This window comes from Plutella xylostella, chromosome 14, assembly GCF_932276165.1.
Source record: "Plutella xylostella chromosome 14, ilPluXylo3.1, whole genome shotgun sequence".
NCBI classification, from domain to species: domain Eukaryota; kingdom Metazoa; phylum Arthropoda; class Insecta; order Lepidoptera; family Plutellidae; genus Plutella; species Plutella xylostella.
In genome coordinates, this window is record NC_063994.1 from 8027516 (window position 1) to 8171694 (window position 144179).

Here is a 144179-nt window from a genome sequence, read left to right on the forward strand (position 1 = left end):
CCTACAATATGTACCTGTGTGGTTGCGATGCTCCGATTCAGCTGCCGAAAGTTCTTGGTAGAAACGTAACTGTACCCGGGCCTTGATTCAAGACTATGTTGTAGTATTTAGTGGCGTGTGGTATGAGTGTGTCTTGTAAATGAATACATGCGAGTAATATGAATTCTCTCTACTCTACATAAATCGTTAGTAAGCCAATAATGAATCCACTTCATTCCATTCTGTCACTAGCCGGCTACTTCACCTTCTTACGTTTGTCGATTTATATAGCCAGCTAGCCTCTCTCGTTATTTGCTTTTTTTAAGTACGATATTCAATCATTACTTGTATTATAGACGCTACTACGAAAACGCACCGTTTCAACTATCACCACTAAATCCAGGTGCCAGGACCACGGCGAATACGAGTGCAAACATCAGAACGAGGTAGCGCAACTTTCCGCGCAACAAGACGCGTAACTCGACGTGTAACGTGTGTCGCGTCGGCCGTCGATGCGAGTACTGCGCCTTATTAGGCGTGTAACGTAGCCAACATAAATGTAAAATAATGAGGGGTTTGAGGTGAGAAAATCTTTTTATTTTTCAAAGAATTAGCTTATTTTCTCTATGGCCAGTCCCTGACTGCCCAAGATACGGATGGTGGGGAGATCTCACAGTCTGAAGAAGAGATTAGAGAAGAAGAATAATTTATTATCCAACGTAGCATCCTACCGGTGATGATGCAGCGTCGAAACGTGAAGAGTTACTACTGATAGCACACAATTAGCTTGACGGTGGAAACGAACTTTCAGACGGCTGCTTATATGATAGGTAGGTACACTCACTGACTACTTAAGGTAGCCTTTTCCGTTTTGGAGTAATTTGGTGCTTTTCTGTACTAAGGATACAAACTATAAAATACATATAGGATGCAATAAGGGGTCACGTTAAATTTTCGGAAAAGTGTCCGGGAAAGTCTGTTACAACCTTAAAAGTCCTAGGTACTGCTACTCAATGAAAACGTGGAGTGTTCGGAAATTGAAAATCGTCCGTTTGATAGAACACCCACACTCGGTTATACCGCCCCGTCTGTTTAGACACTAACGGCAAGATTCCGAAAGACTTTTTGGTGATACCTAATCGTTGGTTAAAAAGATAGATCTTAGATCCGCTGTTAAACGGTGAAAGTAAGGATATGGTTTAAAAATACAACAAAGAGACACACTTTCGACATACGTTCTGTAGATATTATTGAACGGAAATTGATTTTTAGATCAATCTTACTGTCGTCACATTCAGAGATATCATTTTATAAATAACATAACTTTCGTAAAAAAAATATATTTATAGCAGCCTAAGCAGATACAAAGCTTCAAAGTTACAAAGCTTTTTAATGTTTAAATCGCCTTTTGGAAACCGGCAGCAAACGTGCAGGAAATGCTGGGATTTCGTTCTAGAACGTTCTTGATTGGACATTTTCCCTTTTCTAGTTCTTTGCCCTCTGGAGTGCAGTTGTGTAAATGTAGACACATCGGGAAACTGGATTCAAAATGTTCTTTTGGTATCTAATTGGGCAATTGTGTACAGACAGTAAAAGAGATAGCCAATGAATGCCTCTTTTTTTTCTTAAAAAAAACACACACACACAAACACACACTCACGTCTTGTACTAATGCACTCCCTTGCGGGGTAGGCAGAGGTGCATTGCTGCACCCACTTTTCGCCATCAGAGTGTTTTGTTAGTCCCAATGTACACTCACGGGCAATGAAAAAGTTCCACTGAGAAGAGCACCAACTTTCTTCTAAACGGAAAAGGCTAGCTAAATTGCGTCTTCTGCAACATTTAAGTACATTTAACAGACAATCAGGATATTACTAACTAAAAAGGTTATATTTTGTTCCAATTCTAAATGAAATCTTAGAAAAAATTGGGATCGTTTGGTATCGGCATTTTGTGAGTGGAACTTTTTCATTGCCCGGGAGTGTAATAGGGGGCGGGCCTATTGCCATTTTACGGGCACATCCAAGACCCGAGAACAAATATATGTGTTTAAACAAATATCTGTCCCAGCCGGGAATCGAACCCGGGACCTTCGGCTCAGTAGTCAGGTTCAGTAACCACTACGCCATTCGGTCGTCATGTAGCTATTTTTGGTGCCTGTACGAATGATCTGATCTTGTATGTAAAAAGCTCTAAAAACGACCGTTTCTGGCGTTAGACCATTTAAACATTAGTTTCTATATTCTATTCTAGTTATGGGAATTAGGGTAGGTTCTAAAAATTGGTATTAGCATGAAGTACCTATGCGTGAAAGTAGACAGTTTTGGGAAAAACTCTTTCAAACGGAAGTTTTTATTTTGTATTATTGGCGGCGCTAGTTAAGCTTACACTTCACTGGTACTAGTTATTATTCTGTGCCTTAAGTGCCCTGTAATTTTTTTTATCTCGGAACTCGTTAAATGGCGACGCGGAAATGCTAAAGCCAATAGGGACAAAAATCCGAATATCAGTGCTGATAAAAAGATTCAGTGCACTTTCGCATAAATATAACGCCAGTTCTTAGTGTAAGTGGTTTCGTTCCGTTTCGTTGTACCTTATACGATTTTATTAGGTATACATACTTAATGGAATAAGTTAACACATAACTAAATTATAAAAATTCGAAGTAGCGAGGAGCAGGCAACACTAACTTTTAATGAAATCCGATTCATGAATAATTATATTGAGTGCTAGACAAACTTGTTAGCGATTCATGGCGATACTGTCGTGTCGGTCATATTGAAAAATAGTGTACCTAGGTACAAGGCACCTTACAAATAAGATAACACCTAACATAATGAATTATTAGTATACCTACATACAGGACGTTTCTGAAAGTATATATAGGTAATACTAGCTGTTCCCGCACGCTTCGCTTCGCCTTAAAAAGTTTTCCCGTGGTAATTCCGGGATAAAAAGTAGCCTATGTTCTTTCCCAGGGTCTAGACCGTATGTATACCAAATTTCATTCAAATCCGTTCAGTAGGTTTAGCGTGAAAGAGTAACAGACAGACAGACAGACAGACAGACACAGTTACTTTGGCATTTATAATATTAAGTTAGGATATCAATGGATATGTACTCAGGGTCTCTTTCTTGGCAAAATGCAGATTTTGGAAATTCACGCTTCGGCTGACTATATACCCTTTTTACATTACATGTAAGTATACAAACTGTATATCCATGATATTATGAAGCTTGCAAGCCTCTTGTAAATTGACAGTTCGTTCTATGAATTCGGGAGAAAATCTAAATATCGCGAACACTGGAAAAGTTCCACTCACTCATTTAATTTACGTTTTTTTAAGTTGGTAATATTCCGATGCGCTATAAGTATTATTTTTCCGTTCAGGAATAATTTGGTGTTATGTCACTTTATTATTGCTCGCAAGTATATATAACTAATTACAATGGGTTTATTCCTTCTATGGGAAATACATACCGATTGATAAAATAAAACCAGAAGACATACTCGTAGAATCTCCACTGGATCTCACTCGCATTAACACACAGTATCGTGCTCATTGCTCCTTATTCCGAGGGACTAAGGGTACCCTTACACCGGAGGTCCTAGATTTGATATACATCACTAGTATCATAAATTGGTCCGTCTACCATATGTCCATATATGCATATGGATATAGCATTGGTTAGACAAGTCCACCAACCCGCACTAGGCCAACGTGGTGGACTAGGCCTCAACCCTTCCTTCATTGGAAGGAGACCCGAGCCCCAGCAGTGGGGACGTAATGGGTCGTGATGATGATGAAACAAGTTGAACTTAGCTATTATGGAGTGATTTCTCGTTAGACCTCAGCAGAAAATATGCGTACCTATCCGATAAATTTATTGTATGAAAATTAATTTTATTGTAGACGGGTACACAGATGTGATTTTAATTAAAACAATTTTTATTTGTAATCGTTTGGAAATTTCTATTTTATTTGAGTCCTAAAACTCAGCCTTGATTTCGTAGCTTAGGTTTCATAACTTCTGTGGAAAAGCACCCTAAGGGCGAAAGGTTCCGTAGTTTTTTATGGCCAGCAATTTGAACATTATTATGTCCATTTGCACGAGGTCATTTGATGGCGACCTCTTTCTTTGGTTTCTTTGAGAAATTGGCGAATTTATACTAATGTACGTAGGGCTTTGTTGTGTTTGTTTTTCTTTGAAAATAACTATGCTACCACAAAAAACTTTAAACACTGTTTAACTAGTGTTTAAAACGAAATTTGACAGATTTTAAAGGCGTTTGACAGCGCTAAACATATGTTAAATACTGTTTAAGTGTTTGTGGTAAGGCCGTAAATATTTACAACAGCTGGAGCGATATTATAGTATATTGTTATCCACGGGGTGAAAGCCGACTATTTAACCCCTAGAGGGTGTTCAATCGCTATCAGAGGCGCTGGCAACGACCTCTATTAGGCTTATTTGTAACTAATTGGTATTGATATCTATCGTCTGTGTTATCTATTTAGTAGCATATCTATGGCATATTTAGGGCTATAAACCTCTACAGAGGGTGTAATTCATATTTGGAATAGTCAGGTTTCTAATAAGCCGTGTCAATGAAATATATGATTCATTCATTACTGTATTTTTGTAATTTGAAAATCAAGCCCTTTCATTTGATACCCCACACGGCATAGTTGGAAAATATTTTTTCGATTATCACATTATGTCCTGTAGAGGGCGCTATGTACATTTTAATGTAACTTCACATAGCCTATAATCATCACGCTATTAATACGCTTCTTAACGATACCTCATACATCAAAATCTATCAAGCCGTTTAGGCTACAGGAGGGAACAAAGAAACAGACAAACATACATACATACAATCGAAAAACATTACCCTCCTCCTTCGGCAGTCGGGTAATAATAGTAATTCTGACCGATTCTAATAGTATTTCGAGAATATAAAGCACGGCTCAATTGACTATCGAGATAATAAAATTCGGTAAAACGAACCATCGGTAAAAAGGTCGTCGAGTACCTAAGCAATCAGGGAAACAAGTATTCGCTATATTAATCTATCGGTAAACCGTCATTTTGGAAACGAATTTCTAGAAATAGGGTTTCGAAATTGCGTAGGGAACCCCGCCGGACAAACTTGCGATTTTTCATGGTCCTTATACGAGTCGAATAAAGCTACCTATGGTGCTGGTAATAAAGCTATCGTCGGCTAAAAAGTTTGTGAAAAGTGCTCAGTGCTTGTGCCTGAACGGGAGCGGAGGAAGGAGCCTGGATGCACTCGGAGACCTGCGGGGAGCGGCAACCCCGAGGACGAGCTGCGGCTGCGGAGCCGAGGAGGAGCCCCCGCGACGGCGCACCGCGCACCCTGCCTGGTGGCGGAACAGTCGACGAGCAAGACAGGTTTAGTGTCTTGTGCAGTGAGTGAGTACATTAATTTCATTGTTCTGAGTGGAGGCCGATCGGGTGAATGGTATATTCAAGAGAGTCAGACAATTTAGAACCTTAAAGTCAAGACAAGAAAAAACTTAGAAAAGGAGAATGGCCATTTCTCTATGGCGCCATGACCCAGAGCGGCCATTGATGAAACATACACTGATGTGTAGTCCGTGACTACAGCATATACTGGTATTAATTTTATTATTATGAGACATGTTACAAGATACGAACATGAAAGATTACATGAACGAAGATATAGGTGCTGAAAGATCAAGTCTTTCTACTGTACTAGATGTTACCCTCGAGCTAAAAATTGATTTTAAAAGTGTTTCCGTGGGAATTCCTGGCTAAAAAGTATTTTATGTTACTTCGGGATAACGGGAACTTGAATAGAATGAAATAATTTTTGAAATTGGTCTCTTTATAAAAATAGGTTTCTGAGTGTGAAATGTGCAAAAATAATAATGATATTATTTGCATAAATAAAATCATGTAATACATTTTGTGATGCGCTATGAATTGGGAATCCCATGATTTAGATTATAAAACTTATTTGTGCGTGTACCATTCAGCAAAATCTTATTTAACGAAAAAAATATATTTAATTAATTTACTTTTGAACCCTAATATCTCAAGAACCCCATGGTTTAGATTTTTTAAAATATTTTTCCCTGATAATAGACATTTTTATCAATAACTTAAAATAGGTTTGGTGAGTGGCTGCTAACTTATGCAAAGCGGGTCAGGTTTCGCCATTCTTCTTTACGCTTTAGTTTATGGACTTCTTTGTTTACATATTTTCGCTTTGTTTACATTGTTGACTTGTCAAGAGTTTGTTATTTCAGTTTGACATTGACATTTGGATTCGAACATAAACAAACTTTTCAAAATTTAATCATCGATTTGGCATAGACTATTGTAATTTCAAAATGGAAACTTACATTAAAACTCAAACTGACACTCAGAATAATATTTCAAGAAGTAGAGTCAACTATAAAAAGGCGCCCAAAGAGCGGCGTACTGCGGCTTATGTAGAGGCTAGGTTGGATAACTTAGAGAAAGATTGGACATTGTTCTATAATACGCATAGGCAAATGATAACCGAGGTAGATGCTAAAATGTTAGATGCGTCTACTTATATGAAAGGCAATGTGTATGAATCAACTGAAGAGATTTATATCGAATATAAGTCTGAGTTAAAGGGAGAGTTGAGTAGATTGCAAAGGTTGATTCAGACACCTGCGCCTTCGGGGTCGGGGAAGCAGAGCGATAGTAGTAGTAACATAAGATTGCCTAAGATATCCATACCAACCTTTTCTGGCAAATATGATGAGTGGGTTACCTTCAGAGATCTCTATGACTCGTTAATCCGAACAAACGATTCTTTAGACGAAGTTCAGAAACTACACTACTTAAAGGGCTACCTTGTAGGTGAAGCGGAGCAGTTAGTCAGACACATCCCTATAAGTAGAGACAACTTTGAAGTTTGTTGGAAACAATTAGAGTCGCGGTACAATAATAAAAAATATTTGGCAAATTGTGTACTTAAAAGAATGTTTAGTCAGAAACCTCTTCAAGGTGAATCGGCTGGTGCAATCAAGGAGTTGCTAGATACAACAAATGAATGTCTTCATGCACTGTCTAGTTTAGGTGTTGATATGAAGTCGTGGGACATAATTGTAATCTATGTAATCTCTTTAAAACTGGATCCAGAGTCGAGAAAGTTATGGGAAGCTAGGACCAGCGATTCATCATCAGAACTCCCAGAGTTAGTTAATTTCAAAGAGTTTCTTGAGCAACGATTTAGATCTCTAGAGTTTTTAGATGGTAAAGGTAATGCAAAGGTAACTCAGCCCAATCACAGTAATCATATAAAGTCACTGCACACAACTGAAAGTTCTTCAGTAACCTGTAAATATTGTTCAGATGCCCACAAAATTGCTAATTGTAAAAGTTTTGGTAAGGAGGATGTAGAGACGCGGCGTGAGTTTGTCCGAAGCAGCAAGCTTTGTTTCAATTGTCTAGCACCGAACCACACCGTGTACCTTTGTAGGGTGATCACACGATGCCGAGTGTGTCACAAAAAGCACCATTCTCTCTTACATACACAAAAATGTCCCGTAAGGTTGTCCGGGAACAAAGTCGAGGAAGGAGTTACGCCCTTCAATTCACCAACTGTCCCAGGTGAATCAAATAAGGTTGTTTCCTGTTCCACTAGTATGCAGAGTCAGGTTCTCCTAGCTACTGCTTTAGTGCAGGTCGAGTCTTCAGCAGGGAACAACGTGCTTCGCTCTCTGTTAGATCAGGGTTCCCAAGCCTCTTTCATAACCGAAGCTGCCGTGCAGCGCCTGCGGTTACAAAGAGTGCCCCACAAATGTGTTGTCTCATGTGTCGGTAGTGACAAGAAACCTTCATGTGCTTCTAAGTATGTCGTAGAAATACAAATTCAATCACTACACGACCCTGTTTGTATAGTTAAAGTCAAGGCACACGTTTTGAGAGAACTTACAAGTTCTATTCCAGATCAACAAGTGAAGCTTCAATGGTGGTCAGAGTTATATCAGGTAAAGTTAGCAGATCCTACATTCGCAACCCCCAGCAAGATTGACTTGTTGTTAGGGGCAGAGGTTTGTGGCCAAATTATAGTCGATGGTTTAATCAGGGGCCCTCCGGGTACCCCATTGGCCCAAATGACAAAACTTGGTTGGATTCTTTTCGGCCAAGTCACCAACGAATGCAAGGACAACAAGATCTGTTCCACCACAAGTGTTGTTAATAATCATGCAAAGATATCTGAGGATGATTTTCAAGGATTTTGGCAATGTCAGTCACAGCATTCTCAGATAGTCGAAGAAAAAGAAAAAGTAGAGGTAGAGCTAGAGCGCGAGCAGATGTGTACAGAAACTGCTGTCAGTGGTGATGTACTGGCTGGCTGTCAATCTGTAGAACAAGGTTTCGAAATTCACAAACAGGTGACAGATCTATTGCAAACAGTTTTTGAAGCATTTGTCGCAGCAGTGGAGTTTCGCATCGTAGATGCAAGGGGGGAGGAAGATCACGTGAACTTAGTAGCTGCTCAGACAGTAGCCTCAATCAAACAGATCTTCGTACCTCATGTTGAGTCGTCTATCTATCTATCTATCAGACAGACGGATAGCCGGTGTAAAGCCTGATTTAGAGTTGAAGTCAAATGCAACAGCTATTGTTACTTATTGTGTAGGGTCAAAGAACACAGGAAACACCAATCTGAATCCGTTCATTGGTTCCAAGAGAGCCCTGAGGGTGGGCGGTGATGTTGATAATGCTTATCGTGATGAATTCTTTAAACAACTAATCCTCAGGCCACTCAAACTGAATTCACGATTCAAGTATTGGATTTTCTGTGTGACACACCTTGATAGGTTTTATGTACGCAAGTATGTAAGGTACAAACGGGCACATCAAACACCGGAACCAAGGGTTGGACATATTGTTATCGTAAGGGAGGATAGTCCGGCTCCGGTTCATAAACGTTATGATGACAAAGCAGCAAAGCAAGGCATGCTGGTTTGGACAATCTCACCCGTGTGGTTAGTTTTATATGTACTTAATGAGATTGTCAAAAGATCAAGCACAAACTTTGTTTTTTACCAGTTGCTATTTGTTTTGTTAAGTTGTTATTTAATATTTTAAGTGTTGTTTATGTAATGCAATATGTGTACTATTTGTTTTTGTTACTGAGATTTGTGTACTTTTAGTTTTGTTTATTTCAATGTACCTATAGCGATTTCTACAGTTTATTTGATGGACAGTGTGTCCATGGCGGGCGGTATGTTCAATCGCTATCAGAGGCGCTGGCAACGACCTCTATTAGGCTTATTTGTAACTAATTGGTATTGATATCTATAGTCTGTGTTATCTATTTAGTAGCATATCTATGGCATATTTAGGGCTATAAACCTCTACAGAGGGTGTAATTCATATTTGGAATAGTCAGGTTTCTAATAAGCCGTGTCAATGAAATATATGATTCATTCATTACTGGGACACCGTTGTTTTAATACCGCCGGACAAACTTGCGATTTTTCAGAGGGTTTGGCGCCTGAGCGTAGCGAGGGACTAATATATAATATATAGCCCGAGGGACTAATAAATAAGGGATTCTCTCGAGGTAAACACCCTTTAACGTCCCTTTCGTTACAAATGTGTAAAAATACTTTACACGATTTCAGCAATAAACCTAGTTTGTTACATTACTCTAATTTACAGTGTGATAAAGTCTACTTTCCCTTGATCGTCATAGGATAAAGCTCTGGAAAGCTTTGACAGAGTTACTTTGTTGTCTTCACTTGTTTTGACACATTTCAGACGCTAATTACCTTTTCACTTTTAAAAAGCTATCTTGTTGACACGTTCTTTTAACCGCTGATATTAATATAGGGGTAATAAGTTTACCATTAAATTTCTAATATTTTGTGTGTCTGTTTATTATCATTGTGAAGAAACACCCTCCTGTATAATCCTGTAGTTATCATGTACGGTTAGACAGACTGTATAAAAGTAAGTACCTACACACCACCCTAAAACGAGATAGTTCCTTCGCGCCAAAAGGGTCACGTGACCCATAAGGGTAACCTAATAGCCGCAGAAGACGTGGGTCACTTAGTGAGAAGAAAGAAATGTTGTTAAACCGGGCTAAAAGGAAACGGCATATGTAAAGCTTCCGAGTGGAGTAGTGGTTAATGACTCTGCTGAGGTCCCGGCTTCGATCCCCGAGACGCAAATTTTAAAATAAAAACAAAATACTTAATTTTATTTCAGACTTAATTAATTACATGTGTTCTTATACGTTTTTTTATAGAAGTCCATAGTAAGGTTAGTAACATTGCAATATGGTTAGTAAACAGTAAATTGGTAGGTACATACAAAATCAATGAAAAACACACAATAATTAAATAACATAATAAGTATCTACACGGATCGGCCGGACCCTCCGACACTAGGAAGCTGTCTACTTAACTGCTAAATTTGTACTCTGGTCTGGTCTCCAAGTCTGCCCAGTGTGCATAATACGTATTTTGAAACTTACGCTTACTGTGGCGCAATTTTCACCATCATTTTACGACAACGATACAAGTAGTATAGAATAGAATATATTTTTATTGGTCACCACAAATTAAAACATACAAAGTGAACTTATAAACTAGGAACAATTAACAATAGGCGGCCTTATCGCTAAGAGCAATCTCTTACAGGCAACCTTAAACATAAAGTAAATAATGGTTATGAAATTAGGTTATGCAGAAGAAAGTCTAAAATTGGCTGTGATAGTTTTTGGCACAAAATAAGGTTTTCATCAACCTTCGGCAGATACCCTGATTGTATGCACATTACAGATAATATACTTCTTGATTTTGGTAACTAAAAAAACTTTTTAACTTAGGGTTATAGTCGGGAACTAGGCTGGCTGAGCTAATATCAAGGGGACATGTACAAAGGTTTCACTCGAGAGAGCCACGTACAGGAACTTCGCCCCCTCTCAGAATAGAATAGAGAATAGAATAGGGTTATAGTACAGGGTAGGTTCTAGGGTCTTGTTTACTGTATTGAATGGGTGAATAAACATTTTATGTTCAGTAACGTATCGGGATCCACCATTTTACGGCGGCCACGTGGAATGGACATCGTAAAATTGGAAGCCTTATTCTGGTCAAGATTAAAATAAGTTAACTGCAAACGAGGTACTTATTAACAAGTAAGCCTAAAGCGGATGACTCAGGCAGGGGGACTTTCAAACCGCTATTGTACTTACTAGGTATATAACTTTTGAAAAATATATATTTATAGGTAGGTAAGTACCTAGGTTTAACAGTGGGGAGCGGCTCATATAATACATAATGTCAGATGTTATACCCCTGTTTACGGTTATAACAGCAAATATTCTCACTATAGCCGCACAAATATTAGCAGCTGCTTAACTTAATCCCTCTTATGATAAAACGTAGACTAATGATAGTACGGGTTTAGAACCGCTTATAGTCCACAGCTTTCATACAAATCAGTGGGGAAATTGTAGGTATAATAAATACTACCTAAGCCGTAACTTACATTATTTTCGATAAGTATTGAAATCCGATTCATAAAAGAATTTACCAAACAAAACAGAATCAGCATAGTTTCAGACGAACCCCCATTCAGCGAGCTGAAATGCTGTTTATCTCAACTAGCCATATTTTGTTTCATGGTTCACGGTCCTTTGGACTTTTTTAGCGATAAACTTGGGCACGTCATAACATCAGTTTGTAATTCTTCCGGGAGATCATAGGGGTCATGAGGGAAAAAGCTTCTGTTTTTGGATAAGTTAAAAAAAAAAAAAAAAAAAACACGCACTCACGCCTTGTACTAATGTACTCCCTTGCGGGGTAGGCAGAGGTGCATTGCTGCACCCACTTTTCGCCAGAGTGTATGTTATATGGATAAGTTAATATTTTCGAATATCTACGTCTATACTATGTAGTTTATACTTTGTATATACCATCTTATGAAACTACTTTTTACTTATATGAAGGTAAATATAAAAAATTAAAACACTATTTTTCATATTCCTGTCATAGGTTACAAATAGAACCATAATCTAATGTAAACAACAGAATCTAGATTTTCCAAGTCGAAGCAGAAGTCAAAGTTCGTTGACAAAGTTTTAGCAAAACGCGACACGCGATATTCGTTTGACGATAAACTTAAGCAAGTGCAGTATACGTACATTGTTAAGATTTGTGGAAAGCTCTTAGTAAAGTTCCACAGAAAACTTTAGTCGATCTAAAGATCTTTATAACCACCAACCTTATAAACCAGCCCCAACTTCTACCTGTTTAGATTATTTTTACATTATTCCTACCTACCTAAGTAAAATAATAATAAAAAGTTATAAGTATATACTAACTATCTTCTTTATGTTGTAGGTTACAATTTTACAAATACCATTTGTAGAACATGACATTCGCGTGAACGAAAATGTAATGTTAATTCATTTAGCTTTCGTAATGACCGTGTTTTATATGTGAGTAAACGAGTTCCCCGCGTTTGCGTAAATCTTTTAACACCTTTGACGGGTGAATATGTTTTGAACCACTGATGAAAATGCTGGGTGTAATATTCTTATTGTGTCTCCCTGTACAGGCTGATACTTAATCAGTGAACTTTGGGTTCTGCGAAAGTAACCCTGAGTATGTATCAGAATGGATTTAACCACAGTAGTATATTGAACACTGAAGTCTAAATTGTATAAAATCATGGGTCCTGGCTTAGTTAGGTTAGGTTCTCGGTTGGTCTAAGTACCTATGTGTGTGTGTGTGAATTTATCTGAACACAGGATAGCCGACAAAAACTTCATAAGTACCGATATTAATATTTCTCTATAGAAACTATAACTTTATAGTAGCACCAACTTTAAAAAAAGGAGAAAATCATTTGCTTGTAAAAAAACAAAACATTCTTAGTTTTTCTCTTGTCCTATTTTGTCAAATGAGAAACAAAAGACAGCAGCACCTAGTAACAAGAAGGGCGGGGGTGTAAAACCTATTTACTGCTCCTCTATTGTTTCAGCCGAGAGGTTTAACCCAAAAACAACCTTTGTCCGACTTGCGTACAATTAGTATGATAATTTGTATTCCGAAATATGAGAGGAACTTTTTATAAATATACCGTTGACGGAGAGTAAGATAAAGTAGATCGGACAAAATCACGGTGGGACTAGGTAATTTGACATAGTGTAGGTACTCGCAAGCAATGAAAAAGTGTTTTTACCAAAAAAAATGTAATTAATGAAGCCGTCTGCAATATTGAAGTACATATCACAACAACAAGAACGCATCAGAACATTGCCAACTAAAAACGTACTTAAATACCTAATTTGTTCTATTTTATGTCGGCATTTTATGAGTGAAACTTATTCATTGCTCGCCTTTTGCCGTACATTTTACTCACGTGATATGTAAGTCGGAAGCCGTATCGCCATTAGTAATAAGCTGGGCTAAAGCTAATAAGTAAAGCAAACTGTGTATCATTTCTGCGTTGCCTAATCTTTGCACATCTATCTACTTTTCACAAACGTCCTAAATTGACAGGACGAGGCGTCAACTTTTTCCTAATCTAACTGTTCGTTCTTACTACTTGGCTTTAATTAATTCGAAGTACCTACAATTTACACGACCTTATTTCCTGTAGGTGTAAGTCCATACTACAGGTATACAATAGTTCAGTAGGGATTTCGGACCTGCCTTCGGAAAGCTCACTGATAAATTTTCAACCCTGTATCCCTTTGATATGGTATATAAGTATATCTGGTGATATTAAATAAGGTAAATAAAATGGGTGGTGTAAAAAGTGAATGGAACCCAATAAATTAATGTGTTAAATAATCGTGAAATCTTATCTTACCTATACTTAGGGCTTGTTTCACATTGTCTGGTTAGTAACTTCCTGTGAGATAAAAGACATGCGGTCACTCTCTGTTATTCTTTTTTTGACAGCGACAGCATCTATTTTACCCCACAGGTAGCCGCTATTTTGTAAAGGCTCCAACGCATTTTGAGAAAATTGCGGTACGTTTTCTAAATTTACCTTTCTAAGTGTATATAATTATAACTTACCTAGTAATACTTTATTGAGAAATTAATTGGTTTAAGCCAGGGTCCCAAAATTTTGATCTTCTTAAATTATAAATTTATTTGGCTCAAGTCTTGCTGAAGTCGAGCGAAACAATCGACATTCGAACTTGGAACCTCGTTTGTTCTGAACGTTTTCATGTCAATATAATTTCCCCTTCAAGGGTTCCAAGTATTTGAGTAACTAACGAAATAGGTAAGTATATAACAGCAATCTGTTCTATCCAGCCTTGACCAGAAATAGTAGGTAAGTTTACGTCCCAGCCCCTCTAGGGATCCAAGGCAATAAGGGCTTCTCGGAAAAGTCTTTGTAAGTGAATTCGAACTAGAAGGCTTCTACGAAGAACTTTAAATGATTTTGACCTAACCACCTACGTTACCTGATTTATTTTGTTACATTATTTAGACATCAATCTTATAAGTACTGCTTTTAATACATAATATTATACTTACTTGGACATTAATTTAACTTAAATTAGTCTTCGGACGATCGAATGGCGTAGTGGTTAGTGACCTGACTACTGAGCCGATGGTCCCGGGTTCGATTCCCGGCTGGGGCAGATATTTGTTTAAACACAGATATTTGTTCTCGGGTCTTGGATGTGCCCGTAAAATGGCAATAGGTCCACCCCCTATTGGGACTAACACAACACTCTGGCGAAAATTGGGTGCAGCAATGCACCTCTGCCTACCCCGCAAGGGAGTACATTAGTACAAGGCGTGAGTGTGTGTGTGTTTTTTTTTTTAATTAGTCTAAATTTATCGAGGAAGGTTAATTCGAGAGGATATAGAAACAATATATTATGGAAGTGAAAATGAAAAATATTATATGGAGTGGAGTCCAATATTATATTATGTCCGCCATTCTCATAATGTTTCCTTATATCCTCAGGCGCGGATCCAGACCTCAAAATAGGTGATGGGCAAGTCTAAAAAAGTGGTTTTGCCAATTTTTGCACCTCAAAAGATACAAAACTCACCCCCTTATTCATAGAGAAGTTACAAAACGTTTTAACTAATAAACTGTTTTGTCCCTCTCCAACAAAGAACAATTTGTTCTTTGACAGAGAGGGACAAAACAGTTTATTAGTTAAAACGTATTGTAACTTTTCTATGAATAAGGGGGTCAGTTTTTGAAAAAAATTATTGATAAAATTCTATATTGCGGCAAAAGTAACTATACTACGCATACAACAAGACTATAAATTCTCATTCAAATAATAATTTATTTTTAATGATACCTATAGTAGGCCTGTCCTGTTCGACCTCTTTTTTATTTCTTTTACACAAGACCTCTTAAAAATTGCGTATTGGCTTATAATGTCAACACAATAGTTTTTGTAATTTAAAAAAAATTATGTACCTAAGTATAATCTTCAGGACTCTACTGATGTTCATACTTTTAAAATTTTGCAATTTTTCTTTAATATCCACCATACCTAATTTTGACTCCAAGTAAATGTTACTCAATAATGTCTTTTTAGTATTATGTGAATGTAATATAAAATAACAAATGACAAGATCATCGATATTTGGATCAGAACTTCAATTCCAATAGTGATTAAAGAGCAAGTTTTTAATTTAAGTCTAACTTCGAAAAAATATTTATTTTTAACTTGAAAAGATACCTCTAAAACTAACAAAATTATAGGTATTACATAAAGCTAAGGTGTTTTATCGAGTCTTCTGGAAAAAAAAACGACTGCTGGGTCTGTATATTTTTTTCTTTTGTATGAAAGTTACAAAAATTGAAAGTGAGGTTGAGCACCCAAGATAACATGAAATTCTATTTTTTTCAGCTAATAATCTAAATACTAATAATAATCAGTGTAAAACTACGCAAGTTTTGGTGCCTCTTGTGATACTGTAGGAAAACGAAATTTCCGCATACTAGGACGGGACAGCCTAACCTAAAGCTATTTAAAAGAAAGCCTTTTTTGACAATACAGTGTTTTAGATTTCCTAAATGATGAGCCTAACACAATCGGAAAAGACTAGTTTTATGACGGCGCGGCGTTTGCAATATTGAAGTTATTTATCAGCACTTCATAATAGTTTTTTTTTTATGTAGCCTGTGTGGTGTTTCACTGCTGGGCAAAGGCCTCCTTATAAATTGTCCACCGCTCCCAATCCTGTGCCTCCTTCGGCCATAATAGTCATTGCCAACTAAAATTGTAAATAAGATCCAATTCTACGTGAAAATGTTTAAAAAATGGGTCATTCGGTGTCGACATTTTGTAAGTGGAACTTTTTTAGTGCGACTAGTAAGTTCAGTTTGTTTTATACAACTTCCGTCATCTTTCACGAGAAAACGGATTTAGAAAACTGATACCCTGAACCTAAACTTAAATTCAGGCTACTTTTTATTGCGAAGTTCCCAAAGAATGCTTTTTAAAGCGAAGCGATGCAAGGGGGAATATTTAGTTAATTACCAATTTAAGACAAGTTCAGTAAGTATAATATTTATACAGGGTTATTGGTAAGTAGACCGGATCCTTTCAGGAGGTGATAGAGGAAGGCATTTCCAGTCGATTGAACCCAATAATGCATTATCCTAAACTTAACCATTTTTGAGATATTTAATATTTAAGGTTTTTTTAAATTTTTTCCAAAATTTTATGCTTAAAACCGAAAATAAAAAAACTAGCCACATTTCAATATTTTTTTTGGTTGTTTTGCATAAGTAACACCTTAATAAACTTATTAAAATAATCAAATGTGCACTATTCGACTTAAATTAGTCATAATACCTTAAAATGGTTAAGCATTTTGAAAAAATATTCAAAACGCAAAAACAAATAAATTAAATTAAAAAAGATTTTCATATGACATTTTTTTGTGCACTTCAGCTTAAAAACATGGTCAACTAATAAGCTGTCAAACAAGATAATTCAATACCAAATCGATTAAGGTATCACCAAGATATGGCCAAAACAACCAGCACAGACGGACGAAATTCAACAGGAAAACTAACAAAATTAGCCCAATTTAAAGGTAAAAAGTGTGATTGTTTTCAGTCCTGTTAACTTTAGTATGGAAACCCCTGCTCAGTTTTCTCCGCTTTCTCTGGTTGTTTTGGCCATATCTGGGTGATACCTTAATCGATTTGGTATTGAATCATCTTGTTTGAAAGCTTATTAGTTGACCATGTTTTTAAGCTGAAGTGCACAAAAAAATGTCATATGAAAATCTTTTTTAATTTAATTTATTTGTTTTTGCGTTTTGAATATTTTTTCAAAATGTTTAACTATTTTGAGGTATTATGTCTAATTTAAGTCGAATAATGCACATTTGATTATTTTAATTAGATTATTAAGGTGTTACTTATGCAAAACAACCAAAAAAAATTATTGAAATGTGGCTAGTTTTTTTTATTTTCGGTTTTAAGCATAAAATATTGGCAAAAAATTAAAAAAACCTTAAATATTAAATATCTTAGAAATGGTTAAGTTTAGGATAATGTATTATTGGGTTCAATCGACTGGAAATGCCTTCCTCTATCACCTCCTGAAAGGATCCGGTCTACTTACCAATAACCCTGTATACAGGGTGAACTAATCCATAGCAAAAAGTCACACGATCAACAAAGTTTCTATATAAAAGGAATTATTTTCAACTGACGACCGAATGGCGTAGTGGTTAGTGACCCTGACTTCTGAGCCGATGGTCCCGGGTTCGATTCCCGGCTGGGGCAGATATTTGTTTAAACACAGATATTTGTTCTCGGGTCTTGGATGTGCCCGTAAAATGGCAATAGGCCCGCCCCCTATTACATTGGGACTAACATAACACTCTGGCGAAAAGTGGGTGCAGCAATGCACCTCTGCCTACCCCGCAAGGGAGTACATTAGTACAAGGCGTGAGTGCGTGTGTGTGTGTGTGTGTGTATTTTCAACTGAATCCCATGAACTATCAAGACTAATCAAGAGTTATACATAATAGACTTGACCCATATCGTTTTGTTAGATATTTAGTACAGTAATTATTATTCGGGTTACTTAACTTATGGGTCAAAATTGAGAAAATTTAAAAAACAGATATTCTAGCTGTTATGAAAAAAAACAACACAAAAAAAATTTGGCATAACGAGACCATACAAGACTCATTGTATATATACGTGAATAGTCACTTTGCCCGTAAGCCGTAAGACAGACTCGAAGCATGACTGAAAAATTTATGGTTTTTGAATTCTTTACAATTGGGTAGGAATCCGAGGCTTTTCGAGGTGAAAACAATAATATTTAGCATAACCCAAAATCATGAGCGGCACATAAAGGTAGGAATCCGAGGCTTTTCAAGGTGAAAAAATCATATTTAGCATAACCCAAAATCATGAGCGGCACATAAAAAAACAGTCATACCTCCAAAGTGATAAAATAACTAAATTATAATTTAAAATTCCCATGGTGTGTGATATGACAAGTCATTTAGGTGATGGGCATGCCCACCTTGCCCATATGGGTGGATCCGCGCCTGTATATCCTAATAGTCTGGCGTTATAACTAGCTATAGCTACTATAGTAGCTACCTACAAATAAAAAGAAGATTTTCAGATTACAATACACATCATTGGCTACAGCACCCGTCAGAACTTCCATAGTATCCTCCATAGAAGAATGACTTACTTGTCATCAAATTCCATCTATAAAACCTATGTATCACCGAAGGCCTCTGTTCTCTCTCCAATGTCTCTCTAATGTTTTTTATTACATTATGGAGGACCTAACCTTAAGTAAAAACCGCTGAAACGGCCAAAAATATCGCGAAAACAAACGAAAAACCACTGATAGACATTAATATCACGTTTTCACCGCGACTTCTCAAATCCTGCCTCTTGTATTCAAGTCACGGAATCGGATTTTATCACGGTCTTGATGACACTGCTTCCTATCTACCCTTCAGAAAATGGGGACAGGGTAGACTCATGCTGAGTTGCAGAAAGGAGTTTTAACCTAATGTCGGCATTAAATCTATGTCTGTCTCTTTCTGTCCGTATACTGCCAGAGCAAGGCAGCAATACATTTGAGGTGCATATTAGCGTAAAGATCCTTTCTGCAACTCAGTGTCACAGACAAACTCGTCTCCGCAACACAGTTTCTAACTACTGCGGACGCTTAGAGCAATCTTACCTATTTTCGAACAATTATTACGAAAGTGACCATCATAATTTCCTTTATAGTAGGTAGTAGGGTTTTCTGGAGATGTTTTCCTTCACTATAATGAAATGCGAAGTACTTATACATTCCGTATTTGTATAGAATTCATATTGGTACATGCCTGCCAGGATTTAAGCCCACGGTTTCTGGATGAGAGGACAGCTCACTGTAGGTAATCCCCTAAGGAGTAATCAGCAGAGGTGACTCACAAGCGAAAATAATCTAAACTCCCGTTAAACACAGATCTGTAGGTAGGTAGTAGGTACCTACTAGGTACTTGGTGGAATAAAACCATTGATGAAATTAAGATTAAAACTTTATTTATTTATTTCGTTTCACTATATCCTTAAAACAACGACAAGAAATATAAACAGGTATTACAAGATATTATCAGTCACAAACTTTATGTCGGTGGCAGTTACAGAAAAAGTGTAGGTACTTAAACATTTTTTTATAATTTTTTACTAGGTAGAACATCATACAACATTCAGATTTTATTAAATGCAAGGGTAGGCTAAATTTATACCTATAATTTTCTATAAGAACAAACAGAATTCTTAACTGGGTTTGATATAATTAACTGAGTTATGTATATTTTTTGCTATTTCCTTCTAAACTATGTGTGTAGTAATGAATTTTTAATACTTTTTTTTTGTTCTATTTAAGAACGTTAGATTCGTATTGATGGTACTGATTACTAATACCTACATATCAAAGGTAATACTAGTAAGTATAAATGAGTAATAAACAATAATTTTATAGGAAAGTTCTATAATTTAATAGTAGGTAGAAAAATATACTACTTGATCCATCCCAATTTTGAAAATAACAGCTAATCGGTAACTACGGTGTGCCAATAGTAATAAATCTGAAAATTTACTTGAAGCTGAAGTAAAATTTTGACTCTTTACATAATTCAATGAATTCTTGTTCGTTTGTTCGTCTACTTAATGAGTGACAAGAAAAAATACTTATCGTTTTGCTAACTAATAGCTACTTTATGCGTCTAGATAATCAAATGTTTTCGCTTGATTAACTATAGGTAAATACTGGTTTTCGGTTGATTAACTATAGGTAAATACTGGTTTTTATTTCTTACAATCTAATTAGTACCTAGGTACGTTTACTTTCATTAAACTAATTTAGAATGTTTTTATCAAAGATTAATATATTTTATACCTAAATATTTTATACACAGTTTCCAAGATTCAGGCTACTTCGGTCAGACTGAGATACGTTTGTGCGAAATGTCAAGATTCCACTAATAGCACCTACTTAGGGGTTAATGCAAGTACTCTCACCACATCGTAAAATTTTATGAAACAGGCAAATTTTCTGTGCGATTTTTGATTTTAAATAAAATATAACTAACTGACTGGTATGTCTTGGCTTGGCCAAGCTATTCGTGCCTATCATTTCTGTTTATGCCTTTATGAGTCAGCTGGTAAAATTTCAACTCAAGACGGTGCTGCCACCTATACAGGGTGTTGCAAAAAGGGTTGCACTAAGCCGAAAGGGGGTGACTCAGAGGGTCATTCTGAACAACTTTTGTTATACGAGTTTTGGAAATTCGCGAAAGAAAATATTCGTTCTCCATAGTAAAAAGTCACGTGACAAACAAAGTTTCTATGGAAAATATATTTCTTATTTTAATAATTCGTAGAACAAAAGTTGCTCAGAATGACCCCCTGAGTCACCCCATTTCGGCTTAGTATACCCTTTTTGCAACACCCTGTATAATAAGCACCAGAATTATTAGTCTAGACTCTACCTCGTTGTATTAAACGTACCGATTGTCTCGTTCGATCGTTGTTAGTCGAGTTATGGTGGTGTATTATGAGTGGTGTAGTCTACGAATAGTGAGAGAAACTTACACTGGCCCATTCTAGTCTACTACAAAGAGTAAGTAACACTGCTACAGTACCATTAAAGGTCTTCGCACATTATAACAACTCACCGGCGACTCGACTCTATGCTAGACATTGATATTTAAGCCAAGTTCAAGGTTTAATTTCAAAAAATGATTATAAAGTAGTGTACAACGAGTGGCCTACGCATCATACACTAAAGGTCAACCCTGACACGTTTGTCACGCAATGACCACACGTCGTCCACGCAACGACCACACGTTGTCCACGCAACGACTATGCGTTTGCGACTGACGCGTGACGGGCAACCATTTGCCAGTCCAACCGAAAACTGAGGTTAGACGAGTTGTCTGTTGATAAACCACTCGTTGGCACCGCGTTGTCCACTAGTGACCATTGGATCAACTAGTGTACTACTCATCGAGAGTGTGAGTAGAGTTGCTGCCGCGTTGGCGTGGAGTTGTTATAATGTGCGAAGACCTTAAGGCCTGTTTCATGTCTGGATAAACGTTATCTGTGGGATAAAATCCATGATATTAAATTAATTAATATTACTCTCTGAAATTGTATGTTATTACACATGGTTTGCATAATTTTAAACAAACAGGTATCATTTACCAGATGTAGTGAAACAAGCACTTGGTACGCTAATAGAAACGTTTTTCCATTTAGTACAAAAATGTATAGGCGTGAAAATAAACTTAAAATATAACATAGAAAAACATCTAACATCTAGATCAATCAAAGTACATAATGGATAGGTAGGTACTTATAGATAGTATTAGCTAGGAGCTGTATAGTAAAGTAAGTATATAGTAGATACATGTTGATTTGACTATAAAAAGATCTGAAAAATTATAATTCTTCTATTCAACGAAGACAATAGGCATTAATTACAGATTTTATGCTTAATTTATGTAAAAAGCGTATAGAAACATCCATCTAGTAAGGCGGGGACTAACATTACAGGTAAGGCCATTGGAATCTCTCAACAACTATTATAAAACTTGAATATTGAACACTCTAAGGGTAGTTTAGAATATATTCTATTGCCTCAACAGCGTCATTAAACGCAGTGATATAAATATTATACATCGTATTCGTCATAAGGGCTTTACTAGGGCCAACTAGCGCCGCCAATGGGGAAGAAAACCAAGTGTAACTTTGGCAGCACAATCGAGTGTGCCTTTCAGGTTTTGACCAATTACATTATTAGGGAGAAAAAATGGCGACTGAAGCAACCAATTAGAACTCCGAAATCTAGCACATTCGCCTAAGGCGCCATCTGTAATTAGTTTTTACTTTTTCTCCCCATTGGTGGTGCTTGTTAGCCTTAGTAACGCCCTTAGTGCCAATTTCGCCATAGTGGGTTAGAGCATAACCAGGGATTATTGGTTGGCTTTGACGCATCTGTCAAGAATTTAATATGGAGATGACGTATAATTGATGAACCAATCCCTGGTTACGATCTAACCGACTGTGGCGAAATTGGAGCTTATGTTGGCTTCCGACGACATGAGGTTGCAGCGAGGCGACATGGGGCGACGAGGTTTGACAACGTCACTACTTGTTTCTATGTAATTCTAAGGGATCCATTTGGCGGCTGGCGATATGTTGCTTGCAGCAACCTCATGTTGCCGACGGCCAATTAACACCTTTAAAGTCATGTAAAACATTTTAATGCAAAAAAAAATGTGAATAAGTAACTAGGACTTATCCATAAATTACTGCAACATTACTGTTCTTCCCTAAGAACCCAATAATAAATCAATAACCTATAACGAAATAAAATTATTTTATTAGTTATACCTATATTATTCAGTATTTTAAGGATGCAATATAAGTCAATTTGTCCATTAATATCAAATAAAATTATTCCTTTACACAAAATAGTTATTATGTAGTCTGAGCCTATCTGAAACCTAGTTAAACATTGTGAGATATGGCGTTTCGACTTTCTCCGTGTTCGGCATCATAAGGGTCACAGTGACAGTTAAATAAAGTCAATTTTTCTCTCCACCCTTAGTTTGCAAGGTGCGGGTGCCTATATAAATAGAGTGAGTCGCCCGCGCGCCTCAGTTGGTTTTTGATTTTTGAAGTGAACACTTCGGCAAAATGGCTCAATGTAGCCACGGTTCTCGTCGGCTTCGCTCCGACGGGGAAAAATATAATATTGAATTTGCGGAGTCCTCGCTGCCGGGAGCTGTAGCGTGATGCGGACCAGACGGCGCGGTGCCTGCCGGCTGCTGCGCACGCAGCCATTGCTGAGGATTTCGCAACGAAGGTTTGAGTTGATAAGCCGTGAGTAAAATGCTATTATTTACTGCTTTTAAAAGCTCAGCCACTGGTCATAATGCTCCGGCGCTTGGGGTTTTTATCCCACGCAGTAGGGTCCGATTCAATTGTCGTGGTGATGATTGATCACATATTCCGGTCCTACTAGTGGCGCTTGAGCTAGATACTTACATTAATGACCGCTTTTAGTAAAGCATATGTTAATTTTATACAGGAAAAAATTATAAAAATATATTTTTCTACCCTCAATTTCTAATATTTTTAGAAAACAGTTGATAAAAACTTTGCTATTACAATAATGCACTTGATTATAGCTTATGTAAGGCTTTACAAACAGGAGCTTTCCAGGACCATCATAGGATTTTTTTTTTTTTTTTTTTTACAGGAAGCACGTGGATCCGAGTTTCAGTATGTTGGGACATTGTGGCATGTGCGGCGAGTAATGTGATCCGCCGGTACCTACCCGCTGAGGGTAGGCAGGCCGATTCGGTGAAATTGAAGTTTCGTGTAACCTGCACCCGGCCCTGTGCTCCCGCGCTGGCCGCCGTCTCGTGGCACCTGCATCGCAGCGTACACCCGGCCCTGCGCTCCTGCCCTGGCCACCGGTTCGTGCCACCTGCATCGCAGCATACACCCGGCCCTGTGCTCCTGCGCTGGCCGCCGTCTCGTGCCACCTGCATCGCAGCGTACACCCGGTCCTGGCTCTGGCCACCGGTTTGTGGTACCTGCATCGCTGCATAGACCCAGCCATGCACTCCTGCCCTGGCGGCTGTACACCCGGTCCTGGCCCTGGCCACCGTTTTGTGCCACCTGCATCGCAGTGTACACCCGGTCCTGGCCCTGGCCACCGGTTTGTGCTACCTGCATCGCTGCATAGACCCAGCCATGCACTCCTGCCCTGGCGGCTGTGTTGTTCCACCTGCATCGCTGCGCACACCTGGCACTCCTGTTCTGGTTGCCAGATCCATACGCCCCCTGTCTGGGAAGAGATTTTATGCTCAGCGGAAACGCCTGCACTATTGCTAGCACGGTCATCATCGTCATCAGCCATCATTATGAGTGACTTATCTAGAAGGTATCGAGTAACGTGCGCTATTCATCAGTGATTTTGGCATATGCAGACGAACGTTTACTGCCAAGGTTGGTCATGTTAGCCATACAAGGGCACACCAACGAAGCCTGAGTAACCACCTGCAGTCGCCGTAGCCACATCGGCATGGAGGACGACAAATCGGGTAACGTGCACCGCTTCTAAAAGTGTTATAGCACTTCAATTTGATGCCTCCGCTGAGGTATCCTGTTAAAGCAGCTTTCTTAGCTAAAGTGACCTGTAGACTGCTCCTGGGGATAGTTGTGCAATCAATTTTTTTTTTTTATTTTTTATTTCGATGTCTCTTCTGAAGAAACTGTCTAATGCAGCTTTTGTTCTAAACTGCCTAAAGATCATTGGACTGCTCATGGGAATGGTGACGCACGGTAAGTACAGGAGCGTTACTCTATACTGATGAGAAACGAACGAACGAGAGCTGTCGTTCAATCGGCACGTTTAATACATACAAACAGATAGAGCGGCTCGCGCCGCAGTGCACTGAAAGTTCGTTTTTCGTCATATAAAGTGACCCCCCAGACACTATCTTTAAGTGTCATGACACATCGGCAGATTCCAGCTTTGAGTCTTTTCTTTTCTCGGCTGTGAGCAAAGTGAATCCCACCGGCGAGTGTTCAACCTAAAAGCACTGAGCTAATTCCTGATTTCGTGAAAGTCGCTGTTGCTATACCATACCGCTTCTCAAGTTACCGAACTTATTACGATCCTACTGTCGGGTGATCATGATCAGAGTGTCATCGCGGTTTCTGAGTGGCACCACATTAGCTGTCTTCCTTATGTCCCAGTGGATTGTGAGTGTGTATCCGAGCTCTTTGTTGAAAAATGCGTGAACCTCCTACGCAGCAGCTGTCTACTATATAGTTGTGTATCGAATAAATCGAGTAACGGTGCTCTTGCACGAGACGACTACCTTTTGGTAAAATTATAACTTCCACTATTCTGGGAACATGCATATACCTACTGTGTACTGTGTATCACATCACGTGTAGCCGCAGCCTTACTCAAATTACTGGGCTAGATAATAAACAATGGCAGTCGTCATTAAATTTCTATGAATTCATCATTTGGAGCACAATTCAAAGGATGAAAGTACCTATTCATGCCTAAACGGCTTCTCAATGAAAATGTATTTTTAATTCGATTCTGGCGCAAACGTTTCATAACTATTTTTCAACACTGTATCTGCTGAAACTTCTTAGACTGACTGGTGCAGACGTGCCGTTTTCACAATTCCATTTTGAGTAATCCTCAACTTTTTTATGGATCTTTCAGTTAGTTACGTAACTAGTTACCAAGTAAAATGTTTGTACTCGCATCTGATTGGAGCTCTCTGGTATATATATCTACTAAGCTAGTACAGAGTTATAACCGGGCAGTGGTGACGTGGCGTCGTGGTAGCTGCTTGATTTATTAGAGTTTGCTGAAAACTTTCAAAATAAGTAATAATTATTAGTCATAACTCTTCGCAGTTCTTTCAGAATGCAATATCAGGTCGCTGAAGTAGGTAACCTTCCTTAGCTGGGTATTTTGAAGAATGTCATAGTTATTCACCGTTCCACTGTCATATCGATGTCCAAGGACTTTTTCTTTGGTATAGCTTACTACCTAAGTTTACCTATAGATAGCCGCAAGCTATCTGCTGTTGGCGAACTGTCAGTTCTGATTGATAAGTCAGGCTCGAGGTGGCTCGTTCAACTGTCCATGTTCCCGCCACCATTATTGTTGCTTCCACAGATTAGAGAGTCTATGTTGGCTGTCGTTGCATCAGGTCTGATCAGGTACAACTAACATCTTTACGTACCATCTTTATTTAATCGAGCTATTTTATTTTGTGTTGTCTTGGTTGACTTAATGGTTTTAAAATTTAACCTACAACAATGTAAGTAGGTACCTAGTGTACCTACTTACGTACCTTTGAAGTTGCAACAAGGCGAAGCCTAAATTAAGGTTTTGGCCGGGACCTACCCTTAGTGTTGACGAACATACCTAAAGGTGACCTTGTTAATGTTTTTCATATGAAGTACTGAACATTTTACTTATCCTGGTGGCATGACTGATCATTTAGGTACTTACCCAGTTAAGACATGTTAGCCGGGTTTCATTTATCAACTATTATAATTGTTATTGTTGTGTTAATCAATCTTTATTAATTGATGTCATCTACCAAGGAATGCTGCCAGAGCTCATAATATTCACACCATGATGATACAGAATGATAGTAGCCCACAAAATCGGTGCAAAGGCTTATAAAATAACTTTCCTTCCTAGTAGGACTGCACAGGAACTCGTTAACCGCCGAGTTAGTTAGAATACAAAATTAGTCTGTGTGTTACTTGTCAATCTAGAATATGAATATGGTGACCTGCATCGTGTTTTGAAAAACTGAATACTTAGTTATCCGCCAGTGTCACAGCCTTCATCTAATCTTTTCCAGTAGCTGATGAGGCTGAGATATTTAGTAAAATTATCTTCCCTTCAAGCACCACTCCTCCTTCCAAGGACTAGATGCCGCGCCAGGTGTTGCAGGTCGTGTCGTCGTACGGGGCTGACTGAGCAGGTCCACGAGGCTCCAGGGTCGGCTGCTGCATTTCTGAGGTCAGTCCAGAATTACATACCCTAGTCAGCATGTGCTGGCCTGAGCCCCAGCGGGCTGGATCGATATTCTACATTTTACAGCTTTTAAATATTGTTGCAAAGTATTTCACTGGTTCCATCCATTCGGCTAGTGTATGTTAAAAATATTGCCTTGACAATAACAAGATTTTGATTAATAATTACTTATAAGTATTGCTTTCGAAGAGGCACTGTGTGTATCCATATGTATAATACCTACCTATATGAATAGGTACATACCTTCCATAACTTTCTGACAAGTCAGGAATAATAAGGAAGTACTTAAGTCTTATGTATACTTATACCTTTCTTTTTAGTATATCTACTACCTAGAAATCTATGCATTATAAATATATAGATTCAAATATTTATCTACTGATATACTCATCAGTAGCTTATGGGTCACAGTTGGTTTTCTCTCCACCATGCGATAATAAACACATCTCACAATGTTTAACTAGGTTTCAGATAGGCTCAGACTACATAATAGACGCATTTTTCCTGAAATAAAAATGACATATTATGTATCTAGCCTATCTGAAACCTAGTCATTTCTGCATGGTGATATTACAACTGAGGCGCGCGGGCGACTCACTCTATTTATATAGGCACCCGCACCTTGCAAACTAAGGGTGGAGAGAAAAATTGACTTTATTTAACTGTCACTGTGACCCTTATGATGCCGAACACGGAGAAAGTCGAAACGCCATATCTCACAATGTTTAACTAGGTTTCAGATAGGCTAGATACATAATATGTCATTTTTATTTCAGGAAAAATGCGTCTATTAACATTCAAATATTTGTTACAACAGAAATCGACAATGCTAGATAGAAATGGCTATCAAATAGTAATCATAGATATACCTTCTCAAGTATACTGAACGTAAAATAATTAATTAGTCTATTGTTTTTTTGCAAGAATTGACATTGACATTTTATACATAAGTTAGATATACTCAGGTATAATAAGTACCAGTTTAACAATTTGGTATAATAAAAATCCAGTCTTATTGGGATAAATTTAACTTCCCATAGTCATTGTAAATGCAATCATCAAAACAAAAATAATAGATACCTACTTAATAGTTAGGTACATGTAAGTATAACTTTTACAAAAAATATGTAAGTAGGTAGGTAATTGTAATTAAATGGAAATAACTTCAATACTCTTGACAAAATATCTTACATGAGCTCAAATGAATCCCAAACCGTTTAGGTACTAGTTAGGTACTTGTATTGCATTTTTGTATATTGCATGTAATACTAAAAAAATATGTATAGTTAAATAACCATAAGAAAGGATTCACATAGTTTATTTCATATTTTTGTTTAATACCATCTGCCATCTACCTGTCTTGTCATATTATATGACAGGTACTGCCACGAATGCCTTCTACAATTCAAAGGAGACCGGTGGAAACCCACTAGTCATATCCATTCCTTCCCATAAGAAGAAGCAAAGAGAACCTATAATGGTATACTCACAGAACTAAATTATAATGCCCACATCCGGTACGAATATTGCACAGTTTTCATTGGAGAGCGGAGACTGTTTCCGGTTCTTGTCAATTTTCTCAAGATCCACCTCAACTCCTTTAGTATTTGCCAACTGTATGATGTAGTGCTTCATTTTGTAGTCACTGGAATGGTAAATTAGACTTAAATTTAAAAAGATGTGTTAAAAGCCTGCTTAAATAATATTAAGTAATCTTAACTTTAAAGAACAAATCTGTTCAAAAGATACTGATTGATATTGAATTATAACAAATAATATATAATGGAACATTTTACAAAATAATACTTTTAATTCACATGACTTTATGCTTATAGCTAGTTAGACTGTGGGAATTTGTAAAACTGTAAAAGTTTCAACTTTTAAAAATGATTGAATCCAGGGTTCTGGGCATTTAACTACATACATTCCTTTTAAGGCGAAGTTAATCTAACAGGCGCAACATTATAAAACTCACCTGAACTTCATCCAGGCACACGCTAGACAGCTAAATATGACCATCGCCAACAATACTCCAAAAGTCAGCAGTAGCAGAATATCCATTTAACAGGTTTATCTCATGCCAAAGATACTCCTGGAAAAAGAGAAGGGAAATATGGGTAAGTATACATAAAATTTGACCCTTGGGTAATGGATCATAAATATCCTTACACCCAAAGTTTTTGTGGAAGAAATTACTTGCGGTACTTGAGACCAAAATTTGTGTTTGTAGCTATGTGTTAAGTTTACAAGTTCTGCCACTGTAGATATCTTGTTTGTGTACAACAAATATCTGTTTATTATTTTTCTCATCCTAAGGCATGAGGAATGGTTGATTAACAGCAGAGGAAGCCAACACAATAGCGGCTATTAGTCCAGTCACTTGTATTTTTTTACTTAACTATGCTATCTGTAATAATAGATGGCATTATTTTAATAATTCGGTACTTATAGTTACACACTGGTCACTATAAAATCTTGGGTTCATTCAGGTTGGCCATCCCTGATATTGTAGGTTAAGCCTAGTTAAGATGTTTAGACCATTCAAATAAGAAATTTAATCCCATAGCTCATGCTATTGCCTAAAAGGAGTAAATTCAATTAATAATTACTTACGTTTACCACCAATTTTGCTGCTATTAGAAACCAGTTGAGAGTTCAATATTTACGTCTTTTTTACTTAAATTGACGGTCCTATTGCACGGTGCAAATCAATTAATACTCAGGAACCAACTTTCTGGAAATAAAATAGGAGATAAATATTAACCCCCTTATTCATAGAGAAGTTACAAAATGTTTTAACTAATAAACTGTTTTGTCCCTCTCCGACAAAGAACAAATTGTTCATTGACAGAGAGGGACAAAACAGTATATCAGTTAAAACGTTTTGTAACTTTTCTATGAATAAGGGGGTAAGCATTTAGGTCAGTACGTAGCTGGGCAAATTAATTATTTATAAATAGCGAAAGACATACTCAAACTAATACATACATACCACTCACAGCCTTAGTGCATTTCAAGAGGCGGAAGACGGATAATATAAGAGCCTTGGACAGTAATTCAAGCCACTCAAATCCTTTACAAAAATATTTTCATTTTCTTTTCTCAATCACAGCAGCTCGAATCCAAATCTGCGCGCGCAGAGAAAGAGAAAGGAAGGATAGGATACTAGTGACTAGTGGTGGGATATATGAGACACAGACAATATAGAGAATAGGATATGAACTTAGATATTTTTTAATCGAACTAAGACCGCGGGCACGACCCCATCGCCAGCGGTGAAGCGGGCGGTGGCACGCACGTCTTGATCAAATTGTGTGTGACGCACAAATAGGCCTCTTATATTTCGAGTACTGTCTGAATTTTTACTCTTTCTTGCCAGATACTTATTGACGACCGAATGGCGTAGTGGTTAGTGACCTGACTACTGAGCCGATGGTCCCGGGTTCGATTCCCGGCTGGGGCATATATTTGTTATTGTTTAAAGACAGATATTTGTACTCGGGTCTTGGGTGTTGATATTTATATTTAGTATCTATCTATCTATGTATTTGTGTAGATATATCAGCTGTCCGACACCCATAACACAGGTTCTGCCTAGCTTGGGGTCGGATGGCCGTGTGTGAGATGTCCCCACATATTTATTTATTATTTTATTATTGAAAAAATTTAGTAATCGATTATGTGTATGCGTTAGTACATCCCTAGTTCCACCCTATCACAGACTAAATACGCAAATGTCAAAAATCATCAAGTGATTGCGTGTTGCGTCATGTTATGACAGACGTCACTATCGTATGCTGTGAAAAAACAACCAATAGAGATCATGTGTGAAATAAAAAACCACCAATCGTATTACACTACAATATAATGGGCCAATGGGAGCAAAGGCTTTATGCGTTCTACTGTAATATAATGCCAGAATTCTGTATTAACAATCTTCGTCATTCTGTGTAGAACATCGTCATCGTCAGCGTAACATGCTTCGTCAAAGTAAAAAGTAAAATTAAATTAATCTAATAATCCGCCACGAGTCATACCTGGCCCAAAAGTACCCGTAATGCTTGCAGCGTTACCTCTTTGAATAGCAAGAGAGAGCCTTTGAGCCAAGTACGACCCGGAGCGACGATCATGTCCTCGCGAGGCAATACGGCGGCCTAGATCCCTTATGAGGGCTTTAGCTTCGCCACCCCAAACTCCGCTCGTCTCCACTGCTACAGGGACAAACAAGTAACGGTTTTTTAAATCCGTATACTTTTGGTGCTTTAATCTAGCGGCATTCTCAGCCACCGAGCCCGCTACTCTTGCCGTTCCTGCTAAATGTGAAGCTGCAAACGTGCTAACACATGTGGCATCCCACAACAAGCTTCTGCCACGCTCCCAGGGGACCAGCGTTAGTCCATCCGGACGCTTCCCATCAGTGCGACTCAAACCTGGTGGTTCCAGGACGCACGGGATATTCGCCATGACCATTGCCCTCTTAATCAAGTCATTTAGCGCATGATGTCTTGGAAATCTACCAGCGCACTTGGGACAACTTAGACCATGATGACCCCTTGAGTCTACCAGTGCACCGCAAATACAATGATGCTGCTCACATATGTCGCAGCCGAGCCTTAATGCTACTGCTATTCTCAACGAGTCATCGTCCAAGAGGGTGCCCATTTGAGGAGACGGCAACGCGTGAAGCCAAGAGCCCGATTCAGGTTTTGATGAAGCCCTCACTCTCGCCAAATCTACACCTATACTGCTCTCCATAATTTTGTCCAAAACAGATTTGCACAGAACATCATCCCAGGCTTTCTGGACATCAAGGTGATCAGGCAATTCTTTTCCAGGACATTGAGCTTCCCAGCCCTCTAAAGCCTCAGTAACAAAAGGCAAGCGGAATCCGTCACCATTAATCGATAAGATCCGAGTGACAAGATCCACTACGCCGTGCGCCGAGGATAGGAAAGCCGAGAGACCGGTCTCTTTGACTCGTCTTATGCCCAGACCACCGTGTCTGATCGGTAATGCTGCTTGTCGCCACTGATCCCCCTCCAATTTGATGTTAAGGACTTGCTCCAGGACATTTTTGATACAGTTATCAATATTAGCTATGTTTGCTGGGAACAACCAAACTGGAGAAGTCCTCAGAGCATATGTCAGCTTCGGCATAGACAAACAGCAGCGAAAGATTGTAAGCGCAACATGGGCCGGTAACTGCTTCAATCCACTCACTGTCTTGTTGATTCCCTCCCTTTTGCCATCAAGTAGTGGTGGAACACCTTCAGGAAAAATAGGGGCTCCCAAGACAGTAAAGTTTGCCAGAATTTAAATAATGCAGAAGTATATTATTATTTTGAGTTCTTCTATCACCGCTCCTATACATAAACTACATGGCCATACATACGTACACGATCACCCAAGTAGCTTTCCCGTAGGTTGAATAGGGTTTGGCACCCAACCTAGGAAGATAGCTCCCATAAACCTAGGCAGCTAGGCAGTCAGTAACTAACGTTTGGTTGACAGGTTGACAGATATGCCAGGTGAATAAAGTTGTTTTTCCCTTGAAAACTAAGGGTGGGTTGCATCAATATCCCGGTTATCGTAATAGTTAAGGTTAAACTTAGCAATGACAGAGTCGTTACAGTTAATATTTTACTGTAACGTGTTGCACCATCAAATCGTCGGTCATTGTTAATGTTATTAGGGTTGCTATTCGTTTGAGACATAACTCTCCCCAAAGTTATTGTGGGAAACGTTTTTATGTAAGGCAATACCAAATCTAGCTGTCGGACTGAAGCCGTCACAGAGTACATTGTAGCCGTCATTCTCTGTCAAAGCACTCAAAGTAAACATGTCATAGGAACTAAGTCTGTTGTTCCTCCAAATATTGACCAAAAGATTATCATCAATAAAACCCGCGACAAAGTAGACTCTAATAAGCCTTTATTAAGAGCGGTGGTAGCTCAGTCGGGTAAGCGCCCGCTTCTCACGCCAGAGATGCGGGTCCGATCCCGGCGCTGACATGTACCAATGAGTTCTTTTAACATAAGTACAATGTATACCATCGCTCTTACGGTGAGGAAAACATCGTGAGGAAACTTGCATATCTAGATTTAGCACATCTAGATATGTGAACCCACCAACCCGCAGTGTACCAGCGTGGTGGAGAAATGGTCCAAGCTTTGGAAGGCAGTTTAGACCTTGGGGATATGCACAAAGGTTCCATTCGAGAGAGCCAGGTGCAGGTACTTACACCCCCAGAGAATAGAATAGAATAGAAGCCTTTATTATTAATTATCTTATTAATTAATTCTTAACAAGTTGAAATAAAAACTAACGATGTAATCTATTAAAATAATTATTTATTGACATCCTTCGATTATGCTCATCATTCCTGTTAACTGCATAGACAGGTTCCTCTTCATCAGATGATGAATCATCATAAAAAACCTAGCTGGTGGTACAGCACAGGGTCTCTATTTTGTTTACATAATATATTATGCAGCTATGCCGTAGCCACAATAATGGGCTGCACTCTTCTTAGTTCTGTCCTTATTTTCATTGATATATTTCTGTATTTGAGTGATTGCAAAATTTCTGAAAACAAGGTTATTCAATTAAAGAGTTACGTAGGTTACTTTGATATTAGATTGCTGCGCTGGACCGGCAACCGGCAGGTAGCCGGTAGTGGCTGGATAAAGAAGGCCGAGGGCACAGTGTTGTTTCGCTCCTTGGAAGAGCCCATGGCTAGAAGTGGACGCTTATTTGGTGGTGAAGATGATCATTACACCTACAACATAATAATAGGTGCACTTACTTCGTCGTTGGAGGCAGTAAGAAAGGTTCTAGTTTTAAAGCCAACACACGAGCCACATTTTTGAGACCTGGAACCTGCGAATCTATCAGTTCTCTGAAAGTACACCTTTCTCTTCATATTTCGTAAGTTCCGTACTTACTCCACCTCAATCTCAATTTCTGAGGAACTTGTTTCAAGCACTATTTCACGTAGAAGCGACATGATAAGAATTATTGAATATTAATATTTGTACGTAATACTGTTACTTTGAGGTTATACAACGGGTTTGACAGCTACCTGACTTTAACTTTAACAGTAACCGGCCAACATGGGGTGGTTATGGTTATCGTTAAAGTTATGACGTCATTTTAACCATAGTTGAATGGTGCAACCAATTTTTCGCTTAACCGATGCTTTGACAGACGATGTGACGTTTGTAATAGTTAAAGTTAAATGGTGCAACGCACCCTAAGAAAGAAACAAATAATGCATTTGACTGCTGTCATAGGGCTCAGGCACAGACCAACTACAAATAGACTCGCAATCGCCGTGTGCACTATTCTCTTTCTCACTCAAACCATAGATGTTGCCGACAAAAAAATAAAACCTAAATATGGGGAAATTTAACTTATCATAATAACAAAAACAAAACTTGAGTATATCGTCGGTTGATAGGAAAAAGACACTAAAGGCTAATTTTTCAATGGCCAGATAAAAGTTTTGCTGGGAAATAATTTTGATGCTGTTGCGTCTCAATGTTTCTCAATGTTTGTGTTACCCAGATAACATTTATCTGAATATTGAAAAATCAGCCTTAGTGAGTTTTTCCTGTCAACCGACGATATAAGAAAAAAAACTTTACTCATACTTATTTGATTTCAATATAATTATTTAATATACACAAACTGAGTGGATTGTATGATTCATTGTCTTCGTCCAATCGAAACAATCCTCTTCAAAATGTGCCGAACACAATTTTTGTATGTTTCTTTGGTTCTCAATTTGTGCGACCGGTAATGTCTATCCATTTTCTTGATATTTTTTTTCTGTCGGAAACCTATGAAGCAGAGATAAATGGATGAGCATGAGCATTATAATCGTGGGCCAAATATGTGATGGGGTTTTTTTTAAAGGAAACACGTATTTCGTATCAATACAATAAACTTTATATTATACAGAAGAAATCACACATAGAAGAAAAAAACGAAACGAACGTTTCCTCACAATGAGAGGCACCTCATTTGAAACAGGAGAATGACTTCTACAAAATACAATCTTCACAAAAACCGAATTTGTGCGCCCCATTTGTAAACCCAACCCGAGTCCGTTACAATTTCTAGTATTTTCTTTGCATACTATAATATTTGTGGGTAAAATAAATTTTCAATAACTTGCAACACCATGTGATTTGTTATGATATGGTACCTCGTATTTTTTACTTAAAACTGATAGGTACTAAAAGACCTTACAGTATTAAAATTAGTATCGTTTTATATTAAAATCGAGCCAATAGATAGTACTATGATGAATGTAAGCTTGTTAAACTTGATAGTATCTAGGGTAACGTAACGTACCTAGGGACACTTTCGACTACCCCAACTTTGAATAAAGATATCGCAGCGTACAACTACGATATTAATGTGAAATTTACTTTATTCGGTAGGACATATAATCTATTATCACTAGTATTTGTGCTGAAGCTTTGGTGTGGCCAGATTTTTTTAAATTAAGATAAAAGTAAAAATGCTTGTTTTGACCCAAGGTACGTTACACGTTTGTACCTTGGGACACTTTTAAGTGTACTTTGGGACACATTGATCAATTATATTTTTGGTACAAAAAGTCTTGTAATCATAGTTATTTTATAACTACATTGACATCAAATTATTATTAGTTTTTAACGAAATTATAGTTTTCGATTATGTATGAATCATATGTTACAAATTGGAACATTCACTTTATAGGAATATTTTCTCCTTCTTTCACTTTATATACTGCTTGTTTCAAACGATCCAGACTTACTGCAGCTCTATCCTTTCCAGTTTTACTCTGCCACAAATAAGAACAGAGATTTATGGCGATATTAAGAAGTTAACAGTCTCCATAGTACAAAACCATAGGATACAGTGTCCCAAGGTACAAACATTATCGTGTCCCAAGGTACAAAAAAGCAATATTTAACAAAAAATTAAATATCTTTATTTTTATGTTAGGAATCTTTTAAATAATTACCGTGACCTAAAATTAAATAACTGAAAATATATACGTGACATCCATGACTCTAGTTTGAGCATGCCTCAATGAGATAAAGCAACTCAAAAAACTATACAAGAGCAAATTTTGACTCCAAAAAACTTCATATTGTCTTCACCACACACTCGATGCCGGTATGATCACGAGAATCACTAGTTTTGCCAAGCGAGTAAAATACTATGCCTAGGGTAGAATTTTAATGTGTTTATTTAGCCGGTTTTTTAAATAAAATCAATGTCCCGAGGTACAAGCGTCCCAAGGTACGTTACGTTACCCTACTTACATGTGAAAATATATCTCATCCATCATTCCATCGTGTTTTCGTTCAATATGCTCTATCCAACCGAACAAAATCCACCCACCCATGTCACACACTCGTTAAGTGATGATAATAGTCTAATAAACTTAATAAACACCCACAAATCACTAACAAATCAAAAATAAATAGCATTTAGAAAATTTTGTTGTAACTGTCAGCCTTTGTTTGGCACAGATTTTTCATTTGTTTCATTGTTTGGCACAGAGAACTGACGTAAACAGGCGCCACAGCAAAAAGGACAAAAAACATTTACAGCTTAACGTTTCTTTCTTACGCTTAATGTAGCTAAGCGTCTCTTTTTCGCAATGTCACAACTGTCACGATTATACCCCTGTGGGCTCAGGCTATTTTACAACAGACTCCTTCATAGACTAATATTGGTGTGTGTAGTGGACTCCATTCACTTGGTTGAGAAAAAATCCTAGTCTAAAGTCTAGGGGGCCTATATCCTATTCCACGGAGAAAGATATCTGATACAAACAAAAACTACCCTTATTCGAGTGTAATTAGGGTTCAGTCGAATGTCTTTCACCGTGGAATGGGATATAGTGTACGTTTTTCTAAACCGATCGAGCAGTGAAAATCGCCTCAAGTTTATATGGCGCGAAGCTAGTGCAGCGTGAGTACCGCTAGATGGCGACTCTTCCGCATATGAAATATTTTGATCAATAACAAATATAAAACAATAGTTAATCGTTTTATTGGTGATAAAATAAAAGTTTTACACAACAAAAACACCGGCGTCTTCCACGATGACGTTGCAACTCTCTGCCTCTGGCTTTATTTTTGTTTTGTCTGGTTTCCTCTGTTTGTCTCTTCCAATTTTCTTGGTTAAAGCGTCAACATCGCTCTTCAATTTATAATCACTGTTAAAAATACAGATAGCTTGTCATTATTATCAATGTCATCATCCAACAACCGACCGCTAGTGGCTATATGACTCACTCAGGAAAGTAAAAAAAGGGTTTTGTAAATTATTATTTTTTACTTATTGGCCAGAATATTTGTAGCTAACTACAAAAATCTTACAAAAAGTTATAAATTTAGCCGAGCTTTAAGATATTACTTCTTAGTAAATGTAACTTTGAAGGCGCCTTAAAACTTTAAATATACATTCAGACTGGTAGGTGTAGTTATTTATAGAAATAAACCTTACTTTTATATTTTTTTAAGAAAAAAAACCGGCCAAGTGCGAGTTGGGCTCGCGCACAAAGGGTTCCGTAGCAGCAAATCAAAATTACAGTTAAATCAACCTATCTCAAAAACTATAAGAGATACTTTGATCAAACCAAAAATCGTTGAAAGAGTTAATTAGCATGCATCACCTCTATTTTTTTTAGAATTTTATACCCCGTAGTTATAAAAATAGAGGGGGGGGGACATACTTTTTACGACTTTGAGAGCTGATATCTCAAAAACCGTTCACTTTAAGAAAAATGTTTTTTAGAAAACTTTATATCATTTTAAAAGACCTTTCCATTGATACCCCACACGGGTATGTACATCGAAAAAAAAAATTTCATCCCTCAGTTACATGTATGGGGGGCCCCACCCCGAATTCTTTTTTTTACTATTTAGTGTCATATTTTTGTAGCGGTTCATACAACACATATTCCCATCAAATTTCATCACTGTAGTACTTATAGTTTCCGAGTAAATCGGCTGTGACAGACGGACAGACGGACAGACGGACAGACGGACATGACGAAACTATAAGGGTTCCGTTTTTGCCATTTTGGCTACGGAACCCTAAAAAATACCTAGGTAGGTGGTGTGTTAAAAAGAAACAGTTTACTTACGCATAATTAATACGACAGCAGTATGTACATGCAGTGAGGGCACATGTGGCAGCACAGCAAATTATAAAAATGGCAGATATGGTTATTCCTTTGAATATTCTTTCTGCTTCCTGACGAATTTTCTCTGTAACCAATACATTTTTATCATAATTATAAAAGAGACGATATAGATGCTGACAGCTCATTAAAAAAAACTAATTTGAAATAACGAAGTTACCTACCGTGTGTAGGGGGCCGTCCATTAATCACGTGAGGCTCAAAGGGGGGGGGGAGGGGGTACTGAAAACCTCACGAAACATCACGAGGGGGAGGGGGGGTTCTCGTTAGACATCACGTGTATTAATTTTTTGTCAAAAATTAGGTATTTCTGATCCGATATTTTGGACGGCGCAAAAATTTTAACGATTTGTAGTATGACCTATATTTTTTCTAGTCAAAAATTGCCTTTACATAGACTTCCAAAAAAATACACGTGATCCAGGGGGGGGGGAGGGGGGGTTGGTCCCAAACCTCACCAAATATCACCAGGGGGGAGGGGGGGGTCAAAAAATGAGAAAAACGACCTCACGTGATTAATGGACGGCCCCTAGGGACATACACTACTTATATATTTTAACACCCTGTATTTTATATTATTTTTCAAAATATTTCTTACTGACTTACTGTACCTACCTTGATTATTATATTTTTCAATCGTTATACTCATTATATATTTAAAATTCACCTTACACTCATTTGTAGTTTCATTGTAAATATAAGCCCTGAAATAAAACAATAATGTATTTAATGTTGATCGAGGTACTATAAAGGTAACTATGTAAATACTTACTTAAGTTGTTCTAAGTCGCAAATGATAAGTATAAACCAATGAATGAACAAACCAGAATAGGAATACACAAACCTATCACATCCACATTTTTCGGTGCAGTCTGAAATACAATCACCCATGGCATCGCATTTTTTGGTGGACTGAAAAAAATAAGCATAATTTTACTGTATGCATAATAATAATACATACATGTATGTGAATGTACTTACATACTAGTATTTATGTTAAATATTTAGAATAAGCAAGCATTAGTTAATTTAAATAATCAAGTACTTATCATAGTGTAAGTAAGTACTTATTCCCAAAGCTAGCTAGAGTAGCTAATGACAATGTTAAATAAAACACTTTTCTTACATTTTCATCTGTTACCTTTGCATTTATCACTGAAACAAAAAATTACAGATTATTCAAAACAGTAATTTAAGTACTTTCTTACCAATTTACCAACAAAATGTTGTTTAAAAACTTTGATTCTTACCGTTAACAATTGTTACTACTAATACTAGAACAAACAATCTCATTGTTAACACTCCAATAAACAATGGTAACCTCTATGTTTGCAACTAGGTTTAACTATTTATATTATTTGAAAAGTGTAGTTATTTTTAAATCTCTTTAGATACCTAATGATTTACATATTATTATGTATTGTTTTAAAGATAAAATATGATTGAAACTGAATGCCGCTAGACTGGGTACGCGACGTCAAGACAAAAATAGACGTCCCTGGCACTAAATCTGTAATAGATGTTTCTTACAATACACCGACTGAAAGTTTCAGAACTCTTTGCAAATTTGAGCAGGTACCTATAAAAATTTAAACGTAAAGATATTTAAAAAAACGCAGGTGTAACTAGTACTTCCCTATTTGATTAAAGCAAAGGCCATAATATATTATGAATTAAACATTGACAATACACATTACAATAAATTTCCCTCAATTTTCCCCGTTAGTGACCCTGACTTCTATGCCGATGGTCCCAGCTTCGATCGCCGGCCGGGCAGATGTTTGTTTAATTAACTATATTAATTTCTTGGGTGTTAAGTTTAATGTTTAAGTTGTGTTTAAATTATGATATTATGTAGGTAACTATCTGTGTAGATATATCAGTTCGATAACCATATTTAGGCTCTATCTAGCCTATGATCTTGGATCAATATAATAATATTATTAACTCTAATCCAACTCTAATCTCACTAAAATACTTTTAGTTACTTAGCTATATTGCATGAAATGGAACGTAATGTGTGATCCACATAGCGCTAAATACCATGAAAAAAAACGATGACACTCGTATTGTTGCATCCTTGTCGCACTCTGCCTAGCGCCTATCGCTATCCTGCTGTCATATAAAATCACAGTATGTCTCTTTCTATGATCAACGTGAAATTGAGACAGAAATACGAATGTATGCGAAGTCTGCGAACATCACTTTTTTTTCTCACTTTTCGTTGTCGTGCGGCTGTCGTTAGGGTTCGAAGTATCGGCGTCCGGTATCGATACCGAGTACTCATGTGGTATCGAGACGAGGGTATCGATACCGAAAAAGTATCGGTCCAAAAGTATCGATACTACTCAGTATCGAGTACTTGCAAAATAGTTAATTTTTGTAGCTTCACCAGCATAAAAATCTTCTTTTCCATTGCATTTTTAAAAAAAGTTTTGGTGATAATAGCAAATAAACACAAAAAAATGCAAGACTCTGAGGTTTAAACGGATTGATTTTGTTTTAAGATCTTTTATGAAGGCCTATCATATTATAATGTGACGGCAAAGTACTCGATACCAGCGATTTGTGTATCGAGACGAGGGTATCGATACCGAAAAAGTATCGGCCCAAAAGTATCGAGTACTCAGTATCGGGTATCGCGAACGAAAGTATCGATACTTACTCGGTATCGAAAGTATCGTTCGAACCCTAGCTGTCGTGTCGTGGCATAGCTTTGCAAAGCCCGCTCAAATCAAAAAACCTGTTTAGTTACCGAACATTACCACAACCTCAACTTGGGCGTATTTGCCAGACTGTGTAGTTCCTTGTTTAATGTATTTTTTTTTTTATTTAATCGTGTAGTGATAATCTGGTTACAGATAATTCCTATTCACTAGCCCTTTCAAATAACTGTGTTTGATTCAGTGAACCGAAATCTGTGAATAATGTGTGTTTACCTTTGTGGCTTACAAGTGTTTGGAAACAGTTTGTCGTGTTAAAATACCTATTTTAAGGTGTGTGTTTAAAGTTAAAGTAACAGAAAGGTGAGGTATTCATTCGAGTTGAGTGCATTGTGCATAAAACATGAAACAAGTGATAATTGTACATTAATTACGAAGTTATAAGTGCTATGAAGAAAGGGATGTCATTAGATCTCTGTCTTCAAATTGATTGAATTGCATACTTCAGTGAACACCGTGTGAATCTTTCCTTTTACCTGCCGCCAGCTTTGCAAAAGGTACGCTACTTTTCTGTTCTCAAACTTTGAATATAAGTTTCTAATAAGAAACTGGCTTCCTGTCTTACCAATTCATATCCCAATATGACCCAATGAACATACATCTTATTCTTAAAACCATAATGGTACTAAATGAGAGGTGTCTAATATTCTTCTGTATTGCTTATAAAATCTCTGTACCTACTTTCATTATACTTGCTTTATTAGATACTTAAGTACTTACCATACATTACATAAGGACCAACTTAAAAAGTTTTCTTAACTTAATATTGGCATTAAATCTATGTCTACCGGTCTGTTTCTGTCCGTATACTGTCAAAGCAAGGCAGCAACATTACATTTAATGCCGATATTAGCTTAAATTTTCTTTGTGAAACTCAGTGTCAGTATCGCAGCTGAAATGACAAGTTAAGCAGGACTTATGTATGACATGCAGCTGTGTGATTGGCTTGAAAAGTCATTATGATTATTGCTCAAATGACAGTGTAAGTTTTAAATAAAATTCTCTTGTTACAGCTACAATGTTAAACTTGAGGCATGGTGTGTTGTGTGCAATCATGGATCTGTGATGGGCCGCACTGACTCGCACACACGCAGCGGAGGCGTCATGTAGACATGGCGAGTGGCAAGGCTCTGTACTCCATAGCCGTTGTCGTTCTTGGCTTCATCTGCTTCATCGTTGGAGCCATCGCTGTCGGGCTGCCCACTTGGGGGTACTTCTACAGTTGTGAGTGTTTCTTTAGCTTTCTGCATAAATTCATGTAGCTTATGTATAGCATATTATTTTAAGATGTTTTTGCTGTCACACTAAAAAAATTATCAATATGGTTTTGCATATCTAATATATTTTGTTGCTCAAAAAATTGGTTTAACAAGTTTTTGGAGTATAATAGTAGGATTTTGGATGCATCTACAGGCAATATTTAATTAAAATTGAATCACAGGTATCATGGGTATGAGATACTACTTCTAAAATGTTGGTTTTTATTTCTCAATATAAACATGACAAATCATAATCAATTAAAATGATGCCACTTAAAAATATAAAATTATGATTAAAATACCAAGCATTAGCTACATCAAATAAAAAAATAAAAAATAAATCAACGTAACATAATAGTTTTGACGACTACTATCATAACTAGGCTCACATGTAGCCTGTATTTATGATTAAGTAGGCTATTATTAGGCTTAATTAACCAGTACCTCATTATGACTTAACCACCTGAATCAATCAAATATAACCATGTGTGTGTGGACAACATACTTGAGAGTAGTAGTAATTAATTGGAATAATACTAATTTTAAACAAGGTATTTATATAATACAAATAAAAACATTGGTAGGTATAAATCTCAAAATATAACATGCTGCTAAATGAAGAAGTCAACTATTATACAGTTTAAAAATACATTATAGATTACTGAGTTGGGAGATATTTTATCAATACCACTTAATTGATTAGATTGGTAAAAGTAAGAAATGTTTTTATTAATTAGCACCACAGTAGCGTTTAGCAGCATCTTATTTTTTAAATTAATTTTTCACTCAACACTTTTAATTTTGTATAACTCATGCTGATACAGAAACAATGTGTTCATGGTGGCTGGACTCATGCAGCTATTTAAATTATTAATTATTATTCAAAATTTGTTGTAGCTCTATCTGTCTACTCCTACTTAAAAGGATGCATTTTTAAGATTGTTTCTTTATCCTCACAGCTTATATTAATTTTGTAAATATTTTCTCACATGATGTTGTCAGCACTGTTAGATGGTACTTTAGATCACTAATTCTTTCAGATGATTCGGACCTAGCGCTATCGGTCCAGTCCTATTATTGTAAGTACCCTCATAACACCCATTAATTTTACACCCGTTTACACATTTGTGAGAGTATTAGCTGGTAAAATGAAATTATTGTCTTCTGGGATGATACTAATCCGACATCTGTCTAAAAATGGCGCTTATTCTCACGCGAACGCTTTTCAAGGCGGAAATTTATTGCAAAATGTCACATTCCTCATTACTACTGACATGTGACTACGTACTTCTATCACAGGATTCAATACTATTTTCGAAACTAAACAAACATATGTAAAAAGAATTAAAAGAACAGAATCGTCAACTGTCACTGTCAAAATGTAAGGCAAATTTATCAGTTCCAAAAGGACTTTGTTTTTTCCATATGTTTGTGTAGTATCGAGTCCTGTGATCGCTGCACAGGCGTGATGTCGAGAATATGCTCCTAGGCAATGCGTATGGTAGAAGCCGCCGCTCGAATATCAATCTTTAAAGCCATCATAATCAAAGTCTTGGATAGATAATACATCATCAAACTGATGTAGGGATATGGGCATTATTCCCCTTTTATCCATATGCCATTGGTATTTATTATTTTGTAACCTCGCAAATGTGTAAACAGTGCATTAGAAAAGTAGAGCTTGGAAACTATTCAAACGCACAGTAGTGATTGCACGTTATACCTAAGTAGTTTTAGTGGAAAGTACACACCCTAACTGTAGCACAGTCCAATGTATCACGTACCTAGATCATGTCACGTTAAGGTGTGTATGATGTAGGTACCTATATGAGGAATTATGCCGGTTTTACACGATACGTTTTACTCAAACTTAATATTAGCGCGTCTTTTTTGTCACCGTGGTGACAGGATCAGGCAGTCTGCGGCAGTCAGAATATCATCAGTCGCTGACTGCCCATGGTCGGCTGGACCCATACAATCTTCAGTTGATACGTCACTTGGGGGGGCGTTCTTTCGTCAACTCTAGGTCCCCAAATGAATGATCCAATCGGTCCAAAACTAGTTAATGTATCGGTGAACATACATAGAAATGAATTGAGAACCTCCTCTTTTTTTGAAGTTGGTTAACAACAACATAATCAAATCCCAGTTATTCCCATTACAATGCGATATGTTTGTATTGAGGAATCACAAGTGATTTTCTTCAATTTTCTTGTCAAGGCCCCGTTTTGGCTCGTATATTATAAATTTCAAGCTTTCTCTTGCACATCCGATACACCTTGAATATTTCACCCGCGTGTGAGTTTTTCCTCCATTGTTGAATAGAACCAGGAGGGTTTCTCTATACTAACGAAAAACGAACGAACGAGAGCTGTCGTGCTATCGGCACGTTTAATACAAATAGAGTCGAGGTTCGCGCAGCAGGGATCCAAACTTCGTTTTTAGTAATATAGAGTGACACCCCAGTAAACATTTTGTTGAAGTTCACAGTGAGAGTTGTATGACTGTGTGATATTTTATTTCATCTCATGAGTACGCCAAAAGTTAAGATAGATAATAAATAGATAATAAACAAGCAGTTAGAGCATAACCAGGGAGTAGTGGTTAACTTTTGAAACATCTGTCATGAATTTTATATGGAGATGACGTTTAATTTATAAATCAATCCCTGTCGGTTAGATAACCGACTATGGAGAAATTGGCACAAAAAAGCCCTTTCCACAGCGTTAAACAGTTAGAAGTGTGTTGTGTATTTAATTTCGTATCTATGCTTCAACTATGTGTATTTTATTTCGTGTGGTTTAAATTAAGTACAAAAGTTATTTAGGTTACTCTTTTGATTCGAACAAGTACAATGGGATCGGATTACGCAGCGCCGGTACAGTTTCCGAACGGTACTTTACCTTTCATGAGACCAGCGTGATGGCTGACTCCTATAGCCGGTGATTTAGTTTTTAGATAAGGAAATACTTCGCCGTATCCTAACTAATATTATAAATGCGAAAGTAATTGTGTCTGTCTTTCTGTCTGTCTGTCTGTTACCCTTTCACGCCAAAACTACTGAACGGATTTAAATGAAATTTGGTATACATATGGTCTAGACCCTGAAAAAGAACTTAGGCTACTTTTTATCCCGGAATTCCCACGGGAAAACTTTTTAAAGCGAAGCTAAGCTCGCGGGAACTGCTAGTTTTAATACTTTGTGAATATCTTAAAACAATATTTGTAGGTACGCTTCGCTCATTTATTCTTTAAGTAATTTCTCCACCCTAAGGTCGTCTGTGAGAGATCGCTTTTAGCATTAACGGCGCCTATTTTGCAATTTCCAATGTATTATTTCCAATGTAATATATTCAACATGGATAAACTCTGTTATTAAAAGATATCATAAGTAGGTACTTGCAAATAATTACTTATAACTCGTTAGATTAGCACCTACATAAAAATAGTAAAAAAACAGTCTTCACAATCGCGATAAACATAACGGATTTATCTTTACCCACGGCACATGCAGCCTTCATTAATTTAACGCTAAAATGTTTTATTTAGAAGTGAAAAAACTAGACCCTATCTAAACGGATGTGGCTGTCTTAGTAGCGAGCACAAGAAGTGGGACAAACCACGTGGTGCAACTGGTATACTGTTACCCGTGTAGGTAAGCTGGAATAGTTTTAAATAAAATGAGGGCGCCACTATCTATCTATCTTCGTAGCGAGGAGCGGAATTTCCTTATTTAACCTCTGAAGTGGGTCATACATATAATGCTCAAGACTGTAATCCCCGAAGGGGTAGTCAGAGGCCAGGTGACTCGCAAGAGAGTCACCCGCTTTTTGCTGTACATTTGTACTCACGATTCACGATAGGTGGCCAGCCGTATCGTCTGAAATTTTCAATTAGAAATTATTATGGTGCTGTGGTTTAGCCACCCAAGCGTTTGCCAAAAGCTATTTTGTAAGTTTAACTTTTCCATTGCTCGTTCTATTCTATTCTCTGTGGGGGTGATAGTACCTGCACCTGGCTCTCTCGAGTGGAACCTTCGTGCATATGCCCAAGGTCTAAACTGCCTTAGCTTGGACCATTTCCCATCACGCTGGTCCACTGCGGGTTGGTGTGTTCACATATCTAGATGTGCTAAATCTAGATATGCAGGTTTCCTCACGATGTTTTCCTTCACCATAAGAGCGATTGTACTTAAATTAAAAACTCATTGGAACATGTCAGCGCCGGGATTTGAACCCGCATCTCTGGCGTGAGAAGCGGGCGCTTACCCAACTGAGCTACCACCGCTCTAGCCGTGAGTGTAATTAATAACGACTTCTGCCGCCGACCATGCTAGTTAGCCGCAGCGTCCGAAGCGTCATTTTCTTAAGCTTTTCGTCGGAGGCTTTCCCTGTTTCCTGTTCGTACGATTTCTTAACTATCTACATTTGCACATTAAACGTTTTTATAAAGGGTGTCCCTGGTTGAAGTGCACTATGCTTTATAAATTCTGTTCTTGTGTACAAATAAAGAATATTCTTTCTATCTATCTAAATAGAATGATTAGACTAGTAAAATTAGAAACAATCTAGTATTTTCTCATTATAATATTAGTCATACCCACAAACCTTCTTTAAAACTACGCAACGGATTTTGATGAGGTTTTTTTTATTAGATAGAGTGATTTAAGATGAAGGTCTATATTATTATAATATGTATTTGTACAACAAAGTTAACGCGTGTGAAGCCGCGAAAAAAAACGTAAATATACAGGTTGTTCCAAAAGTGGTATAGGTACTTAAAAATAACTGTTCCCCACGTGCGTGACCTAAAAATTTTCATGAGAAGTATATTATATTTTTCTTGCGAATTTCCAAAAGACGTAGAACATATTTTTTTCAGAATGACTTCCTGACTGACTGTCTGCAACACACTGTATACAATACTTACTTTTACTACCTTCATCCCCATAGCTCACATTTATTACCTCTATTATAATTTCACTGCTTACTTACTCATTACTCATAGTACTTGATCATTGTTTTCGAAACTTAGATACTATGGAATAGGAGGAAAGGCTTTAGATTTGATATCTTCATATTTAGACAAGAGACAACAAAGGGTCGATATTAACAATACTAAATCACAGGGGGCTCATGTAAAAATAGGCGTCCCTCAAGGATCTATTCTAGGACCATTTTTATTCCTCATTTATATTAATGACTTGCCTTTTATGGTTGAAAAATTGACTAATATAGTTTTATTTGCTGACGATACTTCTTTACTTTTTAAAGTTAAAAGAAGAGAAAATAATTTTAATGAAATTAATTCAATTCTATCTGACATACACGATTGGTTTACCGTTAATAATCTTCTATTGAATTCTAAGAAAACGAAATGTATTAAATTTACACTGCCGAATGTTAGACAATGCGATACTAACATTATTCTAGATGGGAATAAATTGGACCTAGTTAATGATACTGTCTTTCTTGGGATGACTATAGATTCAAAGTTACAGTGGGGACCTCACATTGAAAAATTGTCTGGAAGGTTGAGCTCCGCAGCTTTTGCTGTACGGAAAATTAGACAGCTGACCGACGTTGAAACCGCCAGATTAGTTTACTTTAGTTATTTCCACAGCTTATTATCGTATGGCATTTTGCTTTGGGGTAGAGCAGCTGATATTGAAACTATATTTGTATTACAGAAAAGAGCCATCCGCTCTATATACAAACTTGGTTCCAGGGATTCATTGAGAGAACTATTTAAAGAAATTAATATCCTTACAGTTCCATGTCAGTTCATTTTTTCCAATTTAATGTATGTACGAAAGAATATTTCAACTTTTGATACAATTGGCAGTAATCATGACATTAATACTAGGAACAAGCATAAGCTGGCTTTTCCAGCGATGCGTCTGGCGAAAGTTAATAAATCGTTTTTAGGGTACTGTATTAGATTTTATAATAAGCTTCCAGCAGAAGTTGCTCAAATGCCAGAGAATAAGTTTAAGTGTTACATTAAAGAGAAACTCAGTAAAAAAGCTTATTATAGAATTGATGATTACTTAGAGGACGTTAATGCATGGCTGTGATAAGTAGTTAGCTCTGCTCATATTATTATAATAATAATTATTAAGCTTATATGTATTGTATACCAACTAGTTTTAAGTCTTTTTTTGAAAAGATGGCTCAGGAGTTTCTTGCCTCCGTTCTTCTCCTTAGACAGAAAGAGCCCCCCCTTATCCGAACGGAGAGTAATTTGTAAAAATTGACGTTCATCAGAAAATTTTATATTTGTACGATGAATAAAAAAAATTGAGTTTGAGTTTCATTAATTAGAAAAACTTTTTGGCACTCAACTAAATATTACCTAAACTTTAGCGGTAAAAACAAAAACACAAGTATTCAAAGTGGCTTAGGGCAGTGACTTGAGAAGGGCGTTCAAGTCACTTCGGGCGAGGTAGATGTTGCAAGAACCGGCTAACAGACTCGACGCGTTAGTAACGTATACAAATCATTAGAAATTATAGCCGTTATCGTTATCATCGGCGCCAATGTTAAGGTCTAAAAATGCACATCAGTGATTTTTTTTAAAACATAGATAGACAGAAGGAACTAAAAAAATTGCGGCTTTTTTGTCTTATATTGGCAAAACCATGATTGTCTAAGCATATTTTTGTCGGTGAATTAATAATAATTTATCAAAATGTCTCAAAAATATTCGGGTATACTAATTTTATGAGTTGCTTCACATTTAGGGGTGTATTGGCGCCTCTGTGTTTCTCTGAGAAACGGCACTCCCAGAAAAGGTTAATCTAATCCTTGCAACTCAATCCACAGCGATAAAAAGCTCTTCGCTTCCATTTAAAGGGTGTTCAATTTCATTATCGCACAAATATTATGGAAAGGTCATCCAGCTACCTTAGGAACTACGTAACTCCAACTAATATGATTTCTCTTTTAGATGGAGATATTAAATCTTCCCTAAATATTACCTAAAAAAGTTAACCGAAAGAATTTCGTTTATTTTGTGCTTTATTTCTAACAGTTACATATTCCAAGTATAAACAAAGGAATCATGGAGAATATAATCACTGAGTTAAACTCAACCACAACCAGATCACCCAACCGTGTCCCACCGTGTCTAGGCACCACGACACACCGTCTCGTCTGTCGTTAACCTGTCTATAGTCTATGGTCGCATCCCATGCATAACTTTTTAAACCACATCGTGCCCGCCAAACGGGTTATTGACCCGGAGACCTTTGTGACAAACCCGTGGGAGATGTGCGAGACTGCTCGCCGTTCCACCTTCAAATTTTGGTAACGTTTTTTGTTAGTCGTGTATTCAACCTCTTTTATGCATCCTCCTTTTAGTGTTGCACTCTTTTATGGGTGTAGCTAACCGTTTTTGCTTTCTTTTTTTAAAAGTTTGGAATGTAATGCAGCCTACGCGGGATTTTTAGCAACTTTTCGGCCAGTGCCCTAATATAAATAAAAAGCAAAGCGTTTGAACTGTGGTTAACTTGAACTTGGAAGCTCAGATGGTTATCTATTTCAATGGGAAAATAAGAGTATGTAACTGTATATCTACATTGTTTACATCCGATATGTTCCGAGGGGTAACGAGGCGAGACGGAGTGTTACAATTATCCGTGTGTTCGCAGTGACATATTTTGACTTTAGTTTAAAGAGATAAAAATCGGTTATCCATTAAGGGAGGCAAAGGTGCATTTCTGCGGTGGTAGAGTTTATTGTGCTACTGGTAATAAGTTGATCGTTTTGAACGACCAAAGTGGTCGTAAACTTCCAACGATTCATTCATTCGTATTTCTTGAAAGTAAACGAGAATTACTAGAAAAAATAACTATCCAGAATGATTTAGAATTAAACTACCACAATGATCAGTTGATTACAATGGCTTCTGTTTAATATATAATTATATATAATACCTACTAACGTCAAAGTAACAATTATAAGTCTATAATTCTATTCAGACACAGGCCATTAATTCAACACCTCTACGCACAATAACCGTAATCTGTTTTTTAGATATCTTTTTGTAGATTCTATTACGTAGATTAGCAAAAATCTGTTACGTGAGATTTCAATTTAAATTAAGTACATACCGTTTTAGTTATGTTAATTGTAATGTAATGACTTTGAATTTACCGGTTCGGGTCTGTTTGTTTCACTCAAAGAAAGGATAATGCTCCTAAATAGCCGGCCTACTCTAGTGGAACTTTTAGTCAAATCTTACAGATCGTTGAGTCAGATCTTTTACTCTTTATAAATCAGCATGGTTGCTTAGCCTATATGAGAAAAACAACACAAACACTTACGCATTCTTCGTAGTAAGATAATCCCTTGACTGGTAGTTAAAGTACATAAATTAAGTACGGTGGCCTGCGCCTAAAAGTATACAGGCGGAGTTTTTAAAATAGCGATCCCTGATGATGAAGGGACCAGCTACATCTGTTATAAATCTGGGGACGTGTTGTGTGTGATGTGTGTAGCAGTGGTGTTTATGTGGATGTGCTTGAGCAGCATGTGAGCTTGAGATCGCTATTTTAAAAACTCCGCCTGTATACTTTTAGGCGCAGGCCACCGTACATACAGTACAATTTTCGATACAAGGGACAATATTTGACAAAAAACATTATACGGATAGAGTAGCTTATTTATTTCCTAACTGTACCCAAAACTAAAATATGGCTGCCAACATTGTCGATACAATATAACTGTTGTTTTGGAATTGCGCCACAGGTACCGATTACAATTTATACAGCGTACATATTTATAGTAAGGGCATTCTGCACAGTTTAATAAAAATAATACTGCTATTTCTATACAGAAACCGAATAATGTTGTTAAAGGTTCAATTATAGGATTCCGAAGACACAATATTGCCCGTTAAATTAAGCTGAGTACATTGTATGTCAAAAGTAGTTGTTCATAAGTCATTGTTCGAATTTCAACTTAACCTTCAAATAAATAACATAATTTCTAAAATACCTATTAAAGTTTAAAAGCTTTTTTAATTTAACCACTTGATATGACAACCACCACATTATGAGTCCACGTTTGAAAATATTAAATATGCAGTGTGAACTAAGCATTGTTATTTTTTATTATCATTGTTTGGTAAATTGAAAATAATTATGGGTGTATTGCCTGTAAATAAATAATCGTATTACTATAATTATAAATGCTTTTAGCATTAAGTCCACCCTTTGTACTTTTATTTGTAATATTTGTACAATAAAGAGTTAAATAATAATAATAATAAGTAAAAACATGATTACCTACATTTTATCACCGGGTCCGTTATTTTGGGCCACTTACTACTGTACTATTTTATAAAGTATTCACTCTCCGTTTACTACTCTGTGTTGCTATCGGATTCCGTCAATGGCAAAACATGACAATGCCACTTTTTTTAAACCTCTGCAGGCAATGACCCCGCCCGTTGGATGCCAACGTGCATGAAGGTTCCATACCTCTTCTTTTTGCCTAAACGTTTTTATTGACCAATTAATCTTTTGTCGTCTTTATTGATGTTAGCCTTGCTAAATGAAGTGTCAGGTCTTTCAATTATGTTGAAGACTGCTTAGTGTTTGAATGTTTTTGTTACTTATTGAATGGTCTGAAATAGATTTATCTACTCTTCTTACAATGCGGGTGAAGTGGTATTGAATTTGGTAATTTCTCCGTTGTCTCATTTAGTTAAATCTTTCATTGCTTTATTTGGAAAAAAGAATAACAGAAAATATGTAGACAGATATTTTTAATGTTGGTCGACAAAGTATTATGTACCTACTTACTTATTTGACATTATCTAGTTGGTATATACCTAGGTAAATATCTTATTTATCTAGGCTTATTTATCCAGCAATACTGTAGACTTACAGATAGTCGTAACTAAAATAGTGCCACAAATATAATTTGGGCGCGCCCGCCCTCACAGATGCATTTATTTTTATTAGTTTACATTATTGACATGTTAAATTAGGATCGAGGGTGGTATTACTATAATAGCATGGAGAAATAAGTTAGAGACTACAGTAGTATATAGGTAATAAGAGAGAAGGACATTTTGTAGCCCTAAGCTCCACTCAGGAGAAACAGAATGTATTTAGGTAATAAGAAGAAATTTACACGTGTGATTACAACGTAAAAGGTATTCAGTTGCAGACTGTTAGTTCCTTTGCATTTGCGATAAGTTTCTGAAACTAGGCTATCGGTGGAACATGACTTGGGTGCAAATCGTAAAAGTTATCGGTCCCAGTTTATGAATTGTTCTATAGTCATGATTCTGTATAGAGTATAACTATTGTATACCATTGGAATCATATTTTCTTCTTTCCCTGCTATCGCTTTTGATTTCACAGGAGTTTTCTTGTAAATATATTGCTGACTAGCACTAGCATATATCGCATTACTACGTTGTCAAACCTCAGTACGTCTAGTACAAGTTTGATAGTTAATCGAAAACTATAAAAGTTTACGTTCCTGTGGCACCTCTAGCGGAAACTATCATGAAACTTTGACAGATAATTTATCCAGATAACAGAATAAAACCTCAAAGTTTTTGTAAATTGCAAAACCCGTGCTATACTTGCTACTACCCGCTTAGTAAAGCAGCAGCACAATTTCAAAATTTAAAAATTCACTTTATTATAGCTTTGGATTATTACAGAGACGGAAATAGGGCGCCAGCAGGATCGCATTCCCTTTAGCATAGCTCGAATAGCTTCCTCATGCTATTGTCACGAAGGTGCATTTATTGAAAAGCTGGTTTCTTTGGTAATATTATAAATTTCACTTATAGAATATTCTTAGGTTATAAATAGCAAATATTTAAGTTACTGTTAAGATACTTGATATGAAGTTTTTGTTAAGATACTTGTAGGGTTATATTATTTTCAGCTATCGTTACATCACCACATTAAAAAACTTCCACTAATGTACAGTGACTCCAAAAAGGCAAAAATTCCGATTTTTTTTTCATTCTATTTTTTCAGCTGATTTTGAGTATGGTATGGATATGGAGAAAGGAAGTGTTTCACACAATTTTCTCTGAATGACTGTAGCCATCTTTTCTTCTATGTTTCACTGTGACTTTGCTTGTCTTTCATTTCAACCTGAGATTTAAATGTCTCGATACTAACATTAGACTTTGTATTCAGTCTAACCTTTTACAGAATAGGGTATTGTTATGTCCAACAACTTTCGCTCATCTCTACTCTATTCTATCTGGGACAAAAGTAGTCGTGACTCTTGAGTTCATTTTGTTTTTTTTTTTCAGTTGACTAAGGCCCAGTTTTTAGCTGAGTAAATCTACCTTGTTGTTCTTGTTCTTAAAAGTCTTTATTATCATAAAAAAATCATATTCAAAATTCATATTAAATTCAATTAACAATTGTACATACCAAGACACAGTCAGGGGCATACAGCAATGAAAATATAGGATTTATCCAAATAATTACACAGATACCATGCCTATTGTAACTTTACACATTAAAATTTTTATTATAACTCACTGATGAGTAGGTATTAAAATTCTATTAAGGCTTAATAAATTTTCATTTGTTATCACCACGTAACACATTATGTTCACTTTGTGTAGTTTTCATTTTTAGCATTTTCAAAGTAATTTTAAAAATTTCAGAGTAAATCTTTCTAACCATGGTCGTATTGTACTCAAGAACAAATCAGTCAATCGCAGAGTTGCATTTTATATTCAGTTCTGATTAACATGACGTTCTCTATCGAGAAATAGAGGTGGATCGCGAACGACATTGTCTAAATCATCCGGCGTTTAAATCCTAACAATAGGTCCCCCTGTCAGGGTCTTTGAGTCTTAACTATAACTCATTTGGCTTAGATGCTATTTTACTAGCCAAGTAGGTATTCCGAATCCGAATAATACCTTGTCCATCCGTCGACAATTCATTGTATACCTTGATATGGCAGGAAAACAGTCGTGCATTGTTGTCTAAAGTTGTGGTATGTTTGAGGAAACCACTTAAAAAAACCTAAAAATTATGGTGCATTTATATTTTTGTAACATTTAGGTACTATGCACCATTTTGGAACATTTGGGCATTGCAGCCAGTGTTAGGTTACCTGCATAAGTTGCTATACACTTCTGTACCTTGTCAAATTGACAAACCGTCAATGCTTCAATGAATGGATAGGCGGTTTGTTAGATTGACAAGGTACAAAAGTGTATAGCTACTTATGCATTGAGTATGAATGGTCTGGAGACGAAATAGGCAGACGTTCCCCTCTGGCGGGGTGGTGGGCCAGAAAGGCCCACCGATTTATAAAAACTAGTTGCAGTCTCAATTTTCACTAGACTCAATCTAGTTGGCAAAGCGTTCGTTTCATAGAAAATGATTTGTTTACATACTAAAATGACAGCTTCAATTCATTGAATATTCGGATTCCGGATTTGATCACAGATTTGGTCATGGTTTATTGTTATTAGCTGTTTCCTAGCAACCAATGTCAAAAAAATGCAATAGTGATGTACCGGTATGTAGATATGTATTAATCGACAAAAAAGGTCATAGTTGAGAAGCGTCCGTAGTCGAATTGGCTTCAGTAATCGTAACTGATCACTGAGGTTAAGCAACAACTGACACGGTCAGCCATTGGTAGGTACAGCATGAGTTACCGATTTCAAATGGTTCTTTTCTGGACGCTTCCGTGCTTCGGACGGGACGTTAAGCCGTGGGTCCCGGTTGCTGCTTCGGCAGCAGTCGTTAAGCCTAGTCAGAGGCCGCCCGAAGGGGCGGCAACTTCAGTGCATTGTACTCATTCAAAAACGGCGATACGGCTCGCGACCTTTCACGTGAGTATAAATGTACAGCGAAAAGCGGGTGACTTCGTTTATTAATCATTCCTAATTAAATTTAACTATACCTAATTAATTTGAAATTAGTATTTCTAACCCATGTTCTCGAATTCATCGATAACACTTATCGATAATTGTTACATCCATTGGCAAGAAAAATGAAGACACTGTGTTCATTATTAAATGTCACTTCACGTAACCCTTATTGCTGGGAATTAAAACTCATAATGATATGTCCCATGAGACATAATCATGGTAAACGGTAAAATTTCCCCCCGCAAAAATTGGCAGACTTTTTTGTATCAAGAAAGATCGCTATGACGCTTCCCGAGGGTACATCCGAGTCCGCGTTGTTCTATGTACTTATGCAGCTGACTTTACCTATCGCGAACTTGTAATTGACAACGATTTTTGGATTCAGGTGGAATTTCACCAAACACTAAACGGATTTAGTGGCCTGTCAAACGTCTGTCAGTTAGTACAAAATGTATTTAAAATTTGATTTAAATACAATTTTAAATACTTTTAGCGATTGGTAAAAGTGACCCTCAAAATGTTATGAATATTATTATTATTATTATCCAGTAGCAGTAGCAAATTCTACAACTGTCACCTTGCAAATGTCCAGAAGTAAACTCTCGCATAAACTGCATTACACTGTCTTTGTAATGTTTAACTCAATTGACTTGTGACTCGTGAGTCATTCAGTCATTAATGAGGTGCAAATGTGAAGCAACATCGGATGTTGTTCTGATCTCTTGTAGAAGTCAAATGGAGGTTTCGATGTCGTCAAACGTGTTAAGAATGCAAGACGACATGTAAATTTCGTAAGTGCATGCATTTGTGAGTCATGATTATTAGGGTCGGAATTTGAGTGGGTTTTTTCAGACTAACACGAACACTGCCGTTGGTGTTATTCTGCGTCTTTGGCATCCAAAGTCTGTTTTTTAATCTCAGATACTAAATTGACAGATTCTGGTTGTCCCGCGATTTAGTGACGTATCGTTCTATTGGCGGGACAATCAACTGTTGGTGAACCGTTCAGAATCTGTCAATTTAGTATCTCAGATTAAAAAACAGACTATAAGTTATTAGTAAAGGTGCAAATTGGCAGCCGACGCCCCGTGAGGTTGCAGTAGACGACGTGTCGCATGACACTGTCACTAGTTTCAACGAACGTATAGATAGTCGAGCGTATCGTCATATCGAAAGCCGCCAAACGGAACCCAGTCGTCCTCTGTTGCACGGCAACCCATGGTAGTGCGCTGCCAATTTGTACCCTTATATTCGAGGGTTTGTGGATTGTAGATGTACATGGTTGTGCTTCAATATATCCACATGTTTTATCATGACTATTATGAGTAGATCTTTGATAATAGATGTTACACGGATAATGATAAAATCTATAGCAGGCATGTTTATAAATAATGATCACGCAACTCCGTGTAATATTGTCACAAAGTAAATAAACACGTTAAATTATAATAAATAAGTCACAAGCAATTTGAGTTTCCTTCTAAATTAAATTAGCGTGTTGAAATGAAATCGTGGTTTGACACTTAGTACCTTTTTACTCTCACTTTCAAAGTGTGAAACCATGTGACCTATCTGTATAATAACTGCCTGCGAAATATCATTCCGAAATATTAAATAACGCAAAATTTTTACCTATCTTACAGATCTAGTCATTTTATTAGTCTAGCTAGACAATCTAGACACTTGTCTCTTCTGTAACTTGTTATATGCTTACTTTGCCTCTTTGTTAAACTTGACTCTTTCGGAACTCTTTCCTAACTGCTGAACCGATGTGAATGAAACACAGCTTAGAACACTCCTAGGTATTATAAAATCAAATTGTTGCAAAAAAAAAATAATACTAACATAAACTGCTTATGCATTACAGGGTGTTGTAAACTCAAACTCAAACTCAAAATTTTTTATTCATCGTAAAAATATAAAATTTTCTGATGAACGTCAATTTTTACAAACTACTCTCCGTTCGGATAAGGGCTCTTTCTGTCTAAGGAGAAGAACGGAGGCAAGAAACTCCTGAGCCATCTTTTCAAAAAAAGACTTAATACTAGTTAGTATACAATACTTATAAGCTTAATAATAATAATCATAATAATATGAGCAGAGCTAAGTTATGCAAAAGTGGTACAGTAGGCCAAAGGAGGGTGACTCTGGGAGTTATTCTACTTACCACTTTTGGCAACACCCTGTATAATATGTGAGGTATGAGTTTGACGACTGACAGTGACGATTATGGTTTCCTGTTTCCTTATAGGTTTGACATGCAAAGTTGTACGTACCTACATAATTGCATTTTGCGGTTGCACTAACAGTCATCCATGCTACTTGTGAAGGTACTTTTGCACACATAGTGTGATAGCTATTTAAAATTTATATAAAACTAGATGTTCCCGCGCGCTTCGCTTCGCCTTAAAAAGTTTTCCCGTGGGATTTCCGGGCTATGTTCTTTCCCAGGGTCTAGACCGTATGTATACCAAATTTCATTCAAATCCGTTCAGTAGTTTTGGCGTGAAAGAGTAACAGACAGACAGACAGACACAGTTACTTTCGCATTTATAATATTAGTTAGGATTAGTATTAGAGTCCGACTCCATTTAGTTTATAATTTCACAAAACTAGCCTGTTGATTAGGTATGATAAATGAAAGGTGCAGAGAAAAAGTTATGTCTAGCAGCAGAGGGAACTTATTTATTAACAAAAACAATGTAATGATGGAGTGACGATACTATTTATATGCATGGGCACGAACGGAATCTTCTAGCTTCTAGAATGAATATACGTTTAGCGAACATGTGGGATGTCACTCTGGATTACGATTAACAAAGTTTCGGAGCGCGCCTACGCTAATAGGGAATTTAAAATATCTTATATTACTTTTTTTGGCGTTGTTTTTTTTTTACTATAATAAAGCGATGTAAAACTATTGAATAAGAATATAAAAAAATACATGTATATTCCCTATTACGACTCTATCTAGTTGTATTAAACTTATCGGTCGGTCGGACGGTCGAATGGCGTAGTGGTTAGTGGCCCTGACTGCTATGCCGAAGGTCCCGGGTTCGATTCCCGGCTGGGGCAGATATTTGTTTAAAGACATTTGTACTCGGGTCTTGGGTGTTGATATTTATATTTAATATCTATCTATCTATGTATTTAAGTAGATATATCAGCTGTCCGATACCCATAACACAGGCTCTGCCTAGCTTGGGGTCGGATGGCCGTGTGTGAGATGTCCCCACATATTATTATTATTATATTATTATGATAGCTATCGCTGGCATTTTGTAAAATTTGAGAAACCCTCCTGGGCAGTAAGACACAGCACAGATGAGACTAATATGACTGGTCAATCGCCTCACCACACTGGCAAACCCTAGCCTAGCTCATAAATGTATAATCCAATATGCATACTGTGTGTATGAATGTGAGAGAAAAACCAGAGCTAACGTATAGAGTCGAGTGCGAGTGTTTTAACTCGCATTCTATTCGAAGCACTTTTTACCTATACATAGAATAGAATGCCCTATGCAATGCTAGCTGTCAAAATTTCGCAAATCTATTCACCGCCATTTTGTTGTTGACAAGTTGACAGCACTTTCGAATAGAACACTCGCACTCTATTCTATACCTTAGCTCTGTTTTTTCCGGATCGGAGTGTATATGACGTTTTCCCATGAAAAACGAAAGCTGACTACGTTACTTAACGCCTTACAAATATCGATAACTAGGTCGAAACTAGTTGGAAAAATAACACAATATACTGCATAAGTAGGTATATGCCGTATTGGGTTAGTAGAAGTGTGAAGGTTGATAGTCCATCACCGCTCATTTACCTGTCCTCCGATAGATCTTCTTGTCCGAGGAAAACAGCCTTTATTATAACAGCGTTACGAGTCCTCAACTAAACCGTTCATACCCACGTAGAGGACAAGTAAAGTACATTACATACTTCGCATACCGTAGCCGGTTAAGTAAACTGTAACTGTAAACATAGCGAACGAGTTGAATTGTGTAATAAGATGTCTTTAAACGCGACAAACATATTACGCCATACTATTTTTCCATTAAAAGAACTACCAAAATATACGACCCGGTACAATGTTGTTATTTTGTTATCACGGAAAACTTCGGGTTTGGGTTGTTAGGTATTTGTTGTATTTAGAGACAAAATAATCGTCTCAGGTGGTCTGGAAGAAACCGCTCTAAAGACAATTTAATTTCGTCCGTTGTCTACCGCTTTTAATAGAAACCTATCTCTATAAAAATAAGTCTACCTCTAGGTATTATGTTTAAATTTAAATCAATTAACGTGTTTCTGTTTCAAGCCAGGGCTTAGTGTAGAACAATAACTAACCTTTGCATAGCTGGTGGCTGGGTGCTGAAATCCAATTTCCATACAAGCTTCTAACGCATTTTGCACAATAGCGCCTGGTGAATCGAGGTTATAATTGCTTTTTGTATTGTCTGCAGTTGAGAACCCTAACTTCGATCAGGGGTACTTCGGACCATGGAGGGTTTGCAAAAAGCTGCTCTACAACAGAGAGAAATGTGGATCGGAAGTCTCCAAGTTCCGGCCGTCAAGTAAGTTTTTTTTTTATTCAAAATGGCGGACAACATGGTTCCGTGTTTATGAATTCAGTTCGTAGAATCCATCTTGTTATGAAAATTAAGAGTGCGATTTTGCAGTATTTTTATTAAAGTGCAGTACGTACATGTAAACAATTAAACACTTACCGAAGGATAATCTCTCAACAAAATACCTGCTTAAATAATAAGTTAGGATCCATTTCCATTTTCATGACTTTATGGACTGTAATTCTGCATTTTTACAAGACATTCGCTATAAAAATGATAGAATTATTTCGCAACGAAGATTCATTTCTAAACCTGTTTCATTATAAACGGCATAAATATATTTTAACTATCCATACTGTTTATGTTGAATATGCTCGTATTATGAATAGGTACATAATTATGATTTATGCACACAACGTCGAATGAAAACTCGCAGATACAAACACTTAGCCGATTTTACGTTCCATTAATATCAACAAACAAACGTTTCATACCGAACACCAACCTTGATCTTATTAGCTTATACAGGGTGTTTAAAAAGTGGTATATAAGCCGAAACGGGGTGGCTCAGAGGGTGATTCTGAACAGCTTTTGTGTTCCCTTTTTTGTACATTCGCGAAAAACTGCTTCTCCATAGATTCTTCGTTGGCCACGTGAATCTACTACGGAGAAGAAAGCAACAATTTCGCGAATTTCCAAATCTTATAGAACGAAAGTTGTTCTGGGTCACCCCTCTTCAGCTAACACACCACTTTTCCAACATCTCGTATATTTTTTTAACCTCAACTTCGTCATTGAATCTAAAATCCGAATATCAAATTCTCCTTAGTTACCTAAATAGTTCCGATTCCCCGATCGAAGTGCCATATCGTGACAGCGTCGCGTTAGTCCCGTGCCTGCGACCGAACGACACCAGTGACCTATTTCCAGCGCCACCGCCCATGCTGAGTGGGGTCACTTTACGAAAACACTTAAAAAAAAAAAGATTTTGACGCTAACCAAGACTCTACCTCGTTGTATTAAACGTGCCGATTGCGTGACATTCGTTTTGTGTAAGCTGTAAAGACCCCCTTTATTCCCGGTGCGTGTTTCGGGACAGACAGGTTGAAGTTATCGCGCCACGTCACGGCACAGAGCATGGCCTGTGTAGTGGTGTGGGGGTACGTTCGTTGCTTTTCATTAAAAACATGCATGACAAAATGTTTGCTGTACAAAAACACGACAATCTTGCCGTGTATTTATGCTGATAACTCATGACTTGGGAATTGAGAAAGATTGGTTACCACTTCTGTTAAAAAAAAACAACTAACTAAAAAACAGGTTGTATGTTAATCTTTACCATGAGCATAGAATAACAAGTGCAGTAGCTTATAGCAACACTTACAAAGAGTTAAATTGAATCGGTCAGTATTCTTGAACGTAACAAAAATATGTAAAAATGGTTGGATAAACATTCAAACATGGGTTTAAGGTGGATGGTGTGGTGTGTGGTGATGATGGTGGTGGTGTTAGTTTCTTCACTGTTTTACGCCTGTACTGCCTGCATATACATACCTATACAATACTAACAATAGGTTTTGTTTACACCACTTTGAATGGTATACCTATGTACCTACTATCTTTGTTAGTGAAAAGTTACTAAACTAAAATATACGCCACCGTGTATAATGTTACTGTATTTTAACTTAGTAGTACTAGTTTGTTTTGAAGTTTTTTAAGTAAGATTACCTATACTCTATGTTTTACATTACTGAAAATATATATTCTACCTATACCTAATTGTTAAGAAACTTTTCTATAGGAATATTCCTACAGCATTTAATTTAATAGCCCGCTTATTACCTCATTACTCTATCGATTGTGTTTTGTGTCGTCTTGTCGTATGTAAGGAAGGATACTTTAACCTGATGGTTAAAGTACTTACTGTCAGTTGAGTAAATGTATACATGTACGTAAGTCCACAGCAAATCAGCCAATTACAACACTACACGTCATAGTTAAGTTCTGCTTAACTTTATACCCTCAGGTGTAAAACCAGCACATAGTATTCAGTGCTTTAGGGACGTTTTTATGATTAAATAAATTAAGTGGATTAGAAAAACTCATAATAATAAATTGTGAGTTAGTACAAGAAAAATTCATTTACAGCTAGTAAAACTTGCTAATATTTATTCTAGTCTAACTACCTAATTCCCCAGTATAATGTAATGTTTAAAGCTCATTAATTAAGAAATAGCCTCAATCATTAATCGTCGTGATGGATTATTGCCCTCACGAATATTTCGCTGTTTCGGCCAAAAACAACTTAGCCCAATTACTCTCCGACCACACCCTGTTAGTTGCTCCATCCTGTATATAGGTAACTACTACTATGCTTCTAGCTAATCGCTGATAGTTATAGGCCGATTGGGATATAAAATATATCCTAACCTACCTGGAATATTGAAACGCTATTGGTTAGTCAAATTCTCAAGGTCCCAAGGTTCGATCTTTGGTAATAAAAAATAAAAAAGTAAAAGAGTTTATTTTTATTAATAGTTATTGTATAGTATCAATATTATTAAAATGTTCAAAACCAAAACAGTAAACTTAGTCAGACTAACAACATAGTTGATCGCTAACATTCTTATCTAAAATTTCATATAAAGTGGAAATAACTACCTCAATGTATTTTAGGTGGAATTTCTCCAAACGCTCAACGTACTCGTATTTAAGTCGCCTGTCAAACGTCTGTCAGTACAAAATGTATAAGGGCTGATTTTTCAATGGTCAGATAAACCTTATCTGAAGAATAAAATTGTTCCTGTCGCTGTCTAACCGCCAGTTTCTATAACTCTATCTATCCATAACTGGTAGTTACTTTCATACGATTTTGACAGATTGTTAATTTTGATTATGTCAAAATCGTATGAAAGTAACCAGTTATGGATAGATAGTTATAGAAACTGGCAGTAATACAGACATTCAGACGAGACAGCATCAGATTTATTCCCCAGATAACTTTTATCGGACTATTGAAAAATCAGCCCTAAAAAAAGTAGTTTAATTTCCGTATGGAATCGTATAGAATACTAGCCTTAAATCTAGCTATTTTAAGAACAGACAAAACTAATTACTTTAATGCTATTTGTCATAGTGTCCTCAAAACACACTGACTCATAGTTAAATGTTATATCCACAGGTAGGGCCGTCTGCTACAAGGTTAATTATCGCGTGTCGTTCCATTACACGTTTATCACCTAATTCTATTCGTAGTGCTTAATATGATGTCCATTGTGCTGTTGCTTTATTTTGTCGTGTCGGTAACAAACACTAGAGCTGGACTAGGGTAGAGGTAACGTAAAGGTAAAGAAACATTAATCTGATAACGACAACAAATAATTAAAAAAATTAAAAAACCGACTTCAAAAAACCACTAAAATGTAAGAAATAATTTAAGGTTTACACAAATTCTACTCGTATGAGACAGTACAAATATACCTAAGCAGGAACTGTTCTTTTTTTATGTTGGTGCGTTGACAAAGTAATCTGAAGAAATATGGCACCAACTTCAAAAAAGAACAGTTCCTGCTTAGGTATATTTGTACTGTCTCATACGAGTAGAATTTGTGTAAACCTTAAATTATTTCTTACATTTTAGTGGTTTTTTGAAGTCGGTTTTTTAATTTTTTTAATTATTATTTTATTTAATAGTTTTTAGTTTATTTGTAATAATTTTCAATCAAAAGTAAGGTGCAAATGATACCAAAAAGTCCTACTAATCAATACGAATCATTCAAGCCTAAACACGAAGTAGTTGCTATATACCGTTGAGGAGTTCCCCTGACTGCCTTCCGTTTCCATCATCAGATCAGCTCAAAGTCACCATCATATTTTTTTGTTATAAGAACTATATTTACGTTCTTAATTTCATTAGAATCGGTTAATATGTGCCCAAAATGGAAATTCATACCCTGTTTTTACCCCTTTACCCACCCTTGGGGGTGAGATAAAATTCTGAAAAAAAAATGGGACCACCTGGGAGCTCAACCCAATACAACAAAAAAAGAATTTTCAAAATCGGTTCATAAACGGCGGAGTAATCGGTGAACATACATAAAAAAAAATATAAAAAAAAAAAAAAAAAAAAGATCCCGACGAATTGAGAACCTCCTCCTTTTTTTGAAGTCGGTTAAAAATAGAGAAAATAATATATAGGAAACAAAACAACCGAACGAATTATTGTAATTCAATAGGTTGCTGTCCAGAGCGTCAAAAAGGCACCAGCTCAGTATGTGCTGTAGACAATAAGGCCACAAGTCTTGTAGAAGTCCACAAGATTTATATCGAAGAGAAGATTTTTTTCATTTTTTTGCATACTATCATGAAAATCATTGATTCTGTTCCAAAAACAAATGCCCTCGATAGTGTGAACCTTTTTAATCACAGTTAGGGCGTCATGTCGCCGATGCTCTCACGGCGGGCGCAGGTCCACGATTCTACTAAAAAGTGATTCGAACTTGATGTGCCTCTTTCTGGACTTGGCTTTCTGAAAAGGCGGTTTTATCAAGAGCATAAAGAGCTGTGGTAGCTTGAATCTATTGGTGTCTTGCTCTGACACTACAGGTACTGTCAAACCAAACGATCAATAAATTAAAATACGTTTAAATGTTTGTTGCAAGCAATATGACGCTTGGTGAGGCCCACGAGTCGTTGCGACGTCACTGCAATACATTTTTGGGACGTTTGGACGATGGTTCTTTTGGTTTTCTACGCAACGCAGCGCAACTCACTAATGGGGCCTCACACTTATTGCCATATTTTGTATACACCTACAAATGAAGCTGACTGTACACATCTTATAAAGTAATATATTTTTTATTATTATTTAATCCTTTAATACTTAACTATTTTGCTTATTATGATAAACATTATATTCTATGTTATGCGCGCAGAATGCTCTATCTAGGGCCTATCGCGAAGTAAAATTTACGTAGTAATTAGTGTCAAATTAAATACTACACATACGAGCCATTGACGTTCCTATGTCACTGGAACTTTTTCCTTGCTCGTGAGTGTATTTGAATCCGAAAATCGTTGACAAAACAAGGCCCCAATCTGTCTCGGATTAGTCAGCGGAATCGGCCCTCGGCGGCGCCGCTCTCCCGTTACCTGACCTTTGCTGGGCAGCTTTTAAATTAACTGCCTCGGCTGGAGCCAGCAGAGCGAGCACCTTTGATTAGATTGGCTCGGTCTGTTCTAGCCCGTTTGTATCATTGTGGCGATCCGTATTGGACTGTATGGCTAATTTGTCATCATAAACAAACAATAATAATATGTCCCTATCGTCTCGGCTGTAACTGTTTTTACGTCTGCTCTCAATACAAACATTTTATTAATAAATACATTAACATGTTAGATTGGCGCGGGTCTGTTCTAGCCCGGCGATCGGTATTGGAGTGTAAGGCTATTTGCTATTTGGCATTTTCATAAAGAAACAATAATACACTGATGGGCAATGAAAAAGTTCCACTGATAAAAGCACCAAATTACTCCTAAACGCAAAAGGCTTGCTTAATGACGCATTCTGAAACATTGTAGTACATTTAACAGAGCACCAGAATATTACACACTAAAAAAAACAATATTTTGTTCAAATTTTAAAATAAATTGAATTTGTTTCACTGCCTGTGAGTGAATTTACGCTTTTAGTTGGTAATATTCTGATGCTCTGTTAAACTTATATCGGTTTTGGAGTATAATTTCGTGCTATTGTCACTGGAACTTTTTCATTGCCCGCAAGTGTAGATTATTGTTTAAGTTAACTGTAACAGTCCGTTAATCAATGCCTGTCTTCAACAATCTGACTTCGCTTAGGAAGATATTGTCTTCGATCTCTGTCTGCCTCTTACTATATCACTATTCGTCTTTGTCAGACTTGGAATAGACTGTTTCACGAACAATCCGGGGTTTGCTGGGCCGGTACTACACTACCTGGAAGCAGTGAGGTCTTATAGAAAATATAAATAAACTAGTAAATACACTCACGGGCAATGAAAAGGTTCCACTGATAAAAGAACCAAATTACTTCTAAATGGTAAAGGCTGTAAAGGCGGTCACCGGATCAGAACGCCTACAGGAGAGGATGGCTTCCGAGTCCGTCGCTGCTGCTGAACAGCAGGAAATAAATATGAGGATGCAGAGCAGAATCTCGCAGGGGCGCGCACAAGGGTTCCTTCAGGCATTCAAATCAGCTGCCCAAAGCCTTATGGGGAAACCACAGAGGACACCTGAGTGGCGCCAAATCCCCAAAGGCCCCATCCGAAAAAGAACGGCCCAAAGAACCATAACAAGAGCCGACATGGGTCAGGTGGTCCCACCGAAGCTAAAAACAGCAACCTCCCCTAAAGAGCATTTGGAGAATGCCGTCATAGAATTTGTGGCAATAACAACCGCCACAAAGCAGGTAAACCTCTTGTCGTGCAAAACCATCATGCAGACCTACAGGCAAGAAAACGAAGGCCGGCTAAAAATTCTACTCGAGGAGGCCGAAGCCTGCATATACGATAACAGTAGTTGCCAAGTCCTCAGAGGCAAAATGACTGGAGCGTATATGGCGGCTTACAGCGAGGAAAGCGGATTTGTACCCTGGGAATGCAACTCCTCAAAATTTACTGTGCCACACAACAACCAAATAGTGGTCGTCGCCCAGTGCACCAGGATTATGCTAGAGGATAAAATCCTAGCAAAAGTGGAAACCATCAACGCCAACTGGAATCACTGGACGATGCCCACTATCACTTGGGTGAACGGGGTACCTGGATGTGGGAAGACAACCTGGGTGATAAATAACTTCGATGTGAGCAAAGACACCATTATCACAACAACAACTGAGGCGGCCATCGACATAAGAAACAGGCTAGCGCATCGTATTGGTGACATGGTCAAAACTAGGGTGCGTACGATGGCATCAGTCCTGGTAAACGGCTTTAGAGAACATGTCGGTTGCCAACGCCTGATAATTGACGAAGCCCTGATGAACCATTTCGGGGCAATCGTAATGGCCGCCCACCTGTCTCGTGCCTGTGATATTGCTCTGATCGGAGACATCAATCAGCTACCATATATCGACAGAGAGAACCTATTCGAGCTTAGGTACAATCGCCCAACACTGGTAGCAAACATCACCCAGGAGCTGTTGTGCTCATACAGAAACCCCATGGATGTTGCATACGCCCTAAAGGAAGTATACTCAGGCATATACGCAGCCACAGCGCGCATCCAATCTCTGCAGCTGAAAAGGTTAACAGACGCAGTAATTCCCAAATCCCAAACCAACACTCTGTTCCTGGTGCATACACAGGAAGAAAAAGAGACCTTGACCAGCCAAGAGTATGGTGAAGGAATGGGCTCACGCGTCCTAACCATACACGAAGCACAGGGATTGACGTACGAATCCGTTATTATCATAAGAACAAAAGATAAAATAAAGTTGCACGATAGCATACCTCACGCAGTAGTGGCGCTGTCGAGGCACACCACCGCCTGCACCTACTATGCGGATGACACCGAGGACGCTATCGGCAACCTCGCTAAAACGGCAATAACAGCGCCAAAGAAACGCATCCTCGAGTACAATCTAAAAATGGCAGTTAAGAATCGAGACGAAGAGGTCATTGCACTTTCTGGGGAAATGTTAAGAAGGCAAAACGGGGCGGAATAAATCATAAAATATAATTTTGGTTAAGAGCGCAAAATATAGGTCAAATTGGGAAAATAATTTATATAACTAACCTATTGATTATTATATCATAACTAACAATTAAAATAAGTTATCTTTAAGAACAGAGTCACACACTAACATCAGGCAAAACATGACCTATAACGACTGAGGGGCCGAGCCATTGCCAGGTGTCTACTAAGTTCTCCGACGACAGCTGGCATTGGCCCTGTCCTTGTTAAGTTTGTTGCCATTACTAATGTAAGTGTGACTCTGAAAACCATTAATTTAAAAAAAAGGAAAAAAAAAAGAAAAAAAAAAAAAAAAAAAAATCTTGTATAATGAGATACACGGCTGGGGGTTTTTAGTCGGTTAACGCCCGACACTAGCTGGGTCCTCTTCCCAGGTGTCCATGTGGATTTTCCCCCAGCAGTGGAAAAAAAAAGGGAAAAAGAAAAAAAAAAAAAAAAAGAACAATATATATATAAAAGATAGAATATATATACCTATATATAAATGAAACTTCCTTACCGAGTAGAAAGTAGATAAAAGAATTAAAAACTATCTCATAAAAATTACCACTCTTCAAAAGGCACGGACATAAAGTCTGTGGAGTGATAACAATTTCTTAAAAAAAAAAAAAAAAAAAAAAAAAATGGTAAAGGCTTGCTTAATGCCGTCTTCTGTAACATTGAAGTACATTTAACAGAGCATCAGGATATTACCAACTAAAATTGGTAATATTTTGTTCCAATTTTAAATTAAATCTTTGAAAAAATTGGGATCGTTTGTTGTCGGCATTTTGTGAGTGGAACTTTTTCATTGCCCGGCAGTGTAATATAAATATAATCATTATCCTCTTAATTGATTGGTATTATGGCTTTTATCCACTTTTACCACAAAAATTCTAGCGATAATATCGGTAATCATGGATTGAAAAAAACATACAGACAAATTGAGAACCTCTTTATTGTTTCAAATTCGGGTAAAAATAACAGACTACTACCAGCAGATCATTAAATAAACACATACCTATACTATACACAGTGGCGGATTAACGTATAAGCACGACAAGCACGTGCTTGGGGCCCCGGGCCTCCAGGGGCCCCCATCCTCTGCTGCTGTTTCATTTTATACCTACATTTTATTCATCCACAATATGTCCGATGTGCCTAATGAGTTTAGTCTGATTAAAGGGCCTACCACACGCGTAAGTATCACCACAGTTTTGCCTGCGCAGGCCGGCTTAAACACGGAATACCGTGCGTGTGGTTGGTAAAGGGCCTACCACACGCGTAAGTATCACCACAGTTTTGCCTGCGCAGGCCGGCTTGTACTGTACATGGAATACTAACTGTGCGAATGGGTGGTAAAACTGTATACCGCGCCAACCCCGAAGCGCGGCTTGCGCATTTTTCGACATGTTTAAAATTTTAACAATTTTGCCATTCATTAGAATCTTCTCTTAAATCCTTAAGCAGATTGACATGTGAATGTTTTTTTTGAATTTTACAGCAATCGATCGTGTATACGGTTTAATTTTTGGGAATAGCAGGCAACAAGACTTTTTTGTAGTGAAAAAATTCTAGTTATTTGCAGGCATTGAAAATACACCAGTAGAAGAAATAGTTCCTCATTGGGAAACATTGTTTCCAGTTTCCACGCCGACGATTTTGACAAAAATGAGGCTTGTGCGTACTTAGGGTCAATTCACACGTACCACAACCACACCACAGCCACAACCACACCACAACGATGCCGTGTGGTCGGGCGTATATTTTGTATTGAAAATGAATAATCCAATTCACACGTGCCACATTTTGCCGATGTTATCGAGCACCTGTGTAATACGACCACATCGCAACCACATCGCGACGGCAACGCCGCCACGCGGCGGCGGCACCGCGGCCACCTGCTCTCCCTATTATCTGTATACGACCACGTGGATACCACTTCGCGACGACAACGACAACGCAACCACATCGACGTTTTGTCGCTACCACAACGCAACTGCAAAAAGTCGCTGTGACACTATTCACACGTAACCACAGATTGACCACATTTTGTCGCTGCAACGTGGACCGTGGTGTGGTTGTGGTACGTGTGAATTCACACTAACTGCACAAGACTACACGACAACGTCGTTACCACCTCGCAACACACCGTCGTTACAACTGCACATGTCGGCAGTTGTAACTGTGATGATACTTGCGCGTGTCGTAGGCCTTTAAGGCAAGCAAATTTTTTTTAAATGTTTTACATCCTTTTTTATAGAAAAGCTATAGGACGTTTTTGCTATTGAACTGTTTTGTCACTCTTTTTCAAGGAACAAATTGTTCTAAATTAGGGGCCTACACAGGCTTCGTGCTTAGGGCCCCCGATGCTCTTAATCCGCCACTGACTATACAAATGTATTTATTTTATTTACATAGGTGTTTCTAACGAGTGCAGCGATTATCGCAAGAATGCGAGAGTGTTGGGTTCGATACCTCGTTAGGAATGGGACATTTTCAACAGTCAACTGCAGATAAGGTTTCACTTTCAAAGAGGGCACGGAGGTAGGGCTATTTAAAAAAATACATGACAACAATAGCTAAAAAAAGGTAGGTAATTTTAAAAAATATTTATGAATTTGGCTTTGATAAATAATAAAGGAACAAGATTGAGTATCACAAACAAAATCAAAGCTAAATACTGCTTACATTAAAGTTTTATTTTATTTATTTTATTATGTTCTTAAATACAGCTACATTTGTTTACTGTCAAACCGAGATATAGGTTTTGATTATAACCTAGTAATATTGTACCAATGAATTAAGTCACAAATCTTTTTTTAAGTGAATTGTTATATCTGACACCGACGCTCTATCATGTTCGTTTATTATTTATCAAATTAATCTGGTATTGAGATTAACATGTATCTTTTAATTTGCATACATTTATTTAATGTCACTGACCTACTGTTAGACGTGTCTATGAATTCTGTAGTTATAGTAAAAACCTGTTTTATTGATAGATATTAAATCGGATGGTGCCAATGATGCAATGACTAATATACTCGAATACTTACTTACCAAATAACCAAATATAAAACCCAATCACTATGATAAAGTTGTTAAGTATTTGTATTTTTCATTTAAGTATAATAATTATATTTATAGATCAAATAATCAAAGCAAGACACCTCCTCCAATACTGAAGGGCTTTTTATACAATCTCCACGTTTGGCAGGCGGGTTGGACACGTTTGCAGATCAAATATCTCTCTACAAAAATGCCTGCCACGGCCGGCATTCGAACCCGAGACCTTTGGTACAGTAGTCAGGGTCACTAACCACTATACCATAGGTCGTTTTCATGATTACCTATCATCTAAAACATTGTATTGTGTTTGTCATGTGTTTCAAAAACCTTGTAATTTTACAGTCCATTGTACAGAATACAACTTAGTTACACAAGGTAATGGTTTAACTGGAATCTTGGTTTTCATAATTTTCAGTGAGCTTCATAAGTCGCTTTATGCTTTTGTACCTTGTCAAACTATACCAGCCTTCAATTACTAAAAGGCGGTTTGTGAGTTTGTCAAGGCGCTAAGTTGTATACTGAATTGACACATAGGCTTATTTTTATCTTGAAATTCCCACGGAACATTGTTTTCCTACTTTCTGCTCCTGAACCTCCTGCAGGTTGACTGGTAGAGAATGCTCTTAGCATTAAGTCCACCTGATTGTACATCTACTTTTGTAAATTGTGCAATAAAAGTATAAATAAATAAATAAAGCAACCTAGCCCTACATAAAGCAGTTCACTATCCAACGTGCTGTTGTCAATATCTTTACATCTTCAATTCTTCACTTTAGTCACGGAATATCTACCACATAACAAGTTATACCTAAGTATACAACAATGAGTCGTAACATTCTATGAAAAGCGGTGGTCATCGCAAGACAATGGAATGACATTGAGCACTATCGTGTATGTAATTGAGGTTCTTTGCTCCCCTCTGGCCCTGTAAAATTGGACCCCCGCGGGGAAGGCAAAGGATATAGTTTTACTAAATTGAGCCTTCGCACAATGATTGTTGCACGGAAACTGATGACTAGGATACACGTGAAGTCGATTATGTAATGACTCTGAGTGCAGTTGGTGCAGTTTAAAATGAATAAATTTAAAGATTTTTTTTCTTTCTTAAAGATTCTCGAAATTCAAGTATTTTACAATACCTACAACACAACAACTCTTTATTTGAACATACAAAAAACATATAAGTACTTAAAGAAAAACAGTACAAAACGGCGGCCCTTTGCTTATAGCAATGTCTACTATACTAATATATCTTCACATTCCTCCTGAAAAGAGTTCTGTGACCGACAAACGTTTAAAGAAGCAGTTTTGTTAGCGTAGCAAATGATAATGACTTCATGACACAGGACGCAATGGTTTAGGATAAGTCATAATGGCGGTGGAACGTTTTCATTGCTCGCGAGTGTAATACCCCATCCACACGCTCGGCGAACAATGGCAAACAGCAAACAGCAAACAGCAAACACTGACGTGTGGATGGGTGTTTGTCGTTGTTTGCCTGTTTGTGTTTGTGTTCGCCAGTGTTCGGCATCGGTGTCGGTTTTTCTTGCCAGATCAAAGGATGTTCGGCAAACAGTTCGCTACGTATCCCCACGTCTGGCAGCGATCAGTATGCGCGCTAGCATTGCGGGAGGTGGACGTATCAACTTGCTACACTTTTTCGTTGGCGCGCATTTTTTTTTATGTATGTTCACCGATTACTCCGCCGTTTATGAACCGATTTTGAAAATTCTTTTTCTTTTGTATTTGGTTGAGCTCCCAGGTGGTCCCATTTTTTTTTCAGAATTTTATCTCACCCCTAAGGGTGGGTAAAGGGGTAAAAACAGGGTATGAATTTCCATTTTATTTTCACATAAACACTACTAACCGCCACTACCAATACCAACCAGAAATTATCTTTATGCATCATCGCTTAAAATTATGTCATCCGTTTTGACTGAAAAGGAAAGTCTACTTACGTTTATTGCTATTTAGGGTCTGTTTCACAAACAATGTCTGGTTAGTGGCTACCTGACGGATAAAATACATGCTGTCACTCTCTGTTATTATTTTTTAGACAGTGACAGCATGTATTTTATCCGACAGGTAGTGACTAACCAGACATTGTGAAACAGGGGCTTAATCTAAGATAAGCTACTGTACCACCACCGACGCATTAGCAATTAACAATCCATAAGCTGTGTCGTCACTCGCCTGTCAAACATCCGTCAGATCCATAAAAGTTACGTGTCAAACGAGCTACGCTGAAGCGTGTTTTGAAACTATACAAGGCCAGAACGCAGAGGTTGGGACTGCTCGCGTATATTTTCAAATTAAAATGGTGCCATGATTTACTTGAAAGTATACAAGGCCATTACGCAGTAATCGCGTATATTTTCAAGTAAGTTGGGCCAAAATTATGGCCTGAAAATATACTGCAGCAGTTACCACTGCGTACTAATCGTGTATATTTTCAAGCGCCAAGCGGCAATGCGAGCACTTGAAACTATACGTGATTAGTTACCAGGTAGCCCTTTTGAATTGTTGCTCTCTCTTTCTTTCATGCGAAATATTAATAAGTCTATTGCTTTCTAAACATTGCATCATCATTCCGCACTTGGCATTAATTTCGTAACGTGTTTTTTGTTTACACCGTAAGTTAAAAAGTAAATTGATATTAAACTGTAAAACTGTTGTTAATAGTAAAAATTATCTCATAAGAGGGTGTAGAACAATTCATAAAAGACAATTACGGTGAATTCAAAGCTTGATGAAAAATATGTCTATATTAGGTCTATAGGGTAATACCTAACCTACTACACTCACGAGCAATGAATAAGTCCAAGTAGCAAAAAGTCAACACCAAATGACCCTAATTTTTTTAAACCATTAAATTTAAAATTTGTTCAAAATTTACTACGAGTATTTTAGTTGGTTATAATAATATTTTGATGCGCTTTTAAATCCACTTTAATATTGCCGACGGCGTCATTAAGCTAGTCTTATCCGTTCAGGAGTGTAGTAGGTATTACTCTTAATTCATTTAAATAATAAGATATTAGTAGGTATGCATACTTGCAAGTATGATTGCTATAAATATCAATTTATCAATCAAATTAGATCTTGTTCATCTTCATTTATTATCATTTTATAGGTATGACAGGCAGAACAAGTCAATTGTAGTCATTAACATTTACCGAAATAGTTAAGTAAATTAGGATCAGCATGTAGGTATAAATTATATGCGACAAGTACGCCAATCAAGCAATATGCGTAATAGCAATGTATATTTTCAAGTACGATTCAGTAAATCCCAACTTGAAAGTATACGCGATTAGTACGCACAAATCGTGTATATTTTCAAGTAAAATATTTATTTTTTTCACTTGAAACTATACAGTGCTAGTACACTATGGGTGCGTTCTGGCCTTGTATAGTTTCAAAACACGCTACGCTGAAAGATTGTTAATTGCAAATTTTTGGTGGTGGCAACCCTAAAGAATAGCTCTAGTGACTAGTGTTTATTCCCGCCACGCTAATAAGAAGAACGATAGGACGAGTAAACGATATAACCGTAAACCAAAACCTGCGAGCCATGTTTGTAGCAAAACTAACAATAAACTACGTATTGTTTGTTTCCACTTTAGATTAATAATATACAGACAGATACTGTATCACAAACAAAACCAAAGCAAATAAAAAACCGGCCAAGTGCGAGTCGGGCTCGCGCACAAAGGGTTCCGTAGCAGCAAATATAATTTACAGTTAAATCAACCTATCTCAAAAACTATAAGAGATACTTTGATCAAACCAAAAATCGTTGAAAGAGTTAATTAGCATGCATCACCTCTATTTTTTTTAGAATTTTATACCTCGTAGTTATAAAAATAGAGGGGGGGGGGACATACTTTTTACGACTTTGAGAGCTGATATCTCAAAAACCGTTCACTTTAAGAAAAATGTTTTTTAAAAAACTTTATATCATTTTAAAAGACCTTTCCATTGATACCCCACACGGGTATGTACATCGAAAAAAAAAATTTCATCCCTCAGTTACATGTATGGGGGGCCCCACCCCCAATTCTTTTTTTTACTATTTAGTGTCATATTTTTGTAGCGGTTCATACAACACATATTCCCATCAAATTTCATCACTGTAGTACTTATAGTTTCCGAGTAAATCGGCTGTGACAGACGGACAGACGGACAGACGGACATGACGAAACTATAAGGGTTCCGTTTTTGCCATTTTGGCTACGGAACCCTAAAAACTGTCCGCATTTTGTTTTCTGTCAAACCGTTTAATTATAACCTAATGACAACCATTGTAGGTACCACTGAATAAAGTCACAAATCTTCTCACCGAACTATAAAAAATAAGTGTTCAGTGGTGTAAGTGGGGTTTTATTTGAGGAGACGTTTCGTTTGCACTGACACTCCATCTAGTTCGTATATTGTTAATCTAAGGTTTCCACACCTGCTTCCACCGCTATCCACGGACAACGGACATATGGCCGTTCCCACCATGATGTCATATTATACTAAAGATGCGCGATTATTACTAACCATAATCGAATAATTCGATTATAGACTTAATTCAAATGATTCGAATAACCTCATCATTCATTCGATTATGAAAGAGTGAGAAGTAAATACAATAATGTAGAGCGTCGTCTCATTCCTCCCTATTAAAATGACTACTTTATATTCGATTATCAGTCTTTTCATCTTAAATAATACTCTATGCCTTAAACACAAAGTTCATTTTTGAGTGTCAAATAGAATCATTCAAACATCAGTTCATTCGATTATCGGTCTTTTCATCTTAAATAATACTCTATGCCTTAAGCACAAAGTTCATTTTTGAGTGTCAAATAGAATCATTCAAACATCAGTTCATTCGATTATCGGTCTTTTCATCTTAAATAATACTCTATGCCTTAAGCACAAAGTTCATTTTTGAGTGTCAAATTGAATCATTCAAACATCAGTTCATTCGATTATCAGTCTTTTCATCTTAAATAATACTCTATGCCTTAAGCACAAAGTTCATTTTTGAGTGTCAAATTGAATCATTCAATCATCAGTTCATTCGATTATCAGTCTTTTCATCTTAAATAATACTCTATGCCTTAAGCACAAAGTTCGTTTTTGAGTGTCAAATTGAATCATTCAATCATCAGTTCATTCGATTATCAGTCTTTTCATCTTAAATAATACTCTATGCCTTAAGCACAAAGTTCATTTTTGAGTGTCAAATTGAATCATTCAATCACTCTTATTCAAATAGTGTCATTCGAAGGAAAGTATTCATCATTCATCATTCATAATTCATTTCATCATTCGATTATGAAAATTAGTGGTTAGTGGTTTGCAAATTCGATTATTGACATTAGTGGTATCAAACCATTCGATTGTTGCTGTCATTCATAATCGCCCATCATTATATTATACATTATTATGTATGTATACTACTTGAAAAGAATAGTGTGGACAGAGAGCGTTGTACGAAGAGTACTACTTTACTTTATGTTTAGTTCGGCATGAAAGCTGTGGAAATAAAATTAATTGTGAATTATGGCTTGACTCATTCATACATTGTAGTCTTTGGTCTGGTTTTACGTTAGGTTTTATCGGTCTTACCCAGAAAAGTAATAGTATTCTCACTCTTATCAAAAACTAGTGTCACGTAAAACAGCTGTCAAATATCTACCTCTATCTGTAAAACCTGGATCAGACTTGTGTAAGTATAGAAAGGCTTTTGAAAACGGCCAGACAATTTTTTACGGAATTGGGCATGTAATGAGCTGTGAAAGCTTTCTGTCCTGGAAATCCCACTGGAAAACCTTTGAACACCAAGCGAAGCTCGTTGGAAAAACTAGATTTTCATAATAAAGTTTTAATAACAAGCGAAAAGCCTTCGTTGTGCTTCACCATTATAAATAATATAGGTAAACAATATTTAAATGCACTGTAAGCACGCCGTTCTAATGCCTACAACCAACCACAGGTACTTGCGTACGTGTATGTTAGGTCAGTATACAATGCGTGCATATTTCCACGTCGGACTGATGTGACTCATAATCGTAGGTAATCTCTTGTAATTTAATGCAACGGTATTCACTTAACCTACAGAGTTTTGCAAATAGTAAGCTGAAAGAGGGTGATTCAGAGGGTCCTGAACCACTTTTGGCGATTCGAGAAACATAATTTGTCCCCATTGTTGAAAAAACAACAAGGTTTCTACGGAGCAGTTTTTTTTGTCACTAATATCCAAATCTCATAGAAAATAAGTTGTTCAGAATTACCCTCTAAGTCACCTCCTTTCGGCTAACCATACAATTTTTGCAACACCATGTATAGGTTAGGTACAGACTGAAAATACCGATGTCGACCTTAAAATTGAAGGCGGTATTGATTAGCTAAGATATTTGTTAATAATTGGTAATTAGATCTTCGTAATTGTTAATGAATCATTAACGATGATGGCAGCTTGGTATTCCATAAATGGATGTAAATGTCACTGTATGTACTTATGTTGATACTACTATAAAAATAAAAGACTTCTTGTAAAGGTAGAACCTAATTTAAATTGTCTTACATGAAAGTAGGTATATTCAGATATTCCTTAGGGCGAGGCCCCATTGCTGCGCTGTGGTCTGGTTTTCCCTATATTTTTTTTGATGATATGTGGGGACAATATGTGGGGACATCTCATACACAGCCGTCCGACCCCAAGCTAGGCAGAGCCTGTATTATGGGTATCGGACAGCTGATATATCTAGACAAATACATAGATAGATAAATATTAATTATAAATATGAACACCCAAGACCCGAGTACAAATATCTGTCTTTAAACAAATTTTTGCCCCAGCCGGGAATCGAACCCGGGACCTTCGGCTTAGCAGTCAGGGTCACTAACCACTACACCAGTCGGCCGTCAACCTGACCCTGAAACATAATATATATGGAAAACCTCACCGCACTGGAGTAATGGGGCCTCGCCCTTAGGCAAGGTTTATCGAAAATTAGCTCCCAGTTATGGCAAGGCATCGTAACAGAGTGTGAATTATAATCTTCACTGCACCTGTGCTATTGTACTGTTTTATTGCCATTTAGTATGCAGAACGGTAGCTTTAATAGCCAAAGATAGTTTTCAAGTAATGTAATATTCACATAGCGGCGCAGATTGAGATTGTTTAGTTTATTCGCTCTTTTAATGGACTTTTAATTCAAAGATGCGTTTTATGTTTATGTAGCCTTAGAAATGGTACTATTTATAGCACGTTCTGACAGAAACATTTTTGATTGATGACTTTACTTCTTCAAACAAGATCATTATTAGTAAGTAATTCATGAGAATTTAGCCAATCACAATTCCCACCGGCTGCATTCCATACTGAAGTTATGATTATCTCGATATTCTCAGGTGTGAAACGGACTAGTGTAGTGTTTTCCACTTCCACTAACTAAGTATACAAGCAACGACACTCCACCACTTGTAAACTACACAAGAGGGCGGATGCATCAATAACAGAACGCGACAACACATAATGTTGTGGGACTTCCTCTCTAGAAATGTATGTGGAATGTTTCTTTGAATTGAAATGTGCAACTTATCTACCGTGATATCGACTCTTGCACATGCCACATGGAGGATGCAAATTTAAACTGCTTGAAGCTTTATAAATATATCCAGATTCCTGATGGTGCCTATGCTATTAGAGTACCTTCTAGTACGTTAATCAAAGTTATTTTTACGACGAATAGGTAAACTATCATCATCAACTCTGTTCCACAATTCCGATAAATGTTCGAAGCATAAACGAAACTCGCCGAATTATGGAAAGGGCAAAACTTATTGAATCGGAAACATGTTTCAAACTTGACTGAACTTCTGTTGAGCAGATGCCTATAACCCTTGCATCTGGTTCAGTTGTAAGGTTTCGTTAAGAGTTATGCGACTAAACAGCATTACAATACTAACACCATTAGATGATAAATAATTTATATAGTATAATTTATTAAAATCAATCTACCTAAGCTAAGAATCAAACTTATGACTTTCCGCGGATGACTTTTTGGTGATAAAATCATCATTTCAGTTCATATGGGGGTGTTTTCTCGATGAAAATACTCGTAGAATCCACCCTTTGTCGGGTCGTGCGTAAGTTCCGTGCCTACCGCTCAAGAAAATGGCCCACGCGCTGGCCCTAAAATGTCATATACCTATCTGTCATAATTTGTTGAAGTGGGGGAACGCGGGTGCCATTTTCTTGAAGCAAAATGTTTTGATGGTCGCATTCTTACTTTTGAAATCATTGATTTAACCACACAGCATGGCATGATACATGGGCCATGGGTGAAGGGACCTAATCCCAGAATTCATTCACCCTTGAAAATATGAATACTAAAGTCTTAGGGCGCCTTCAAATTAGTCGCTAAGTGTCGCGCTGCTGTCTAAATTCCATATAAATGATTAACGCTGCAGTCGCGCATCTTTTAAATTACAAAATTTATATGGATTTTGATAGCAGCGCGGCTGCAGCGCTGCAGCAGCGCTGCAGCCGCGCGACAATTAGCGACTAATTTGAAGGCGCCCTTAAGTATAACGCTCCCTACGCACAGGCAGGAAGTTTGCTTAGCGCGTAGCTAGGCGCTTAGCATGTATTGTCTAAGGCATGTATCAATAAGGCATTTATCAGTTCACGAAGACTCTAGAACGTTCGTTTTACTGAGTTACTCGCTTGGTGACTCGCTAGGCGCTAAGCAAACCTCCTGCTTGTGCGGACGTAGCCTAAAATCATCATGGACGTTCTATTAACCTTTCTTGTCTTTCCCCAGCGGCGGTCCACATAGCGGGCGTGGTGGCGGCGGTCGGGGTCTCCGTGCTGGGCGTGTTCTGCGTGCTGTCCGTGCTGCAGCTGGCCATGATCTCGAGCCGGGAGCGCGTGGGGCTGCAGTACACGCACCTCGTCACGCTGAAGTTGGCGCTTGCGCTGCTGGCCGGTACGTTTGTCATTTGTTTTTTTATTTAACATCTCGGGACCATGGGATCCCGGATTTTTGGAAGGCGTGCATGGGGCCGAAGCCAACTGTGTGAAATGTGACACCAACCGACGAATTTTCTGTGTAAACTATAGGAGTAAACCTAAGGAAAACCCCCGGTTAGTGCAAGATTATTGCAGGATATGGATATGGAAGGCGTGCATGGGGCCGAAGCCAACTGTGTGAAATGTGACACCAACCGACGAATTTTCTGTGTAAACTATAGGAGTAAACCTAAGGAAAACCCCCGGTTAGTGCAAGATTATTGCAGGATATCGATAAAACTAAAGTTTTAGTGTCTAAAACAAAGAGACGAACTTCTAGTATCAGCGTCTGCAGGTTTGTTTTTGTTGAAGTGGAATATTGTCTGTAAAGCACCGCTCTGCTTGCGATGACACCTCACATATGAGTTGGTCCGGGTCCCCGTGCCGGGCGTGTTCTGTCTGCTGTCCGTGCTGCAGCTGGCCATGATCTCGAGCCGGGAGCGCGTGGGGCTGCAGTACACGCACCTCGTCACGCTGAAGTTGGCGCTTGCGCTGCTGGCCGGTACGTTTGTCATTTGTTTTTTATTTAACATCTCGGGACCATGGGATCCCGAATGTTTGGAAGGCGTGCATGGGGCCGAAGCCAACTCTGTGTGAAATGTGACACCAACCGACGAATTTTCTGTGTAAACTATAGGAGTAAACCTAAGGAAAACCCCCGTTTAGTGCAAGGTTATTGCAGGATATGGATAAAACTAAAGTTTTAGTGTCTAAAACAAAGAACGAACTTCTAGTATCAGCGTCTGCAGGTTTGTTTTTGTTGAAGTGGAATATTGCCTGTAAAGCACCGCTCTGCTCGCGATTACTCCAAGCATGTTATTTGTCGTGGGGCTGCAGTACACGCACCTGGTCACGCTGAAGTTGGCGCTTGCTCTGCTGGCCGGTACGTTTGTCATTTGTTTTTATTGTTATTGGTCGAAACACAAGTGTTCACACTCGACCCGACGACGCCACACGCGTGTTGTATCGCAAATGGCGTCGCATCGAATGTTTATAGTGTGATGTGATTCTAGGCATAGAAAATAGTGATTTGACTCAACACGTGTCGCGGTTCATCGGATCGAATGGCGTTTATAAATATAGTGTGTAAATCAACCGACAGCTTGTTCTATAACTTCAGGGGTTAAAGTCTATCTAAAGTTCCTTCGTGCAACTCAGCGTCCGCAGGTTTGTGTTTGGCCGGTACGTTTGTCATTTGTTTTTATCGTTGAATTGTTATGACTTGTATCACGCGACCATGGGATCCCGGTCGGAAGGCGTGGATGGGGCCGAAGCCAACATGTAGAGGCCCGTTTGACTGGATCTATGTGAAAATTGTGAAATGGGACACCAAGCGACTATTTTTCCTTTAATAACTTTACTATCTAATTTTGCTGATTGGCTGATTTTACAATAGCCAGATAAAAGTTGTCTGGGGAATAATTTTGATGCTGTTAATGTATTTGTATACAGTGACAGCAACAATTTTATTCGTGCCGACACAACACGTGAACCGATGCGATGCCGATGCCGTGTAGTTTGGGTGTAAGTTTGAATTAGTGTTCAATAAAGTTTTGTTAGTCCGTTGCAATATACAAACAGACTTAGGTCTTAGTTAGTATTTCGTTTAGGAATTCTTGATTGTACTGATTGTGAATGTGCCTGTGGTACCCTTCTAAAACAAAAACCCGTTTTTCAAGTTTCTGGAAGTTAATTAATTATTCAACGTTCCAGAGAGTGCGGAAGCTTGCCCGAGACATCGAATATTACCGCCAAAATTAATGCATTTTTAAAAGACGCGACGTTTAAATTTTTTTAAACATCGAGTGATATATAACCCAAGTTGTGGGCCGTAAAACGTATAGGTATTGGATGTTGTTTTTGGATTTTAGTAAAACAAAAAAAAAGTTATCATCATCATCATCAGCCCTTAATTGTCATACATCACATAGAGCTCTCCCAAGGCATATCTATAGCTTCTGAACATAGTTATAACTGCTGCCAATACGCCGTAAGAAAATGTTCTTCTAAGTACTTCTTCTTTGCATCGTACCGACTCTTCGTCCCCAGGGTTAAGCAATATAATAATATATGTATTATGTATACGTACAACTAAAATGTAAATTTTATATATTCCAGCATTGCTGTCGATTTCGGCGGCCGGCCTGTTCGCCGTGCAGGGCGATGACAGGGGCTTCTACCTGACCAGGGGAGAAGCGTTCTATGTACAGGTAAATATTAAGAAAATTCTCCTAATAATGATATATTTTTTTTAATACGTTTTAAAATCCTACCTATTATTTTATAAGTCATTTGCATGTCAAGCAATAGGTGTAACTTGCCGGCCACTATTTTAAGAGTAACTAGTTAATTTTTCAATTCGGCAAAGAATAAATATTTAATACTCGCTGTTCCCGCGCGCTTCGCTTCGCCTTAAAAAGTTTTCCCGTGGGAATTCCGGAATAAAAAGTAGCCTATGTTCTTTCCCAGGGTCTAGACCAGCTATACTCAAACTGCGGCCCGCGGGCCGCATGTGGCCCGCCGGGCCTTTCTCAGTGGCCCGCGTGCCATGAGAGATAATAGAGAATATACATTCCGTGTAAAAAGTATCGGGATTATATCCATAAAACAAAAATATTACTATTCATACAAATTTATTTTATCACCTTCAAAGTTTGCTCCTTCAGAAACGATAAACTTACGCCCACGAATTATCCAATCATCACAACATTTATTTAAACGCTGTTTTCAGAGTTGTGTTTAGTACTCGCGGTGATTTTTCCTTATTGTCTTCTATCGATTGAAAACAGTGCCTCGAAGTGGTAATTTGAGCTTAGGAAAAAAAGAAGCTAGAGCCGTGAGTTGCAGCCACATCTGGTTAATTCGATGGTATTTGTTGAGTGTTTGCTCAAAAATTCATTCACAATGATGATCTTTGTGCGAAAGGCGCGATATCGTGGTGAAAAATCTTTTCTCGATTTTTTTTCCACAAATCTGGCCTACTTCGTCGAATTTGCTGTAAATTTAAATTTTAATAATTAAATTCTACATAACCCGCAAATAATATTATTTTCCTACCGTTTGACTTTCTGGCAAGAATTCCGAGTGCACAACACCACGATAGTCAAAGAAAACAGTCAACATGACTCTGACTAACAATCGATAGAAGACAAAAAAGAAAATTCGCCGCGAGTACTAAACACAACTCTAAAAAACAAAAAAAAATGTTGTGATAAAATAAATTTGGATGTATAATAATCATTTTTTGTTTTATTGATCTATCATGGCGAGCTGATTTTCCGCATTTAGCCTCCAAGGTGGGCCATTATGCGTGAAATACCTATGGGGTGACTAGCTACTAAGCCACCCAAGCTCACGCCAGAAAGCCAGTAGACGACCTAGGTTGCTCATGACTTCCCGGAGGGACCCCGGAGATCCGAGGATTTTTGATCGTAGTGTCTCCACGCCTTTGCAATGTAACAAGACATGGGAAGCTGTTTCAACATCCTCCATCCAACTTCTGCAAAGAGGAGTGGTGGAGATTTTCATGCGATATAGGTGTTTATTTAACCGGCAGTGGCCTGTTATGGTACTTATCACGACACGTAAGTTTGCTCTGTCCAAGCATAATAATTTGCGTGTTAGTTTAGTATTAATTAGTGGTACAAAAGCTTTTGTTTGTTTGCACTCGGCACTGTTACTCCAGAGATTGGTGTGGCATTCTGTCGTTCGGGAACGCAACCAAGAGCGAATTTGGTTGAAAGGGATCGGTACTATCGGCTCTGGGCCTATTGGTGCAGTGTCAGATCCCTTTCGTGCAAGTTCATCAGCAGCGTCGTTCCCCAGCGACCCGCTGTGCCCTTTTATTTATTGATCTAATCCCGATACTTTTTACACAGAGTATATGCATGTGTTTTTTATATTATTATTCGATAGTTTATATGGCATAAAAAATTGCTTGCGGCCCGCGACACCATGACTTAAACGTGTTTGTGGCCCTTATGTAAAAAAGGTTGAGTACCAATGGTCTAGACCGTATGTATACCAAATTTCAATCAAATCCGTTTAGTAGTTTTGGCGTGAAAGAGTAACAGACAGACAGACAGACACAGTTACTTTCGCATTTATAATATTAAGTAAGGATTTATGCACTCACGAGCAATGAAATAGTTCCAGCGACAATAGCACCAAATTACTCCTAAACGGAGAAGAAGATGCTAGGCCAGCTGAGATACGCTATCAATATTATACCGTGAAACTAGGTACATTATAATAGGCTATTTAAAGAGAACCGTTTCATTTGTTTAACGTTCTGTCTGTGAGAATTTCCGTACATTTTCTGCGTTTAAATTTTCCCACAAAGATTGTTTATCTATGTAGACTTGTAGAGCAACATACACTTGACCTTAACGGTTAGTAAAGTTATCCTACTACACCACTACACTAATTAATACATACCTAATAATATTATAAACTACAGGACCTATTTCGAAATTTCTTTGGAAAAGTAAGCAATGAAAAAGTTAAACTTACAAAATGTCCTAATTCCTTCTATGTGGTTGTCTGGAAGAGATTACTTTTAGTAATAAGGCCGCCAGTTGTAGGTACTATTTATTTTCTTTTGTACGTTTGTGAAACTGTTTCTGTTTGTGTGCAATAAAGATTTTTATTATTTTGTTTCCAGATAGTGTGCATAGTACTGAACTCGGCGCTGTTCATCGTGTCGCTGTACGACAGTCTGTTCTCGCGGCGCGCCGGCGGAGACCCCACGAGCCCGCTCGAGGCCGCCACCATCGGCAACCCTGGCTTCAAGGATGGCAGAGGTGAGTCGACAGCCCTAGGCGCTATAACAGGCTCTTGCAAAAAAGAAGAAGAGAAAAAAAGTGGTATAGTAAGCCGAAAGTTAGGCAAGAGAAATTTGGTGATAATATCTCGAAAACTATCTACTTTTTACTAAGGTCATATTGCCATATTCTGGTCACTCCTGAGCTGGCCTATCGGCCCTCCAAGGCATGTATTTACCTTTGGGACACCCTGCATGAGCCTCAGATTCAACATATGTGCTGATAGTTCATTTCTACTTTTCCAAACTAACTAACAAACAGAAAAGTTACTAACAGTTACTAACTTAAAAAAAAAACAATAACATTTCCACATTTATTCCAGGCATATCCATGACAGACGCATCAGGCAAGCCGTACAGTTCTAACGGGCATGGCAGCGTGGTTTCCATGAATACCACCATGTCCACCGTCACCGGGCTGTCGGATGCCAGCACCATCACTCGGTCACCTCTTCGGTCCTCGCTCAAGAAGCCAAGGCCCCGGGAAGGGGAGCCCGGGGGCCTGGGCATACAGAACCCGGGCTACTCCGGGCACTCCCCAACATTGAACCGGAACGGTAGCCAGAAGAAAGTAAGGATCCAAACGCACAGTACTGAAGTGTAATGTGATTTTGTGTGGCCTTTAAGATTGTTATACAGGTATTGTGGTGATTGCTTGTTAAGATACGTGTTCAAAATGGAACGGTGGTAAAAAATATTTTTGAATAATAACTTTTGGTGTGGGTAGTATGCGCCGATAAAAAGGTGTAATAGTACCCTGGATGGGTTCACTTTCAGAGTGAGCTTGTCCTTGCTACGGCCCCTGAATAATGTATGAAAACTACTGTGAAGGTGCAAATTGCAGGTAGAATTGTACCTGCTATAAGAAAGTCTGATTCAGGAAATAAAACTGGACCAAAATATTTGTGAATGTTTATATTCCGTATTTTAATACTTATAGATATGTATTCTATTTCAATTGGATCATGAATTTTGCAAGACTAATCAACTAAACAAACGTAGGTTCCCTACGCAGCTTTTATATGTATTTGATCATCATTAAAGTTACTACTTTTTAGTCTTAAGTCTCTGTAATTTAAATGAAAATTTATTTATAGATAGATAGATACTATAAATCTCGGCTTCTTTAAATCTGGGCTTAAATCGTATATACCTACCTATTTACATTCTGTAGATTCAATATTAATTTGATGTCTTTGTATTAAAAATATAGATTTAGACATGGAAGTATTAAAAAAGATCTTTTATACTACTTCCATGGATTTAGAGCCAAATATTGGAAAAAAATATAATTGTGTATAATGATTATAATATTTATAATGCACATCGCACAAAAGAATTTATTAATTAATTAAACGTCTAGGTATCTAAAAAATCCATTCGAAATTGTGTAGGTATCATAATATGTGTGCAACTTATGTAGATAAAAAGATATGAAAAAATTCACAGATGTAATACATAATATGACGAAATTAAAAATAAAACTATCTCAAGTAAGTGGAATAGTCAATATTGTAATTACAAACTTCAGTTGCAGATTTGACCATGACGTATATCGATATATGGCAAAATATAATTCCAACTGCAAAGAAGTTTCTTTTTTGAGAGAGCTTATCTTTGTACCCTCAGTGCGCGAGTCTAACTCGCACTTGGCCACTTTTTTTTTCATTTAGGTTCTAGTACATTATCATTCTTGTTTTTTTATAATAGGAAGTGTGTTATTTGTATTAGCCTTCCTTGTTTACTTCAAAGTAGGTATGTTATTGTATATTTTAGTTCCATTAAATGGACAAATTGTGTAGGTAGCTGTACACAAATATATTTTAGTTATTTAACGCAATTTTGTTCTCGCAATATATATTTACCTTTTGAACTAAGTTCTTCTTGATATTATGTCGCTGTTGATAACACTATATTGTAAATAATGTATCAGCTCAAAGCGTTGTTAAATGTGTTATATGATTCTGCTATTTACAATACCTATATATGTCTGTACTGTACCTCAGCAGAGGTAAAGAAAAATAAGTTAAATTTTGGTATGTTTTTTAAGACGTAAAAATATATATATTGTATTTTAAGTTTCAATTTTTTATTTCAATAACTATCTGTTGATGATATGAGTTGCTTTCATACGATTATGTATTTTGTATATGGCAGATTGTATAAATGTAACTTCTGATACATAAAAATTTAGTTTTATACATATTGCTAATGCCGGATCACATATGTATGTATATATTGTGTATGTATATATTTTGCATGAATAAATGTATTTTTTCTGAATATGTAACGCTGTGCATTACTTTAACTATTGACAATTAGGTAATTATGTAAGTAGGTAATTTTATTTTATGAATGTACCACCACACACGACATTCTGTTTTGATATGTATTTTTTAATATTATAAGCAAAGTATTTAGTAAATAAGATATGTACCTTCTATGTTACTTGCTTTTAAAATTCATAAACACAATTTGTATGGTAGTATGGATTTATTTGTAAGATTAGAAGTAAGTCTTGTAAATACACAATTACATGGTATTAATTAACCCACCAGGTTTTTAAGAAATCATCACATTAAGGTATTTACGTAGTTAATCCAGTACTGGGTATTACAGCCATCTATTTTTAAATTTTATTTGATGCAGATCGAATCTCATAATATCTTCACTATATTAGGCAAACGAATATGTCTCAATATTTTTTTAATTACAGCTGGCCTTGGTAAAGTTAATATCACCCTATATGTAGTTTTGTATATTGTACTATCTTAGATCTGTTTGCAATATGCATGCTTCAGTTTTGAAGAACAACTGTACTTTATTTTGTAAATTTTTTTATAAAGCAGTCTGGATTCACCATATTCTTTACATAATACAATATAGGTTAAAACCTATATTGTATTATGTATTATGTTCTACATTCTTTCTACATTTTAAGATATATTATGTTTATCCTATTTCCGTCCAAATTCTGGTCTCACTACATTAGCATCACGTTTTTTTGAGTAGTTGTAAAATGTATTAATGAAACTCAGAATTTTATTATTGTTAATGTTTTTAGTATATATGGGTTTCGAATTAGTCATTCGCTTCACGTTTCTTTAAGATAACGTCTGGCAAGCAATTTATTACAATGTTGATTTGTACATCCGTCCAATTTAATAGCTAGTTATTTTATGTAATTAAATAAATTATACGTAAGATTTGAAAGTGAGTTTTAAATTATTTCCTCATTTAATATCGTCCCCGTGTAGTCCCTTTCCCTACCGCTAATGTAAACACATTACCTATTAATTATAATATCAGCGGTTTAATTTCTGTTTATATAAACTGTTTAGTTTGACTATGTTTTGACGGGCGCATCCTTCCTTGGAACAGCCGCCGTGGCCCGTATTCTGTAACTCCCAGTGGCAATGCAATGGTTGTTATAAAATGACTGTGAACCCTGTCAGTTTAGATAAAAAAAAGGACGTTACAGCAAAAAATTACCAACACCGAAGAAAAATGGGACAAATTTAAAAATGTTTATCTTTGAAATCTGCCGCCTTTTACTTTGGACATCTGTTGATGGCCATGTTCTTCTTTGGTTCTACTTCATAGCAGTTGTTTACAAACAAAGTAAAGTTATAGTAGATTTTTTAAATATACCGCCCTTTTCTTTGGACATCTTTTGCCGGCCAAGCTCCTGGCACCATAGATTTTGTCTATGGTACTAACATCCTTTTTTTTTGTCTGTGCCAATGTCAACATTGCGACAGACAGACATGACACTTAAGGCGCCGAGACACTAGCGGACGCGGCGTACGGAAGCGGCTGTTAGGCAGCCGCGGCGACTAATAGTGTTCACGGTATTTTGGGACAGTTGATGCCAGGTCGCTCACAGACGTCGAAAGCTGAACGACAAAGACGTCCGAGAGCGATCTGGCATGTACTGTCTCAAAAGAACGTGCACACTATCAGTCGCTGACAGCCGCGTCCGTAAGCCGCGCTCGCTACTGTGTCGGCGCCTTTATAATGTACTCTGTGACATGACATTTCTCATTCTTCACATCAAATCATCAAATCACTAACATTTTCTCATTACCTACTCTGAGCATTTTCTTTCTCAAAATGTCCAACGAATTATTTATAGTTAATTTGGTTTGGATTCCATAATTTCCATATTGAATTCTTCAATCTTTTCTTTTGTGGATAGTTTATTAAATGTCATGTGAATTCAGAAGTTCAAGTTATATTGTGTTTTCGTGAATACCTGCGTATTATGTACTGAGTGTTAATAAAAGAAGTAGGTATGAGTGAGATGGTTTTAACTTAACCGTACCTTTAAAAAAACTGATGAGCTAATCTTGCTTTTTACATATGGGAGGGTTCAGGGGATTTTGCACAATGCCCATGTCCCTGTCCCATCAAAAGTTGCCGGAGAAGTCTTGTTTTTTTTCTCAAAATAACCTCAAAATATTTTCCTGAAATTAAATATCAAAGATTTGAAGTTACATCGATGAATGTTAAAAATTTACAATAGATTTACCTTTTGGCGGGGGGCGGGGTACTTTTATACACTTAGGTCATCGCCTTAGGTTGTCTTGGATCATGCCTATTGCCCAATGGCTATTTACATTCGTCCTCTATTAACTCATCAATTTGGACAAAGTGGCAATGCATACTAGTGCACCAATATTCATTTTATTTTTTTCATTTTCTAGTTAGTATACTACTGTTCTACTACTACAGTCTTCATGCAGTAACTGTACCAATATGCAACCGTTCACTTGATAGGACGGCCTGAGTTTTACTTCAATGTACAGGTGTTGGGCCTGCAAAGAAAATAAAATGTTGCATCAGAAGATTAGCCCCTTTCTTCTCCACATGAGGAAGTACCCACTCCATACAACTCTCTGTGGGTGATTTTATACTTATAGGACCAGTGGATTATTCTGCTTGGTAAACTACAAAGACTACATACTATTGTTTGGCTCAGAAGTTACTGATACTATTGAAAAACTACCTTTGTTCCTTTTGTACCTGCATAAGCTTTTTTTTTTTAATTTTTGACGAATGCTCTTATTGCCACACAAAATAACAGGGCAGACTTAAAGTATTTGTGGGCATATCTGCACTTCACTGCCAGCTCCTATACCAGCCCCCGTATTATGTAACTCCGAGTGGGGTTGGTTGGTATAAAATGGCTGACAACTTAGAGCATTATTAATTAATAACTTTATACTGACTTATCTGATTTCACAAACGTTTATGTTGAATGTAAGGATATATTGTTAGGCTTCTTGCATATTTCTTTCACTAAGATTTTTGGTGTTTTCGGTTAATAAGTCTCTAAGTTGATACCAATTATCACCGGTTGCTAACTCTCAAAAAGTTACAAAATACGGGGGCAGCTCTCTTGAATGGTTTTAAGTTGTAATTAAAAGCAGAATATTTATATTTTGGTCTTTCATTGCCGAGTGAATGAGATATCTAGCAAGATGTCTAGCAAGGCCACTTAGCATGGTAAATATACTTAGAATTCTCTATACCTTCTAAGTATATTCACCATTCTAACACCTCAATTTTTCCATTGGGGGTAAAAAAAGTGATGGTGATCCTCTTCATCTTATTATTTAGACATTTAAGTCTGGGCGTCCATCTTCATATAATGGATCTTCATGTGATGGCCTCCATGGTCTTCATGAGGCCTTTCATTACAAAGTTCAGCCAACTTTGGACCTCCGTTACCGCCTTATGGGTACCATCCATACCTCTTTAGCCTAGCCTCGGAGCGCTACCTTTCCTCCACCAGTTGTTTAGTGTGGGCAGCGAACCTCATATGATGTACTGCATTCCTTATTGTACTTTTACTACATGTATTTTTTATATTTGTGCAATAAAGAATTAAATAATAATAATAATTTAAGATAATATATGATAAAATATATCACTGCTTATTTATATATCACCTAATAATAATCAACAACATCAAAATGAAAAAAAAATGGCTTATTACTTATCATCATTTGGACATTCAGACATAATGAACAACCAACCGTTCTCAACAGCTACTTTGGGCAAATGTGCCAAAACAACACACCTCTTTATATGTTTTCTTGATATTTTACATTTAGTTATACCTATTGCTTTTGCTTTCCGCCACAAACTTCGCGAAAAATGAAAGAAACAGCACCTGATTTTTGTTTCAAGAAATAATATCGGTGATTGCCAACATTGCAGCTTTTTCAAAGTCTAATTCCGCACTTCCATCCAGGCTTTATTGTATCTTTATCCCGAAATCAAAGCATCTACTTTAATGGCGACTGTCTAGTCGGTACCTTCTTATGCGAATCAGCCAGGGAGAGAATATTTAATTCTATTTGTTAGTTTGAATCCGTTTGCATCTGACCGTACTTTACATGGACAAGCGATTTGACGATATAAAAAACAGAAGGTGCCAACTAGCGTGCGCTCGCCAGTCTAAGGCTCGCCAGTTGACGAATGACTCGGTATGTGGTGGTAAATACTCTATAAGAGATCTGAAGGGCTAGTACAGGGCGCATTTAAGACGTGACAAAAGTTTTGCATCGCTCAAGAGTGAGCGCGACGGAGAACTTTTGTCACGTCTTAATAGCGCCCCGTGCTACAGGGCCAAATCATAAGTTGGATAAGAAGAAGAGAATAGAATATAACTTTATTGGTCAGTAAAAATATTAAAACATACAGACAATAGTCACTTATAAATTAGAAACAATGAAGAATAGGCGGCCTTATCGCTAAGAGCGATCTCTTACAGGCAACCTTAGAAGAGTTAGAAGATCAAACTGAAGGTTGCAGTGGGGCCCTCTTTGTCCAACTTTTTTAGTAAATCTCCTGATAGCAATGATCACCCTTTTAGACGAGAGCTTGTTGTAGAGTTCTATGTTTGATATATTAGTCGGCACAAATCGAATAATTCCTGTCTTCTCTATCTGAGTCGTTGGTATGTGTGCCCTTAGTTGGGGCTTCGCAAGGAACATCGAGTTGGTGATGAAATTGTTCGCATTATTAGCTTGGTTAAAATCAGCTGCAATTTTTTAGGTTTCGGCTTAGTATACTTTTATTTATTTATTTTATTTATTTATTTATTTACTAATATTGTACAACTTTACAGAAGACTAATTCGTTATACAAATTAAACTAACACTAATAAAATAAGAACATAAAACATAAATCATAAACTCTCAAAAAGTAAGCAAAACATAAAACATAACTAAGTACTTATCCATTTCTAATTGTAACAAATAATGCCTAATGTGACTGTGGTGAATTCACCCAAACCACAACTGTACAAATCTACTATTTCACTTACTTTATTAAGCACCCTCAAGGCTCTGGTCATAGGCGCCTGAGCTAAAAGGTTGGTCCTGGCCTGCGGTATGCTGAACAGCCGGCCCGCGCGGCGCCGCAGCCCCCGCGCACCCTCACTCGGCACCACCAGACTTATGTTTTCTAGAATGGCAGGGTTTATCAGCCAGCCCCTCAGTATTTTAAAAAGGGTAACTGCTAAGGTTAGGTCTCTCCTAGCCGCTAGAGTTGTGTACCCTACCATCCCAGTAACAAATAAGCTCGGATATAATAAAGGATATCCTGGATACACTCCATATAATTTAAAATACAAAAAGCGAAGAAATTTGTTTTGTATTTTCTCCAGCATCAAACTATATTTAGTTTCATGCGGAGCCCATATGATTGCGTTACATTCTAATTTACTCCGTACTAACGCGTTTGTACAATGCCTTCACAGCACTTATTTCTGTGAAACCATGGCACCTACGGAGTACAAAACCTAAAATTTTGAAAGCACTCTTGCATGTGTCCACAATGTGATCACGAAATGACAAGTCCGATGAGATCCGCACTCCCAGATCCCGCACCGAAGTGACCTGCTGCAGCGCGGCGCCGCCGGCCAGCGTGTACTGGCGCTGCCGCGGGGCGCGCGCGCGGCTGAAGGAGATCTGCATGCACTTTGATGAGTTGAACTGGAGCTTGTTGTCGTGGCTCCACTGGACCACCCTATCTATGTCCTCCTGTAGCCGGTCACAATCACCCTCGTCCCCGATTCGTAACAACAGTTTGAGATCGTCCGCAAACAACAGGCATGTGGCGTCCCGTACGATGTTTGGAAGGTCGTTAATCATGATGAGAAACTCCAGCGGTCCCAGGTTGCTACCCTGACTTACTCCTGAGTACGTGCAATATGGTTCCGAGTAACTGCTGCCAAATTGCACGTACTGTTTCCGATTGTCAAGGTAGCTACTGAAGAAAGTTAGTGAATGCGGGGTACATCCGATGGCCGCAAGCTTATTTAAAAGTACATCATTGTCTACCGTATCAAAAGCTTTCTTAAAGTCAAAATAAGCGGCATCGACTTGCACCCCTGCATCCACTGAAGGAGTGACATAGGACATAAAGTGAAGAAGGTTACTCGAGGTACTGTGGTTCTGTCTGAAACCATGCTGAGAGTCTGAAATATGACTTTTAACTTCACTATGAATAGTTTTATGCAGCGCTGATTCAAAGACCTTCGCAAACACCGAGAGAACAGCCACAGGCCTATATCCACCGACGTCCGATCCCACCCTGCCCTTAGGAACCGGAGTAACGCGGGTAATTTTCCATAACTCAGGGTACACAGCTGTTTTCAATGAGCAGTTAAAAATGTGTTGGAGGGGTCCTACAAAAGCCTCGCGGCAGTCTTTTAATACGTATGGAGGCACGCCGTCGGGGCCGGCGGAGGGCTTGGCCTGCAGGCGCGTGAGGGCGGCGGCCACGTCGGCACGGGAGAGCGCGGTCAGGTGCACGCGCGCCGCCGCCCCCGCGCCCGCCGCGCACTCCGCCCGCCCCGCCGCCGCCGCGTCCAGCCGAGCTCGAGTTCCGCTGTATACCGAGTGGAAGTAACTTGCGAATTCAGTAGCGCCTTCTTCTTCAGTTAAATCAACTCCGTCCCGCTGAATAATTGCCTTATTTACATGTGACTTCTTAGATTTTATAAGATTCCAAAATGACTTAGGATCCCTAGAAAGTTGGTGTTGTATCCTTTTGTGATAAGCGCTTTCAGCCATTTTGATGTTAGCTTTAACATTAGATCTGAGCTCCGAAAAACGTTCATAATCACACTGTAGACCCGTGGATTTGTACCGCTTATGCAAGCGTGCTTTCAATTGAATGTCGCGAATTAAGTCCGCCGTATACCATTCAGGATATTGATATCGTGATGATATTGGCTTCCGCACTTTTCTGGGAACGCAATCATCGATTACCTGTCTTATAGCTTTATAAAAAATATCTAAGGCGTTGTTACAATCTGATTCTAAATAAAGTAAACTCCAATCAATATTAGCCAAACTGGTATAGAGCGATGGGAAATCGGCCTTACCAAAATTCCACTGCTGAGCGATCCCGGTATCGAAGAATATATCTGGAGCGGGCGGGGCCGGCGCGGGGGGCGCGGGGGCGGCGGCGCGGCGCGGCGGCTGCCACTCCACCAGCAGAGGCGGGTGGTACGGATCTACCTTGACCAGAGGCTCATCGAGTAGCGCTACAGTTACAATGTCTTTATTGCATATTTTGTTGTTTGTGAGAACTAAATCTAAAAAACTATTGTCTTTATTCGGTACAGTGTTGATTTGGGCGAATTCACAGAAGGTCAAAACATACTCAAAGTGGTTTTTTACATTGGCAGAACAAGAATTAAAATTAAAATCACCTGTTATAATAATCCTACTCTTTTTATATTTTGTACATAAAAATTCTAAGATAGTAAATAAATTTAAATAATCACAGTCATGAGATCCCGGCGGAATATATACAACACCTAATATAAATAACAATCTACCGTGTAAATAGAGTCCTGCACCCACTATCTCGAAGGCGGCGGCGTCGACATCGACGTGCGCGGGCAGCGCGACGCGGCGCAGCTGCAGGCGCGGGCCGGCCGCCAGCAGCGCGCCGCCCTGCTTGCGCCCGTCCGCGCGGTCGCAGCGCAGCACGGAGTAGCCCGCCGGCACCAGCTCTCCATCAAATATTGATTCGTTGCAGCCCGTCTCAGTGATAGCAAAGATTTCCGCATCTGCTGCTAACAAGCTGTTTTGAAATTCAACCAACTTCGTCCTCAATCCTCGAACATTTTGGTAAAAGATGCTTACAGACTTACGCTTTTGTGTTTTGTCCTTGTTCTCGAAATGTAGAGGAACGAAACCACGTCCATTCGCTGTATTCCACATCTAGCGGCCATATCTGTGGGTTAGCTAGTTGGTCGAATTTACATTCCGGGACTCCAACCTTGAAAGATGCATAGTGGCGAGCTACTTTTGGCTGTAGTTTTACCACATCTATGTCGGTATCGTTTCCTAAGACCTCTTTAATGAAGTCCTTCATGTTTTCCTCTGTGATGTTTTTTTCCAGTCTCCATACATGCAAGAACTTCTTTCTCTCAGCAGCCTTCAAAACAGTTGAGCAACTTTGCCCCCTGTTTATTGGGTTTCGCTTGGGATTTTTCTTAACTTCCGTCCATGCACCTTGCCCATTTTGTCCATCTGCGACGACCGTGGCATAGCTCAGTACCTGCTGCGGGGGCGTCGCAGAGTGCGCGGGGGGCGCGGAGGCCACGACAGTCACGGAGGGCTCGAGGGGCGCGGAAGGCCTGACTGGTGCGGGGGGTGCGGGAGGCGCGGTTATGTTGGCGGCCGCAGGGAGAGCAACTGGCGCGGCGGGCGCCGCGGGCGGAGCCACAGGCCCGGCCGCGGGTGCCGCGCCGCCGCCGCCGCCGCCACTCGCTACGTCTGCACGTTCCGCAACTGCTCTCTTGGTTGCCTTCCCTCTTTTAGAGCTCGCCGATGTTGATGCGACAGCAGCTTGAAAACTCGGGGCGGTGCATGTGCTCATTCCTTCTTTATTCTTTTCTATCATAGCTTTTATTTCAGAGGATAGTTTTTGGTTTTCCGTTCTTAATTCTGCTATTACATTTAAAAATTCCTGTTTAATTTTTCCTTGTTCTTCCGTAATAATGTTCACTGCTTGCTTAAATTCTTCAATTAATTCCTTTTTTATTCCTATCAAACGTTTTTCAAGTATTGTTTCTATTTCAGATACCACAGTGCCCTGGTTAGATGGGCTGGCTTCCTGGTCCTTGTTTTCTATGGTGCAGACAGGTTGTAACGGCTTAGCCTTTGCAGTTACTTTGTTATTACTCCCTTCCAGGTTTAACTTAAGAGTCTGCTTTGGAGGTGAGGCCGTTTTTTCCTGGCGTATCGGTGTATTTAAATTGCCCGTTTTTGGTTTTTTACTATAACAGGCATCGCATATCCACGCTTTTTTGTGCTCACTCGTCATCGTATTACGATATCGTTGAAACGAGACGTTGGCACAATCCAAATCATACTTTTCATTACAGGCCGAGCATGTTAGGTATGTTCTTCCTGGAATTGCTTTGAAACAACCCGCACAACAATTATCTATAATATCCATTTTTATAACAGTACTGCCCTCTATTCGTCGAAATGAGTACTACTACTGTCTCGTCGATGAAAGTGGTACTGGTCGGCAGAAATCAAGTTAGTTATTGAAATATCCTGTAGATGGCATTTTTTACCGATCAAAAATAAATTAACACTAAAAAAGTTATTTCACTACTATATTAACGGAAATTAGTTTATAACACTTTACTTAATCCTTTTAAACGTAATTTCCTTCAGTTAACGACTGAACATACACTTGTTGGGCTTTATTTTTAAATTGTACAAACAGTAACGGTCACTTGAAACTTTAGCGATTATAGACACAATACGGCACTAATCCAACAGATAACACTTACACATGACTATTGTACTTATTTTTAACTAATTATAGTGAGAAACTGTCCAAATCTACTTATTTACTATTTTTTTGAAATATTAAAACGGAGCTCCATGTTTACGTGACCGTGGCGCCACCTATTACCCTTACGTGACCGTGGACCTATTACGTGACCGTGGCGCCACCTACTTACCCTTATTGTAACATCCTGTATCGAACTTTAATTGCCAAGTCTATCTTTTTTGTCCACACTTTCCACAAACACTTTAAATTCAACATTTGTTGAATTGTCCGGATACAGTCTTACATAGTTTTGTTTCCTCCTCCTCCCCACCAATTACACTAATGGCACCAATTTTTACAAATGAAAAAAATCGTCGCAGTATTAAATAAATGATCAAACAATTCCCTCTTATGTTTTTTACAATGTATAAAATTTATATTAAGTCTTGCATAAAAAAATAATTTTAACAGTTTGAACTTTGTTGGTCACGTGACTTTTTACTATGGAGAATGTTTTTTTTTTCGCCCGTAATGTATGAGTAATGGTATGAGTGATGAGACTGAGAGAAAAGAATCTTTGTTGCTGGCTGGATAGCCAAGCTTTCTTCTTAGCATCCACCATCATTCGTACTTCATCATCCCACCAGTAAGTACCTATTTCTTTTCCTGTCATTCTTCTTCTTGCTTATGCCACATACTTCGGTAGCCGCATCAACTAACCCTCTTTTCATTCGATCCCACACATATTCAAAATCCTTTTCTTCCTTATTTTCCGCACTCATGTCGCTAAATTTTTCTTTTAGATTACAAAGATACTTTTCTTTCACACACTCATCTCTTAGGTTCTCTACTCTTATACGCTGTAATGGAGTAGTAGACACAGGTGCCCGGTGACGCCAACCCTTGAACAGACCACTTATCCGGCATATTACCATATAATGGTCCGTCCCAACGCTGTTGCCCCGAAATACCCTTGTGTCCACTACTTCGCTCTTCATTCGTCCATCCACAATCGCAAAATCTATCATACTTCTATCTTTCCCTCTTTGCCATGTATATGTCGCAGGCAACTGGTTTAATCTCCTGTTTGATTGAACCACTAGCCCGTTCATTGGATGGCGCTGTTCAGTTGTATGACTAGGCCGAACGTTGATTGTACAAGCGTCACAAAACGTCCAACTAGTTAGCTGACTTAAAATCAGTCAGGTGGTGAATAAAACAAATATGGCGTCTAACAGCTAACAGCTGACACAAAAAGCACCTATATTGTTAGTTTTTTGCAAATAAATTAGCTTTAAAGTGCGTTATTTGTGTTAAAATAGTGTGAAAACATGGATTTACCTATTATTACGCCGCGGGCGGATAGTTTCAAAGAAAAAAAGTGGCGAAACTGGATAATTATGAACAACAATATGAAGGTACGTTTATTGTTATTGTTTAGTTCATTTGTGAGATAAGAGCTTTGTAACATAGTGTTTTTGTTGACTCTTGTCTGGTGATGTTCACCCTAACCAGACATTACAAAGTTGCTATACTATATCCCATTCAACGACTTCGCTGAATGACGTTCAGTCAAGACGTCGAACGTTACAATCAACGACTTGACGAGTTGTCCTTTAGTCATACAACTGAATAGCGCCATCCAATGAACGGGCTAGCGGTTCAATCAAACAGGAGATTAAACCAGTTGCCTGCGACATATACATATGAATCTTCTTGTGACAAAATAATGTGTTTGTCACAATAAGCTTTTTCTCCATACATACTTCGAGAAGGCTTTCACCATTCTCATTCACACTTACATCACCGAACGTTCCTAGCACACTTTCATAGCCAGTCCTTTTCACTCCAACTCTTCCATTAAAATCACCTAACATAATGACATACTCATTATCCTCACAAATCATTAGCGTCTCCCGTACAGACTCCCAAAACTCCTCCCGGATTGATATGTTTTTAGACATGTCTGGGGCGTAAACACCCAGAACAAACAACTTCCTTAATCCCACCTTAAGTCGCATCCCGAGAAGAGGACTCACACATTCGTAGCCTTTCACACAATTGACCATTCTTTCGGAAAGGATTATACCAACACCCTGGCATGCTCGCTCAGTGACATCTACACCAGACCAATACGCGGTGTACGAGCCATGTGTAGTAATATCATTTCCTTTTCGCTTGGTCTCATTTACACACAATATATCTATTCCTCTAGCTTCCATCATCTCATATACTTCATCAACCTTATCCTCCATTCCCCCACATACATTAAACGTGCCCAAACGGGCCTCCGCAAACCACTTTTCGCCCCCTCGAGAGATACGTCGTGACGGGTGGCGAGCCTCGTCGCCGCCTTCGGGTTGGTTTAGTTGAGTAGAACCCATGGTCTCAAGAGTCGCAACAATCGGTTTCACGGCTCCATATACTTTCGGTGCCGCTACTCACGGGGAGGGCCCGAGTACTGAGAGGCCTAAGCGTGAGTACTCTTCGTGAAGGCTTGCTGCATCCCCCCCATTCATACCCTGTTTTTACCCCTTTACTCACCCTTGGGGGTGGAATAAAATTTTGAAAAAAATGGGACCACATGGGTTCTCAACCCAATACATCAAAAAGAGAATTTTCAAAATCGGTCCATAAACGGCGGAGTAATCGGTGAACATACATAAATTCTTTATTGTTGCTGCTAAAACTTCGACGTCCTCCATTGTTGCTAGCTCAAAGACGACTAAACTCGGCACGCGAGTGTAAACACCCAATCGCGACCCACGCGAGTGGGTGTTTACATTCGCGTCCCCGCACGAGTGACATGACGAGCCGCGAGGCGAGGGCCGAGGCGCGAGTGTAAATGGGGTATGATACACTTGAGACATTGAGCTTGCAGCTGTATTTCATTTATACTCTCTCATTCAAAATCCTTTCAAATAACCTCATTCCCTCTCTCATAAATTCCAGCCAAGCTTGTAGCTGCAGCTGTCTCAATCTCTCTTACTCGTACTTGCTCGCGCTCTCTAGCCTCCCTTTCACACCCTAAGCACAGTTGCAGACACAGAATCTATCCATTGATTGGACATATACTGCTTGAACAGCCATTTACCTCCGCTTCAGGAAATACCTCACGTATTGCATTGATTGCTGCTACTTTAAAATCTATTTTAAAATGCGTAGCCCTGACATTTTCTCAAAGAATTCTAAGAAGTTGAAACCACCTTGAGCATAGATTATCGTGACAATCTCACCGTTTCCTTTTGAAACATTATCCAATTTAAAGATTCCATTTCTGAATCTAGACACTGGAGGAAATAAAGGCGGAACGGGTAGAAAATATAAGAAACTTATACTGTTTACTCCTCATTTATCCCCGTCAAACGGTTTTATTTCAACACACATCGACATTTTTCGTTGTATTTTGTGGTTTGATGAAGTTATTTTCTGTTTATTCTTGTACTACTCACTCAACTGTCGGGTCGTGGCTCGGTAGCCGCTATTGTCTTAAATTTATTTAGTGTGAGTTTTACGCGAATGAGCCGCTGAAGGCACTCCTCAATATAGATAGATAGTCCACTTTTTTTTCAGATGTTAAGTCCTTGAGAATCTTTTGAATAAGCACGTCTTTTGAATCCGTACGTTGATGCTGTTTTTAAACTTCTTCGGCGTGGTTATTGCGTTTCTCAATCTGAAAATCAACCTTTTGAGATTCAGCGTGAAGGATCTCGAGGACTAGGTTAAGCGACGGATTTTTACTGAATTTGCGGTTCAGCCTGCTATGCCATCCTTCCACGTGATTCAGAACTTCTCACTATAACAGATGAGAAGTTCAGAATTCACGGAAACGATCCATTGATTAGACATATACTGCTTGAATGCGTTAGCGGCAGCTCCACTAGGCGAATCGTGAAGCAAGTATAGCCAACCATCACTCAAAAAATCGCGAGGAAGGTAGGCTAAAGCAGTGCACTGCCTGACAAAATGCTTTCCTTGCATTGTATAAGTGAGCCCGATTTTGGCTGCTTTTTTTCCATATTGCCTGGCGGTAGTGAAAAAAAACAGGTATTTATCTCCGCTTCAGGTAATGATAAACTTATGGAATGATTATTCGTGGTGTCACATACCACATTTGTACATTTACAAATGCATTAAGGATAATAGCCTGGTATTTTTTAGGGAACATTGTTGTTTGTGTCACAGTAACGTAGGTAATTATGTTATTATTAAACGTTTGGGAGTACATATTTGTTCCTTTAGTCCGAAACGGGTAACAGTTCATTACTATCACTTGTATACGTAAACAAAGTCAAGTTCAATTTGCCTGTTAATTCATACAGCAAATTTCTTAAATAAATTGCTTCTCTTGCTGCCTCAGATAATGCTACATACTCAGCTTCGGTACTTGATAAAGATACCGTTTTCTGTCTTCTGCTCTGCCAAGATATAACAGAACCGGCCATAGCAAAGCAGAAACCAGTGCATGATATCCTGTCTAAAGTAAGATATACAAAGTGATTCGTTGGTTCAAACTTCACAGATGTTTCCACTTTCTGTCCAGCTATTATTCTAGGTTCGGTTTCTATTTTGTGGAGTAAAGGGCTGAGGTAAAGGTAGGGCTTGAGTCACTAGAAGGACTTGAGTCAATATCACATTCCCGCGAGTTCCCCTGAGAGTCCCGACATCACGACAGACGACAGTGTAATGAGATGCAGAACCCTGGGTGGTAAGTAGTACAAACCCCTTACCCGCAATAGTACAGAAGCCTGTACTAAATAGCGAGACGATCTTATACCGAAACGCTCTCTCCTCTTCCTGTTCAATGGGTCCCGGAACTATTTACTTAAGTAATGAAACAAAATATTTTTTACCTCATTTATTTGCACAAATAATTGCAAGTGAATGCATTTATATGATCATCGTTATCAACATTTGTTACCGGAAATAATTTTATTTATATTTCGGCAACAATTTAAAAATGCAAAAAGTTGTTGCAGTAATAAATAAATGATCAAACAATTTCCTTGTATTTTTTTTACAATGGATAAAATTTCTTTCGAAGGTAATGGCTACTGTCTGCAGAGACTGTAGGATGAAATTGTTATCAATTTTGCTCCGTTTTGTAAATCTCTTAAGATATTATATGATATTCTTGTAGCTGAACAACATCGTAAAGATGTTTTTGTTCGTCAAATTTGTAGGCACATTTTTTAAATAAGTATATCAGTGATTTCAGAGTTCTATGTTCGCCTTGAATTGGTAATCCTTTAAAACTTTCGTAATGGCCTTTTCAAAATATAGCAATTTCAATTTATTCATTGATCTTAGGTATTTTACACCTTTTCTGAACTTTTTTATATATCTCGAAATGCACATGAGGTCTCGTGTTCCTATAGGCATCTCCACATTGGAAGTCGTGACGAATACTACAAATTCTGCAGAATCATCTGGGTAACGCTTCATATAATCAGTAACTAGATAAGGTAGAAATATCCAATACTTCGACCTCTGACTCGACGACGTCGTATCAACGTCGGACTTTTCACCCTCGTAATCCTTCTTTATTTTTTTCCTGGTTCTCACCTTCCATATTGCTATTTTTCTCGTATTCCTTGACTGCCGAAGCAAGCATCGGGTACTGTAAGGCAGTAATTAGGCTTTGTGATTGACTGCTTGACTGATTACCCTGATATACCCAGAACGTTTCATCAACCTCATTCCTTCTCTCATAAATTCGAGCCAAGCTTATAGCTGCAGCTGTCTCAATCTGTCTTTTTCTAGCTCGTACGCTCTATCTTCTCGTACTTGCTCGCGTTCTCTAGCCTCCCTTTCACACCTAAAGCAGTTTTTTTTGCCGTCGGTGGCTTTCAGGCCTTAAGTTCTTCTGGGACTGGTGGCAGGGGTGGTGTTTAGCAGCTCCTCCGCTGCATATGTCAGGGATGCCTGGCTGCTCCCTGCCAAGGCATATTCCATTCTGCATCTCCAATATAAAATAATAATCATGATAAACATTATCTAGTAATCAGTATGTATTGATAGTTGTCTCTTCAGCAACATGTTTCTTTATAAATGACACAAAAACTTCAGAGGTTCTCACATTATTCGGGTCACAATACTCAATTCTTAAATGGTCACTTTTTTCTTGAATCATTTCCAGGTCCTGCACCCCCTGTGATGACTTTTCCTTATTTTGAAATTCATACCCATATCTGGCTCTCAATGTAAATGAACCACGCTACGCGCCATGTGTATCGTTTTCGATACACACTGTACAAACACTTGTGTATCTTTTTCGATACACATACACTAGCCAAGTCTTTAGCCTTGTGTATCGTAAACGCGCACAGTTCTCATACAATTTGTTCCACGAAAATATTGCTCTGGCCTACGGGAATTTTCTGTTGTATTTGGGTTGGGATTGGTTAATTTTTTTTGAAATTATTAAGAAAAATGTATGGGGAAGTAAAAAAAATACATATTTTTTAATTTTCTAGTTTTATTATGAAAAATCAAAAAGTAACAAAAGGTTTAAGCTTAGAAAGTAATGTTATCCTATATCTAATATAGTTAGTGTGTATTATTGAAACAATTTTTGCAAATAATTACATCACAAATGGAACATTTTGTGTTAACTTGTGATGCTCGTACCACTTTGCCTTGTACTTCGATTCCTTTCCTTCCGTACTTCTTATAGCATTCTGTACAACGACCGCGAACTGTCTTTTCTCCAACTACATTCTTCTTCAGATAGTGCTTCACATTTACTGTAGCTCTTCTTGGCGTCGAAGTCGATGGTCCGGGTTCTGTTGCACGGGATTGAGAATGTCTGTCAAGTAGTCCTGTGATAACCTGCTCGCGAAATTCCGTGATTGTCAGTTTTTTGTTGATGGAATATTTGTTATAAAGAAAATGGGCATTCACTAGGCTTGTTCCCCATAATACCTCAATAAACAGCTTACGATACCATTTAGTACAACGCCTCAAAGCACTGCCATATGTGGCCATTTGATCACTAATATCTATCGACGTTTTGCCACTGTTGTAGTCGTTGATGATGACAGGTTTGATTATAGGTGTCCTTTTTCTAGTTTGAGTGACCACTGTCCGGAGACCAGATGTTTTTGTTGAGAGCATTCTCACATCCCGTTTATCGTGCCATTTTAAGACTACAATTCCATCTTTGGTTTGCTTACAGCTCATTTCTCCTCGTTTTAGCTTTGCAGCAATGACATCTTTTGGTAGATGTTTTCGATTGGATCTGAGAGTACCAACAAGGTGTGTTTTACGGCGTCGTAATCTGTATGCCAGATGCTTGTATAATAATTGTCAGTGTATATAGTTCGTCCTTGGTCAAGAAGGCCTTGTGCAAGGGTCATCACTGTTTTTTCAGAAACATCGACATCTTTTCTTTCGATTTTCCGCAGTATACGTACAGATTCCAGGTGTAACCCTTTTCTGTGCAGAGTTTGAATATTTTGATGCCGTATTTGGCGGCTTTATTGGGAATGTATTGGCGAAATATCAGTCTCCCACGCCAAGGGATAAGCGACTCGTCGACGTATATGTCTTTGCCTGGAGTATACATTTTTTTATAATTCTCAATAAATTTATCGAGCACAACTCTAAGGCTGGCCATACACGGACAGCTTGAGCAGTTTGCCAGTGACCAACATACACGAACTGCTCGAGCAGTCAAATTCAACTGCTTCAAGCTGCCATTGATAACTGCTTGCAGCAGTTGTTATCAACTGCTCGACAAGTCCATTCAAATCAGTAGCGACATGGATTTTGAGGAGGAAGCACTTCTGCTGCTTTTGCTCATACGACGACGACGCCGGCGTAAAAATAGAAAATTGTGGGTTCATACAATATTAGAAACACGAAATTATAATGGAGAATTTAACCACTTGTTTTTGGAACTAAGACATGACGAAGAAAAGTTTTTTAATTATTTTAGGATGTCAATCACATCTTTTGACGAATTGTGTAATATACTCAAGGAAAAAATTAAACGTGAAGATACTATTATGAGGAAAAGTATTCCACCAGAAGAAAGGCTAGCTGTAACACTAAGGTTAGTAAAAGAAAGTCGTATTTTTTATTGTTTATTCATTGAATATATCAGTAATAATATCATCAGATAGAACAGACGAAGGTGGAAGGTCTTCATAGGATGACTGAGAAAACTCATCATTAGCTGAGACTGGTGCAGAGTTATAAGGCTGGTCACTTGTTGATGTAGAGGGTGCAGATTGATAACCCTTGTTGTAACTTGAATAGTTGTAATTAAGTCCACGTTGCTCACTAGCTGAATGTGCAAAATATCCTCTATTTTCACCATAATAGCTTGACTGTGTATGCTGGGATATTCCTTTAAAGTATTTAATTACGTTGATGATTTCTGACCTTGCATCTAATTTATATTGATCTTTAATTTTTTTAAACTCTCCAGCTAGTGATGTAAGAACAATTTGTCATCATCTTCTACTGCAAGATTTGAACTGGGTTTTTCATCAATACGTTTAGATAATTTTTCAATTAGGTCGTCCTCAGTTTTATGTCTTCTTTTTAAAGCATTATAACTTTTTTTTGCAGATTCTTTATTATTTCTCTTTTCAGGTACTTAGCCACTGGACAAACATTTATGGATTTGCAATACAGTTTTAGAATTGCAGCTACTACAATTGGCGGTATAGTGAAAGATGTATGTAAAAATATATGGATGTATATGAAAGATATGTGCATAGCACCATTAACTGAAGATAGATGGAAAGAAATAATAAATGGGTTTATGAAAACTGCAAAGTTTCCGAACTGCCTTGGTGCAGTGGACGGCAAACATATAAGAATAAATAAAACCCGCACAAGGTGGATCGGCATATTAAAATTACAAAAATTATTTTTCGATAATACTAATGGCCGTGTGTGACAGTAATTACATGTATACTTTCGTGGATGTAGGTTCATATGGAAGGCATTCAGATTCGACTATTTTCGAAGAAAGTACTTTTTACAAAAGGTTACTGGAAAAGAAATTGAATAATTAGTTGAGTACTTTGGCCTCCTCATAAGTGAGATTGCGGCAAAAACAATACATCAATTTGTAAATCATGTCAATAGGTAATCTCGCTTGCACAAACCAAGTGCCAGTTGCACGACACACGGTATTTCTCCGGCAATTGCTTATTCGACAGCGGAATGCACCCAAAGCTCCAACGCTTCTGTCGATGTACATTTTTTTCTAGTGGTAGTAACAGTCCATCTCTGTCCTTATAAGACCACGTTCCTCAGCAACTGTATACAAAGCTCCACAGTACTATAAGCAAGGATGATTTTCCACCAACTCCATATCTTCTTTACCTCTTCCACATACATGTGTTTGCGTCTGCAAGAAAAAGAAAATGTTGCGTCTTATACATGTCTATATCTTTTAAGAACAAATATTTTCATTCATCCACCTTCTGCCTGACTAAAAACTTAAAACAAATTATCAAATAAACTATGAAATTAGCCAACATAATCATGTCAACTGCTTGAAATATAATGAACTCCTTTGCCAATGCGCTTCTGTGACAATTCCAGTTCAGCTGCTTCTCTGAGGGCTTGATTGCAGCGCCTCAACTCCTCGGCTGCCTTTAAATTTATTTCAGCTGCTTCTCTCTCCAGTTTACTTTTCACATATTGTTATTCTGTGGCTTTTAACAGTAATTTCTCTTCAGCAATTTGCAGCTGATGTATTTCGTCTTCCCTTTTTTTCTTTGTACAATAAATGTTTTCCCGAAGGTGGAATTCTGTATGGATTACCTGTGTACGTATGTTTGTGTGTTGAGCTGCAACTGGTTGGTTGGTTCCGTAGACTGGAGGTAATTCTTGTCGTGGTGTGGACATGTGTTGTGAAGGAGGTGGTTCTGTGAAGTCACTATCTATTGAGAATGGTATCTCTACTTCTGTTGTGTCGCGAGCGCGTCATCCATGCCTGCATCCTGGGAGGAACTAGGGCCGTCGTAAGGACCACCGGTCCTTATCCTTTGTTTTCTTTCTTCACATAAGATTTTCTTACGCTTGGTTTTTAAATTGCCCCAACACTTTTTCAACTGGGCTTCAGTTCTCTGAAACAAATGAAACATGAAGCAGTCAGATAATGGTGGTAGTGGAGTGAAGTGAAGAGAGTGAGTGTGAAGTTCGATGATAATTATGTGAGAGTGTCAGGTCACAGAGTACGCGTCGGGCATTGCTTATACTCTTAATTATTTTTATATTACCATTGCCTTCTTTCAGCAAGGAGTCTAAGGCTATTCCGATGCAGGCGGTGGCTTGCCATAGGGTGTTTTGTTGAGCAATTAAGGCTTTGTCTCGCTTAAATACAGGGTCTGACACTGCTGCTTTTATTTCCCGATTTAGTCCAGGAGCCTCCAGGAAATGGCAATTTTCCGGTATGGATAAGTTTTTAATTATGTCATTTTTAGTTTCCTTATTTAAGCCCTCTCTGGTTATATGACCCCAGCGGGACGCTATGTCTTCATGAAGACTATTGCCATACTTGTTAGTTTTGGCAGAGTCTTCCCCCAAAACTTCATCCAGTAACTCACAAGGCACTGATATTTTGATTGATTCTTTGTGTAATTACGGAACAATTTAGCAACAAAGCTAGGTCTTAAAAACGTTCCTCTTTCCCGAGATTAGGGGTAAGAGGAACGCCGATACTTTTAAGTAATAAATAATGTTTTTAAGTGTTTATTATAGCATATTTGAAAAATAATAATGAGTTAAAGGAATTGAACCTAACATCGTTTAAAATAACGTCTTTATTGAGATGACAGCAAACAAAATCGTAATTTGGGGTAAGAGGAACATATAGGTAAGGTTGGGTGCTAAACTTTTTGTGCTATTAACTAAATGAATATAAATCTAAAAACAGATAAGGTATTAATAAATTTCTTTAATTATCATTAAAAAAACAACTCAAAGGAAACAAATCATAAACTTCTAACACTTTTGTAATTTTATCACTTTGGTCTATACGCGTAATAACAAGCAACAATGTATCACAACTAAAATACTGTTACAAACAATAACATTCGTAGTGAAATGTAAACTATACTTAACGAATTTCAAAATAAGTCTCTTTTACTTTACATTCAGTCTTGGCGAATAGTAAAGAACTTCTATCGGTCTTTCTTACGTAGGCTCGAGGCATTTTGCTTTTTCTGTAACAAATAAAAAGATAAGCAAATCATGGCTATTTACGAAACGTGTTATATTTTAGCGGATTTTAAAAATGTTTGTTACCCCTGGAACCGGGAAAGAGGAACATATGTTTCTCTTAACCTGGTAAAGCCGTTCCTCTTTCCCACCTTGCCATTTTGAAGGTAATGTTTTTAATGACATCGAAAAAGCACTAAAAACACACGTTACAAACAATGTAATAGGTAGAAAATATAGATTAAACGTAACAGTTACAATTACCATAGCAATCAACCGCAACAACAACCGTTTTTGATATTAAAATAACTTAAACTAGGAACGCGCAAGGTAGTACTTTTTTTAGCTTGTCGACTGATATTTTTTTTCTCTTTAACTCGCTTAGTTGCCGTGTTCCAGCGCCATCAGTCCAAGAATATTTGAACTACGCCTAATACTGTTTTATCGATCTAGTGACCATAGAGCTGCGCATTATAGTTTTCGTTTTATTAGCCACTGTTACTCTTCCACCAGCGTCCCTCTTACCTAATTATAGGTCTTACACGAGTATATTCTCATTTTAATCTTTTTTTATCAATAAATGAACCACGTGAGCATTGATGGGCTCGTCTGACAGTCTGTTTCTTATTTTGGTTACTATGTTGCCGGCTAAAATGAAAACTCTCATTTTCAGTTGAGGTCGGCTTCACAATCAACACCGCTTGGAATAAATTCTCCAGGTTATGAGTGTGTTCGTTTTCCTATAGACTCCAATATAATGTTCTGGCAGGCAGTATACCACTACATACACAGAACATAGATACGCCCGCCAGTACCTAATCAGTATAGATCGTTGACTCTCTTCAGCAACATGATTCTTTATCAATGGCAACAAAACTTCTGAGGTTTTCACATTGTCGTCACAATACTCGATTCGTAAATCGTCACTTTTGTCTTCAATCATTCCGAGGTCCAAGAGGGGGGAAACTGCCATGGTTAAACATGTCAGTAAATGATAGGAACTAAACTTTTTGTCGATTTTCTTGATATTTTTTTGCATGCTAGGTATAATTTGAAGAACTGGATTGTGGTGATGGTGAGCGGTTATCTTATTGAGTTGAATGGTATCGGTTTCAGATTCTTCTAAATTAATATCAGACTGTACTGAATTTGGCGGTGACAAAAGACTTGTTAATGTAGCCCGAGATTCTACGTATAAAAAATTCATCTGCTCTTAATTTTGTCCACTCATCTTTACATTTGTCCACTGAATGAAAAAATCTTTTTTTTTTGGACATCATTGGATGATTACAGATTTTTGGCAACTGGAATCTCCTATCGGTCATTATATATAAATATGTGGGGACCTCTCACACACGGCCATCCGACCCCAAGCTAGGCAGAACCTGTGTTATTTGGCAACATTGGCGTTCAGTTATCGCATGATCATGTTGGGTCCAGCCACATTCGACCCGAATTTCTAAAAGACGATAAGGTCTAGGTACTTTTGTTGAAATGTATGAAATGTACTGTCAGTCACAAGAGTTTTTTTACTGAAATAATAGTACTAATAATAATTTGTACTTTTTATCATTTATGTATCATTTTCTATTAGGCTCTTTAAATGTGGTTCTACTTACACCCAAAGCTCTACTTCGTACATTATACAGTGTGGTTTTTACACAGGTGTAACCAGGGATCATGAGATCACCACTTTCATCATCATCATTCTTCAAAGCCAGCGTCCTCGTTTCAAAGGTTTTTTGGATTGAGTCGAAATTAGTTTTCACTTCCTTCTTTAATTTATCCATAACCACTTTCACTTTATTTAAAAAGATATCTGGCTGGCATTCTGGAATGTGTCCTTTTTGGATTCGCACACTGTCTTGTCCTTATTTAGCTAAACGGAACCAACACAACACATTTTTGTTTTTTTGTTCACACATGTCCACACATTTGGAAAAATATTTTGTCTGTGTAAATCTGTAAATTATATGTAAATCCGGCGTGTAATAATTTTTTTTTCCACGTAAGCTGTTTATAAAATTATAAATACATCGCAGTAGCCCATGCGAAGTACCTATACCCGACATTTTGAGATGACAGACTGAACTTTTCTTATCAGGTGCATACATTGTTAGTTATTCTAGCGATAATAGTGGCCCAACTTAATGAAATAAGACAAGGCTTTTGTATATTTCGTAATGATTACGTTTATTTTTATAGACTTAATAATTTTTACCAAGGTGTCCATATTTATTGCAGTTGTAACATTTGGCCCTTTTGTTGCCCTTGCTCATGCTTCTTATACCCTTGTTAATAATGTGGATTATATTTCCGACGTTGATGTTTAGAGTTTGAGAAATATACAGTTGTTTCTGTTGCTTTTACCTCCTGAAGCAATTTATTTTTTATTAAATTACCACATATTTGTACTCCGGAACTCTCAATGGCCATATATTAATATTTATAAAGTATTATTTTATACACATTCTTAATACATTTTAATAATTCTTCATAGGGATCTAAATGATTACCGCCTCCATGTGTACTCCACCATCCAGTCTGCAAAATTACCTTTATAGTTGTCTTTGGCGAATCTGCTTTTCAGGACCCGCCAATGGCTCTCTATCCTTTAGGTGTGTGTCCCCATCTGCTGCCACAAATCTATTCTCTGGGTCGCTTTGGTTATCCTTTTTGTGGATATATCCATGTTGAGGCAGGCAATTATAAGCCCGCCAAAAATCTGTATGTATTGTCGACCCTTCTTGTATATGTTTTTTAATAAGTGGCACCAACACTTTAGATGTTCTTAAATTATCTGGACACAGCTCCACTAGATCATTACTTGTGTCCTGTATCATACCAAGAACCCAATGACGTTCCGTGTTTCTTTTTCCAAAACTTCGACTCATCAATTTGTACCACACGTCCTGGTCCACCAATTTTTGGTTTTTGCTTTTCATTTTCTAGTTGGTACACTACCACAGTTTCTCGGCAGTAGCTGTACCAATCAGCAATAGTCCCGCTTGATAATACAGTCTGAGTTATCCCACTGTTGCACTTTGGCCTTCTCATAAGTGAGATTGCGGCAAAAACAATACATCAATTTGTAAATCATGTCAATAGGTAATCTCGCTTGCACAAACCAAGTGCCAGTTGCACGACACACGGTTTTTCGTCATTCGCATTCACGCGAGTCAGAAGGGCTCGAATATTGAATATGAACAGTAATGTTTAAATACTTTTTTAGAATATGAACAAATTACAATTTATTATAAAGTCATCCCAAAAATGCGTAAATTTTATTAAACTTCACACATTTCACACATTACTTAATTTTTCGATACAATGCACACATACAACTCAAATAAGCTTAGGTTATTTGAGTATCGCGTAACTCTTGGTGATACCTGTGAATCCTTCTTTGATTACATAATGTATTTTTCTGCTTTATACTAATATAACATTTACCTCGAACTCGCATGTTATTTGAGTAGCAGGATGCGGGAAGTCAGTAAACTACACTTTCTGCTCGAGCTGACGTCCCGGAGGTAAGAAGGTGGTTGATAGACCCCGCTTGGCCTCATGCATTGCGGACTCCTCTTGTATGCGCAGATTCAAGGGTAACGTTCCTGACAGCGCCATCACCGATGTCAATGATGCTGTTCTATAATATATGCCTTGCAGATTTTCTGGCCAAATCTGCGCTGTATTTCTTCCAGCTGTTTTTTATTTGATTCAAGTTTAGTGGCTTCCGATTAGGCGCATGAGCCGTAGGTGATAATAAGCTCAATCACCGCGACGTGTATGGTCCTTATAATTTCTCCATTAAGTCCCCTGGTAACCTTGGCCGCACACGCTAGTTGTTTGTAAATTTTAGAGGCCTATTTGCACACAGCCTTCACGTGTGCATTGAAATTGAGGTTCTTGTCGATGGTAACTTACCATCGACAAGAACCATACCATTAGTAAGCCATAGGATTTTGATTTCGTCAACGATAGCTAGCGTTTTTATTAGTATGGCCGAGGGTCTAACTTTAGTTTTGTAGTTAGCAGCATGTCGTTGGTTTTATGTGCTGTAAAGTTCAGTTTGTTGTTTTTCCCCCATTTGGTCACTTTTGCTAGAACGCTGTTGGCGGTTTCGTCCAATTGGGCTATAGACTTCGCAGGGGAGATGAGGACACCGTCTACTTGGCAGTAGACGTTCTCTTCGGACAGTGTCTGAAGCTGAGGGTCAAGGATGAGGTTCCAGAAAGTTGGTCCACCAATTGAACCTTGGACACAACCTTTAGATGTGGTCCTCTCACTCTTTGCCACTGCATAGTTCACTGTTATTTTCCTTCCCTCAAGGTACGAATCTGCCAGTGAGCCTATAAAATGAGGGTTCCGTTTCTTCAGCACGACCGCGGCCTTCTTCCACCGTTCGTCCGCCTTGGTACTCACGGCGTCCGCTGTCTTAACACCTTGAGCTCGATGTAGAATTTCCTGTCGGTAAGGACGACTCGATGAAGATGGCCGTTTGTTACGCGGGTCAGGAGCCTGGAGGTCACTGGTAGTGTAACGTGAAATGTAACATTACGTGTAATTTAGCGTCAACAGTGTGGACTGTGGGCGGCACGCGAACTCAACCAAAAGAGCACTGCGCGCGCTCATGTGTTCTTTGTTTAGCCAAAGACTGATGGAGTATAACACTTTCATACATTTAATCAATATACACACTTACATGAAATATTAGGTGTTAGTGGCTCTGGATTTTCATATAAGCCACTATGACTAGTAGTAGCGGTATTGCCACCACTGGTCACAGTGGCTGTTGTGGCAGGTGGCCGTGGTGGTGGTGGTGGACAGTTTTCGTCTCCAAAGGGAAGCACCTGTAATTTATTATATTATATATTTATCTAAAAAATACTGGTATTCTTACTTTATTTCACTGTTTCATTGTGTGTTGTGTATAAAATATAGTGTTAAAATCAATAAATAAATAAAATAGAAAGTCTTAGTATAAACAATTAGATACTTACCATAAAACAATCTTCATTTAAATTGAGAGGGGGCAGCGGGTCAACTTGTACATGTTTAATGTTTTTCCCAAATTGGGGACCCATTATTCCCACTGCCCGCTTCTCTACTGCAGACAGAGGAGGGCCCAGTGCTCCCCCTCCCCCAGTCCCAGTGTGGGACTTGTTGAGGGACCTCACCCGCGCCATCAATTTATTTTTGTAGTCGCTCCAGTACTACAAAATATACAAATCAAATAAATATGCATACATCTTGTTAACTGATAGCAAAACTAAATATTTTTTTATAGACATTGATTTCATACTTTAGACCACCCTTTCACTGTCTTATTTCATCCCCCGCCTATGCAGTTGAGAGTGATAGCGAGTTCCTCCCATAGTTTCTGACTTTTGTGCCGGGCTTCCGTCGATCTTAGGAAGCCGGCAGCCAGTTCCCGGTGCTCCTCCATAAAGGCAAGCAGAGCCTCCAACTGCGAGTAGGAGACTCTGCTGCTGCTAGTATTCATCTCGTTCATGATTCTAAAACAATTCAAAACAGAAATTGGATACATCGTAATTAAATTACAATACCTTCTTGACTACAACCGGTAACATTTATATTTAAAAAAAATTGGTTAATACATTGATACTTACATGTCTCAGTCGTTTTTCTCTAAGTTAAACTTCCTTTATTCTTATTTTCCAAAAAAAACTAGGTACGTTGACTCGAAACCAACTCGAAACACACAAAGAAAATCAAAGTTTTTATGAATTAAACATGGCGGCTGTCAAAAGTGCCACATGGTTATGAATTTCTTCAACGTTGAATTAAAAAGCCGTTTCTTGATACATTGCTATCGACACTAATTCCAACAAACTATATTGTAGGAATATTTTTTTTTTTAAAGTAGTGGTAGTATTTATTATTTTTGCATGGCAATTAAAAAATTATAGTTTCATTCATTTCACTCAAGCCATCCAAATACGAACTAGCGATATGAAAACAAGATCAAAGTATGTGTATCGCGTTTTTGAACATTGCGGATTTCATCTCGTAACTCGTTCGTATCGTTTTACAAATATTTCGGTTGAGATATGAATCGCGCCCCTGTTCGTTAAAGCAGTTCTTAGCACTAAGAGCTACTATATGTGGAACATTGGATTTTGGTTCTCTGTTCTTTCTGTTTTGTGCTGCAAAACCTACAACGTTTTGTACTGTTATGACGGACAAGCAAAATTCTTTTTGAAAAAAGAGATTTTTATTAAATACTTACTGTCGAATTCATAGACAATTTGTCCACGTTAAAACAGCTTCACTATTGGTTTACAAAGCTGAACCAAAAAAAGATGATTCATAGACGATCTTCGGCTACTACTACGGCTTTCTAAACATCTCAAATTTACAATCAGGATGAGGCTTCTATAAGCCCTTTTTACCAGCCTAGGTAGACTCCTACCCGAAGATTAACGAATATTAACGAGATATTGACATTGACAGCATGACAGGCGATAATTTGAGTTTTATGCCGGGTTCAGACGAGTGTAACGTGAAATGTAACATTACGTGTAATTTAGCGTCAACAGTGTGGACTGTGGACGGCACGCGAACTCAACCAAACGAGCACTGCGCGCGCTCATGTGTTCGCGCGAAAAAACCGTCAGCCGATGGATCAACCGCGAGCGTTACATGTAATGCCCGTTGTGACGTCTACACGTAGAATTCGTGTTACATTACACGGTAAATTACATTACACGTTACACTCGTCTGGACCCGGCTTTACATTCACTCTTCGCCTTCCTGTGATATTTTTTGCGTCTCGTAAAATTTGTGGTCAGTGAACCAGTTTTCATTTTTGATTTTCTCTCTTTGGCCAGTGCTTTCTTCTTGTCCATTTTAATAATAGACCACTGGGTCTTTAAATTTTTAACTGTACGTGGAATCTGTAAAATATAGGGTTATCTATTACATATGTCATAAAGATTGGCTAAATTAAAGAGTACTTCCGAGACATATACATAAACATTACACATGTAGATACTTACGTAGAACGAAGTTTGTTCCATGCGTCAGTTTTCTTGCATTGGTGTTGGCATCGGTGTTTTTATTTTCAATTACCAATACCTGCTCCTTCACCAACGTCTTCAATAGATACTAGAATAAAGAATAGCACGCTGTGACATGTCAACTGTTGTAAAACCCAAATTTATTGAATTGAGTACGTAATAAACCAATCTCGTAAGTAGTAGAAAGAATTCGTACCTTTTCTTTGGTAAGCCAGTTTGCGTTACTACTTTTCTTCACAAGTGGCTTCGGTATTCCTTCCATTTTCCCAAGTATAGTCGGGAGTCAAGGCTCAGAAATTTATTAAAACGAAAGCACAACACTGAACAAGGCGATAAATATATCATAATTTGTGACGAAACTGACGAAAACAAAAATAAGTAATGAAATAAATGTCAGTATCAACTGTCAAATGACAATTTTAATGCAGGTAAGGGTCTAGGTCTAAACAGACGGACCGCATTTCAAACTGCAATCCAACTGCAAATTGCAGTTCAGGTGCAGTTTGAATGCAGTTGACACGACTGCAATAAAACAGCAAACCAACCGTGCAGTTCAATTGCAGTCGGCGTGCAGTCGTGTGAACTGCACGACGACTGCAATCAAACTGCAATTTTAAAGAGCTTTATTTACATTGCACAGCTCGATCAGTCCCCATTGAATAGGCATTATGTATGAATTAACTTACAAAAGTTAGTACTTAAAAAATATATAATTATGTATATAAACACGAAAAAATTATTAACCGAATACTTCATTTATGAATGAGCTATCATCGCTGCAATTATCGTTTGAGACAATATTGCTGTAAAGGGATTCTGAAGTTCCTGGCCGATAAAATGTCTCCTGTTGGATAGGAGGTCCATTTGAAGTCGAAGGCACGTTATAGTTCATATTTGAAGTAAAATATCCCCTGATTCGCTGGCTGATATTGCGGTCCGGACATGTTGTTATATTTGGAAGCATATTTTTTTTTATTATATTTATGAAATCTGCCTTTGCATCTATCTTTAAATAATCTGGAATTCTTTTAAAATCTTTACACAAAGAAAGAATTAACAATCGGTCTTCATCTGTTTCATCTTCTTCATCATTTACTTTTTAAATACTCTTCTGGTTAAATGTTCGATCAAGTCTTCTTATTATGTTTTTTTTTACGTTAGTTTTCTCTTTTCCTACAGGCTCCTCAATAGTAGAATCTAAATTAGACGATCTTTCACCTTTCTCTTGTAAGTCTTTCAAAAAGAGTAACTGTTGATGGTATCTGGCTGAACCACTTTTCATAGTGTTCATTCTTTTTTCATATCGTGAATCATAACTGATTATTATTAAATGAATAAAAAAATATGAAAATACTTACCAATATTATTTTTCTCCTTCTTACTCTTTTTTCAATTTTATTACTATAAGATTCAATCTTATAGTTCCAAATGCAAGGTTTTGATTTAATGGCACTTATAAATTCGACAGTATCAAATGGTACAGATTCATTTACTGTATTACCATCTTCGTCGCTCGACATCTTTATTTACGGACAGAATACTCGTGCGCTCACTTTAACCTTGTTTCTGCTTCTGATTCTATGCGCGGGGAGAGGGGCGGGGGCAAAATTAGTGCGGACGGGTGGGTACGGTGCAGTTCGGAGGTAGTTTGAATGCAGTTGACACGACTGCAATAGGACTGCAAACCAAACGCGAAGTCCGATTGCAGTCGGCGTGCAATCCCTTCATCTTGTTCTGTCTCACCGTACCTCCAGCAGGCTGCCTATGGTAACGAAGCTCCCGCATGAGTCATTTGTAGCAAAAGTGGTATAGGTTAGCCCGAACACAGGCTTTAAGGTCGCCTGAAAACGTTGTCCAGGTTTTTTATTTATTATTGTCTCCATAAAATTAACTTGCAGTTGAATCAGCATTGTGAATCATCGAAAAAAACATCGGACGAGTCTGAGAAGAATTTAAAACCTATTTTTCCATTTTGGTCTTTAGAGTTGCAACTCCATAAAACCAAAATTTAGAGCTCCCTGGAAAATACATAATCTATTACTTTCTAGCAAACGTTGGTCCCTTTTGCTCCCAATCCGAGAGAGCATAAGGTAGACATCATTTTAAATAATTTATAAGAGGAAAACGTTCTTCTACACAGATAGAGCCTTCGCAGTTGGCTGCCATTTGATTCAACAATTCGATAAACTGTAAGTACTTCATGTCTAGCAAGTTGTTGCAAGTTTTTTAATGTATTTTGCACATCTTCAAGTATTTCCATTATCTTTGCTTGATTTTTATTACTTCATTGTTGTAATTTTTCAGCAAAAATTAAGCGTTCACATCAGTAAGTGACTTTTTATAAAAGCGGGGCAAAAACGCCCGATGTCCTTTGCAGGCCTCTTTTTTTTAATGTATGCATAGTTTTGTACCAGCAAACCAAACTGCTCTTTGTTACTCCTTTTAGCTTCTTATTTTCTTTATATTTTATCTTGCGTAACGTCTCTTTTTCTCTGTATTATATTTTAACAGTCTCATCATTTTGTCTTTTCTCGTCACTTTTCATCATATTTTTTTTGTTTTCTTGGGCAACCTTCTATTTATTTTCATCACATTTAATTTTTTTCCTTGATTTCCTTTTTCTCTCAGCAGCTTTAAGATGAATTAAAAGCTCACTCACAAACTCACAAAAAAGCATGGAAACGGGAAGAAGATAGTTAGCCCTGAGTAAAAGTTTAAAAAAAGTGTCCCTCCAGTCACTGTGACTGTGACCAGGTTTGTGACTGTCTCGGTGTGGCGATCAAAATGGAAGTTAATAGAAAAGAATATTGCTTATTAAACACCACATAAATCAAACATACAAAAAACATACTTATAGACTAGAACTAATGTACAATAGGCGGCCTTATCGCTGAGAGCGATCTCTTACAGGCAACCTTATATATTGCGGAAACAAAGTGATAATACTGTGTTTTGATTACTGGTCATTATGTAATGTGCAGTTATTGCAATAAAACTGACGTTATTAATAGACGTCCATCCATCAGTTGTTAGTACAAATATTAAGTATTAAATTTACAACAACGTGTCGCGTCGTCGTCGCCGAAAACACCTGCAATGCAAACTAGGCTCTATTGATTTTAATCCAGCTCTGGTGCTGCTTTTATTAATCGTTTATTGCCTGAAATTGTGTCTTTAAATTCAGAGCAACTGACATTTGAATAAAAAAAAACACATAATTCGCTTTTTAAAGTGTTGACACCTAGTCGATTTCTCTCATCAGTCCACACATTCCCCATTACACTAAAACTCTTTCTACGAAAGCATTGGAGACGGGAACACTGCACACATATTGTACAATTTTCAGCAGATTTGGTACTGATTCATTGTTGAAAAATCTCCACCACATATTTATGGATTTTCTTTCGAGTGAAGTAAAAATGCTTTGAAGTGCAGCTTGTATTATAAATACCCCCATAAAGATTTTCAGGAGGAGTATACTGCCTCCATGGTGACATTCACCATATTTCAATGAGTTCATGAGTGTAGGCTGTGTAGGTAATCTTCCGCTTCCGGCTTAGTATACCCTTTTCTCAATACCCTGTATTGTTCCTTATCTGAATTACTTTTTGACAGCCCAAATACTTAACATAGCAAAATGTATTTGAATGTGCTATTAAATGATTAAATATTATTAAGACGTAAACTAAAAACTAAGAGCAAGCTTTGTTTCTCCAAGAAAATATAGACCATAGACATTGTGACTGGTGGTACATGGATTTGTGACTGGTGGGACGAGTACGAAATTAGCCGAAAAATTAACTCTTTTTTTGACATATTTATATAATGTTTATTAATTATAAACAGTAGAAAATCAATATTTACATTTCTTTTCCTGTATTTTATTTCTTTTTTTTCTTAGTTCTAACAGTAAAAGTTTAGTTTTAAACTTTTCTTGTTTTAAGCTGCGTACAGACCGGCCCAACGAACGGGTTTCGTTGACCTTCGTTGCTGCAATCTGCCCTGTATTATTTATGATAAATATCCATCGTTGGGATAACCGTTGGCGTTCGTTGGGCGTTCGTTGGCCTGGTCTGTACGCAGCTATAGAGTTTCCTTTTTTATTTCTATATCTAACAATGCAATTGTTTTGTTTCTCTGACTCTTCCGTAACCAGAACCTTCTGCAAACTTATGGCGTAATTTTTTTGTTCGTGAAGCATTTCTATAGAACTTGTTTCTGGAGCATGCAAGGGTCTTCTCCTTGACACACTTGTTTTATTTTTATTTTCTGTTTTCAACTGGACAGACACAGGAGTCTTTCAGCAATTGTGGTGTATAATCACACCAATCTTGAAATGAAATTGTTAAAAAAAAATTAACAATACAGATAACAGTTCAAAAACCATACATTAATACTTTTGTAAATATATTTATTATTATACATACTAAATAAGCTCTTTGTTTGCATTTTGAGTGGTTGCTTATTTCTATCATCATCATCAACCACGTGCTTTGTTAAATAATGAAAACGCACATCAATATTTGTATTTGCCACTGCCTTAATTAATTGTATTAAATGGTTTTTTGTCGGTGATTGATCAAATGGATGCATGGTAATGCAACAAAAAAATTTGCTATTTACAAAAGTTCGTAAAATCTTATTGATCAACAGAGTTTTTGTCAATGATGGCTTGATGCAATTTTTTTGTGCTTTGTAAATTGTTTTCCGGATTTATAATTCTGCTACTCTGCAAATCTGAACAGCATCTTTTGATGGATAATCAAGACCCCATTCCTGCTTGAAATTTAAACTTAAACGTATGATACATTCTTCGCAAATTATATTTTTCCCGATTGCTCTTACCACGTATCCAGCGATATATGTTACAATTTGCTCACTAAATGCAATCGATTGAGGCAATGTACTGCAAAAATCGTCAAATCACACATACTACTTTTATTGTATTCCCTACTTCTGTCTCGTCATCAGCAAGTGAGCCTCAGGTTGTGGCCCAATTTATTGTTTGTACTGCAGAAGAACAGTTTCGTACTGAAATTTGTTCTAATTCAACACAATTTACTTCCTTGCTATTTTTTTTTCTACGTGACATAAGCTATTTCTTATAAAACGACACTAATTGTCTTGAGGTGGCATTGTAGTTGCAACCACCATGGGCCCGTATATTTCAAAAGAACAGAACGAGTGATCAGGAGAGTCAGGGAGTTAAGATTTTTAATGCCACACGCTACAGTAAGCCACAAACACGTTGGTTATTTATGGTGCTCCCACATTGCCGTTATAAAATGTTTGTAAACATTTTATAACACCAAAACATTTACTAACAAATGTTAACAATTGTTGCACTTTGTTAGAAACTGTTACATGTTATAAGTGCTCCTACATTGATGAAAAATGTTTAAACATTTTATAACATCTAGTATTGGCTCGCAGTTTGGTTTCGCCTTCTGAGGGCCGAGGACGTCTACACGAAAATGGAAGAAGATTTGCTCATTGGAATAGCTTTTATTTTTTGTTTAAAAAAGAAGAAAAAGCGCTCTTATTGGATGCGGCAAACGCTAAAAGCTAGAGGAAAATATAGTGCCACAGACTATCTCAAGGATTTGGGTATTGACGGTTGCTTAAAAGATTTTATAAGAATGAACAGTTCCGAATTTGAATATCTACAAAATTTAATTGGGACAAAAATAGGCAAACGAGACACTACATTTAGAAAATCTGTAAGTGTGACGGAAAGACTTGCAGTAACGTTAAGATTTTTGGCAACTGGTAGCAGTTATAAAAGTCTTGGAAATGTGTTGAAGTTGTCAGACCAAGTGATATCTATTATCGTACCAGAAGTGTGCGAGGCTCTCAATGAGGTTTTAAAGGAATACATACAGGTAAGTCAAACAACATTTTTAATTGTTTTTTTATTTACTTTTAATATGATCTAATCTAATCATACTTTAGGTAGGTACCTACCTTACCTTACTAATATTTTTTTTAATAATTAACAAACCAAACATGTATTTTTTAATTTTTGATTGATTCCAACAAATCGTTTAATGATTGGGTCGAATCTTGGCTTGATTCCGATAAATTAGACGGACTCTGTGTTCTTGCGCTGGTACGAGTATGTGTCCTGGAGTTATCCGAAGAACTGGTTTCAAATGAAGCCGAGGGACTCGGTGCGGTGTAGTATCCTCTCGAGCTACAGTCAGCATTATTTTCCGAAAAAGTGGATAGATTTGGTTCAGAGTTGTATCCCCAGGAACTACTAGCGGTTGGGTCTGTAAAGGTTGTTGGAAAATCATATTGTCCCATTGTCGCATTGTACAAAATATTGTTAATGTGATGTTGAGCAGTATTCTTAGCATGACTGTTTTTTATTTGTTTCAGTTTCATCGATACATACTCTCCAAATGCGTCATTTTCATCCCTGCTTTTTCTAGATTCGTACATTCTTTGTAAAATATTTACAGCTTCTTGTTGTGTTGGATCTTGTTCTACTTCAGGCCGTCTTCTTTTCCGAAATGGTTTTGGGGTGGCGAAAGGCGTGCCCGTAGTTTCATCAGTGACAGTATTTCCTGTTTCGTTCAAACTGAGAGTGTTTTCTGAAGCAATTCTGTTTTCTTCGTTACCCTGAAAGAATAGAATTAAACGATAATTTCAAGTTATAGACCGTCTTACCACGTCCCTTCCTACCTCTGTACCCCGCGGGCACGGACTAAATAGAGATACTAGTTACAGTTGAAGCTGTGGCAGCTCGAGTCATTGTTTCTGTAGTTATATGGTCTCACTTGGCCAAAAAAGTTTTCAATGGGGTCAGAATTAAAATATCTAGGCAGCATTATTTTAATATTTTGACTTTTAAAAATCTGAAACAGCCTCATCAAACTTTTTAATGTAACAATAAAGTTTTGTATGAAGGGCACTGTCTTTTCCTTTCCTGTAGAATCTACATATTTCAATTTTTCCAGTGTTTTAATTGCATCCTTTAAAATTCGTAATGAGGAGACTTTTCTGTCACTGCTGTTCGTAGAACGTACCATTACACCGTACCGTACCATTTACCAACCTACATCTTCCTTATCTTATCTGACATTACATATCTATGACATGTTGATCATTAAAATTTAGTTTATGCAAAAATCTGGCTGCAGTATGGTTGCAGTCTGTTTCATAAACATCCATTTTATCACGCCATTTCGATATCCCCAATCAATGATTATATCCTTATTTAAGAAATTATTTCTATAATAAGGTGAGCGCGTTCATATATTATGCTTAAATTTGCCCCACTTATTGTGATTGTGTCATCTGAAATTTAGTAAAACAATGTTATTATTTAATAATAAAATAAACGGAATATTAACACATCTTTACCTTGAGAAGTAAAGAATATTATTGGGTAAGTTCACAAAGTTACCCGACCTAATAATATTCTTTTTTTTTTTTTTTAATCTTTATTTTATTTAGAGACTTTGATCATACATGAACATGACAGTCCCATTCTCATTCTTGATTTCTTGTTTTGAGGCAAATTAATTATGAATTGTGAGGTGACACAGATCCACAATTCCTTCCTAACATTCCTTTAACGCCATAGTCACAATGTTGTAATTTTACTAAATATTGCTTCTTCCAAGATTTGTCATAATAGGGAATAAATAAAAAATACCAACCTGGTTCTTGATTTGCAAGTATTTGGTCAGGCTTTGTATCCTCCCTTAGGCTTTTTATCGCTGACTGAAAGGCCGACCCTTGGTCAAAGATCACAGCAATCGGCTTCAGCCCACATTCTACTACAGCAGAAATAACATCCTTCAGGATACTCTTCAGTTGCATTCCGGAAGTGGCTCCTTGGCAGTAATAAAAAGTCACTGGTAGGTGCCACTTGTAAACGGCTCCTCGCAGCATAAAAACTAGTGCATGATCTGCAAACTCATTTTTCTTTTCATTGAGCTCTACAAAGCCGTTAATTGAGTCCTTATTCTTATCATATGTTAAGGCTGCCTCTAATGTCATTTCGTCAAATACTACAGACCACATCTTCTTCTTTTCATCCCATGCCGCTACCTGAAATAATATATTTCAACATTATATATAAACAAAATTGATACAAATATTATAGAATCTTTAATGTAAAATAAATCGCCTATAAAATGAGAGCTCCCATTAACTTTTTCCTTCCCTGACAGTTGAAACGTGTGGAGAGATGCCTGTTTCAACATTCAATTTTGCCATCATTTTATTTAATGTTTGACCTTGAGGGAAAGACAAAGATTGTATGTAAAAATCTTAAGCATTTTGGGCTTTGCTTCATTATTGATAAAGCAATAAATTTTTCTTCATTTGTGAAACGACGCCCTTGCTTCTTTTTTTGCAAAGATTTTTCTGCATTTTCATAATCCTTTTTGCAAATGGATTCATTTTTTGAGCCAATTTTTCAAAAGACTCATCTTTGTTAAACTTTAAAGCTCGTTTAGCTCTTCGAAGAAAGTTTGTTTGTTGTTTATATATTCGCCTTTATATATTCTTTATAAACAATTTAGGACGAAGGTGTTAAATATTTTAGTTTCTTAATTAAACGTTTACTGGAAGATTTTGGCGCCATATGTCTGAGTTTGTGGAAACCTGAAAATTACAATAATGTACATGAAAATGTCTGGTATTCATTACAAACTTTTAACTTTGTATACTTTATAGATAAATGAATAAAATTGATGTATGTAAATATTTATAATAACGTTTGTAAAAATTATGGAGCTGTGGTAGCTCGAATTAGGGAGTTGAAAAAGCTTCAGAGATACCTGCTACACCGCTTCAAGTAGTACCAGTAGTAGAGAAGCGACTAAGGAGAAAGCCAGATAGATATAGTTTCGCTAACATGTGTGCTACAACAGGAGATGATGAACTGACATATGCAGAGGCCATCAGTGGGAGAGGATCGACAGATGTGGTTGCAGGCCATGGCAGTAGAGCTGCAGTCATTTCAAGACAATCAAGCGTGGGAAGTTGTCGATACTCCCAGCAACGCTAGTGTAGTGCACTGCAAGTGGGCGTTTAAAAAGAAGTTTGATTCAGACAATAAAGTGAGATATCGTTCACGGCTTGTGGCCAAGGGTTTTACCCAGAAGGCTGATATTGATTAACAAGAGACCTTCAGTCCAGTGATTAGGCATTCAACGCTGCGTTTGTTGTTTGCTATAAGTGTACAATTAGGCATGGATATCACTCATCTCGATGTGAAACGGCTTTCCTTAATGGTGACCTAAAAGAAAGCATATTTATGCATTTACCTGAAGGTTTGCCCATAAATAATTCAAACAAGGTGTTGAAGTTAAGAAAAGCTGTTTATGGACTTAAACAATCATCATTAGCATGGTGTAAAAAGGTTGAAAACCATAGTTGGTTTATATGTCGATGATTTTTCAGTATTTTCAAATTGTAGTTCTGAATCTAATGATTTAATAAATATTTTGATCCAAAAATTTCAAATAAAGAATTTAGGTCAAGTGATAAATTATTTGGGCATGAGAGTAAATATTAACAAAAGTTGTAACGAAATTACCATAGATCAAGAACAGTATATTAACTAGTTACTGGAGAAGTTTGATATGTCTGAATGTAACTCAGTAAAAACTCCCATATAATGTAAATTGAATGTGGATAAATCTAATGTATGTGAACATAAGCTACCTTATCAAAAAATAATAGGAAGTTTAATGTATTTAGCTGTTATAACTCGCCCTTATATTTCCTATTCAGTCAGTTATTTAAGCCAGTTTTACAATTGTTATTTTTATGAACACTGGAATTATGCAAAAAGAATTCTGAAATATTTGTCACAGACTTAGACCTATTTTACTTTTACTCATTCTAACATGACTTACCTTTAATAAATTCAGTCAGATAAATTTCCTTCAAACAATTTTATATCCAGGTCGTTTTGTACTAAAATAGCAATAACTTTTTTGTTAATTGAAACAATAGCAACGTTTCATACCATTTTGGAAACTGCATTAAATGAGCAATCTTTTCAAATAAGGTGCGAGGATTGCGTGGTATATTTTTTTTACAGTATGTAGAGTCAAAGTTGTTTATAAAAAAATACGATTACCTTTTATGACTTTGAAAACCGTGTTTTTTTTAAACATACAGCATTACTCGATATTTTTTTTGACTGCGATCAGTAGCAGGGCTATACAGGATGATGCAACACCAAACAAATTCTAACAATATGGATTTTTGTACCGGCGGCACGCAACTGATCCAAGGTGTCGATTTTCAGCAAATTTATAAAAGTGTCAATATTTCGAAAATTATGGAGTTTTTACTAAGATCATATTGTGATATTCTGGCCTCTCATGAGCTGACCTATCAGCCCTTTAAGGGATGACGTTGACTTTTGGGACACCAGGGTGTCTAGGGTGTACAGTATAGATGTTAGGTACAGTCAAGTGCTGATCCCCTATATAGCTATAACTACAACCCTCCCACTTAGGCGCCACCTTTGTGAAAGAACCTTGAACCACATTGTTTCGTTACTAAGACTTGTGCGTGTGTGTTAAAAGATGGCGCTAATTTGATAAATATCGACCTTTATTAATTTAAGCGCCATCTTAGAACAAATATTGGAACTAGCGTCATAAAATTCATGCCCGAATATGACACATGTGTTGTTCACTTTTAACTATTGCAAGCCAGCCCCGTGTGATACGAAATGATGGCATTTTTCACTCAACGACATAGTTGTCAATGTGGTTTAATCGTTAAACTATTCGGTTTTCATTATGGAGGTTGAGGGTTCGAATCTCGGGGACTTCTTTTTAAACATTTTTATGTTTTTTGTGAAGTATTATAAATACTGTGTAGATTATAATCATACTATCATCGTCAAAATATTTTATGGCCGAAAATAAAAAAAAAAACATAAATTAAAAAAACTTTATTTAACTAGGTAAACAAAGTATTACCTATCAGTCTTTAAGCATACAGAATTATGAAACAAAAGTGAATAAATTTAGAAATTTGTAGAATAACAACAATAAGAACCAACATGTTACTAAATTTCACAATTTACATCTTATGCTGTTTACTACAATTATATTATTATACTTAAATAAAGAGAACCAACACAATAAACATAAAGAGATGTCAATAATTGTGAGAAATACAGGTTGTGCAAAAGTGGTAAGTAACTAAATTACTCACAATTTACATCTCTTTATGTTTTCTACAATGAAATAAATACCTAATATTTTAATGGGTAGCCGTCATTGGCTATAATTTGTTCTAAACGGTTTTTCATGTGCATGACCATATTCCAGCACCCATCACTATTGCGCATTAATTCCCAGCTGGATAAGACTTCGTCCTGTAGATTCTGCTTAGTCTTAACTTCACTTGTGTCCCAATTTAAAACCATTTGACCCCACAAGTTTTCAATAGGATTCAAATCAGGACTTTTACTTGGCCAATTTATAACTGTAATGTCATTTTGAGTATGCAGCCATTCCTTCACAATGCGAGCGCAGTGCACTGAGCTATTATCTTGAATAAGATAAATCTGGCCTTCAGGATAAGCAACGCGAACTGAAGGCAGCATATCATATTTTAATATTTCCAAGTATCTTTGGCTTGTCATGCGTCCACCGATTTCAACCAGTTCTCCTGGGCCCATAGATGACATCCATCCCCAGTAACCTTAAAAAATCAATATTATTAATATCAATACATTATATCATAAATATAATATAATAGAACTATATATATTTTTCTATAGATGTTACCTAACTACCTAATATTGTAAACTACTTAAAGAAAATTTATATAATAGGCATTACTATAACTAAAATACGAACCCAATGTTATTCTGCCACTCGCCCTATTAGGCAAAAGATTTTTTGGTTCATATCGTTCGTTAGGTTTCCTCCATAAAAATTTACGACCATCTCTGTCTGATTTAAAAGTTTTTTCATCAGTAAATATGACAATTTCATTTCCCCAGTCAAAATTTAGATATTCTCTGGCAAATCTTACTCTATTTTGCCGATGCTCATCAGTAAGAGGTATCTTTTTTGCTGGCTTATAATTATGAATTCCTGCAGCATGAAGGTGCCTTCGGACTGTATGTAGGGAAACGCCATGCTCTTGCGCAGTCGATCTAGTCGTTGCGAACGGAGATTCAGTATGAACCCTTACAATATCACGGTGACGCTGTGACTCATCAGTATAGACTCCAGGAGGTCGCCCTTGGCGAACACAATTCACCTCACCCGTTTCCTGATACCGTCTAATCCATAAACGGACTGTATTTCGCTATAATAAAAATATAACATATCAATCGTCAATCAATTATACCTAGGGGTAATCCGATGATGATAATAATAATAATAAGATACTTTATAATTCTCAAAAAAATGTTGAGGATAAAATAAATAAATACTCACGGCAATACCTAACTCTCGTCCAATTTCTTTATAACTCTTATTCTGTTCCCACAGAACTACAATTTTAGTTCTCAAAAAACTATTAAGGTGAACCATCGTATCAAATATAAATATGTAAAGCGGAATCAAATTGCACTTTTAACTCAATCAATTTGCTCAACACAATAGAACATTAGTCGTAAAAAATATTCAAAGAGTTATCAAAACTTGAAAATACCCTCTGCGCTTATTATGTGCTAATGCTGCTAAAGGACCGTAACATATTCACTAATTCGACCATGTGATTAACAGACACCATAGCTCAGTGGTTACGACGCCAGACTTGAGTCTGATAGTCAGTGAGAGCTCGGGTTCGATCCTCGCCTAAGCTCCTAATTTCTTTAAGTTTGTTTTTGATAATAAATAATATATTAAGGAAGTGTTAAAAATTTGATCGTTGAAATTATGAGGGAGAAATAGGAATTCTCCTAAGAATAGTCTACGAATGGCACGAGACGCGATACCAGCGCCACTGCCCATGACGCGAGGACTATCGCAACATAAAAATACACAGACTTGGCTTTGCGAAGTTTGAATTTCTATTTGAAATGCAGGGGGTCAGGATTAATTGCACTTGACTGTACCATTTCATAAGAGATGTTTTAAGAAATGAATTAATTGAAGCTATTTGTCAGCAGCTAACATGCCCGCTGACTTGCTAACTAAGGTTGGCCGGTATTTAACAAAGGTTTGAAAGATCTTGGAATTTTTAATTTAGAATAGCCAAGACAGAGCTGAATACTTTGTTTATCATTGTATGTTGAAATGTTAAGTATATGTGTAGTTTTGCCTCTGCACTATATGTAATTTGCTGAAAATTTTGTTATTTTGATAAAGTGGGGATGTTAAAATGTTATCAAATAATGTTAGTTTATCACACCTGGCGCCATCTATGAGCCGACGAGGTAAAAATTATATGTATTGTCTGTGATTGTCTATGTGTGATCTTGAATTAAATATAGTGCCACAAACTTATCTGTTCCGGTGGGAGCTCACAGCTCACGTAAATGTCAAATATTTCTTGATTCTACAAGATTTTAAGTTACCCTGTAAGTAGTGGTAATTCACCCTTGAGGTTTTAAGAAACCCATCTAATCTATATGAATATATAATTCATAGGTAAGTTATGAGATATGGATCAATTTAGTTCGCTCTCACCGGAACAGATAAGTTTGTCGCACTATAGTCTGTTTAAAAACGTCAACCAACGACTGTCATTAGAGCACTTTAAGTGGATATGCGCATAGTTTCCACTCAAGGGAGGCAGGTGCAGGCACTGACACCCCCACGGATAATGAAATAGAATATGATGACGTCTGATATATTTACTTGTAGTATGTGGGCTGATATCTAATCCATCAGAAGCGACGCCACTAGCAATCACATGTGTCAAAAAAAAATTGTTGCCGATTGTAAAATGTTAAGTATTCTTACTTTATATTGTGGAAACTACTAATGCTTTTAAATAAATGAAATCATTGTTATTTTTAAATAAAAGTAAATATTAAAGAATGGTTTTATTACCAAAGTCCAGACTCATTGGTGGACTTGGTAAAGTTCCAGGTAAATTTTGGAATTCACTGCAGCCTGGAACTATTACTTCTAAAAAGAAAAATCAACCATTGAATAAACCATAAATGGTAATAAACCTCTTAAATAAAACTCTTTGTACATTTTTTTTACAAAGCAGCAGTAAATGTTCATCAAAATCATCAAGTCTCCTTCTTTGAATTTGTTGCGTAAATCTTGGTCGTTTTGAATCGATAATTTCTAACTGCATTGACTCTGGCGCATTTTCAATTAAAATGATTACTGAATATGTCCAACAGAAGTTTCACTTATTTAAACTGTGTAAATCTGAAAAAAAATAATTAATTTAATTAAAATATTCAGCTTTTCTACATAACTGGAATTAATCGCAGTTTTCAGCCATTTTCTTATAATTCTCAAAATGATTGTATTGTATTTTTCGAATGTAATCCGCGGGCCGCGGTCTGTGCATCTCTGGTATAGACTATGTACAAAAGTTATAATATTTGCGTGCATATCTCAGGGATGAGCCCCTGCAATTAATCAAAAACTTACCTTTGACGCACGAAAGTTAGCGGCAGCCCACTGCCACTTCAGCTTGCATATTTTGACAGCTATGTCTGTAACCTTAGTCCTCTGACGGATAACCTCATTTCTGTGTTTGTGCACAATGTTCATTTTGAATCAAATACTTGTTGTAGTACCTATCATCCAGTAGCTTTAGTGCTGTATTGAAGCTACTTGGAACCAGTGGAAAGTTTTTTTTATCAAATCGAAGGCCTCATCTTTTAAAAATGATCGCTGGTAGTGAAGCTTATGCAAATCATCTAAGGCAGGGTCATTTTGTATCACTGAACGATATAAATTAATAAATTGAACATAGTCGGAGTACTTACCTGAGAACATTGCAATGTGTATTGTAGGGAGCTTTGCATTGGCAGTCCCGTTGGTAGTAGGGGTTTTAGACTGCATATGAACTTCCTTATACTAAGATATTAGTTTGGTGGTTTCAAAGTATTTATGTTCAACCTCTGATGTCCTCGTTGTCCTCCTCGGAAGGTTCAAGATAAAAGATCTGCTTGTTCAAGTTGTCATAGTCAGGCACAGGCCAGCTCCGCATTCTCCAAAGCCAGTGCACGCTTGTCTATGAACTTCAGCAGGTCCTCCACGGTAGGGTCCATGGTGATGTCTCTTTCCGTCTGATATGCTCTCGATGTGAAGAGATCTAGTTTGCGGCGAAGTACACACAGAATTATAGCATCCCAGTACCTAACTCTCTCTCTCTCTCTCTCTCTCAGCCTTCTGTAGTCCACTGTTGGACATAGGCCTCTCCTAACGATCGCCACCCCAAACGGTCACCCGCCATCTGCATCCAGCGGCTTCCCGCTACCTTCCGCAGATCATCAGACCAACGGGTTGGGGGGCGACCGACACGCCGTTTGCCGACACGGGGTCTCCACTCCAGAACCTTTCTACTCCAGCGGTCGTCGGCTCTGCGGGCTACGTGGCCAGCCCATTGCCACTTCAGCGTGCTAATCCTTTTGGCTATGTCGGTAACTTTAGTTCTCCTGCGGATTTCTTCATTACGAATCCTATCTCGCAGGGACACGCCTAACATAGCCCTTTCCATAGCACGCTGAGCAACTCTGAGCTTGTGGATAAGCCCTTTGGTGAAGCACCACGTCTCGGCTCCGTAAGTCATCACTGGCAACACGCACTGATTGAAAACTTTTGTTTTCAGACACTGAGGTATGTTTTCAGTGAAGATGTGTCGTAATTTCCCGAACGCTGCCCATCCGAGTTGGATTCTACGAGCTACCTCTTTATCGAAGTTGGATTTACCTAATCGGATCACTTGTCCTAAGTAGGGATACTGATCGACAACTTCGATGGTGACACCTCCTACAGTTACGGGCGATGATGAAACATGTTCGTTCGACATGACCTTTGTCTTGTCCATGTTCATTTTCAGCCCAACTTGTTTAGAGGCATCATTGAGGTCTGTGAGCATTTCGCCTAACTCCTCCAGCGTTTCCGCCATAATAACTATGTCATCAGCAAATCGTAGATGAGAGATATATTCGCCATTGACGTTAATGCCCAGTCTTTTCCACTCTACAAGCTTAAAAACATCTTCCAGTGCACAGGTGAACAGTTTCGGAGAAATAACATCTCCCTGTCTCACGCCCCTTTGCAACTGGATCGGTTTTGTGCTATGTTCGTGTAATCGAACTGACATTGTGGCAGCATTGTACATACATCTCAACACCTCGATATAGCGATAGTCTATATGGCACCGCTGAAGGGATTGAAGCATCGCCCAGAGCTCAATAGAATCAAAGGCTTTCTCATAGTCCACAAACGCTAGACATAAAGGTAGATTATACTCCTCGGTCTTCTGTATAACCTGCCGAAGCGTGTGTATATGATCTATGGTACTATAGCCTTTTCGGAACCCGGCTTGTTCGGGTGGCTGGAAGTCGTCGAGTCTTTGCTCGAGACGATTCGTAATAACTCTCGAAAACAGCTTGTACACATGGCTCAGAAGTGCAATGGGTCTATAATTCTTCAATAGGGCTTTGTTGCCTTTCTTGAAGAACAAAGTCACTACACTTCTGCTCCATGCCTCCGGGCTTGTGCCTTCGAGTATGACGGAATTAAACAGCCTCCGAAGTGCTATTAAAATCGGTCTACCGCCGGCTTTCAGAAGTTCTGTCGTTATTCCATCATCTCCCGGAGCTTTGTTGTTTTTTAGCTGTTTGAGAGCTATACTAATCTCGTCTAGACTGACGTCCGGAATATCTTCGGTATAGTGTCGGGTGAGTGGCGCTCGGCTGTCGTGAGCACCGCTGGTAATAGGGTTTTGTGTTGTGGTGTATAACTGTCCGTAGAATCTCTCAATTTCTCCCAGAATTTCGGGCACTGATGAAACGGTGTTGCCAGTGTCGGTCTTCAGTTGGGTCAACAGAGTCTGCCGCCTAACATTAGGATCTAAATTGGTCAAAGCTGCAAGCTCTTGCTTAACATTTGAAGCAAACTCTCTAAGACCTGTTGCTGTTGACTTTGTTAGTGGATTCAGATCCAACAGTGGTGACCCCGACGACATTTTTTTGGCGAAGGCGGAGGAAGATAACTTAATTTAATCGTTGGAAGTGTGAATCCCCCAGGCAGTAACATTCCACCGGCTGCAGCTGCATCTTCGGAAATCGCAATGGTTATGGTGCAAATGCGAGTACCGGATTTTTGGCCAGACCTACCTTCCCTTTGGTTCTCGCTGTTCGAGGCAATAATGGCGCCACAGAAACAAGCGGCAGCACCGAATTTGACATGGTTGTGTCAAAATTGGGACGCGGCGCACTTCGGCAAGTCACCGATATCATCAAATCACCACCGGCCGCAGATAAATACAAGGCGTTGAAGGAGCGCCTGCTTGCAGTTTATGAAGAGAGTGCGGAGTTGCAATTCCAGCGCCTCGTGAGCGATATGGACCTGGGCTCACAGAAACCTTCACAATTACTACGAAGAATGGCCAACTTGGCGAAGAATTCCGATATTTCCGATGGACCGTTCAAAAATTTATGGATAAGTCGTTTGCCACTGAGTGTACGAGCCGTATTAGCAGCCAGTGGAGACACCAGCCTGCAGAACCTAGCCTCCATAGCCGACAAGATTCTTGAAAACCTCGGTAATGGCGAAATTGTTGCGGTGAGTCATACGTCATACGCAAAGTCACACAAAAGTTACATCTGAGGCGAAGCCTAACAAAGAGCTGATACAACCTCTACGCTGCCTGACTCTAGAGGTGAAACAGCTGCGGGGCGAAGTCGACGAGATCAGAACGCGACCGCGGGGCCGATCTCACCAGCGTGGAGGCTGGCGCGGACGTCGTCGCGCCGAGAACAACTCTTAGTTATCCACACTATCGTTACAGGGAGAATGCTCGTTCCTGTCATTCACCGTGCAACTGGTCCAGAATTCAGTCAAAGGAAACCAAGGAACACTCGACGCGGTGCAGTCAGCAAGGGCGGACGACTGTACTGAAGGTAACCACCGACCGCATATGTGTACAAGACTATCGTAACGGTTTGACATGTTTAGTGGATACCGGAGCGAACGTGTCAGTGATTCCCTTGAGTAAAGTCAATGCTAAAGATAAACGTGAGTGTTCATATAAACTGTTAGCCGCCAATAATTCGGAAATTAAAACGTATGTTATTACGACTTTGGAACTAAATTTAGGGTTGCATAGAAGTTTTAAGTGGACATTTATAATTTGTGACGTAAAACAGCCTATCATTGGCACTGATTTTTTAAAAGCATATAGATTAATTGTACATTTACATAATAGGAAACTGAGACGGTCTCACGAACTTATCTGAAACAGGATCTGTAATAAAGTGTCATGAACCCTCTTTAACTAGTATACAATTTGTAAGAGCCGATTGCGACTTGACCGTTGAGGACGGTCAGAAAAGTCGAAGAACGTGAAGCGTTCTGTTAGGTAGGATGGGGCACAAGAATTATAGACTATACTATGAACGAGGGATAAAATATGAGCATTCCTTCGGTGACGGATATTGAGCCACTTGAGTTTGTTACGAAAATCAGAGACATGATCATACTTACGCAGGCCAAAATATAGCGAATGCATAAGTTGAGCAGACGGTCGAGTTTATCAAGTAGCTCTTCGGTGAGATCAGGGTAGCACACATCTGCATAATCAATTAATTGCAGTTTTAGGATGACCATGATAAAAATCAATTAAAACAAATGGAAAAATTGACTTTCTTTCAGGATTTCAAGTATTATTGTTCAAAAATAAAGTTTTCCTAAACAATGAAGAAGTTTTTATATAAATTGCATCACTATAATTGCAAATTAGGATGTGACAACTTATTCATAAAATGGAAATATAGACAATTTAGTAACTGAACTTTGATGTAATTTTCCATCAGCAGTTCTGCATCTCTACCTGGAAGGACTATCCTACCCACTGGCCATTTAAGGGGAGGTACATTGTCAAATCTTAATAAAACCAATTGATTTTCTTGTAGGTTTGGTATAGCTTCCTTCCATTTAGGTCGGCTTTGAAGTTGACTTAAATACATTGTATGAAATGTGTTCCACACAATGAGAGGAATATCTGACAGATGTTCATCTGTTCACTAAACCATAGACAAACCAAAGTGTGTTCGGTTTACAAATCATTCTAGTTCCAACACTGGCCCTTAAACCAACGCGAAAAGAAAATTCCGGTGAGAAAATCACCAAATTACTCCTAAGCGGAAAATACTAGGTTCATGACGCCTTCTGCAATATTGAACTACATTTAAAAGTGCACCAGAATATTACCAAATAAAAACGTAAACATTTTGTTAAAATATCCTATTAAATGTTTTTAAAAATTGAGTCCATTTAGTGTCGGAATTTTATGAGTGGAACTGTTCTTTTGCCCGTGAGTGTATAATTGAATACAATTCACAAATATTAAATTTACTAATTGCTTGGTCCATTGAGCAATCTTTTCTTTTCGTCTTACGGCGGCACGACTATTACTTCTCTGATCAGTAGTAGGCTCTACTGTTTCAACTTCGGTGGGCATGTCAATTGGTCAACGTGTTGTACTGGTGGGTCACCATTGCTTTTGTTATCGAGGAGCTTTGCTTCTATTTGTAATTCTGAATTCTTCTAATGTCAATTTATCCATATAAATATGGGTCTCCTTCATAAAAAGCTCATTGAGCAATTTAAGGTTATTATAATCCGCCAGTTCAGTCTGTCCTTTTATTTTTGTAAGAATTGTCTCTACCTTACCTTAGATTATATTTATTCGTGTTTTCCATGCTTCCGGCATCATTGTGCCAATTTTTACCATCGGCGATCAGCTTGTATTTGACGGCGCTGAAGTGTCACGACAGTAGCCTCTGCCTTCTGACGTATTTGTAAGCTATTATGAAAGCACAAAGGGTCACAGGTTGATAAACCCTGAGATTCCGGCGGAATTTATAAAGGCGCGAGATGTCACATGATGATAACCATGATGTAGTATTGCTGCGTGTTTTGAAACTATACAAGGCCAGAACGCAGAGGGTGGGACTGCTCACGTATAGTTTCAAATTAAAATGGTGCCATGATTTACTTGAAAGTATACAAGGCCATTACGCACTAATCGCGTATATTTTCAAGTAAGTTGGGCCAAAATTATGGCTTGAAAATATACTGCAGCAGTTACCACTGCGTACTAATGTATATTTTCAAGTGCCAAGCGGCAATGCGAGCACTTGAAACTATACGTGATTAGTTACCAGGTAGTAGGTTTTTATATTTAATACCCATAGATAGATAGGGTAGGCTCCCCAAAACTTGATGAAAAATATGTCTCTAATAGGTCTATAGGGTAAATATTGTCGACATCATTAAGCTAGTCTTTTCCGTTTAGGAGCTATCGTCACTGGATTTTTTCATTTCTCATGAGTGTAGTAGGTATTACTCTTAATTCATATAAATAATAAGATATTAGTATTCTTACTTGCAAGTATGATTGTTAATATCAATTTATCAATCAAATTAGAGCTTATTCATAGATAGATAGCTAGAATATTCATTTTTTGCACACCCACATGAAATAAACTTACATAACTTAAATACTTATACATATATGTATACAAAAATGGCGGCCTTATCGCTTAAAGCGTTTTTTTCAAGACGACTTTAGGATGGAAGGATATTTATGATGAAGAGGGGTCAAGTGTACTAAAGAATTCTAAAGGAATAATTAAATAAAGTTTTGTTCATCTTTATTTATTAACATCCTATAGGTATGACTGGCAGAACAAGTAAATTGTAGTCATGTACATTTACGGAAATAGTTAAGTAAATCAGAATCAGCATGTAGGTAAGTAAGTATAAATTATATGCGACAAGTACGCCAATCAAGCTATGTGCGTAATAGCAATAGTATATTTTCAAGAACGATTCAGTAAATCCCAACTTGAAAGTATACGCGATTAGTACGCACAAATCGTGTGTATTTTCAAGTAAAATATTATTTTTTTTCACTTGAAACTATACAGTGCTAGTACACTATGGCTGCGTTCTGGCCTTGTATAGTTTCAAAACACGCAGTATTTCTACCTAATACTAGTGTGAATACTCAACCTCCTACAGAATCATCTACTAATACTGCTGAGGAAATAATCCCTGAGGAGAAACATTCTGATGACACAATAGGGCAGAGTGCACAGAGATACAGCACAATAACAATAAATGATTCTGACAGCGAGGGAGGGGACGTGACACGGTGGATCCCTTGGACAAAACTTACATTCCAGACGAAACTAGCAGTGAAGACAGTCCGACGGGTTACTCGGACTGCCATGACGACTCCTTGCTGGCGAACCTTGCGAGCGGAACGCACAGCAGCAGCGCTGATGAGCCACAGACAGTACAGTAAGCGCTTTTACCATTATTTTGGTTATAGTTTATAGTCAGTAACTGGACTGGTTGGGTCATTTTGATTCATGTAAGGACGCTTTGTACACTTGAATATACTACCTAAAACTCTGTTTAACAGACTTCTCTAAATACCCACGAAATTCGTAAATATTTTAGTTTCAAAAGCTGATATTTTTTGCTTTGCACGAGTGTAATTCCGAATGAATGCGGGTTATTCCGGTTAGTTTATTCTAAAGGACCATATGTATTTTTCGATCAGCCTCGCAAAAACTTATTTCAAAATATTGCCTAGAATTGCCCAGAAGTACTTATACACATTTATATGATATTTATAATTCGGAATTACCCGATCCACAGAATTTCATAGTAAAATATTCCAACATTCGGAATTACCCTAATTTGCTCATTCCGGAAAATACAAAAAAAAAGCTAGGGTTTTAAAACTCCGAACGTAGTGAAAAAAAACGACAATCTTTTGGAAGAAAAACAATCAGTTAAGTAACTTAACTGATTTCTTCAATACCGATGTGCGGGTAATTCCGAAAATTCAAAAATCCGGAAATTTGCACTTTTTTACTATTTTTACATTTTAACACGCAAGATCGGTCCTAGCGCCCTGAGTCAACCCAAGCGAGTTAGAAGATTATGTTGCCATCAAGGTGAATGTTTCCACGGTTCAAAGTATGGCTGCGTTTGGAAGAAATCGGCAAAAAACGGAATTACCCGAAATTCGGCATTAACCACCTGCACCTTAAGAGAAATACACAAAAATACACATGATCATTGTTATGAATACAATGTAAAAAAATATGAGTGGGTATATTCTGGAATTATACGGCACGTCCCGTACCGTACGGTAGGGGGTGCGTATTGCGACGTATAAAAACGAAATGTATAATTTCACATTAATAACGTTCACAACATATAATGAATGTTACGTATAACAACAAAATCTATATTTTCATAAGGTATAAGATTCAATTGGTATATCGTACATTTCATATAATAGACGCATTTTTCCTGAAATAAAAATGACATATTATGTATCTAGCCTATCTGAAACCTAGTTAAACATTGTGAGATATGGCGTTTCGACTTTCTCCGTGTTCGGCATCATAAGGGTCACAGTGACAGTTAAATAAAGTCCATTTTTCTCTCCACCTTTAATTTGCAAGGTGCGGGTGCCTATATAAATAGAGTGAGTCGCCCGCGCGCCTCAGTTGTAATATCACCATGCAGAAATGACTAGGTTTCAGATAGGCTAGATACATAATATGTCATTTTTATTTCAGGAAAAATGCGTCTATTATGTAGTCTGAGCCTATCTGAAACCTAGTTAAACATTGTGAGATGTGTTTATTATCGCATGGTGGAGAGAAAACCAACTGTGACCCATAAGCTACTGATGAGTATATCAGTAGAGAAATATTTGAATCTATAAATTTATAATGCATAGATTTCTAGGTAATAGATATACTAAAAAGAAAGGTATAAGTATACATAAGACTTAAGTACTTCCTTATTATTCCTGACTTGTCAGAAAGTTATGGAAGGTATGTACCTATACATAAAGGTAGGTATTTATACATATGGATACACACAGTGCCTCTTCGAAAGCAATACTTATAAGTAATTATTGATCAAAATCTTGTTATTGTCAAGGCAATATTTTTAACATACACTAGCCGAATGGATGGAACCAGTGAAATACTTTGCAACAATATTTAAAAGCTGTAAAGTGTAGAATATCGATCCAGGCCGCTGGGGCTCAGGTCAGCACATGCTGACTAGGGTATGTAATTCTGGACTGACCTCAGAAATGCAGCAGCCGACCCTGGAGCCTTGAAGACCTGCTTAGTCAGCCCCGTACGACGACACGGCCTGCAACACCTGGCGTGGCATCTAGTCCTTGGAGCGAGGAGTGGTGCTTGAAGGGAAGATAATTTTACTAAATATCTCAGACTCATCAGCTACTGGAAAAGATTAGATGAAGGCTGTGACACTGGCGGATAACTAAGTATTCAGTTTTTCAAAACATGATGCAGGTAACTATATTCATACTCGTATTCTAGATTGACAAGTAACACACAGTCTAATTTTGTATTCTAACTAACTCGGCGGTTAACGAGTTCCTGTGCAGTCCTACTAGGAAGGAAAGTTATTTTATAAGCCTTTGCACCGATTTTGTGGGCTACTATCATTCTGTATCATCATGTGTGAATATTATGAGCTCTGGCAGCATTCCTTGGTAGATGACATCAATTAATAAAGATTGATTAACACAACAATAACAATTATAATAGTTGATAAATGAAACCCGGCTAACATGTCTTAACTGGGTAAGTAAATGATCAGTCATGCCACCAGGATAAGTAAAATGTTCAGTACTTCATATGAAAAACATTAACAAGGTCACCTTTAGGTATGTTCGTCAACACTAAGGGCAGGTCTCGGCCAAAACCTTAAGGCTTCGCCTTGTTGCAACTTCAAAGGTATGTAGGTAGGTACCTACTTACATTGTTGTAGGTTCGATTTTGAAACCATTAAGTCAACCTAGATAAAACAAAATAAAATAGCTCGATTAAATAAAGATGGTACGTAAAGATGTTAGTTGTACCTGATCAAACCTGATGCAACGACAGCCAACATAGACTCTCTAATCTGTGGAAGCAACAATCATGGTGGCGGGAACATGGACAGTTGGACGAGCCACCTCGAGCCTGACTTATCAATCAGAACTGACAGTTCGCCAACAGCAGATAGCTTGCGGCTATCTATAGGTAAACTTAGGTAGTTAGCTATACCCAAGAAAAAGTCCTTGGACATCGATATGACAGTGGAACGCGAATAACTGTGACACTCTTTAAAACAAAAAGGCTTGTTGTTGTTGTCCAGCTAAGGAAGGTTACCTACTTCAGCGACCTGGTATTGCATTCTGAAAGAACTGCGAAGAGTTAATATTATGACTAATAATTATTACTTATTTAGAAAGTTTTCCGCAAACTCTAATAAAACAAGCAGCTACCACGTCACCGCTGCCCGGTTATAACTCTGTACTAGCTTAGTAGATATATATACCAGTTCTAGCCTTCAGCTAGAGGCCAGAGAGCTCCTAAATGAGATGCGAGTACGAGCATGACACAAGTATTTTTTTTACTTGGTAAGTAACTAGTTACGTAACTAACTGAAAGATCCATAAAACAGATTACTCAAAATGGAATTGTGAAAACGGCACGTCTGCATCTTAACCAGTCAGTCTAAGTAGTTTCAGCAGATACAGTGTTGAAAAATAGTTATGAAACGTTTGCGCCAGAATCGAATTAAAAATACATTTTCATTAGAGAAGCCGTTTAGGCATGAATAGGTACTTTCACCCTTTGGATTGTGCTCCAAATGATGACCTTCGAAATTCATAGAAATTTAATGACGACTGCCATTGTTTATTATCTAGCCCAGTAAATTGAGTTGGGCTACGGCTACACGTGATGTGATACACAGTACACAGTAGGTATATGCATGTTCCCAGAATAGTGTAAGTTATAATTTTACCAAAATGTAGTCGTCTCGTGCAAGAGCACCGTTACTCGATTTAATCGATACACAACTAGTAGACAGCTGCTGCGTAGGAGGTTCACGCATTTTTCAACAAAGAGCTCGGACACACACTCACAATCCACTGGGACATAAGGAAGACAGCTAATATGGTGTCACTCAGAAACCGCGATGACACCCTGATCATGATCACCCGACAGTAGAATCATAATAAATTCGGTAACTTGTGAAGCGGTATGGTATAGCAACAGCGACTTTCACGAAATCAGGAATTAGCTCAGTGCTTTCAGGTTGAACACTCGCCGGTGGGATTCATTTTGCTCACAGCCGAGAAAAGAAAAGACTCAAAGCTGGAATCTGCCGATGTGTCATGACACTTAAGATACGAGTGTCTGGGGGGTCACTTTATATGACGAAAAACAAACTTTCAGTGCACTGCGGCGCGAGCCGCTCTATCTGTTTGTATGTATTAAACGTGCCGATTGCACGACAGCTCTCGTTCGTTCGTTTCTTATCAGTATAGAGTAACGCTCCTGTACTTACCGTGCGTCACCATTCCCATGAGCAGTCCAATGATCTTTAGGCAGTTTAGAACAAAAGCTGCATTAGACAGTTTCTTCAGCAGAGACATCGAAATAAAAAAATGATTGCACAACTATCCCCAGGAGCAGTCTACAGGTCACTTTGGGCAGTTCAGAAGAAAGCTGCTTTAATAGAATACCCTACCTCAGCGGAGGCATCAAATTGAAGTGCTATAACACTTTTAGAAGCGGTGCACGTTACCCGATTTGTCGTCATCCATGCCGATGCGGCTACGGCGACTGCAGGTGGTTACTCAGGCTTCGTTGGTGTGCCCTTGTATGGCTAACATGACCAACCTTGGCAGTAAACGTTCGTCTGCATATGCCAAAATCACTGATGAATAGCGCACGTTACTCGATACCTTCTAAATAAGTCACTCATAATGATGGCTGATGATGATGATGACCGTGCTAGCAATAGTGCAGGCGGTTCCGATGAGCATAAAATCTCTTCCCAGACAGGGGGTGTTTGGATCTGGCAACCAGAACAGCAGTGCCAGGTGCGCGCAGCGATGCAGGTGGGACAACACAGCCGCCAGGGCAGGAGTACATGGCTGGGTCTATGCAGCGATGCAGGTAGCACAAACCGGTGGCCAGGGCCAGGACCGGGTGTACACTGCGATGCAGGTGGCACAAAACGGTGGTCAGGGCCAGGACCGGGTGTACAGCCGCCAGGGCAGGAGTGCATGGCTGGGTCTATTCAGCAATGCAGGTACTTACCACAAACCGGTGGCCAGGGCTGTAGCTGTGATGTAGGTGGCACGAGACGGCGGCCAGCGCAGGAGCACAGGGCCGGGTGTATGCTGCGATGCAGGTGGCACGAACCGGTGGCCAGGGCAGGAGCGCAGGGCCGGGTGTACGCTGCGATGCAGGTGCCACGAGACAGCGGCCAGCGCAGGAGCACAGGGCCGGGTGCAGGTTACACGAAACTTCAATTTCACCGAATCGGCCTGCCTACCCTCAGCGGGTAGGTACCGGCGGCGGATCACATTACTCGCCGCACATGCCACAATGTCCCAACATACTGAAACTCGGAGCCACGTGCTTCCTGTAAAAAATCCTATGACGGTCCTGGAAAGCTCCTGTTTGTAAAGCCTTACATAAGCTATAATCAAGTGCATTATTGTAATAGCAAAGTTTTTATCAACTGTTTTCTAAAAATATTAGAAATTGAGGGTAGAAAAATATATTTTTATTATTTTTTCCTGTATAAAATTAACATATGCTTTACTTAAAGCGGTCATTAATGTAAGTATCTAGCTCAAGCGCCACTAGTAGGACCGGAATATGTGATCAATCATCACCACGACTATTGAATCGGACCCTACTGCGTGGGATAAAAACCCCAAGCGCCGGAGCATTATGACCAGTGGCTGAGCTTTTAAAAGCAGTAAATAAAAGCATTTTACTCACGGCTTATCAACTCAAACCTTCGTTGCGAAATCCTCAGCAATGGCTGCGTGCGCAGCAGCCGGCAGGCCCCGCGCCGCCTGGTCCGCATCACGCTACAGCTCCCGGTAGCGAGGACTCCGCAAATTCAATATTATATTTTTCCCCGTCGGAGCGAAGCCGACGAGAACCGTGGCTACATTGAGCCATTTTGCCGAAGTGTTCACTTCAAAAATCAAAAACCAACTGAGGCGCGCGGGCGACTCACTCTATTTATATAGGCACCCGCACCTTGCAAATTAAAGGTGGAGAGAAAAATGGACTTTATTTAACTGTCACTGTGACCCTTATGATGCCGAACACGGAGAAAGTCGAAACGCCATATCTCACAATGTTTAACTAGGTTTCAGATAGGCTCAGACTACATAATATCAAAATAACTAACACTCACGAGGACTAATATCGATTCGTATAACATACATTACGTATATCAATTAAAATATATACTATAATTTTGTATAAAGTTCTTCTCATAGCGCATAATCTGTGTTTAATTACCCATCGCCGTCAAACCCCCTAGCACCAAAACCTAAAGATAGGTGCGACGACGAGCAAAGCGAGGAGGAGCGTGTTAGGTGCACATGTTCGTCGAAACCAAAGCGGAGCGCAGCGAAGCGGAGCGGAGCGTCTCCCAACATAGCTTCAATAATAATAATGCTGTGAAAACCCCTAGTACCAAAACCTAAAGATAGGTGCGACGACGAGCAAAGCGAGGAGGAGCGTGTTAGGTGCAAATGTTCGTTAAAAACAAAGCGGAGCGCAGCGAAGCGGAGCGGAGCGTCTCCCAACATAGCTCCAATAATAATATATTTTTTTGTTCATTATACATAATGTTATTATATCCGGTGAATAATATATGTTATAAACGTTATATATTTTAATCGATATATCAATTGAAATTATACTTTTTGAACGCTATTCTTTACGAAATTATGTATTTATTAATTATGCCTTTCGTTTGTTATGCACAGTGATCGTTATACTTAATAAATTTATAGCATATGGGCGTATACCTTGTGAATGTTATACCATGCGTTTTTATACCTCGTATTACTTACCCTACGGTAGGTAGTGTGGTAACTGGTTAAGACTACTTAGGGCTCTTACAGTTTGGCGTCCGTCGGCAATCGCTATCAGCGACCGTGGTGTCACAGATCTGTAAAAGCCCTTATATACAAATACGAAGAAATTTGGCTCATCTTAACAAGGGGTGTTAAGGATTAAAACTAGGCTGTTTGGATGTTAGATTTTGACTATTTTTACAGATTATTGACACCGTTGAAGATTCACAACCTCCTGAAATCCCGTCAGTTTCAACCACAGATCACACATCATCGTCTGAAGTATTTGAGGAATCACAAAACAGTAAATTAGATAATTGCGATGATGGTGGTTTATCTGAGGATTATGAAGACTTTGAAGCTCATGCCTTAGAAACAAGTGTTGATACAGCGAAGGACTTAAGAATGTGGTCTTTAAAACACAAAATTAAACACGTTGCTCTGAAAGATCTTTTAAGCATACTGAATAAACGAACTATCCTGAAACTTCCTAAGGACCCTAGATCCTTACTACATACACCCAAAGATGATATACATATAAAAAATATTAAAGGCGGCCAATATTGGCACTATGGGCTTGAAGTATGTATTCGAGATTTTTTTCATGATGTTAAAAATGATGAAGAAATTTATATTAGGATAAACATTGACGGATTACCCATATTCAATTCTTCAAAAAACGAATTTTGGCCAATCATTTTTACAATAGACAATTTGAATCCCAAACCAATGATTATTGGTATTTACTACGGAAAGGGAAAACCACAAGACCTCGGGGAATTCTTGTCACCCTTAGTTGCAGAATTCAACTCAATTTTACAACATGGCATTCAAATTGGGGATTATACTATAGCAGTGACATTAAAATGTTTTGTATGTGATTCCCCAGCAAGGTCATTCATCAAAGGTAAGACTATCAAATATCTAATATGAATTTTAAATAGATTTGCTTGATTTTGTCAGTACTAAAAATTATTTTATTAATGAATTAATCAGGTTTCAAACCCACTTATAATATTATGCAGGTACCTATACAAATTTTTTTTCTTACAGGAGTGGCGAACTTCAATTCCCAACATGGTTGTCATAAATGCTCTATAGAAGGAGAGTATTCGCACCTGTCTCACACTAATTACTATCCGAACAAAATCTACCCAAAAAGGACTAACGATACATTTCGCAATAAAGAAGATGAATATCATCACAAGATAGATTCTCCTCTTTTGAAACTTCCGATCAACATGATTGATGCCTTTCCAGTAGCAGATTCCTTGCATTTAATAGATCTTGGCATAGTAAAAAGACTTCTTACTGGATGGCGTGATGGATATTTTAAAAATAAGATGTTGAAATGGCCAAGTAAAACAACTGAAGAATTGTCTTCAAAAATGCAATCCCTAAAATTGCCTAAAGAGCTACATAGAAATATAAGAGGTTTAGATTGCTTATCATTCTGGAAAGCATTGGAATACAGAAATTTTATACTATACTATGGCATTGTTGTACTGATAGGGGTTCTACGAGTTGACGTGTATGAACATTTCCTGATTTTGTTTTGTGCAGTTACAATTTGTTCGACAGATCA

At 37.8% G+C, this 144179-nt stretch overlaps 4 protein-coding genes and 2 long non-coding RNA genes across 10 annotated transcripts; 2 read left to right on the forward strand and 4 right to left on the reverse strand.

The window, feature by feature from the left end:
• Positions 1 to 27911: 27911 nt before the first annotated feature.
• On the reverse strand, positions 27912 to 30473 carry LOC125489478. Of its 2 annotated transcripts, none has more exons than XR_007267031.1 (4): positions 30104 to 30473; positions 29729 to 29849; positions 29091 to 29207; positions 27912 to 28760 (listed from the first exon to the last, which is right to left on the reverse strand). It is a non-coding gene; the product is annotated as an uncharacterized LOC125489478 (long non-coding RNA). The 2 variants fall into 2 exon arrangements; XR_007267030.1 differs by having other exon boundaries at positions 27913 to 28760; positions 30108 to 30468.
• A 6682-nt stretch (positions 30474 to 37155) lies between these two features.
• On the reverse strand, positions 37156 to 39848 carry LOC105395340. Of its 2 annotated transcripts, none has more exons than XM_011567295.3 (6): positions 39578 to 39848; positions 39469 to 39482; positions 39172 to 39239; positions 38943 to 39031; positions 38271 to 38394; positions 37156 to 37337 (listed from the first exon to the last, which is right to left on the reverse strand). In XM_011567295.3, the coding sequence occupies exons 1-6, from the start codon at positions 39618 to 39620 to the stop codon at positions 37193 to 37195; spliced, it is 483 nt and encodes a 160-aa protein (XP_011565597.2). In that variant the 5' UTR covers positions 39621 to 39848; the 3' UTR covers positions 37156 to 37192. The 2 variants fall into 2 exon arrangements, with proteins under 2 accessions (XP_011565597.2, XP_011565596.2); XM_011567294.3 differs by having other exon boundaries at positions 39454 to 39482; positions 39578 to 39840.
• Positions 39849 to 41023: 1175 nt separating this feature from the next.
• On the forward strand, positions 41024 to 87653 carry LOC105395339. Of its 3 annotated transcripts, none has more exons than XR_007267001.1 (8): positions 41024 to 41547; positions 42064 to 42274; positions 43350 to 43388; positions 59659 to 59769; positions 79371 to 79535; positions 81737 to 81828; positions 84282 to 84420; positions 84764 to 87653. It is a non-coding gene; the product is annotated as an uncharacterized LOC105395339 (long non-coding RNA). The 3 variants fall into 3 exon arrangements; XR_005254820.2 differs by having other exon boundaries at positions 42067 to 42274; XR_007267002.1 differs by lacking the exon at positions 43350 to 43388.
• An 8799-nt stretch (positions 87654 to 96452) lies between these two features.
• LOC125489457 (craniofacial development protein 2-like) lies at positions 96453 to 98767 on the reverse strand. The gene is made up of 2 exons (XM_048625377.1): positions 97966 to 98767; positions 96453 to 97320 (listed from the first exon to the last, which is right to left on the reverse strand). Exons 1-2 carry the CDS (start codon positions 98645 to 98647, stop codon positions 96899 to 96901), a joined length of 1104 nt encoding a protein of 367 aa, XP_048481334.1. The 5' UTR covers positions 98648 to 98767; the 3' UTR covers positions 96453 to 96898.
• A 4157-nt stretch (positions 98768 to 102924) lies between these two features.
• LOC125489458 (protein ANTAGONIST OF LIKE HETEROCHROMATIN PROTEIN 1-like) lies at positions 102925 to 107780 on the forward strand. Its single transcript, XM_048625378.1, is given in 3 exon segments — positions 102925 to 104319; positions 104865 to 105096; positions 105098 to 107780. Coding segments are annotated over 3 exon segments (720 nt in total). The 5' UTR covers positions 102925 to 104026; the 3' UTR covers positions 105293 to 107780.
• Positions 107781 to 120174: 12394 nt separating this feature from the next.
• LOC125489537 lies at positions 120175 to 121141 on the reverse strand (the record flags this gene model as incomplete). The annotated part of the gene is made up of 1 exon (XM_048625563.1): positions 120175 to 121141. A coding segment is annotated over one exon (636 nt), but the record flags the coding sequence as incomplete, so codon positions are not given.
• Positions 121142 to 144179: the final 23038 nt, after the last annotated feature.

Bases quoted from the DNA above. Each gene is read 5' to 3' on its own strand.
- LOC105395340 (XM_011567294.3), bottom strand. From the start codon at position 39,620: ATGAGATTGTTTGTTCTAGTATTAGTAGTAACAATTGTTAACG. The intron at 39,483-39,577 runs GTAAGAATCAAA...TTTTTGTTTCAG, and splicing joins AGTAGTAACAATTGTTAACG to TGATAAATGCAAAGGTAACA. The intron at 39,032-39,171 runs GTTTGTGTATTC...GTTTTATTTCAG, and splicing joins GAAAAATGTGGATGTGATAG to GGCTTATATTTACAATGAAA.
- LOC125489457 (XM_048625377.1), bottom strand. From the start codon at position 98,647: ATGGGTTCTACTCAACTAAACCAACCCGAAGGCGGCGACGAGGCTCGC. The intron at 97,321-97,965 runs ATATGTCGCAGG...TGCCTGCGACAT, and splicing joins TCACAAGAAGATTCATATGT to ATACATGGCAAAGAGGGAAA.